The 144,179-nt window shown below is 34.1% G+C and overlaps 4 protein-coding genes, 2 long non-coding RNA genes and 1 pseudogene across 15 annotated transcripts; 4 read left to right on the forward strand and 3 right to left on the reverse strand.

Moving 5' to 3' along the window:
- The first annotated feature begins 991 nt into the window (after positions 1-991).
- Positions 992-34,579, forward strand: DL1B (DYNAMIN-like 1B). Of its 2 annotated transcripts, XM_039019979.2 has the most exons (16): positions 992-1,327; positions 2,732-2,795; positions 3,337-3,441; positions 3,545-3,646; positions 15,694-15,744; positions 15,897-15,958; positions 16,210-16,300; positions 23,170-23,234; positions 23,405-23,599; positions 23,845-23,964; positions 24,887-24,957; positions 25,053-25,278; positions 32,113-32,163; positions 32,343-32,571; positions 32,791-32,930; positions 34,090-34,579. In XM_039019979.2, the coding sequence occupies exons 1-16, from the start codon at positions 1,199-1,201 to the stop codon at positions 34,216-34,218; spliced, it is 1,830 nt and encodes a 609-aa protein (XP_038875907.2). In that variant the 5' UTR covers positions 992-1,198; the 3' UTR covers positions 34,219-34,579. The 2 variants fall into 2 exon arrangements, with proteins under 2 accessions (XP_038875907.2, XP_038875908.2); XM_039019980.2 differs by lacking the exons at positions 992-1,327; positions 2,732-2,795; positions 3,337-3,441; positions 3,545-3,646 and adding an exon at positions 12,976-13,278.
- Positions 22,649-23,094, forward strand: LOC150032217 (uncharacterized). The gene is made up of 2 exons (XR_016525607.1): positions 22,649-22,841; positions 22,936-23,094. It is a non-coding gene; the product is annotated as an uncharacterized LOC150032217 (long non-coding RNA).
- An 8,093-nt stretch (positions 34,580-42,672) lies between the features above and the next one.
- Positions 42,673-67,567, reverse strand: LOC120093017 (Tetratricopeptide repeat (TPR)-like superfamily protein). Of its 3 annotated transcripts, none has more exons than XM_090307916.1 (25): positions 67,301-67,567; positions 67,123-67,203; positions 66,926-66,987; positions 65,366-65,458; positions 60,023-60,095; positions 59,591-59,911; positions 59,369-59,436; positions 59,114-59,245; positions 57,968-58,009; positions 57,356-57,880; positions 57,031-57,188; positions 55,305-55,824; positions 55,167-55,229; positions 54,968-55,069; positions 50,558-50,872; positions 50,037-50,129; positions 49,828-49,929; positions 49,542-49,646; positions 49,269-49,402; positions 48,698-48,881; positions 47,676-47,807; positions 47,358-47,470; positions 46,846-46,933; positions 43,894-46,194; positions 42,673-42,984 (listed from the first exon to the last, which is right to left on the reverse strand). In XM_090307916.1, the coding sequence occupies exons 2-24, from the start codon at positions 67,184-67,186 to the stop codon at positions 44,071-44,073; spliced, it is 5,613 nt and encodes a 1,870-aa protein (XP_090164042.1). In that variant the 5' UTR covers positions 67,187-67,203; positions 67,301-67,567; the 3' UTR covers positions 42,673-42,984; positions 43,894-44,070. The 3 variants fall into 3 exon arrangements, with proteins under 3 accessions (XP_090164042.1, XP_090164043.1, XP_090164041.1); XM_090307917.1 differs by having other exon boundaries at positions 57,356-57,890; positions 67,301-67,514; XM_090307915.1 differs by having other exon boundaries at positions 59,591-60,095; positions 67,301-67,514.
- On the forward strand, positions 51,070-54,449 carry LOC120068316 (pre-mRNA-splicing factor ATP-dependent RNA helicase DEAH1 pseudogene; annotated as a pseudogene).
- A 9,784-nt stretch (positions 67,568-77,351) lies between the features above and the next one.
- Positions 77,352-78,353, forward strand: LOC150032218 (uncharacterized). The gene is made up of 3 exons (XM_090308446.1): positions 77,352-77,750; positions 77,918-77,986; positions 78,030-78,353. The coding sequence occupies exons 1-3, from the start codon at positions 77,352-77,354 to the stop codon at positions 78,351-78,353; spliced, it is 792 nt and encodes a 263-aa protein (XP_090164572.1).
- A 36,787-nt stretch (positions 78,354-115,140) lies between these two features.
- On the reverse strand, positions 115,141-115,933 carry LOC150032219 (uncharacterized). The gene is made up of 3 exons (XR_016525173.1): positions 115,803-115,933; positions 115,649-115,704; positions 115,141-115,374 (listed from the first exon to the last, which is right to left on the reverse strand). It is a non-coding gene; the product is annotated as an uncharacterized LOC150032219 (long non-coding RNA).
- Positions 115,934-116,164: 231 nt separating this feature from the next.
- LOC120093040 (pentatricopeptide (PPR) repeat-containing protein) lies at positions 116,165-126,163 on the reverse strand. 7 transcript variants are annotated; one of them, XR_016525172.1, is made up of 4 exons: positions 125,928-126,163; positions 124,505-124,611; positions 124,136-124,243; positions 123,022-123,486 (listed from the first exon to the last, which is right to left on the reverse strand). XR_016525172.1 is itself a non-coding variant. In XM_090307918.1 (3 exons), exon 3 carries the CDS (start codon positions 118,056-118,058, stop codon positions 116,574-116,576), a length of 1,485 nt encoding a protein of 494 aa, XP_090164044.1. In that variant the 5' UTR covers positions 118,059-118,072; positions 124,136-124,243; positions 125,928-126,069; the 3' UTR covers positions 116,165-116,573. The 7 variants fall into 7 exon arrangements, 4 of the variants coding, with proteins under 4 accessions (XP_090164044.1, XP_038907280.2, XP_038907276.2 ...); XM_090307918.1 differs by lacking the exons at positions 123,022-123,486; positions 124,505-124,611 and adding an exon at positions 116,165-118,072 and having other exon boundaries at positions 125,928-126,069; XR_005486256.2 differs by lacking the exon at positions 124,505-124,611 and having other exon boundaries at positions 125,928-126,069.
- Between the last annotated feature and the right edge of the window lie 18,016 nt (positions 126,164-144,179).

A 144,179-nucleotide genomic window follows, 5' to 3' on the forward strand; every position in this document is an offset into this window, starting at 1 on the left:
AATTTTGGGGTTTTTATTTTATTTATTTATTTATTTTAATAAAAAAAACTGTAAGAATAAAATGTAATTTAGGAGGGAAAAAAAGTCAACCAATTTATTATGCGTGATAAACGTAAACAGGGCATATATATACCGCAAACTAGAATTGAAAATTTTAAAATACTTGGACATTTATGATAAAATATGATTTTAAAACAATTTATTTCGCTAATCATTTCTTGCCAAATTTACTCCATGACCCATCCCTATTTCAATCATCATTCTTGCCAATGATAAACATAAATAGGGCATATATACATCAAATTAAAATTGAAAATTTTAAAGACTTAGACATTTAGATAAAGTATGATTTTAAAACAACTCATTTGATTAATTATTTCTTTTTAAATTTATCTGACGTCACATTCCTTATTTCTTTGTTTCAATCCTCATTCTCGTGAGTGATATACATAAATATGACATATATACCTCAAATTAAAATTAAAAATTTAAAAATATTTATACATTTATGATAAAGATATGATTTTAAAACAACTCATTTGGTCAATATCTAATTCACGGCCACCAATTTTCAGACACACATACTTACCAACTTGAGCAAGATAATTTTTAAAGTTAGAAAATAACATTATATATATTTTATCATTCAATTCAGTTTTTCTATTTTTTTTTTTCCTTTTACCTAACATGAATCTGACTAAAAAAATTTTGTTATATATTTTTTCAACTCGAAACCGTCAAATCAACTGGTTTCAACTAGAATCGACAAATAGTTTCAATTGAGTTAAACGAATTTTTCAGTTTTTCGATTTTTTCTTGAACTCTTAGCACCCATGGAGTCCAACCGGACAAATAAATGGACATTTCTATGAACAAACACAACATAATTATTTTTTTTAAAGAAATATAAATAAATGGAAAAATAGGATAAAAGAAAAAAGAAAAAGAAAAGCCAAATAACTAAACTGAATACTAGCCGTTACCAAAGATTGGAAACGTTCAAAGGGGGCTCGGATTCGTAGCCTTCTCCTTCGCCTTACCTCTTTTCTCCATTTCTAACTCCATCAATGGCCGCCCCACATTCTCCCTCTTTTTCCTCAGTCTCAAATTCCATCTTTAATCACTCTCAACTGAACCCCTCACAACTCAGCTGCAATTGGCACTGTTCATCGTCTCATCAATCCGATTTCCCTCGCTCATGGAAAATCTCATTTCGTTGGTCAACAAACTTCAGAGAGCTTGCACTGCTCTTGGCGACCATGGTGAAGAGAGCGCTTTACCCACTCTCTGGGACTCCCTTCCCGCCATTGCCGTCGTCGGAGGCCAGGTCATACGCCGCTTTCTCACTTTTTCATTTCTTCTACTTCAATAGGCGAATTTATGTTGAATTTTAGGTTTATTCGGTCATTTTGCTGCCATCTTATCAAATGTGGCCCGAGTTTTGAATTGATTTTCTCTTGGAATTCTCTTTCACGACGTCATTCTGTTTCTACAATTACTGCTCTCTCCTCTATTTCGTTTGATCATATAATTGAACACACGAGTTGCTTCTCTCTCTTTCTCTCTCTTTTCATTTCAGAATTTATTGTATAATTTGTGCAATTTCATAAATTTTCACTAGGATTTATGATCTGCTGTTCCTTTATATCCATTCTCTTCAATTACTGCAATACTTTCACCAGAATGCCACGAGTTGGTGCTTTTTATGTTACCTGGAAAATTCATGTTATCAAATAAATTGACCATGCCCTTACTTTTCTTGGCTGCAATCAAACCGTAGAAACAATTGTCTAGAATGATAAAGAAATTCTTTCAGTTTTACTTCAGTTCATTTGTTTTGTTTTCTATTTCTCTGTCTGACTGTTCCCTTCATTTGATGGTGTTTTAGTTCCTTTGAATTGACGCACTGGGGATATAAATGAATGTTTTGTTTGTAAATAATGAACGAAGTTAACCTGAGACTTGATGGTGAATTTTGAAAACCTTAGTATACCGAACGAATGGAAAATTTGTTGGACTCTGGCCTTGATGCCGAAATCACTTTTTAAGTCCTACCTGGGTGAGAGTGAATGAGTTTTTAAATCCTGTAGACATAAGATTCCAATAGCTTTAAACAGTCATGGTGATCCATTACTACCTTGTCCGTGCAGTATAAGATAAGAGTAATGTGGTGACAATTACTTAGCCTTCTCCCGTCTGACTCTTATTTGAATGAAGTGATAAAAATGTGATCTTGGTTGTCTAATAGAACCAAGACCAAATATGCAATATTTACTTCTTATCTCTGGCTCCATATGGAACAAGCGTCCATGGTCCATGGAACTCTCAAGGATTCATTCTTCCTCATGTGCCCATTAACAAATGCCATAGATTGCATTGCAACATGTACATAGTTAAAAGTAATTAGCTATCATCTTGATTTTTCTGTCAGACTTTGTTAGAAAACCATTTGATTGAAAAATTAAAATGATAGTTTTTTTCCTGCTATCAACATCAGACCACTTGTTATTAATATTACCACTATAATTTACAAATGTTGTACACACGACTTATTTTGAATTAAATTTGGTATTTTCATATATAGGCTCAGTTTGGTTAGATTGTGCACCTCAAAAACACCTGCCAAACCTTTGCGAATGACATTAGTTCTTAGATTGCAATTCGTTTCATCGCTTCCCATGATGTGTTCTAGATGAAAAGTCCACTCAAATTGTTATCTTATTGGTTGTAGAGCTCTGGCAAGTCTTCGGTGTTGGAGAGCATTGTTGGAAAAGATTTTTTACCCCGGGGAGCTGGTAAATTTCCGCTGTCATCTCCTTTTTGCTGATTGGCTTTTTCCATTCAAAGGGTGGAATCCCAAACAATTGAGAAAAGAGCCCTCGTGAACTTGCAAAGTACTTCAGTAGAATTTTCTTGCCTTGTTGTTCATCATTGACTGTGGGTATTGTCAACAGAACATTGATGTTTGTAAAAATCAGTAGCTGAAAAAGAAGTGACTTTTTCAAATTATAAGCTTTCGGAAGTTCCTCTTTAAAAGGGGATGCAACTTCTTAAAATAACATACCTTGCCACTCCCGGTAATTACAGGCTGAACAGTCAACTTCTAAAAGTTGTAATTTAGGTATCTCACTCCTGGTAACTTATATTGTATTTCTTGACAGCTCTACCCATGTTTATTAATTACAAGGTGAAAATGGGAAGCAGAATAATGAACCTTGTCAGGCAGTTGTTTTCCAGTAGTGACATAAAAAATGCAATTTTATTAGCAAATTTTATTTTCTCCCTAATGTCCACACTATTTGGAATTTGAGTTAGATACTAATGCGTTGTTTGCAGGGATTGTCACCCGACGACCTCTTGTTTTGCAGCTTCATAGGATCGACGAGGGAAAAGAATATGGAGAGTTCATGCATCTTCCTAGGAAAAAATTTACTGATTTTGGTACCTGTCTTCATACATTTTACGTGTTCAAAACTGTTGAATGCTTATCTTTCGGTTAATTAATAAATTTTTATATCAAAATCTATTCTTTTTATTCATGTAGCTGCTTTGAGGCAGGAGATCTCAGACGAGACTGATAGAGAGACAGGGCGCACTAAACAAATTTCAAGTGTTCCAATCCATCTCAGTATCTATTCTCCCAATGGTTAGATAAATATATTTATTCCAATTTTTTTTCTTTCTTTAAGTACCTTCTCTTTTGTTGTAGGGATACTCTTGTTGATGCAGAGTAGATAATCTAAGATTTTAATTTTGTATGTAATTTTGACCAAAACCTTTTCACTATTTTTGGTTTTATACAAGTACCTTGAGTCTAGAATTAGGTAGCAAAGTTGATTTGGTTCACTAACTAGTTAGCGATCCAGTTATGATAACACGAGTGATTCTAGAAAGAACTAAGCTTGCTTGCTTACCCATAGAATGAAAAAACATAGATTGATAATGGACAAAGAAAAAGGAAACAGTACAATTCTAGAGTGGAGTTTTGACTTAGATTTTTCTTGAATTTTTTTATAGGTTACAAACAATTGACCTAAAAGATATAGGTTCAATTTCACTTGGTTTTCTTAGGGTTTTGAATAGTGAACATTTTCAACTAATTTATAATATTTTTGCAAAGGTAAAATACCTTTTATTTCTTCTCCCTCTTCCCCTGATAAAAAGGCGGTAAATGAAATCACATTATTCCAAAAAGGACCAGCACAATCAGGAAATAATCCCATATAGCCTCTTCTTATCACACAAGGAAAGTAAAAGAATTTAAGGCCACACACTTGGCAGTCTATGACATGTGGTTGCAAATGAAGGGTTTCAAAATCTGACATTTCCTAATAACCTTTGGATATATACCACAGCCCTTCGGGTTCGAAAACATGTGGATGGACCACTGCTTTTTCTTTCCATTGATTAAGAAATGGTGGACTGGTAACCCTTTGCTTGATTGGCCCGGTTATGGCTTCACTACAAAAGCTTACTCAAAGGGGTTATAAAGGAGTGGAACAGAAACACATGTGGTTGCTTAAATTCATTAAAGAATTGGCTTCTGTTTGAACTTGCCGGTCTTGACAACTTGGAAGAATTTGGCAACCTCCAACCTTGATGGCATTGAGAAAAGAAGAGGTATAAAGGCGCAAATCTTAACCATCAACACTAAAGAAGAGATAATGTGGAGACAGAAATATAAAAATAGATGACATGAAGAGGGGGATATGTGAATTCTAGCATTTTCACCGCATCAAGACAGCCATGAGACATAAAAACTCCATTTTTGAGTTATTATCTGGAGACGGGCATAGCTTATTGACCGAAGATGAGATTGTTTCTAAATTTATTTATTTCTATGAGAAGCTTTACCCTAAGGATGATGCTACTAGATTCCTCCTCGCCATTGAACAGTGGGATCCTATCTCCCACCAGTAGGCTTGCTTCCTTGAAGCCCCATTCACCGAAAAGGAGAGACACAAGGCGATTATGGATCTTGGTACTAAATAGCCCCTTGTTCTGAATGGATTCACTGCTGAACTCTTCAAAAAATATTGGAACATTCTCAAGAACGACATTAAGAGGGTGTTCCAAATTTTTCTAGAGACTGGAATTATCCATGCTTGTTTGAATGAAACTGTTAGGATCCCTCCTAACAAGAACACTCAACAACACAAAGAACAAACAAAGAACACTAAAACATAGATATATATTACAATATCAATGAAGAAATTACAATATACCACCATAGCCTTTTGAGAGGGCTACTCTCTCCGAATATTTCCCAATTAGGAAATCACTACCAAATTCTCCACACCCTCCTCTCAACCCCACTCCTTCTATTTATAATAAAAAGACCTAACCAACTTAGTAACTAATTACTTATATGCCCCTTCTAATAACCATTCTAATATTTACTAATAATCCTACTCTTTCCATAACTAAGGGGTCTTACAGAAACATGTATCTGTCTCATCCCCAAAATGTTTGATGCTAGAATGGTGGGTGACTACAGACCAATCAGTCTCATCTTCTGTCTATACAAGATTATTGCTAGAGTCCTATCTGAACGACTAAAAAAGGCTCTATCGAGCACCATCACGAAGTATCAATCTGTGTTTGTTGAGGCTCGACAAATCTTGGATGCTTCCTTGATTGTCAATGAAATTATTGAAGATTGTGCTAAACAAAAGAAACAGGGACTGGTGATAAAACTAGACATTGAAAAGGAATTCAACAAGGTTGATTGGGTCTTCCTAGACATGGTCCTAAAAGCCAAAGGTTTTGGCAAAACATGAAGAAAATGGATCAAAGGTTGTATCTCTTCAACAAACTTCTTAATCATATTAATGATTGACGAAGGGGAAAGATCAAAGCCACCCGTGGCCTTAGACAAGGTAACCCTTTATCACCCTTCCTTTTTGTCATTATCATGGATTGTTTTAGTCGGATGAGGATGTAGGCACATGATCGTGATTACATAAAAGGCTTCCCTATTGGGAGGGGCTCTCTCTCTATCCACCATCTTCTCTTTGCAGACGACACCCCATCCCTTTTATAGCAAACGACCCTAGAGTTGTTGAGAACCTCTTTTGGTCTTGTGAAAATCTTTGAGGAGGCTTTGGGTTTAAATATCAATCATCACATATCTGAGATGATGGGCATTAATATGTCACAGGAAGACATTGGTTTGATTTCTCAAAATATGGCTGTAAAGTGGGCCATTGGCCTGGGTCTTACTTTGGCTTGCCTTTATTTGACAAGCCCCAAACTCTATCTTTTTGGAGCCCCATCATTGAGAAAGTGGAAAGAAGATTACAATTTTGGAATCATTCACACATATCCAAGGGTGGTAGCCTTACCTTTCTACAGGCCACTTTATCGAACCTCTTCGCATAGTACCTATCCCTTTACAATCCCTACCAAGGTTAGCACTATCATTGAAAAACCATACAACATTTTCTTGTGGAAAGGAGGTACCAACCAAACCGGGATGAACCTTGTCAAATGGGATAAAATTATTAAATGAACCAAATTAATCAAAGATATCAAGAAAAAGACTATCCTTATAAGAAGAGTTTTGCTGAATCCATTGCAATACATCAAAAAACGAATGAAAATAGAACCAGCAATCATTATGATTTGCTTGTTCCGGAAAATATCTTATCCCCTAGAGGTCGTAGAGAGTTTAGAATTCTAATTTGTTTCAATTCTGGGAATAGAAATGATATCAATAGAAATACAGCATTTTACAATGGAAATAAGGTGAAAACTGATGATCAAGTTAAAAAAAGCAAACATCTTGATAGATATCAAAATAAACTAAATAAATTTAAGTTCTTTCTTTGGCCCAATTATCGATTGGAACGCATTAGCTGTCCGCTCTCCGGTTGGGCAGTAAGGGTCGGAGAAGGGCAATCACTCATTCTTAAAACCAGCATTCTTAAGACCAAAGAGGCGGGCGGAAAAGGGGGGAAAGCTCTCCGTTCCTGGTTCTCCTGTAGCTGGATTCTCCGGAACCACAAGAATCCTTAGTTAGAATGGGATTCCAACTCAGTACCTTTTGAGATCTCAAACATCTCTCATGGAGATCTCAACATTCAAGGATTGGACACAAAAATAAGGCCCTTCTCGCGAAATGGATATGGCGATACTATCACAAAGAAGATGCCTTGTGAGATAAATTATTGATGCAAAATACATTACGAACAAGGATTCCTCATGGCCCAATACTTCTTTCCCCAAGCATATAAAAGGCCCATGGAGATCTATATTGACACATTTAAACCTTATCAAGGAGGGAGTTACTGTCAAAGTGGGGAATGGCAATAACACCTCTTTTCGGCATGATCACTGGACCCAACTCCTCTATCGTCTCTTTATCCTCGACTCTACACCTTGGCATCCCACAAGCTGTTCACCATGAACAATTGTTGGGAGGTACGACATGGTTAGACCCTTTCCTATAAAAGAAGTCTTAAAGATGATGAATTTGAGGATTGGATGGCTTTCATGAACCTTCTTGTAGGTCTTCGGCCTTCGCCTATTATAGATAAATGGATACGGAATCTTGACAAAAAATGGTCTTTTCTCCTCTAAATCTTTGACCATTGATCTAGGGACCGGGGGGGATGCAACAAACCCCTCCTCTTTTGATGTTATAGGACAAACTTCTATCCCAAAAAAGTCAAAATTTTCATGTGGGAGATTAGCCACAATGCCATCGATACAAATGACAAAATATAGAGACGTCTCCCGCACATAGCTCTTTTTCCCCAATGTTTCCATTTCTGCCACGTCGATTTTGAGACTCCAAGTCAACTCGACATCCACTGTCTGTTTGCTAAGCATTTTTGGAAGGAAATCACCATCTCCTTTGGATGGTCTACTCCTCTACTTAATGATATCCTGAGCTTTCTCTTATACACGCTCATTGGCAATCCTTTTAGCTTTCAAAAGAAGATTATATGGTCACACGTGATCTGTGCTTTCTTATGGACAACATAGAAGGAGAGGAACAACCACCTCTTCAATGAGAAGGGAGGCTCTTTTGGCTTTTTTTTAACACATTATCTACCTTGCTAATGACTTGGTGCAAATATACATCTTTTTTCAATTCATATGATCTTACATCTCTTTTGACCAATTGGAGAAGTCTTCTGTAACTCCATTAGATCAGGCTTCTTGCCCACCTTTTGTAAATTTCATACATCAATGAAATTTATTTCTTATAATAATAATAACAACAACAACAATAACAACCATAATAATAATAACAACAACCATTGGATATACATTTGAAACTATTTCTCTTTCATGCATTCAATAATATAGAACTACTAACCACATTGTTTTAGCCACCTTCAATATCTTCTTGGAGATTAGGCAGTTGCTGGTCATTAAAAGGAGGGGAAAATAACTAGGAAGGAGTTCTTTAGATAGAGGAAATCTGGAGAGCCAACCTATACATCAAATAATTTTGATGGTTCTTTTGGAATTTCGCTGAATAGGTCTGGTGGTGGAATTTCCATCTAGAGTCTTCAAAAGGACCATCCTATGGATTGTTTAGGAGGCCAAGGGTGTGTCCTTGAATTGTATGTACGCCTTCATACAAGTAGCACGCATATGGACACAGACATGGAATACAACACAACATGGACATACTGAAACACCAATTTCTTAAAAAGTAAAGCACAGACATGTTGGGGATAACTAGGCAGGAGTTCTTTAGATAGAGGAAATGTAGAGAGGCAACCTCAAATAATTTTGATGGTTCTTCTGGAATTTCGCTGAACAGGTTTGGTGGTGGAATTTCCATCTAGAGTTCTTCAAAAGGACCATCCTATGGATTGTTTAGGAGGTCAAGGGTGTGTCTTTAAATTGTATGTATGCCTTCATACAAGTAGCACGCATACGGACCATCCTGAACAGGTCTGGTGGTGGAATTTCCATCTAGAGTTCTTCAAAAGGACCATCCTATGGATTGTTTAGGAGGTCAAGGGTGTGTTCTTGAATTGTATGTATGCCTTCATACAAGTAGCACGCATACGGACACAGACATGGAATACAACACAACATGGACATACCGAAACACCAATTTCTTAAAAAGTAAAACACAGACACGTTGGGGACATTTTTTTTTCCATATTAAATGTTTATATTGATATATTATCACTTCTGTTATAATTAAATGTGTCTTCACCCATCAGTTTAAGTTTTTTGAGTCAATTGGTAATTTAAGATGGTATCAAAGCACGTGGTCTAAGGAGGTCCTGTGTTCAAGCCCTTGGATTGTTGTTTCCTCCCCAATTAATATTCATTTCCACTTCTTCTTCTTCATATTTCAAGCCCATAAGTGAGGAGGAGTGTTATAATATTAAATTTGCCTCCACCCATCAGCTTAAGCTTTTGGGTCAACTGGTGATTTAGGAACTTCTTATCAAAATTTACTTCATTAAAAACATATAAAGTTAAGTCAGTTAACGATATTTGAAATCTCAAAAGATTTAAAAAGATTTAGTTGGCTATGACTAGAGAAAATGCCATCATAATACTTTAGGAGTGATCATATCAAAAGGAGGGTGAAATAACTAGGCATTAGATGGAGGAAATGGAATGAGCTTGAAAGTTCTAGGACTAAAATAGGATTTAAACCAAGATAAAATTATGAATAATGAGTGTCTACTACTAGAATACTCATAAAGTACAACTTGGATGTGGTCTTTTTTTTATTCTTACAACTTTTTCTTGTTTTATATCGACAGGGTTATATTTATGTTAGATGTTATAATATTAAATTTGCCTTCACCCATTAGCTTAAGCTTTTGGGTTAATTGGTAATTTAACATGGTATGAGAATGGTAGTCCCAGGAGGTCCTATGTTCTAACTCCTACAATGTCGTTTCCTTCCCAATCAATATTGATTTCCACTTGTGGGTCTTCTACATATTTCAAACTCACAAGTGAGGAGGAGTATTAGATGATATAATATTAAATTTACTTTCACGCATTAGCTTAAGCTTTTGGGTCAATCGGTGATTTAACAATTTATATTATGAAAGTTTCTTATCAACTGACTTTCACGAAACTTTATGTTGATTATTTCCTTTGTTGTGAAATTCTTTATTGTATTTATTGTTTTAGATTTGTTGTATTTGATTTGCTATTTTTTATTCTTTCCTTATTTGTAATTGGACGTTTCTTCTATTTAAGAAGCCCTTTCCTCCTAAGAGAAATAAGAGTGAAAAATACTTTTTACACATGGTATCAGAGAATTAAATTATACTGAAACCCTAAAAAAAACCCTTACTTTTTTGTAAAACCTAAAAACCATAGTTGTGCGCCGTCGCCGCCGCTGCTGCCACCACCGTCGAGCTTTTCCTCATCCGTCGCCGTCGCCAATCCCTCAGAGCTTGTCGGACGTCACATCGCCATCGACCGTCGATGCCTCGAAGTCGATTTGTTGGACGTCAACATTTTTTTAGGAGCGATCAACCGTCAGGCACCTTTGCTTCGTCGTTCGCCTCCGTCTGTGCCGGCCGATCAAGTCTGTAGCCACTGCCGCCGCATTCCGCTACTCACCGTCGCGTTCAACCGTCGGTCGCTGCCTCCTACCACCGCCATAGTTTTTTTCTCTCCAATTTTTCTGGTTTTTTCTTTCCAGATCTACCGTTTTTTCTCTTTGGTTTTTTTTTTCCAGCAATATACCAGACACTAAGGCACCCATTGCAAAAGTTTGCGACAATCGTATCTCCATTCACTCGGTCCCACTGTCCAAATAACTGCCATTCGACTTAATGAGGACAATTTTCTTCGTTGGTCTCAAAGTGTTCGGATGTATATTCGTGGTCAAGGGAAGATTGGCTATATCACGGGAGAAAAAACCGCCCCTAGTCCAGATGACCCGTCATTCACCGGGTGGGGCGCTAAAAACTTCATGGTTATGACTTGGCTTGTCAATTCCATGGTTGAAGACATCGGCTGTAACTATATGTGTTACTTTACGGCCAAGGAATTATGGGATAATGTAACTCAAATGTATTCTGATTTGGGCAACTAGTCACAAGTGTTCAAGTTGAACCTGAAATTGGGTGATATACGACAAGGAACCAACTCAGTTACACAATACTTTCACTCCCTAAAATGGATTTGGCAAGATCTTGACCTCTTTGGCACGTATGAGTGGAAGTCCACAAAGGACCAAAAACACTTAGGAAAAATGTTGAAGATGGTCGTATTTACAAGTTCCTTGTCGGCCTCAACGTTGAGTTTGATGAAGTTAGGGATAGAATACTTGGAAAAACTACTCTTCCAACTATTAATGATGTTTTTTCTGAAGTTCGCAGGGAAGAAAGTCACAGGAATGTTATGATTTGCAAAAAAACTATTGATTCAGTTGAACGCTCTACGTTGGTGACTGAGAATACTGCAACGAAAGCTTCTGATCAACCCAACAAGCTGCATGAAAAGCCTCATGTTTGCAATAAACCTCGACATATGCGTGAAACTTGTTGGAAACTTCATGGAAAACCTGCGAATTGGAAAAGTTCTAAGCAAGGTGAGCGAAATTCTCATCCGCATACCTCTAATGATAATGTTGTTAACTCCAGCCCGTTTAGTAAAGAGCAAATTGATTAAATCCTGAAGCTATTAAAGACCACTTCATGATATGGTAATCCTAGTGTTTCCTTGGCACAATCAGGTATTTGTCCTCAAGCTCTCTCTTGCCTTAATTCATCTATATGGATTATAGATTTCGGAGCCTCTGATCATATGACTAGCTCCTCTTGTTTATTTGAATCATATTATCCTGTGTCTTGCTTTGAAAAAATTTGCATTGCTGATGGTAGCTTCACCTCCATTGCAAGAAAAGGAACTATCCCTTTGACTACAAAACTTACATTACATTCTGTCCTTCATGTTCCAAAATTAGATTGTAATTTGTTATCTATTAGTAAGATCTCTAGGGATGCTAACTGTCGTGTTATCTTTTGTGAAACTCACTGTATCTTTCAGGATCAGGACTCGGGGGGATGATTGGACGTACTAGGATGATTGATGGTCTCTATTACTTTGATGACGTTTCAGCTAGTCATAAAAAAGTTAAGGGCTTGAGTAGTGTCTGTTCTCCATCTGTTAAAGAAACTATATTGCTTTGGCATCGTAGATTAGGGCATCCAAATTTCTTCGACTTAAAGTATCTGTTTCTCGATTTATTTAAAGGATGTGATTGTTCCGTTTTTCAGTGTGAAAGTTGGATTTTTGCTAAACATCATCAACAAACTTATTTACCTAGAACCTTATAAGGCTTCATCATCTTTTTCCTTAATTTATACTGATGTTTGGGGTTCGTCTAAAGTCTTGACTCATAGTGGTAAGCGTTGGTTTGTTACCTTTATAGGTGATCACACTCGTTTAACTTGGTTTTATTTGTTAACAAAAAAGTCAGAGGTAAAAAAGGTTTTTGTTCGGTTTTACAATATGATTGAGACTCAATTTCAAACTAAAATTTGAATTCTTCACTCTGATAATGGTTCTGGATATTTCAATGACCAATTAATTAATTTTTTGCAAGAAAAGAGTATTTTTCATCAAGTTACGTGTCGTGACATGCCACAGCAGAATGGCATTGCTGAGTGAAAAAATAGGCACTTGCTTGAAGTTGCTCGTGCCCTTGTGTTTTCTATGAATGTTCCAAAATATTTGTGGGGAGATGCCATTCTTACAGCTGCATATCTGATCAATCGAATATCATCTAAGGTTTTGAATTTTAAAACCCCTCTGAATCACTTCAATGAGTTTTTTCCTGATAACCGACTATTCTCTGATTTACTAATTAAATTGTTTAGGTGTACTGCTTATGTCCATACTCCTACTCTTGATCCTCGAGCCACAAAATGCATTTTTGAGGTTATGTTTCTCATAAGAAGGCTTACAAATATTTTGATCCTATAACCAATAAGTATTTTGAGAGTATGGATGTGTCTTTTTTGGAAAATCAACTGTTTTTTAGCCCAAGTTCTCTTCAGGGGGAGACATCTAACCTTGAAGATGATCTTTGTGATACTTTATCTCTCCCAAACATTAGTGGTCCATAAATTATGAATTCTAGTCCTTTGATGCCAAGTATGGAGTGTTCTTCTTCAAGGGGAGAAACACTACAAACTGACTCAACAAGTCGGAATCCTGAACTTCAGGTTTATACTAGAAGAAACTTGACTCAAAGAGATCGAGATCAAACAGTTGGCATATCACAGGACCAATCAAATACTCCGATGAATGATTATGAAGATCCAGGTATTAGACACTCTACTCCTTCACCTTCTCCTAGTTCTTCATCTCCTTCTAATCCTTTACTTTCTGATCTTGACATTCCAATTGTCCATAGGAAAGGTACTCGTAAATGTACCAAATAATCCCATTGCAAACTATCTTTCTTATCATAGATTGTCTGACTGTCATGAACCCTTCACATCAAGAATAACCGACCTATTTTTGTTCCAAGGAATATACGGGAGGCTCTAAATGACTTGAATTGGAAATTAGCAGTGATGGAAGAGATTAATGCGCTGAAACAAAATTGCACATGAGACATAGTCGAACTACCAAAAGATAAGAAAACAGTGGGATGCAAATGGGTGTTCACTATAAAATATAAAGCTGATGGTAGTATTGAAAGGTATAAGGCCAGATTGGTTGTCAAGGGGTTCACTCAGACCTATGGAATTGATTATCAAGAAACATTTGCTCCAGTAGCTAAAATTAATTCTATTAGAATTCTATTGTCTGTTGCGGTTAATTTTGATTGACCTCTTTATCAACTTGATGTTAAGAACGTCTTTCTCAATGGGGATCTTGAAGAAGAGGTATTTATGGACTTGCCACCTAGTTTTAAGATGGACCTCGGGGTTAACAAAGTGTGCAAGTTAAAGAAATCATTATATGGGCTTAAACAATCTTCGAGAGCATGGTTTGGACGATTTGAAAAAGCAGTCAAGAGCTATGGATTCAGTCAAAGCCAAGCTGATCATACTATGTTCTATAAACATACGGGAAGTGGTAAGGTGGTTGTTTTGATAGTGTATGTTAATGATATGAACTTACAGGTAATGATGAGACATGACTGAATATCTTGAAGAAAAACCTTGCTAATGATTTTGTCGAAAAAGCAGCTTGTAACCCTAAGGGCATTTTAGTAATTGTGTGTACCCTATGACTTCCCATAGTCTATTTATTTGGCCTATTCTCTTGTACTTTGTGTATCAGAATTAATAATAAAAATCAGTGTCTATCGTGGTTTTTCTCCCTGTACTAGGGTTTCCACGTAACTGTGTTGTTATTCTCTTCCCTACTCTTTTATTTTTAACATGGTATCAAAGCCCATAAAGCCCAAACGGATGATGTCGGTCCAATAAGAAGAAATTGTGATCCGATCAAGATTGGTGAACCCAAAAGAGGCACCATCTTAAGGGGGTATGTTGAGAATCCCATATTGGAAAAACCAAGGGGACTCACACTCCTTATAACAGATGGATTACTCCTCACATGGCCAATTGGTTTTGAGATGGAACCCCATACTTTCTAACAGATTTTCAAATCAAGGACTTGGGAACCTTAAAATATTTCCTTGGCATGGAGTTTGCCAGGTCTAAAAGTGGCATTCTTGTCAACCAAAGGAAGTATATTCTTGATCTACTGAATGAGACAGGTTTACTTGGTTGCAAAATAGCAGAAACTCCTATTGAGCAGAATTTAAAATTGGTAGCTTCTACAGAAAAAGAGGTAAAAGAAAAAAAGAAGTACCAAAGACTTGTGGGGAGATTCATATACCTCTCTCGCACACGTCCTGACATCGCTTTTGTAGTTAGTGTGGTGAGTCAATTCATGCATGCTTCTGGGTCGGTTCACTTTGAAGCAGTTTATAGAATCTTGATATATTTGAAAGGTACTCCAGGAAAAGGTATACTATTTAAGAAGCATAATCACCTACATGTCGAAGTTTACACTGATGCTGATTGGGCAGGCAGTATGACTGATAGAAGATCCACTTCGGGTTATTGCTCTTTTGTTGGAGGAAATCTAGTTACTTGGAGAAGAGTAAAAAACAAAGTGTGGTTGCGAGAAGTAGTGCTGAAGCAGAATTTATGGCGTTAGCTCATGGTATATGTGAGGGTATATAGATAAAAAGACTATTGGAAGAATTGAGATTCTCTCAGACAATGCCCATACGCATTTATTGTGATAACAATTCAGCAATTTCCATCACCCACAATCCAATCCTTCATGATAGGATGAAACATATTGAGGTTGATAAACACTTCATAAAGAAGAAGATTGATAATGGAATAATATGCATTCCCTTTCTTCCGATAGTAGAGCAAGTTGCACATGTGTTAACTAAAGGTCTTCCAAAGTGCCAATTCAACAAGTTGATTGACAAGCTGGCCATGAATGATATCTTCAAACCAGCTTGAGGGGGAGTGTTGATTATTTCCTTTGTTGTGAAATTCTTTATTGTATTTATTTTTTTAATTTGCTGTATTTTATTTGCTATTTTTTATTCTTTCCTTATTAATTGGGCGTTTCTTTTATTTAAGAAGCCATTTCCTCCTGAGAGAAATAAGAATGAAAAATACTTTTTACACACTTTATTTTCCTGTTTTCTTATGGAGTTTTGATTACGGTGGTTATTTCCATTTGTTTTAATTGCAGTTGTCAACTTGACACTCATTGATCTTCCTGGGCTGACAAAAGTAGCTGTTGGTTAGTTAGACTTCCTCATTTATTGCTTATAATTAATCCAAGTTCTTAACTTCATTGGATCTTCTTATAAGCTATTTAAGATTGTTGAATAAGAAAAACTGCATGAATTACAAATCTGAGTGATAGAAGATAACATTGACTTTGATATGCAGAGGGCCAATCTGAAAGCATTGTTCAAGATATTGAGAACATGGTCCGATCCTTCATAGAAAAGGTAATTGTCTGAGTATGTATAATATGGAGCTCCCTTTTTAATATAACAATATTATGAAATGGTCCTGTTGCATTTTTTCTGAAAACGTTTGTTGTGTTGTCCTTTTTTATTTTTTAAATGTTAGTTTGAAAATTAATCTGGTTTTTAACGCAACATCTGATGCAATTAAAATCTCTTGTTACAGCCTAAATGTTACAGTTTGTCTGGCATATAACTGTTGACTTATGTGTGACATATAACTCTTGTTACAGCCTAATTGCATCATTCTGGCCATTTCTCCAGCAAACCAGGATCTTGCGACATCTGATGCAATTAAAATCTCTCGTGAAGTAGATCCAAAAGGTAAGAGAGAAACAAGGTTCTTCTAGATTATGTAAAATGAAATATGTGACTACCTTTCTATTAAGTAAGCATGACTTGAGCCAAATAACGATTGTTCTTTTATTTCACGTAGTATCAGAGTTTCCATTTATGGAAATGTTCCCTATCTTATTCTTACACTCCATGCATCTATCAGTAAGGTTGTACATGAGTTTTTATTTAGATGCTTGTTGGACTTTGTTTAGAGTTTTGTCCATGCTCTTTTATTTTCTTTTATATTCTTTTAAAATTTAAACAGAAAACTAGAAGAATACATAAAGGGGAGAGGAGAAAAAAAGAAAAGAAAAGGGAAGGCCCGAGGCAAGAGGAGCCATAAAAATAAAGAACGAAAGCTCTTTGCATCTTAGTTTGAGATAAAGATGATTTCCATATACATGAGGTTGGGTTGAATATGAAGGGAGATAACCAAAGTCACTTGGTCAATTTTGGGAATCGTCTAATATAAAAGGAGTTATTTACACTTTGGCCATTGTAGCCCTTGTTATCAGTAGTTTTTCCTAAACTTATCTTGGTCTCCTTCTTGGGCAAAATTCTTGATGTTTGTCATTTTGGTACCGGTCTCGTGGAGAAGATCGAAAAATGGCTTTCTTCATAGGAATGGTCATAGCCCTTGTTATCGGTAGTTTTTCCTAAACTTATCTTGGTCTCCTTCTTGGGCAAAATGCTTGGTGTTTATCATTTTGGTATTGGTCTCGTGGAGAAGTGTTAGGTATCCCTTTCACCTGCACAAGGAACACGAACACAAATACACCAAACGGACACCCAATGCTAGAAAATAGGGTATTAACTCACCCTGATATGATATATTGATGATAAAAGATAACAACAACAGAGTCTTAAGATAGAAATATGAAAGACAACAATGTCAGAGAAAATAAGAAAGGAAACAAAGCTTCACCCGGCTTTTCGAGAGGCCAACTCTCGCAACAAAACCTTCACAAAAACCTTCCCTTCCTTTCCTGACCCTTTACTGGTCCCCACCCCTGGCTTCCCATACCACGCCACCCTATGCGCCTCCAACGGTATTGCTGGTCCCTTCTTCCTTTCTATGGTTGGTCCCCTCTTCTCCTCCAACTTTCATTCTTCTCATTTTTCCCTTCCCTTTTTCCTTTCGTAAACCTTCATTATTGGAGGTCTTACATCACCCTCAATCTGAAAATTCACCTTGTCCCCAAGGTGAGTATCTAGAAACCGTTGCTCATCATGTCCACTGCTTCCCAAGTTGCCTCCTCTTCTGGTTGTCGTGCCCACTTGATCAACCATTCTTGGCACTTGTCTTCAGCATTCCATCGCACTCCAAGAATTCGTTCTGGCATGGCATTCCATTCACCTTGTCCCCAAGGTGAGTATCTAGAAATCGTTGCTCATCATGTCCACTGCTTCCTAAGTTGCCTCCTCTTCTGGTTGTCGTGCCCACTTGATCAACCATTCTTGGCACTTGTCTTCAGCATTCCATTCAAACTCTTCCGTTAGTATGGGTGGCTCTGGTTGTATTAGGGTCGCGTCTGTCACAACCCTCTTGAATTGAGAGACATGGAAGACATTATGGATAGCTGTTGTTGGCGAGAGCGCCAATCGTTAGGCCACCGACCCCACTTTCTCAATTATCTCATAAGGGCCAAAGATACAAGAGGACAACTTTTCACATCTCATTCTTGCTAGTGACCTCGGTCGATATGGTATAATCTTGAGGTAGACCCAATTTCCAACTTCATACTCTACTTCTCTTCATTTTTTATTAGCTCACACATTCTATTTTGGGCCAACACCAACTGATTCTTTAGCTTCAATAACGCTTCATCTCTTTCGATTAATTGTTGTTCAAGGGTGCAATGGGGTGTCTTCCTATTGTCATACGCAATAATTGAGGGAGGAGTTCGTCCAAACACAATGCTAAATGGTGTGGTATTGATCGAAATGTGAAAGTTTGTGTTGTACCATTGTGTTCTGCCCACGCCAGCCATTTCTCCCACTTCCTTGGTTGCTCGTTACAAAGACACCTTAGATAGGTTTCCAAACATTTGTTGACTATCTCCGTCTGCCCACCCATTTGAGGGTGAAAGGCTGTACTCTTCCTTAGCTTCATACCTTGGATTGCGAACAATTTAGTCCAAAATAAGCTCACAAAAATTTTATCACGATTTGAAATGATGGAGCGTGGAAATCCATGGTGTTTCACCACCTCCCTTATGAACGCTGATGCAACCTACTTAGCGGAGAAAGGGTGACTCAAAGCTACGAAATGGCTATACTTGCTCAGCTGATCCATCACTACCATAATTACATCTTTCCCTGTTGATTTGGGGAGGCGTTCAATGAAATCCATTGAAATATCATCCCAGACTCTCTCTGGAATAGGTAGGGGCTATAGCAATCCAGCTGGAGTCAATGCCTCCACCTTATTTTTCTGGCAAAATTGCACACTTCTCCACATATTCCTTGAAATCTCTTTTCATGCAGTGCCAGTATAATTCACCCATCATCCTCTTTTAGGTTCTTAAATAACCCAAATGCCCTCCCATTACTGAGTCATGGAATGTGTGTAATAAGGTAGGAATTAAGGCTGACGATTTCGACAACACTAACCTATTCTTGTACAATAGCCTCCCCTGCTCGAACGTGTATTTAGGATGATTGTTTGCATCTTGCTTCAGCTCCTCTATTATCTTTTGCAAAGATGGATCTTTATTTACTTCTTGTTGGATTAACTCTACATCTATGATATGATGGGTTGAAAACATGTTTATCTCTACTTCGTCTTTGACATCGTGCTCCAGTGTTTGTCTTCCTCGAGAGTGCATCAGTAGCTTTGTTATTGAGACCCAACTGGTATAAAATCTTGAAGTCATATCCCATCAACTTAGTCAACCAATGTTGAAAATCAGGTTGTACTTCTCTCTATTCCAAAAGGTATTTCAGGGCTCGTTGATCAGAGATGACTGTGAATCTTCGCCCCAGTAAGTAATATTTCCACTTTTGCACTGCCAGGACGACTGCCATGAGCTCTGTTTCATACACTGATTTGGCCCGCTTGAGCACGGACCGATAGCGTCTGACTGAAATAAGCTATGGGCCGCGAGTATTGACACTGCTCCTAATCCTATCCTCGAGGCATCTGTCTTGATCACGAATGGTTTCTCGAAATTTGGTAAAGCCAACACTTGTAATGTCGTCATAATCTTCAAAGCTTCAAAGGCCTTTTCTGCTTCATTGTCCCACCTGAAGGCATTCTTATGTAGTTGCTGATATAAAGGTTGGGCAATCTTCCCATAATTGGCCACAAACCTCCGATAATATCCGGTTAATCCCAGGTACCCTCGAAGTTCCCTTTGATTCTTTGGCAGACCACTCCAACATTGCTTGTATTTTCTCCTTTTCTGCTTCTACTGCCTTGCTCTGAGATCCAATGCCCCAAATATTATATTTTTCTTTGTCCGAATATACACTTCTTTTCATTTACAAACAATTGATTTTCCTTTAACACTCCAAAGACCATACCTAAATGTTTCACATGTGTGTCCCAATCTAGACTATATGTTAGAATGTTGTTAAAGAAAACCAACACACACCTCCGAAGGAAAGGTTTGAAGATCTAGTTCATCAAAGATTGGAATGTCGTAGGGGCATTTGTTAAGCCAAAGGGCATAAATAGGAAGTCGTAGTGCCCTTTATGTGTTCTGAATGTGGTTTTAGTAATGTCTTCCTCCCTCGTTCAGATCTGATGATAACCGGATCTCATCTAGCAGTTCTTCAATGACTAGCATGGGAAATTTGTCTGGTATGGTTGCCTTATTCAGTCTCCTAGTCCACGCAAAACTTCCATCCTCCACCCTTCTTTCTTAGTAATAATACTGGACTTGAAAATGGTGTATTGCTGGTTCGTACGATGATCCCCGTGGTCAACAAGTCATCCACCAACCGTTCGATTTCTTCCTTCTGAATGTGGGCGTATTTATATGGACGGACGTTAATCGGGTCTTGCGCTTCTTTCAGAGTAATTCGGTGATCAACTCTTTTCTTGGGAGGTAGCCTCATTGGTGTCTGAAACAACATCTTGAATTCTTCCATTAGCTCTGTCACATATCTGTCCAGAGTCTTGGGTTCCCCTATTTCTTCTCTGGCGTCTGCCTCATTGCTTTTGATTTCCAAGTTCTAAAATTCTATTAAGAATCCCTGATCCTCGTCTTCCCAGGTTTGTGTCAACATTTTCAAACTTACCTCCGCTTGAGTCAATGACGGATTTCCTTTAATAATTACTTTGATTTCGCCCTTCGTGAAAGTCATTGTCATGTTAGGCCAGTCCACCCCATGTGTCCCATCGAATGCAGCCATAATAACCCTAGAATAACATTGACATTACCTATGTCCAATGGTAGGAAGTCTGCAGTCACTGCGACTGGAGGCAGAATGATACTAACCGCTTTACAAACTCCCTTCCCCCTTATTGCTATACTGTTTCCGATTACTACCCCATAATTTGAAGTCTTTGTCAAGGGTAATTCCAGCTGGGTGACTATACTCTGATGAAGTTCTGGGTGGCACTGAATCGATCATTACCACCACTTCAACTCCCTTTAAAATTCCTTTCACCTTCATCATTTCGGGTGATGAGAAACCTAGGACGGTGTGTAGAGCTAGTTCCACGTTCTCCACTTCTCCGTTTTCCTCGTCTTTAACCTCTTCTTGTTCGTACGCCACCTCTACTTCCCCAGCATCCTCCCCTGCAATCAACAACATCAGCTCACGCTTCTCTTTCACCTTACACCGGTGACCGACAAAGTATTTTTTATCACAACAATAGCATAACGTTTTGTCCCTTTGTGATTGATACTCCGTGTCGGACAATCACTTCATCTCGGTGGGTTTCATTTCACCCACCCCCCCCTTTAAGGAATCATCACGCTTTTCACCGTTCTTGCCTCTAGATATCGAGTCCCACTCTTTTGACTGCTCCCCTCTGTAGGCTTATAGAACCCCATCTGGGCCTGACTCGTTCTTGGGCCTCCTTTCTTCATTTCCTCCATAGACCATTGGATCATCAGATTGCGATCCTCTACCAGTTGGGCTTCCCGAATGTATTCTTCCAAGCCCACGGGCCTCCTACTAATCACCTCCGCTTTGATCGCTGGATGGAGCCCGTTAAGGAAAGCGGTCTCTAATATGTTTTCAGCCGCTTCTAGTATCGGAGCTGTCGTTATCTCGAATCTCTTCCGGTAATCAACTACCGTTTCCATCCTCAAGTTCCACAGTCGTGGTAGAAGGGTTCCTTCCACATATACGCGAAAACGATCTTGTAATCGTTCTTTGAATCCCTCCCAGCTTTCGAACTTTTGTCGATTGTTAGCCCAGCGATACCAGTCAACCTCATCTTGTCCAAAGCTAATTACCGATTCTCGAATCTTCTCTTCATCGGTTAGCTCGTGCATCTTGAAGTATCTCTCAGCTTGAAATATCCACGCATCTAGATTTTCCCCGTTGAACACCGGCATCTCAATCTTCTTGTATCTTCCTTTTTCGAAACTTGCCACTAGCTCCTTCGTCTGAGATGAATCCACTGTCATCGGATTTCCTTCCCCTTGAACTCTCATGAGGCCCCGAGTTAGTCCCTTTTCCTTTGCCCATCGACAACTCCTTCATGTCCCCCAAGAGCTTCTCCAGGGTCTTGTTCATGGCTAACAACATTTCCTTAATACTCTGCATCTCTTTCTCAGTCCCTTCCATTTGATCCTCTAGTTGTTTCTGAGCCATCGCGCATGTTCTTCCCAGATTTGAACGTGCTCTGATACCAAATGTTAGGTATCCGATTCATCTGCACAAGGAACACGAACACAAATACACCAAACGAACACCCAATGCTAGAAAATAGGGTATTAACTCACCCTGATATGATATATTGATGATAAAAGATAACAGCAATAGTCTTAAAATAGAAATATAAAAGACAACAATCTCAGAGAAAATAAGAAAGAAAATAAAGCTTCACTCGGCTTTTCGAGAGGCCAACTCTCCCACCAAAACCTTCACAAAAACCTTCCCTTCCCTTCCCTTCCCTCTCGTGGTCATTCCTTCAAATAAACCCTTCACTGGTCCCCATCCCTGTCTTCCCGTACCACGCCACCCTACGCGCCTCCAACGGTATTGCTGGTCCCTTCTTCCTTTCCGTGGCTGGTCCCCTCTTCTCCTTCAATTTCCCTTCTTCCCATTTTGCCCTTCCCTTTCTTCCTTTCGTAAACCTTCATTATTGGAGGTCTTACAAGAAGATCGAGAGATGGCTTTCTTCTTAGGAAAATGGTGTTTTTCTTCTTACAGTGGCAGGTTGACTCTATCCAGTGGCAGATCGACTTCCATGGTCCCAGTGCCCATAAGCTAGCAAAGTTGTAGGAGACGATCACAAAGATTCTTCTTTATTCACCTTTTCGTGTAAAAGGATGTTTTTGTGGCATGTTGGGGCTTGATCCATTTTATGGGACCTTGGTGGGAGAGAAATAATAAAATCTTTCAGGTGAGGAAGAGATCTTATAGCGATATTTGGTTCTTTGATAGATTCTATGTTTCTCTTTGGACCTTGATGACGATCTTTTTGTTTACTTTGCTAGGTCTTGTTTTGTTGGATTGAAGCCCCTTTTGTAGTTTGTTGCCATACTCTCCATTTTTTGGGGCTTCTCTTTTTTGTATGCTTTTATTTTCTTCCCAATGAAATTTTGTTGTCTCATAATAAAGGAGAATAAATAAATTATTGAAGCTATTTGGATTTCGCTTGAGGGCTATTTTCTTTTGTGGCCATCTATATTTCCCCCCTTTTTGTGCTAGTTCATGAAATCAACTTTCAGGTGAGAGGACATTTGGAGTTTTGACGAAAATTGATCTTATGGACCAAGGGACCAATGCAGTTGATGTAAGTGTGGTGGCCTAAAATTTTAAATTTTTAATAGCAACTTGTCTCTTACTGTGTATCTTGTTTAACATGCATGAAGTATTCCTCCTCCTCCTCCTCCTCCTCCTCCTCCTTTTTAATAATTTTTTAAAAATAATTTTTAATAATAAAAAATCCCTTTGGTTTTGCAGATCTTAGAAGGAAGAGCATATAAACTGCAGTTTCCTTGGATTGGTGTTGTCAATCGTTCACAAGCTGATATAAATAAAAGCGTTGATATGATTGCGGCTCGTCGTAGAGAGCGCGAATATTTTGCTACTAGTCCAGAGTATCAGCACATGGCCAGTAGGATGGGTTCTGAACATTTAGGGAAGATCCTTTCAAAGGTACAGAATTGCCCATGCAGGTTTAAATTTTCATTTTAATAATCACTCGATTTTTTTCCTTCTTTGTTTGTTATGTTTACAACAACATTTTCTATTAATTATTTCACTTTAATTTTCAAGGACAAAAAAGAATTAGAACATGTTTTTTTGTCTGCTGAACTGACAGTGAATCTTACCTATTCTGACATTTGCTAGTCTTGTTTGGATGACTAATTTGAAAAGCGTGGGTGGAAAAAAAATTTCAGCATCTGGAAACTGTCATCAAGTCTAGAATTCCAGGCCTTCAGTCTCTTATTAACAAAACTATTGCTGAATTGGAGGCAGAGTTGAGTCGTCTTGGAAAATCTATTGCTACTGATACCGGAGTAAGCATTAAAATCGTCTACTTCTTACAGTTTTGATTTCTTTGAAGCCAGTTTTTGCTGCAACGTATTAACACATCAACAAGTGTCTGGTAGATGTGTTTTGGGGGGGGGGGGGGGGCGGGGGTGTTGGTGTGGTGTTATTTGTTAAAGAAAGTTACATGTCACTGAATATTCGAAGATGAAAAGAAGAATGAGAAGAATAAAAAGAAAAAGGATAAATGAAAGAAGACTTTTTAAAAGAAAAACCTATTAGTTTTACGAGGCATTAAGGAACATAAACATACCTGAAGGCTTATGCTTAGCTGCCTTCTTAAGAGACCAGAGGGTTTTCATCTGCCATACCAAGTTTGCATGCCTTTTTTTTTACTTTTAAAGAATAAAAAAGATATAATTTTCTTCAATTTTATAAAAGTATTATTTATGCGACATTTTCCACTCCATAGTTTCTCAACTGGAAGAATAAATTCATTCCACTAAACATACCTAAAGTTGCATTTTCCCGTCTCTTTCTCTTCTCTTCTCTCTCTCTCTCTCTCTCTTATTTTTTCCTCTTTTCATGAACTTAAAGAAAAAATATCACAAAAAACAAAAAAGGAATGGTGTTGCCATTTTTCTTGCACTATTTCAACTGGGAAGGTTTCCTCGGACCATTTGATGGACGCCTGTAAGTGTAAACAGAAGTGATTTCCAATAGTTTTAAAGGGAGATTTACTATAAAATTTAATTCTCTTTCATAAAACTCAAACATAATGGAAAGGCTAGAGGAATTTATGAGAACATGTACGAAAGAATAATCACGAATATACTAATTCCAAAATCAAAAAATAAACATTAGCGGGAAAGAATTATATTGCATTTACAAACTATTGTGTAGTATTAAGCACTTGTAACGTTGCACTCTCTCCAATCTCTCCCAATGCAGGGAAAATTATATATGGTCATGGAAATTTCTCGCACATTCGATCAGATATTTAAAGAACATCTAGATGGCGTGTATGTATATGTGATGCTTCATTGCTTATCCTATTTTTATCAGTAGTTAATCATATCCAGAATGATTGCCTTTCCAATTGTGTTTGATTCTCTAGACGCCCAGGTGGAGACAAGATTTATTCTGTGTTTGACAATCAGTTCCCGGCTTCATTAAAGAGATTGCATTTTGACAAGCATCTTTCCATGGAAAATGTTCGAAAGATAATAACTGAAGCAGATGGATATCAGCCTCATTTAATTGCACCTGAACAAGGGTATCGCCGGCTTGTTGAATCTTCCTTGGTAACCATTAGAGGTCCTGCAGAGGCAGCTGTAGATGCGGTAACATTTTTTATTGCTCATCATAACTAAAATGAGGAACCAACCAACCATATATCTTTTTCTAACATTTTTTCCCACCTGAAAAATGCATCACATGGTTCAAAGTACTATGCAAACCAACTCCAGAGGATCTTGTGATGAATTGAGGGTCATGGCTTAGAATGATATTGTTGATCCATACAAAAATAGATAAGGGGGAGTATCTATTTTTTTAAGTACTTTCAAAATTTCAGTAGTTATGCAATTAGTTAGTATTTTTATTGACTAAATGTTATAACCTTTTTAGTTCAATGGAGATGTTCACTAATCAAGAATAGGCAACAGTAATTTTCAGTTGCAATGCTGCATGGGAAAAAAATTAAAATTACTGAACAAATTCCTACATCAAGTAGTAATATAATAAGCTATATTATTCACGTCTACGAACTATTTTATTTTACATGGATACATAGATAGCCATTTTCATTTTATCGAGGCATGATATTCCTTTTCCTTATTGGCCAGTTTATATATGATATGTTTAGGTATCAGGAGTCAACTAAACTGACTCATTCTCCAAATTGAGTTGCATTTTCATTTTTTTACTTAATTTAAATAATACATGATGAAAAAGGGAAAGAGAAACAACACACAATTTACGTGGAAAACCCTAGAATAGGGAGAAAAAACCACGATATAGTATTTTTCTTATTATTTTCCGATACACAAAATACAGAGGAACAAAACATATAAATAGACAATAGAAAACCCTAGGGGCCTACAAAATTACATAAATGCCCCTAGGTCAATAACCTTATTTCTCCCTCTCAAGTTGGGGCATAGATATCAACAAGACCCAATTTGCTTATACAATAATCAAAGTTCTGTCCGAGTAACCCTTTTGTGAGCACATCTACAACTTGTTGATTTGAGGGAATATGTGGAATGCATATGTTTCCACTGTCTAGCCTGCCTCTCTTTGATGAAATATCTATCAATCTCAACATGTTTGGTTCTGTCATGCTGAACTGGGTTGTTTGCGATATTGATTGCTGCTTTATTGTCACAAAACAATTTCATTGGAAGCTCGCTTTCTTGGTGGAGATCAGATAACACTTTCTTCAACCATATTTCTTCACATATTCCGAAGCTCATGGCCCTATACTCAACCTCAGCGCTACTTCTGGCAACAACTCCCTGTTTCTTACTTCTCCAGGTGACAAGATTATCCCAGACAAAAGTACAATACCTAGATGTCGACTTTCTATCAACAACAGAACTTGCCCAGTCAGAGTCGGTATAGCCTTCAATAGAACGTTTATTGGACTTTCTAAACATCAATTCCTTACCAAGAGTTCCTTTAAAGTACCGAAGGATACGTTCGAGAGCTGTCATATGATCCTCATAGGGAGGCTGCATAAACTGACTAACCACACTTACTACATAAGAAATATCAGGCCGTGTATGGGATAAGTAGATCAACTTCCCAACTAACCGCTGATACCTTCCTTTATTAACAGGAACTCGGTTATTAGTCTCACCAAGCTTAGCATTATACTCCACGGGTGTGTCAAGAGTTCCTTTAAAGTACCGAAGGATACGTTCGAGAGCTGTCATATGATCCTCATAGGGAGGCTGCATAAACTGACTAACCACACTTACTACATAAGAAATATCAGGCCGTGTATGGGATAAGTAGATCAACTTCCCAACTAACCGTTGATACCTTCCTTTATTAACAGGAACTCGGTTATTAGTCTCACCAAGCTTAGCATTATACTCCACGGGTGTGTCAATAGGTTTACACCCAGTCATGCCTGTTTCTTTTAGTAAGTCCAGTGTATACTTCCTTTGAGAAATTGAGATACCTTCCTTTGATCGAGCCACTTCCATTCCAAGAAAGTATCTTAACTTACCAAGATCTTTGATTTCAAACTCTTCGGCCATCTTTATTTTAAGCTTCGCAATCTCAGCATCATCGTCTCCGGATAGAACAATATCATCAATATAGATAATTATAACTGCAACTTTCCCTGAACTTGACCTTAAATAGAGTATGATCAGAATGACCTTGAATATATATCCCTGTGCTTTCACAAAGGTGGTGAACCGGTCAAACCAAGCCCTCGGAGACTATTTCATCCCATATAACAACTTCCTCAGTCTGCACACCCTGTTTTTGAACTGACTCTCGAATCTAGGAGGAAGGCTCATATAGCCTCTTCAAGCTCCCCATTTAGGAAAACATTTTTAACATCAAGTTGGTGCAGGGGCCAATCTTTATTAACAGCAACAGATAAAAGCACCCGGATAGTGTTGAGTTTAGCCACGGGAGAGAAGGTCTCTGAATAATCTACTCCAAAAGTCTGAGTAAAGCCTTTGGCTATAAGCCTGGCCTTGTATCGGTCAATTGTCCCATCCGACTTGTACTTTATAGTAAACACACATTTGCACCCAACAATTTTATGCCCTTCAGGCAGAACAACCTGGTCCCAAGTTTTATTTTTCCTGAGAGCTTTCATTTCTTCCAAAACAGCAGATCTCCATTCTGGATTTTCCATAGCAACACGTATGCAATTTGGGACTATCACAGTGTGTCCAGACTAGTAGTAAGAGCTTTGAACTCGGGTGACAGATTACTATACGTCATGTAGCTGTGCATAGGATACTTAGTGCAGGAACGAGTGCCTTTCCTCAGGGCTATAGGAAGATCAAGGGAAGTATCACGACTTTCCACCTTTTCAGGTCTCTCACAGTGGTCAGCTATCTGCTTATCAGTAGACTCAGAACCATCCTCTACATTATCATCTCTTTTATTATAATTCTCTGTTGTTTCCTCATTAGTCTGGTTAGGTTCAGTATCACATGTTTCCTCTCCTTTTTCTTTCCTGCAATTGTCAATCTCCACACAAGTATCAATATCATTAGTTTTAGGAGCACACGTACCTGGATCTGATGCAAGGCCTGACTCATGGACCGGATCCGGCGGTTCAACAGGCGGCACTACTTTCTTCCTAAGATTCTTCCTATAGTAAGTTATCCACGGGACCTGGTTAGTAGAAAGGATTGGACCAACATGTTCGGAAATAGGAATAGGGTTTGACTCTAAGGGAACAACACAGGAGGAGGACCAGTTAGTCTCTTCACTAAGGTTCTCCCCCTGAAGATGACTAATAGGAAAGAAAGGCTGGTCCTTGAGAAAGGTAATGTCCATGGACACGAAATATTTACGAGAAGATGGTTGGTAGCACTTATACCCACGTTGATGGAGAGGATACCCAACAAAGACACATTTCTGAGCACGAAGAGCAAATTTCGTACGATTTGGACCGTGGGAATGAACAAAGGCAACACACTCGAAAACCCGGAGAGGAACATTGGAGATTAACCGAGTGGTAGGATAAGACTCTTTAAACAAATCCAAGGGATTATGAAAGTTAAGAACTCGAGAAGGCAAGCGATTTATGAGATGGGCAGCAGTAAGGATAGCATCCCTCCATAGGTAGGACGAAAGGGTGGCAGACAACATTAAGGACCGGGCAACCTCCACCAAATGACGATTTTTGCGCTCAGCAACTCCATTCTGTTGAGGAGTCCACACGAGCTCTGGTGGATAATCCCTTTTAAATCAAGAAAGTCCCGAAAATCAGTATTAAAGAACTCTCACCCGTTATCACTCCGCAAAATCCCAATATTTGCATTGAATTGAGTTTCCACAGTGGTATAAAATTGTTGGAAGACAGATGACACTGCAGACTTGTCAGTGAGAAGGAAGACTCAAGTAAGACGGGTATGGTCATCTATAAAGGTGACAAACCAACGTTTACCAGTGGAGGTAGTAGTCGGGGAAGGTCCCCTATGAACCAAAGTAAAAGGACTGGAAGGTGTGTAGGGTTGAGAATGAAAAGAGACACAACTTTGTTTGGCACGAATGCACACATCACAATTTAAAGAAGAAATATTAACATTATGGAATAAATGCGGAAACAAATACTTCATATATTGAAAATTTGGATATCCTAAACGAAAATGCCATAACATAAAGTCATTCTCAGAAGTAGAAAAATTTAAAGACATAAACCCAGTCCTAGAATCATCCCTAGAGGAAGCATCATCAGTGAGGTAGTAGAGCCTCTATCGTGCCGAGCAATGCCAATTGTCATCCCCAATCTCAGATCCTGAAACAAAACAACATCTGGTGAAAAAATAGCTTTACAGTTCAGATCCCTCATAATTCTACTGACAGATAACAGATTATAAGAAATTTTAGGCACATGTAAAGCATCACGCAGAACTAATCCCTCAAATAGGGAAATATGGCCCTTTCCTGATAGGGGCAAAGGACCCATTTGCAATTCTAAAGCGTTCATTCCCCGCACTAGGATAATCAGAGACAAATAATTCTAAAGAACCAGTAAGGTGATCTGAGTCTACTATCCAGGGGTTCTTACCATTAATGCTAAGAAGGCTAAAGGACTGAAACGTACCTGACTGAGCAATAGCACTAACCCCAACTGCACTCAAATTCTTTTTACTGTCAGCTAATGATTGTTGCTGGATCGTTTCATTTGCGAAGTCACTAACAAGTGCACGACCAGAATTTGATTTTTCATTAGACTGACATCACCTATTGTTTGGGGGTTTCCATGTAACTTCCAGCACTGGTCCTTAGTATGCCACGGTTTCTTACAATGCTCACAGACCGGAGGGTTTTTTTTATCACCATCAGCATTGGATGACTTTGTAACAAACGCAGCCGCATCAATCAAGGCACTGATCGGATTGTTCATGGCACAGGATCTATCCTCTAACCGTATCTCTGAACACACTTCTCTGAGAGAAGGAGTATGGCATTGGCCCAAAATTCGACTTCGAACACCATCAAACTTAGAGTTTAATCCAGCCAGGAACACATAGACACGATCTGCTTCTTCAAGTTTTAGGTGCTGAGCCCCATCTTGAGCATAATTCCAAACAATTTCTCGACACAAGTCCATTTCTTGCCAGAGTAGAGACAGTTTATTGTAGTAGGAAGTAACATCCATGGTCCCTTGTTTGCACTCGTGGACCTGCTTGTGAAGAGTGTACAAACGAGAAGCATTATGTCTTTTTTAGTAGAGATCTCGAGCAGCTTCCCAAATATCCTTGGCAGTTGTAGCATATAATAACGGTCTACCGATCTAGGGTTCCATACTGTTAGAACGGAACGAAGTAAGGAATCTTTCCTTTTCCAGATGCGTTCTTGAGGATCGCCTGGGTCTGGCTTTGGTATCTCTCCTGTCAAGTACCCAAATTTGTGGCGTCCCTCCAAGGCCATTCTGATTCATTGGGACCAAGAGAAGTAATTCTGGCCATTTAATTTTTCCCAATAAGGATCCCTATAGAATTTCCCATCGAGCCAGTCAAACAAGTTATGTTAGGAACAACAAAGAGAGAATTTACCGGATTTCCTGAGTAAATTGGCGGATTAGCAGAAAAGTCAGATTGAACAATCTGTGGGTTCGTGCCAAGAACTGTTCCGAAGTCTGCAATCTGCTGTTGAACACCTGCAATTTGCTGTTGGAGATGGGCGAGACGACGTTGAACCTCATTAGGACCATGGGCCCCACCACTACTGTTTGGTATAGGGAAAGAATAGGTTGGGCTAGAAGTCAGCCGTGCTTTGATCCTCGGCTGGAGCAACCACGATCCGGGACTGTGGATGGCCGGAGTTTGGGATGGTCACCATCGGCAGCTGCGGCTGGAAGAAGGCAGCTCCGGTTCGTGGGTTTTGTTCGACGACCATCGTCGGCGCGGGAGGGAGTTGCGATCGCCGGCTGTTATCGGGCTCGAGCTAGTATCGATTGGTGGCTGCTCCAATCTGGGACGAACCGGCAGAGGTTCCTTCGCGCGGCTACTGGACAGAAACGACCGTACCTAGGCTTACGGCTGAAATCAATTTAGGCAGCCCGGCTTGGAGATAACGTTCGACGGCTGCTTGAATGGCCGTTGTAATTTCGACACTTGTGGATCCGTCAATTCCCACGAAGACCAGTGAAGATGACTGTGATTGATTCTCATCTATGGCGGCTAGGATTTCGTCGTCTTGTTCTAATACCATGATGAAAAAGAGAAAGAGAAACAACACACACTTTACGTGGAAACCCTAGAACAGGGAGAAAAAAACACGATATAGTCTTTTTCTTATTATTTTTCGATACACAAAATACAAAGGAACAGAACATATAAATAAGACAGTAGGAAACCATAGGGGCCTACAAAATTACATAAATGCCCCTAGGTCAATAACCCTATTTTTCAACAATACATGCAAACAATTTTAGGAAAAAATGTACTTTTGGTTTCTGAGGTTTGAGATTAATGTCTATCTGGTGTCCTTGAAGTTTTAAAAGAGACAATGTAGTCTCTCAGATATGGAAAACCCTAATCATCAACATATATCATGATGTGGATTAGCTCAATTTTATTTGATTATGTGGCAAATAAACTTAAAATATTAATTTTTCTTTTAAGAAACAGTTAACATAATTTAAATAATTTTAAATATTCCAAAATTCTCTTCATCTTCTAAGTGCCCTAGGCGTCACTGTTTATTTCTAGTAGTCCGCCAGCTGCCTGCCATGCTCATGAAACGATCTTCTTTGCTGATGGCTGATGAAGTTTTAATGCTAAAATGAATCCAAATGGATAAATAACATAGTTTTCCTTGAAACTGTCCCTGGTTTAAAAAATAGTTTTAAACCAATACCATGGACAGACATTTTCTCTTAAATAAATTAGTTATTATTTAATTTAACTAATATACATAAATACCTGTTCGTGGTTGCTTTTTCTCATCTATGTTTATTACTGCAGGTTTTTTCTATTCTTAAGGAGTTAGTTCAGAAGTCAGTCAGTGAGACTATGGTAAGTGAATATAAGTGTGGTACTTTCATGGTCATTATAAGTTTTCACTACTGATGGTCTCAGTTGGCCATCATTATTTTTCGTGATGAGTTCTCTCTCTCCGCTCTAAACTCCGAGTCTCCAACCTTGCCAGTTATTAATATAAATGACCGACGGTTTTCTTCTCTTTCTTTGTTCAGGAGTTAAAGCAATATCCTACCTTGAGAGCAGAGGTTTTGAAGGCAGCTATTGACTCATTAGAGAGGATGAAGGAAGAAAGCAAGAGAGCCACCTTACAGCTAGTGGATATGGAATGTGGTTACTTAACTGTCGAATTTTTTCGCAAGCTTCCTCAAGATGTTGAAAAGGGTGGAAATCCAACACATTCTATTTTTGATAGATATAATGATTCATATCTCCGGCGAGTTGGTAAGCAGAACTACCAACTTTTTTTTTTCCTGTTTAGCAACATACTAGACATTCCCCCTCAATCATAAACGGAAGATGAATATAAAGTATTTTGGGCACCACGTGTTTATAACATACGGTCTTTTTAAAATGTGACATCAAATCATTGTGGACTGAAGGCTTTAATGAACTTAGAGTAGTTCTGTTTTGTGGCAATTAAGGTTTGCCCCTTCTTTACAGGATCCACAGTATTGTCCTATGTCAATATGGTTTGTGGGACTCTGAGGAATTCTATTCCAAAATCAATAGTATATTGTCAAGTCCGGGAGGCCAAACGCAGTTTGCTTGATCATTTCTTCGCAGAATTGGGTACAAAGGAGGTAAGAAACTCTCCATCATCTCTCTTCACGTGAAATAGAAAATAAATAAAGGGTTTACAATTACAATTTTAGTCCATCTACTTTTAACTACTTAACTCTTTCTTCTTTTCTAGTTGCTCCCCACGTAGTTATTATCTTATCAGATGTGAGATGTCTAGGTATTAAGAAAAGTAGTAGAAATCCATCACGGCAAGTTATATTGATAGATGTGGCCAATGGACTCAACGATGTGACATTTTGTTTTAATGGAAGTTTAGGAAGTGTCACATTGGTCGAGAACATAAATTTGAGCTAGATTGGCAGGAATTGTTTTAGTTGGAAAATAAAAAAAGTAGGAAAAAAAACGAAGAACTAGTCTTATTTTGGAGTGCCACAAATATATTTTAAAAAGTTCATGGTGGCAAGTTATAGAAGGCTCCTTAGATGTGGCAATTTCGTTTAGAGTGTAGCCATAGATAACTGTTGCATAGGATTTTTGTCGATGAAAGCATGGTAAATACAAGCCTAGTTTATTTCTTTGAGGTTAGATCTAAGCCTTATTCTTTCTTTAACGTAGTTTAAAATTAAAGGTTCAATTTTGTCTTTCTAGGGGTTTTTTTTTTTTAAATTATTATTTTTTATTTAAAATGTTTTTATTAGTGGTTATTGATTCAACTTCATTCTTCTACCTATATAAGGCTAAACTTTCATGTCAAGTTTGTATAACCATTTTGTTTTGCTTCAATTAGAAGTTAGAAGTGTTCATTAATCTATTGAATTTCCACTCTTTCATTGATCATTTTGTTTTAAATCTCAAAATAAGGAGGTTGGGTTTTTAATCTTTTAAGTTTATTTCTTTGAGGTTCGACTTAAAGTACCAACTCTTTTTCTCAACTGTATTTGAGTTTCCATTTTTAACGTTTGCCTCGAATTAAACTGTAAGTGAGTAATCATTAATTAGAGCTCACCATTGTACCAATATATAAGAGTAGACTTCCATGTAAAGTTTGTATCCACCACTTCTCATTTAAGGATTTCACTCTCATTTTCCCATTTCTTCTCTCTGTTCAATAAACATTGGATTTTTTATTATTGCTTCCGCGATATTTTTACCTTTTATTTTTTCCCAACTTAGTTTTATTTATTTATTTATTTATTTTGGTTGCTTTTATCTGAACAGTCGAAACAATTAGGAAAATTGTTGGATGAGGATCCTGCCATCATGCAACGACGAACATCAATAGCAAAGAGGTTGGAATTGTATAGAAGTGCTCAAGCCGAGATTGATGCAGTTGCTTGGGCTAAGTAGAGAAATTATCACCGGAACACGAAGTATGGTTACTACAAACACTCATTATTTTGATTGTTTATTCTTTATATCTATTCATAAAGGCAAATATCTTCCTAATTTTCTTGCTTTCTAAAAATTTGGAACTTGATAAATTTGGTATTAGGTGAGATAAGCTTTACCTTCAATTTTGTTAGCAAAAGATTATAGAATCAATGTGTGGGTATCTGTTACTAGGTCAAGATTACAATTCATAAATTTGTTCTGTTTCCAAGAGTCATTATTACACTTAGGCCACATTTACCAATTTGTAATGGAACTTCATTGATAGGTTAATCGTAATGGACTATAATCGTAAATATAATTGCATTGCTTTTGATGATGTTTACTTAGAATTATGAATTTGGCATATTTACTATTGTCGTCACTGACACCACTTGACCCTGAACGGTAATGGTAGTAGGTAATAATAAATGTGACAAATGCATAATTCTCATACGATAACGTAATTTCGAAATGCAAGCAGATTGATCATCCTCCGTTCATCAATCATTTTGCATTTTTTATTACAAATTAGACAATGGGTCCCACGTGTCAGTATGTATGGAACACAGGTGGTGTGAAACCAAAAATCTAATATTTTGAATCAATGAATCTCTCCTCAAAATGAGGGAAAGGGCTTTATTTATAGAGAAAGATTACAAATTTGTTCAAAATTAACAAACTAACTATAGTTAAAGTCAAAACTAACAAACTAACTGTAGCTAATTAAAGAATTAAGCCTTCTAGTTACATCAAATCCACCCCCTCAAGATTGGACTCGTCCGCGAGGCAATTAGGATGCTAAATGGAAGTTGTCTGGAGCAAAATAAGGCTTCAAGTCAGCCACGTTGAATATTGGATTAATGTGCAAATTTGTTGGTAATTCAATGCAATATGTATTGGTGCCATATTTCTCTAATACTTGAAATGGTCCAAGTTGTCTATCTTTCAATTTGTTATACATACCAGTAGGAAATCGAGCTTTGCGTAGGTGGATCATTACTAGGTCTCCTACTTCAAAATTAACTTCTCTTCTAAACTTGTCTCTAGCTTCTTTGTAAGACAAGGTAGTTTTCTCCAAATGATCATGGACTTCTTGATGAAGTTTTTAAATTCTTTCAGCCATACTTTCAGCCTTAATGCTAACATCCACTACAGAAGGCAAGTTAGCAAGGTCAAAAGTTAATCTTGGAGTTCTGGTGTATACAACTTCAAAGGGGCATCTTCCTGTTGATCTATTCTTCATATTATTAAAGGCAAACTCTGCTTGGGCAAGAGACAAATCCCATTGTTTCGGTTTTGAGTTACTTAGACAACGTATAAGATTTCCCAATGTTCTGTTGGTAACTTCTATCTACCCATCAATTTAAGGGTGTAAGGTAGTGTTAAATTTCAATGTTGTATCAAACTTCTTCCATAGTGTACGCCAAAAATGGCTAAGAAATTTGGCATCCCTATCAGATACAATGGACTTGGGCACTCCATGAAGTCGACAATCTCTTCTGGCTATATAAACTGCATCATTTGTCTTTTTGCAAGCAAGAAAGTGAGTCATTTTACTGAAACGGTCCACTATCACCATTACTGCATCATACCCCCACTGGGTTTTTGGAAGACCAAGTACAAAGTCAGCTGATAAGTCTTCCCAAATGGTTGTGGGAATAGGTAATGATGAATATAGACCCGCATTAGTGCTTGTGCCTTTTGATTTTTGACAAATAGAACATCTCTTAATAAAGTTATTTGTGTCCTTCCGAATTTGTGGCCAATAAAACCGAGCAGTCACTAGTTCAAAAGTTTTATTTTGACCAAAATGTTCAGCCAATCCTCCCGAGTGTGCTTCTTTTAGAAGAGCTTCTCGAAGGGAAGTGTGTGGAATACACAATTGCTCTCCCTTGAATAAGAAACCATCCACTCTATGAAAATCATTAGTCTTTATAAAGTGGGTGCAATTATGTCATATCTCAACAAAATCAACATCTTCTTTATATAAGCATGAGAGATGAGAGAAAGTAGTTACTTCATGGCTAAGATAGTAAGGAGAGAATTCTTTCGACTTAGAGCATCCGCTACTTTATTCTCCTTGCCTAATTGGTGTTTGATCACAAAGTCAAACCTTTAAATGAAGGAAATCCACCGTGCATGCATACGACTTATATTCTTTTGAGATTGTAGGTACTTCAACGAAAAGTGATCCGTCATCAAGAGAAATTCTTTAGAAAGAAGATAGTGCTTCCATAGTTTCAAAGCTCTTACAAGAGCATACAATTCTTGTTCATAAGTACTCTAATTCTGCCTTGAATTACTGAGTTTTTCGCTAAAGAACTCAATAGGGTGCCCTTGCTGTGATAATACAGCTCTAATGCCCACTCCACAGGCATCCACGGCTACTGTAAATGGTAAAGAGAAGTCTGGTAGCTTAAGAACAAGGCTGGAACTCAACTTTCCTTTGATACATTCAAAGCTACTGTGTTGTTTCTCTCCTAAATGGAAACTGCCTTTCTTTAGACAATTAGTAATAGGTGCTACGATAGAGCTGAAATCCTTGATAAGTTTTTTGTAAAATGAAGCCAAACCAAAGAAGGTTTGAATTTCTTTTACCGAGCATGGAGTTGGCCATTGGGTAATAGCTTCAATCTTCTTTGGATCAACTTTAATTTGATTGTGACCAATTAAGAAGCCAAGAAATATAATTTCCTTTACTAGAACAAGACATTTCTTATGATTGATATAAAGCTTGTCGGTTGTTAATGCTTGAAAAAGGCTTCGAATGTGCTGTAAATGCTCCTTGATGTTCCTGCTATACACCAAAATATCGTCAAAGTATACTAGATAAATTTGTTAAGGAAAGGATGAAGTACTTGATTCATGAGTCTCATGAAAGTGCTTGGAGCATTTGATAGCCCAAAGGGCATGACTAGCCATTCGAACAATCCTTCATTGGTCTTGAAAGTCGTCTTTCATTCATCACCCGATCGTATTCTTATTTGGTGGTATCCACTCTTCAAATCCACCTTAGAAAAGATCAATGCTCCTCCAAGTTGGTCAAGTAGATCACTTATACGAGGGATTGGAAAACGGTATTTCACGATGATTCAATTGATGACTCTACTGTCTACACACATTCTCCAGCTTCCATCTTTCTTTGGAGTTAGTAGGGTCAGGACTGCACACGGGTTTAAACTTGGTTGAATGTGCCCCTTGTTGAGTAACTCCTCGATGTGTTGGTGAAGGATTTCATATTCCTTAGGACTCATTCTATATTGAGGCAAGTTTGGTAGTGTAGCTCTCGGGATTAGGTCAACGTGGTGTTGAATATTTCTCAATGGGGGCAACCCCTCAGGTTCTCCTTTAAAGAGGGGGAATTCATCAAACAATTCTTGTATCAATGGACGGTTCCCATTCTCTTGTATTTCCTCGGACTTATCAACAACAAGAAGTCCTAATATATCTTCTTCTCTTTCTTTCATCAAAGATTTTCCACTAATTGTTATAAACAAGTGGTTGTTGTCTTCCTTTTTCACCTTTACGCCTTTATCATTCTTCTTGTTTAGTGGAAGTAAGACCACTTTCTTTCCCATCCAATTAGCTATAGTTAGTTTGTTAGTTTTGACTTTAACTATAGTTAGTTTTGAACAAATAATCTTTCTCTATAAATAAAGCCTCTTCCCTCATTCTTGATCAACTGGTTGAATATTCTCTCGATTTTGAGGTGCGGTTGCAAGCATTTCAACTCTTCTAGCAAGGGTTTCCATGCTTTTTTGAAGGTTTGTTAAGGTGCCATGAATTCCCTCCAATGAGTTCTCAACGGGTAGCAAGCGTCGGGTTGAGGTTCTTGGAGAGTGGGTGGGAGTATCTTCCACCTCTTGTTCTTGCCCGTGTACATCTCCTTCGATTGGTTGATGGGCTCTCCTTCCCGCCATCGGTTCCCAAATCTTGGAGTGCTCTGATACCAATTTTGGTGTGAAACCAAAAATCTAATATTTTGAATCAGTGAATCTCTCCTCAAAATAAGCGAAGAGGCTTTATTTATAGAGAAAGTTTACAAGATTGTTCAAAACTAACAAACTAACTATAGTTAAAGTCAAACTAACAAACTAACTATAGTTAAAGTCAAAACTAACAAACTAACTATAGCTAATTAAAAAAGTAAGCCTTCTAGTTACATTAATCGGTTTAACAGCAAATGTAATTCACTCTCGTCATTTACCCAGGCCCAAGCCTAAAGACATTGTTTGAGCTTGGATCGGGCCGACCCAACCTTCAATACCAAACCCATGGGCCAACCTTTAGGTTTGACTCTTTGGATCAAAGTTTGGGCCGAGCTTGGGTTGAGTACGGGTCGACCCATTGGATTAGTCCATTGAATATTAATTATTTAATTATTAAAAATATATATTTATATCATATATATTTTATATTTTCTTAAGCAAATGTTTTTAAAGTTTATTAAATTTATTTTATATTTTTATTTTTTTAGATAAAATTATTGATATTATAAAGTTTTATATAGTGTTTAATTGTTTTATTAGTTTTTAACCCTTTAAAAAAATTAATGTTAAACTAAAAGCTACGATATATATCTAAGTATATTTGAAAAAGAATTTTAAAAAATTTACTTTTTTTAATACGTAAAATATAATATACGAAGAATTATACATATGCATACATTTTGGACCAGCTCGACGAATCGATCTAAATATGGCTCAGGTCGACCCATGGATCAATCCAATTATTAAAGTGGTGATTTATATCCAATCCAATAAATTAATGGGTTGGGTTGGACTCGTGGTCAAACATTGACTTTGGGTTGAGTTTAGATCGAGTTTGGGTCGGTCTTTGAGCTTCGGACCTATTAATGTGATTGAAACGTAATTCATTGAGTCCACTTTTTCAGATTATCATTCATTTATTATTTTCTCTCGGTTAAACGTGGCTTTATTTTTTGATAGTTATAGGATATTAACATTGCCTTTTTCCTTTTGTTTTCTTTTTTTTAATGCATTACTGATTTATTCTAGGAGCATAAGGCCCTGGTTGTATTTTTCTGTCAATGGATGGATTATTTATTTGCATTAATTTTATTGAAATAATAAGGTTTTTTGTTTTGATTTTTGTTTGCAAGAGAGACTTTTAGGTTTGACTTAGATTGAGTGAACTCGTCTTTTCTAGAAACTTAGTTCACTTATGGTTCATAAAATTTGATCTATAAGGTTGTCATGAGCAAGGATGAAAGTATTCGTAGATATTTTGCCATATATGTCATATCCTTAAATTAGAGGGTTTTAAATCGATACTAAATATTCATGGATATCTCCAAACATCTTTTAATAAATGCTTGTAAAACAAAAAAAAAAAAAAAAAAAAAAAAAAAAAACATCTATTTAGTTCACTATGAATATGACTACTAATAACGAATATCCATAGTAGTTCACTATGAGATGTATACCTGCTTGGCATGTCTCAATTTTCTCGAAATGTCGATGACAATATTGATAAAATCTAGATGTAGATATTTGGACTAAATCTTGTGTTAATGTCTATTAATTAATTAATTTTAAAAAAAAAAAACTAAAAGAAGTATATGTAATTAAGCTTCTCTATTTTGCATCATTAATAAAATTCCATGGATGTGTTTTTACAATGAAATGAAAATGTCGATGTCGAATCTATGAAAATGTGAAAATGTTAACGAAAATATCGATAGAAATTTAATACCTTACGTATAATCTACCTTTCCCAATTCCAGGCTCGATCAGAGGCATCATTTATGTTCTCAAGAACTAAAAATGTTTTCCAAATCAATTTGATTTTTTTTTCATTTTTAGAATTTTTACTTGTTTTTAATCTTTACTATGGTTTTCGTCTTTTCTAAGAATACATTTGTATTAAAATAAGTTTTAAAAAAAAATCTTGTTTTCAAATCATTCTTAAAAATTAGATAACAAATCAAAGAAATTAATTATCAGCTTAATTTAAAACCTAAAGAAAAAAAAATGAATTTGAATATCAAACACATCTATATTTTAACAACTAATAACAAAAACATAAAACTATTGGTTATCGAACAAAGTCTAAATTGTCATATTTGTGTTTTAGTCTCTAATATTTTATAATTAGTTTTTCTATTTTGTATTTAATAGGTCTCCAAACTTTAAAAAATTAGGTCTAACAAAGCTTTATAAAATTCATAATTAGTTTCTGATCTTTCAATTGTCTAATAAATTCACAAACTAATTATACACAAAATTAAAAGTTTTTATATCTAATAAAGGGTTGTCTGGGACGCTAAGATGTGGGAAGTTTTGATGTCTTAATAGTTCTGATGTCTGGAGAGTTCTGATAGAGTATGATACATGCACTGAGATACAAAATGATGGTGAGATACAAAACATGTTTCGAAAATGGGTCCACAGACAATTAAAATTGGTGAGATAGGATGTGGGGATATATCATCTCATATTCAAGCAATGAGATAATAGATCATTTTGAATATATCAAGAATCTATTAGATACAAAATTGAAAGTTTAGCGATCAATTAAACACTTTTTCATACTTTTTTTAAGCAAAACAATCGTAACAGCCTACATGATTACATCAATGGAAGTTAACAATGCAAACCACTCCGGACACGAAGAAAATAAAAAAAAACGAGGAAGCACACTCTTCCAACAGTATACTCGCAAGGGAATGAGCCAAGAAGTTGTAACAATGTTTCATATAGGAGAAGGAAATTGACCCACATCAAACGCGGGAGACTTCTCCTCAATGAAAAATGACTCCTCAGTGAGATCCGTAGACTTATCATTAGTTGTTATTTGTTTTGATGTAACTACAAAAGTGTATTGTTTTGGTATTTTTTATAATATTGATGTATTGTTTTAACAGTTTTTCGTGTATCATATATCAATTAAATAATAATAAATATTTGTATCAAATAGTAATCAATTAGAAATCAGTATTATAAACAATTAGATAACGACCAAAATCAAATAGCAATCAGACAATAATCGGTATCATTAATAATATTCATCATCATCAAATAGTAGTCAAATAGCAATTGGATAGCAATCCAATAGTATCATATGTCAATTAGATAACAATCAAATAATATAATAGAAGTTTATACATAAATCAATTGACAATCAAAAGATAATCAGATGACAAGATTAGAAACTACGATTAGAAAATACTACTTATGTGACAAAAAATAGTGATAACCGAATGTCAATCAAATGGCAATATCAGAAACTATGAAGGCATCAATCACAATCATTCTCTTTCGATGTTGTATATCCGTCGTAAAAATGGAAAAAATGGAAAATGAAAAGTAGGGTTGAACTAAAAAAATGTGTAAATGATAGGAGGAACTAAAGTTCAAGTAATCGAAAGTGAAATGTGATAGTAACAAACAACAATCAGATAGCAATATGTATCATTAGCAATTGTATAGCAATCAATGTCAAATAAAAATCAAATAGCAATCACATTTCACGCAGTAAGTGAATCAGTGAGAGCTTTTTTTACCTTTCAGTTTCAATGCGTCACTTAAATTTAGCTGGACTGATCGGTTTTGCTGTTTTTGCAAATTTTATATTGTGTGAATATGAACCTAATTTTTATAACTTATTTTAGCATGCTTGCAAGTGACCCAAATAATAATAGTTTATCCAAAATGATAATAATAATTAAAGTTGTACTTTAACCTAGATCTGTAACACGAAAATCCATACCATGAATAATACTAGCTTTCCAATCCCCAACAAGACGTGGATCTAACAAGTGTGAACTATTAGATGTCTATGCTATCGTGTGCTATAACTTTCACAATCTCTGTTCGAAATGATGGAACACTAGGTATATATGTGCTATCAAGGGTGGAATGGATATAGGAACGTGAAGCGTTAAAAACGATGGAAAAAAAGATAGGGTTGAAAACTGTCACAATGAAATGAGTTTAATATTACAAATCGAACACAACACGCTCAATTCAAATACGAGTTTTGGATTACATTACAATACAAACTTATTTTATTACAGACTCTCAAACAGTCCCTAAGAATTGTGGATTCGACCAAATAAATGAATAATAAATTAATATATCATTTAATGATGTGTCAAATAATGAATAAGAAACTCCTATATTACTAGAAAATTTTCTCCATATTCCCATATCTTCGATTGTTGATAATAATAATTAAAGCTTATATAATTACATAACCGCAGGCTCACTTCAACTAAACTTTCTTAATCTCAAGGAAAGAATCCAAAACCAAATGTCCCACCTATTTTATAAAATTTTCAAATACTAAGTTTTGGACCACAAATATCAGAAATCCTAAATCACCAGAAAGAAGTACCAGCCCACAAATCTCTTGACAATACCAGAAGAAACCTCACAAATAAAAATAACAACTCAAAATCAGACAACATTAGAAAGCTCAAGATATTAATGGGAGCAATTCCTTATTCTTTTGGCTCATTGTTATGTCATTAGAACATAAAAAAGGTTCTAATCAACTTGATCATGGAAAAAAAAAAGGAATGAAAAGTTTATGGGTCAAACATAAATGAAATAATTAGTGGTATACAGTTTTAAACTACCCTACCAAAATCAATGCTTCACTATTATCCCAAAGCCAGAAACCAACTTATCTTTGAATGATGTGATCCAATTTCCAACTATATAATGAAGAATCACCTTTAAGATCTGCTTAATTCTTCACCAGATGTGTTTATCATGCCTGCACATCAAGAAAGACCATATAATAAGGCTGCAACCAGACAAACTAAGCACAAAATTGAAACAGCTGCAACTGAAAGTTCGAACAATCTACTATTAAAAGAGCTTTAAACTCTAAGATTTCCCAACAAAAATTTTTATTATCATTATAAAAGATTATAACCCTCTACTTATAGAGGATTTAAGCCCGCCAATCCAATTACCAACAAACTACTTAAACCCAACTAATGGAAACCGAGATTTTTCATTAAGGAAATGAAAAGAGAATAATGATAATATACAAGAAATTTGAAGCAAAAAGTTAGATAAAACCTTAGAGACATAAAAGCTCCAAAACATAGCCAAAACAACATAAAATAACAGAGAAAAACATACACCAGGAAGTAAAAACAGAACAGCAAACCTAATAAGTCTCAATACTAACTACTAACCAATTTTTTCTTTTTGTTTTATTTTCATTTATTTATTGATTGATTTATTTTGGATAAAAACTATTAACCAATTAACAACTAAGTACTAACAAACTCAAAATCTAAGATATGGTAGCACCAAAACTAAAGCCTGTGAACACCAACTATTTATTTTATTTTTGAACAGCAAACTATGAACCCAAAACTTTGACCCCAATAATAATTAGATTTATAACATGGGGATAGCATTTAATTAGAAACAGAAAATGGCTAACTACTTCCATCAATGGAGACATGAATCGACCCCCCTAAGATATCAACTTCCTATATAGAGGACATGATTCAGAAACTTATAAAATCAAGCAAAAAGAACCTAAATGCTAGTATGTTTACCTATAAATATATCAAATGAAATATTTTGTTTATGCTCCAAAAAAAAGAAATGTTTGCATATAAAGATGAAGATAAAATTCTCTTATAGGTTGCTTTAGAAAACAAACCTCAATTGTTCTCAGAGTTCGTTTGAATCATGAAAGTGACAAGGCAGGGATGATACGTAAACATGAAGCCAGAAGACATCCAGTTCCAGTTACTCCATTTGCTTACAGAACCATAATATCAGCAATATCCTTGTCTATCTTTGAACGATCTGTCTGCAAGAATGACACAACCTACAGCTATGTTGCACTAGCTGTACATTCTTTGCTTGCTGAATAGTTGGTATACTTAGGAAGATCACTTCCTCTAACCACTCTGTTATAATTTACTTTGAATGACTGTGAGCCGTAAGGTCGATTCAGCAAACTGATTGGCACTCTGAGAGTCTGTTTCCGGTTTCTTCTTCCCCTTATCAAAATGCTGAAGGTTTTCTCACCATCAACATTTTCTCTACTGCTTTCCACATTTCCATTTAAAATGGATTTTTGTATGCGTTCAATGGTTGAACTTTCAACCATACATGGATTTGAATGACACTTTTGTTCCACGTTCTCTAAACCAATCCCAGCACCTCCATTTTCACTAACCATACGCTCAGATGCCAGAGAATTATTTTCCGTTTTAGCTTCTCCTAGGCTGTCAATATCTGCTGGCAGAACTTTCAAAGAATCATCACAGTTGACATTCAAATCTTTCATGAAATCATTAACAGGATCGACAGGTGATGGGACAGAAAACTCTGGTGGATGGCTACCAGGCCAAACTGTGCCTGGAACACATTCCGATGGGTTAGTGTTTACACTGCACTGCCAAGTAAAAGGATTGGGATGAAAAGCACTGGTGGTTACAGGAAATGTACTGGTTGGTACTGGTTGGGAATAACCAGGTACAGATAAAGGCTGAGTGTAAGTTGGTATTGCCTGTGGTTGGGAATAAGGAGGGTATATGAAGGGCATGGACTGCATCATACCAGGGGTTGGTGGAGGGGATGGGTATGGTTGGTGAGGAGATGAGCATAATGGATTAATTGTTGGCAATACTGAAGCAGGCCCTGGGTGAATATTCATGTTTACTGGCCAAGGTGCAATAGGTGGAATAGCACGAGGACCAGCAGGAATTGTTATATTCATGGCTACAGGTGCAGCACGTATGATAACTGGCGATGGGTTAAATGGAGCTGCAGAAGCAGATAATTTCTTATTATTGAGTCCTCGAGTCTCACCAGAACTTAGAACTGACGACTTGTCCTTTGAATCCTCAACTTGTTCATGGGAGTCAAAATTGTCGGATTCAGGGCCGTGTGATAGATCCTCCACAGCGGGTCCACTTTCAGAAGAGCCAACAGGATAGGACATGCTCTCATTACGTACATTGTCCTCCACAACTTCAGTCACATCATTAACACAAGATTGTAGTCCTTCCACGGGCTCAGATACCATTTGAGAAGGGTTATTTTCCACAGTATGTCCCGCCTGAGTTTCATCATTCTTCTCCTCAACTTGTTCTTCCTCTTTCAAGAAACCTGAAGATTCCACAATAGAACCATCAGAGATTTCCTTAATTTCATTTGATTTTTCTTCATGTATCTCAACTCTAAGTTCCTCAGCACCAGTTGTATCACTCTGAGGAACCTTGACCTGCAACATGGCAATAGTACCTGGTGGGGCCACAGCCACTTCCTTGTATGAAGGTGATTTTCCAAGGCTGACTATTGTATTCTTCAATGAACTAGCATCAATTGGAGTCGAGGTTCTACCAGGTTCTACTGAAGAACCGACCTTGTCAGCAGTTTCAGTGGCAGGCACCACTGCTGCAGCAGTTTCTGTAGATGAGGGAATTGACTTAACCCTGTAAGTCAAAGTTTTGACTAATCTCTTCCCAAATTTGGAACCTTGATAGGAATTCATAGAATGATGATCTGTATAACTACCATGGGATATTGTTCTTTTCTTTAACACATATAATCGACTGTTCGGATTATTATTCTTCAATTTGTGAGATTCACTGTCAACATCTATATTCATCTTCTGATAACTAAAGACCTTGCCAAAAGTGGCTCGACGTTGCTTCAGCCGCCGCCCATATGACCCAGCTGATCTTGGTCTTTGAACTGGTTGCCATCCCTCTTCTCCTTCAGGGTGGAGTTCAGATATGACATCAACTACTATTTTTGGCCTTTCCTCAGCAGCTTCCTCAGTAACAGGTTGTTGGGCTTCAACTGGTGTGGTAGTCTCCTCATCTGTACTCGGACCATCTCCTGGTCCAAGTACAAGTGTCTCTTCATCAGAAACCTCTTTTGAGTTCTCTTGAGGAGATTCATCACCGTGTGCCAAGCTTGCACTATGGTCAGATCTTCCCTTTAACTGCAAGGAACAATGAGATGAATAGCCAAACTACGTATAGAAGAAATTGACAGTAAGGTTTTTGTTTGCTGTTTAGTCGAAGTAATAAATGACCTATTTTTGTTCATTAATTAACTATTTTCTTTTCTTTTCTTATAACTGTGGTCAAAGCTTTGCTTCCCTATACACAAGGGCGCCCACGCCCGCCCCAAGGCTTGGACTCAGGAGACATCAAGGGTTTTTAGTATTAAGTTCACTCAAAAGTTCAAACTTGAGACCTCAAAGTCGATATGACCGAGAGACCTCACGCCCTAGCCAACGAGGCCATAACTTGGGAGCATCTATTCAGTATTAATTATAACATGAAATACAACTATTACAATTATTTAATTTTTGTTCAAAGGAAAAATATGGTGTTCAAAATAAAACGAAAAAATCAGGCTTCATCTAAAGAAACATTTTATAATAGCTATCCTACTTATCTTTTGGCATTGAGGTAAGCATCGTCAAAGACAATAAATTGTTATTGCCCTGATCTTATCATAAAATTCCATGTCCAACAAAACCAGGGGCAGACAAGCTAACTAAAATTTTAAGCCGATAAAGTTTCCGACCAAGGATCATCCATTAACTAATCGAACAACTATGACTAACATTGCATAAGTAAACTACCTTCACAAAATAGTTTTTCCTCTTTGTTGCTGCATCCCTCCCTTTGGCATCATGACTGGGATTTATGTAGTCAAGCAAATCGGATACACTGCCAAGTTCCAAAGAAGAAACTATAACTTTTGAGTACAACATCTTGGGTTAGGAAGAAGATGAAAACACTGCTAAATAAGTTAACGATATGACAACTTAACTTTTTCCACATCTATTTTGTACGTGTGTTGCGACTCTTGCCATAAAATAGGCAAAAGATCTTAGAAAAATTACTGTTTAAATAAAATACATCCCATAATTGACAAGCACAAGCACACAAAAAATAACTTGTTCCAATCTCAGTTATCCAAAATACATCTGTATGCATCATCCACATAGGTATGCGGAAAGGGAAAAAAAAAAAAGAAAGAAAAAAAGCATAGTAGTAAACCTGTAAAATAAACCAATATTGATCAGAGTTGCATTACATTCACTATTTGTCAAAATGACCTGCAGGTCAAAAATCAGAAAATGGCGTTTACCTTAAGTGGCCTTTACTAGCTATTGATGCATCAGGCTTCCGAGTACCATTCCTTGCAGCTTCCTGTTGTTCAAAAGCTTTGGACTCAAAGTATTCTAGCCAAGCAGCAGCATCCTGCAGGATTAAATCTGACATGAGCTGGTAGGAAATTGTTGAAGAATAAAATTTTTTAAGAGAGCGAAAAGGAATTATTTGACACCCAATAGGGGCCAGCTTCCTTCTTTGATAATTTTACACGATTATGAATACAAACTGTTATCAATAAAAAGAAAGCAACGAGGTTAAAGTCTTCTAGATGAGTCTAGATGTCTTGAATTACTTGAGTGCGTAGATCGTCCGGGCCCAGCTTTGCTCGCAGAATTTGCAAGGTTGTCTGCTCATGTTGAACACTTAAAGGGTATGCTTCCATTAGTGAGAGTGCAATGGCTATAGCATGGTAGCTTGCTGCTGTCTGAAGAAATTAGGAAAACTAAATCAGATCTCGATATACCTCATGTAATATTTTTTTATTTACTATTGTTTATCATTATTTTTGTTAACAAGAGACAAGACCTATTATTAATAAAATGAAAAGAGACTAATGCTCAAAGAATACAAAATTCTAGGAGTGAACAAGAAAGGGATAAATGAAAGTAGTAAATAATGGAACAAGATTATAACAAAAAGATTTCGAAATTTACTTTCTTTAACAAGCCAATAATTCATCTCCCAATTTTTTTTATTGTTCATGCAAATATTTCAAGGTAACAACTAAATCTAAAATCAGACAGCAAAGTGAAAAGAAAGTGAAACTCTAGAATAAAAATGCATAAGTTCATTCTGCTGAATTCAATAAAGTCTAAACTAGCACATTGCAATTTTTCATTTTTCTTTTTTTCCCCCCTCTTTTCTTCTTTTTCTTTTGGACATCCATGAAAATCAGATCATTACACATATCTTGATTAATATTATAGAAAAACTGACTGTACACGATTTAGTTGTCATGCAGGATTTGAATATCCTTGTATGTGGTTGTCAACCTGCCTACCACTATAGGTCAATCTATGGTAGTTGAACTGATTTATTGTAGAATGAAATGATAGAGGTTTGAAAATTTAAGAAATGTACAAGATGGGTTAGGGGAAAAAGAATGGGAAATGATGATCAAAGAATAGAGCTACGGAGCCACAACATTAAAGCTCATACCACTGTGCCAAAAAATTCCCACGGACTTGAGTTATGTCCTTTAGTCATGGCCCATTACAGTTAGGGCAGAAAATCCTACTAAATTATTGTTTAGATATTAAAGAAATTTATTTCTTTCTATAAAAGAGGGAAAATTAAGATAAGGTCAAAGCCAACCTGAATATGATCCGGACCAAGTAATCTTTGGTTACACTTGAGAGCTTTGTGGAGATATCTGAGGGCAACATGCACATTTCCAAGCCCTTCCTCCATCATAGCCACATTGATGTATGTTGCAGCAGTGTTTGGATGAGAGGGGCCACAAGTGAGATGTAAAAGATAGAGAGCACGTTTTACATACCTAAATTTTTTAAACAACAAACACATTTTTATTGATACGTCAAAAACCTATAGAACAATCAATGAGGTAAAGCAAAATAAATAAAATTCAATGGTGACTACCAAATTAATATATTTAATATTTGGTAGGAAATTTGACTGGATACATAATGTAAATCACAAATATGGAAATTCATCAAGAACAGTTCTCCAAATTATTAACTCAGTCAGTCACTCTTTAGCATGCGGTTGTATGAATATATTGGATCATAAAATTAATTTTTTTAAAAAAAAAATTAATTAAAAATAAATAAATAAATAAAAATATCATATTTACAGTTTCTATTACCCTAGACCCATTTTATACAATGTGTAAGTTAGCGACTCTATAGTAGTGAGGACAACATACTTAAGAGCTAATTCTGTATGCTGAAGTCTGTAATAAAAAACAGCTAAATCCCCATAACTCTTCATTGTATCTGGATGATCAAGTCCCAATTCTCTCTCATTTATATCCAGGGCTTTTTGCTGGTAAATAGTAGCCTATAATGAAAAACCAAAGAATTAGCTTTCACCTCAATACCTTCCCAAATATATATACAAATAGATAAATCTAACAAAGAGAAGATGCCGTACATGGTCCAATAAAATGCACAACAATACTTCAGAATGAATTGACTACCTGATTAAAATCACCAGTGTGATATAAAACTACAGCAAGGAGGCTGTAAGCTCCAGCTGTCATGCGATGATAGGGACCACAAACTGCAACGAGTTTTGCAAGAGCCTGAGGAAGGAAAGGAAGAACCAAGCAAGAAATTCAATTAATTCATGCATTTAAACACATTCACAACTCATGATGTAAAGACCTCTTGAAAGTACTTGATTTCGAGAACTGCCCATGTTATAAACCCTCCTAAACAAAAAAACACCAAGGAAAAATAAAGCCACGATTGAGAATAGCATACCTTTGTACCGTAGGTTACAGCATCCTCAAGTTTTCCTTTATCTAAAGCTGTTTTTGAAGACTCTAAAAGTTGCCTTCCATCTGCAGATGAACATGCTGCTTGCTGAAAGAAATTCGCATGGCATTCAAATTCAAATTCAACTCAATCATTCTTATTTTCAAGACGCTATTAAAAAAATGTATCCTACAGCTAGGTATCCATTCAATCACCTTATGCACTGGGACCAGGCTTACAACATCCGATTTTTGGAACGGATATGGAGAATCCATATCAAAATCTCGTGGAACCAGCTCAATACCCACCTAAAATTTATATTAGAAAAAGAATGTCAGAAAATGGAGGTAAATTATCATATTATAACCTGCACATGCTTTTTTGAAACTCACAGGCCCCCCAAGAACATTCAAAGTCAAGGCCTCCGCCTTCCATAAGAAGGTGAGGCCTCACCTTACCCTACAGGTGTTGTGAACAAAGAGTTCTATAACTATGCACGGTCTCTTATCCTCAAAAGTTGGAACACTTTCTTGTAAACTTATCTTTCTGTATTTCTTGCATTTTTCTTTTTCTTTTTTTTCTATTTTTGGGATTCCTTTGTACGTGGGCTGATTTTTCTGCACTGCCCGCATATGTTCTTTCATTAGCAGAAATGATCTTAATACATGAGAGAGCTAGGACTGCAGAATGGATCCCCATGAATAAGATTTTGAAACTGAAATGCAGTCCTTAATACCTTGTGACACATGCCACGCAAAATTGCAAATTTTCTTAATTCTCTGTAGTTGAAACTGCTTATGTCCCATTCATATCGCTTCATTAAGAACAGCTCCAGCCATCTCCAGACAAGGGGGTGGACATTGCAAGGCTTCAGTGGTTCTCCACTTTCAGGAACCCCAAGGAGCAAGTTTAATGTGGCGGCGACAGAAACATCCATTTTATCGATGTCAACAGCAGCAATGACAGCCCGAAGAATATGCTTAAAAGCCCGTACTATCATCTCATGTATGCAAAGTGATTGCACATGCGAGAGCTTCTCTGAAAGCTTGACCTAACAAGGTAACAAAAACCAAATATAATATCAACCAATGAAGGAAATTCACTTTTTTTCAAACAGAAGTATTCTCTTGGCCATCAAAAAAATAAATTAATTAATTAATGAAAATGAAAAAGAAGTATTCTCTTTAATATATATATATATATATATATATATATATATATATATATATATAATGATTATATCATCTCATGTATGCAAAGTGATTGCACATGCGAGAGCTTCTCTGAAAGCTTGACCTAATAAGGTAACAAAACCCAAATATAATATCAACCAATGAAGGAAATTCACATTTTTTCAAACAGAAGTATTCTCTTGGCCATCAAAAAAATAAATTAATTAATTAATGAAAATGAAAAAGAAGTATTCTCTTTAATATATATATATATAATGATTAGGTGCAGTACTCATGCTCCCCTCCCTTTACACATGGAAGAAAAAAAATCTACTTTTTAAAAAATAAAAAGCTGACAAATGGCAGTTTTTTATTTGACAGCTGCCTGAGCTGCACTAGCTGCAGCCAGGCAGCACCTAATTATTTCCATATATAAAAGGTCATATTCTATACTCCAACATATAAAGTGAAGGGTTTTTTTACTTGAAAAAAAATAAAGTCAAGTGTTTTTTGCCTGATTAGTCAGGTCAAATCAGAATATAAAGAGCCGTTTGAGTTGAAAGAGTGAGATGATTCTGCAGAAACCCACGACTGCTTGTCCTTCTCACTCACACTCGTCCACGCGTTAGCCACGTCTGCTGCTGTCATATCTCCAGCCAGCTCTCACCGCCACTCCAGTCTGCCGCTTTTCAAAACTTGGCTTATTGTGCAGTATATATCTGGACTATCCAAACAGGCAACATCTGATGTAGTGAACAAGTTGAGGAGAGCAGAGCAGAGCAGAAATTGAGCAGGAAGGAGGAAGAAGAAGCAATACGGAGATCAGAAGCTTTGGAGAATAATGGAATTGATACTTTGAGGAAAGTTTCGAGATAGAAGTATATAAAGAAAAGGGAACAGAAGAAACTGGAAGAAATCAGAGATGATATAGAAGATGAGCAATATCTTTTTGAAGGTGTGAAGCTTACTGAAGCAGAATATCAGGAGCTAAGGTATAAGAAGGAAATATATGAGCTTGTGAAGAAGCAGATAGATGAGGCTAATGACATCAATGAGCATAGGATGCCTGAAGCTTATGATCAGTACGGGGGGTTTAATAAGGATAAGAGGTTTGCAGTGTCATTGCAACGTTATAGGGATTCTGGTGCTGCCGTTACAATGAACCTATTTGCAGAACAAGAGGCATGGGAGGAACACCAAATAGGGAAAGCAACAATGAAATTCGGTTCGAAAAACAAAAAACAAGCATCGGATGACTGTCAGTTTGTATTTGAGGATCAGATTGAGTTTACTGAGGAATCAATTATGGAAGATGATGACTGATGAGTTTGTTGATGAACGTCAGACTGAATCACCTGAGAAGTCCAAGGCTAAGCAGCTCTGGAGAAGCTGCACGAGGAGAGAAAAGCATTGCCAATCTATCCATATCGTGATCAATTACTTCAAGCTGTCAACAATTATCAGGTCAGTTCTTGTAATTCTTGGTGAAACTGGTTCTGGAAAGACCATGCAAAAACCTCAATATCTTCATGAAGCTGGGTATACAAAGAGAGGAAAAGTTGGATGCACACAACCACGTCGAGTTCCTGCGATGAGCATTGCTGCTCGAGTATCTCAAGAACTGGGTGTCAAGCTTGGGTACGAGGTTGTTTATTCAATACGTTTTGAGGATTGTACATCAGATAAGACTGTTTCAAAGTACATGACGGATGGGATGTTGTTACAGGAATTCCTTGGTGAACCTAATCATGCAAGCTACAGTGCTTAATGGTGGATGAGGCTCATGAAAGAACATTATCAACTGATGTTCTGTTTGGGTTAGTGAAGGAAATTGCTAGGATTTGACCTGATTTGAAGTTGCTAATTTCAAATGCAACACTTGATGCCAAGAAGTTCAGCGATTATTTTGATTCAGCTCCAATATTTAAAATTCCTGGTAGACGTCATCCTGTTGAAATTAACTTCACAAAAGTTCCAGAAGCAGACTAGTTAGATGCATCAATTGTGACTGCACTTTAGATCACAAAGCCTCCACAGGGGATATATTGGTGTTTCTCACTGGCCAAGAAGATATTCAAGCAGCTGAAGAAATGATGAATCATAGAACTCGAGATCTAGGCACCAAAATTGCAGAACTCGTTATCTGCCCCATATATGCTAACTTACCAACAGAGCTACAGAGTAAGATATTTGAACCCACACCCATAGGAGCAAGGAAACTTGTCCTAGCAACTAATATAGCAGAGACATCCTTGACGATTGAAGGGATAAAATATGTCTTTGATCCTGGTTTTTCAAAAATAAAATTCTATAACCCAAGGACTGGGATGGAGGCGTTGCAAGTGAGTCACATCTCTAAAGCATCAACAAATCAGAGAGCAGGTAGTTTTGGATGAACAGGCCCCGGAATGTGCTTTCGTCTGTATACTGCGTATAGTTATAATAATGAGATGGAAAACAATATTGTACCAAAAATACAAACAAACCTTGTTAATGTCGTGCTTACACTTAAGAGTCTTGGTTCTCATGACTTGGTAAATTTTGATTTTATGGACCAACCTCCATCCAAAGCATTGCTAAAAGCTTTGGAAGTGCTTTATACACTTGGTGCTCTAAATAAACTTGGTGCTCTAAATAAACTTGGTGATTTGACTAAGTTGGGCAGGTGAATGGCAGAGTTTCCTCTTGATCACATGCTTTCTAAGATGATGGTTGCTTCTGAAAAATTCAAGTGTTCAGATGAAATTATTTCTATTGAAAATTCGATCTTGTATCGTCTGAAGGATAAACAGTTCATGCCGATAATGCCTGGATGAATTTTCACACTTGGAATGTGGGGGGTCACATTGCACTATTGTAGATCTACAACTCTTGGAGGGAAACAAATTACGCTATGCATTGGTGCTATGAAAATTACATCCAGGTTAGAAGTACGAAATGTGCTAGAGATATCAGAGATCAACTTGAAGGGCTTTCAGAAATGGTTGAAATCAAATTAACTTCAAATTTGAATGACTTGGATGCAATAAAGAAGACCATAATATCTTTATTTTTCCCTCACTCTGCAAAGTTACAAAAGAATGGCTCTTATCGGACAATTAAGCGTCCACAGACGATTCATATTCACCCAAGCTCAGGGTTGGCTCAGGTTCTTCCAAGATGGGTTGTATACCATGAATTGGTATGTACCTCAAAAGAATATATGAGACAGGTAATGGGGTTGAAGCCTGAATGGTTGGTTGAAATTGCTCCACATTCCTATCAACTCGAGGATCTTGAAGATTTGAGTTCAAAGAAGATGCTTCATGGACAAGGTCGTGCAAGTGCTACTGGAGAAGAGTTATAAAGGACTTGTCTTTTTCTGTAACTTAACATGGAATTCAGCTGGTGAACTAAAATTGGCCCGTTGTTGATTGGCATCAACTCGTTTGTTAGAAACTCATTAACTGAGCTTGAGCCTAACTAAGACCAAATTGGGAATGTGGACTTGGTCTTTCTATCTAGTTCAAAAATGTATTAGGTAGTAGTTATATACTAATTCTATGCAAAACTGTAGAAAACAAAGAGAGAGGTCAAGATACTCATGGTTATGTGAAATAATGTTAATGTTAAATATTTATTTGAATTGGAAAAAAAACAAGTTGAAAGAATGACATAAGAGTCTGGCAAGCGATGCAAATAGAAAGAATAATAATGGAGATGCTGCACCATTACTTTGCAGCTAGAAAAAGTTGTTTTTAAAACCCTATACATTCATGCCCAGCTTCAACAGGAGGGACCATAATAAATTGCTCTAAATCATGAAAGAAAGATTCTGAAAGGGGGAGCTTGTTTGAAGATTGGCAAGACAAGATGTAAGAGCAAAACAACCCACAGCATGTTCAATTTGTACCTTTCAGCTCGTTGATATAAATACAACAAAACAAGCAACAAGAAATTACGAAGGCATGGCACGGACATATCAATGAACTTACAATGTGACCAAGTGAACGCATCTGAAGACCTCTTGTGTGCATGAAATCTGTTAGAGTACGGCCATCAACTGGTGAAAGCTCCAAAGAACCAAAATCCGATACCTGTAAAACATGATGAATGCTAGAAAAGGGAATCACCATGACAAGATTAACATGCAAGAAAAATAAACAAGTATATGACTATTAAATGTAAAATTACCAGTTTTGGAAGAGCAACTTCCACGTAATAATTCTGGGACAAGTCAACTAATTCTTGCATGGACTGAAATAAAAAATGGTAAGTTAGTTGAGGTATGGTTGATGGTGAGAGATGCAACAGCGTTCAAAGAAGTATTACCTTGCAATGCAAACCAGTGTCTAAATTTTTCAGCCGATCAAAGGCCTCTTCGGACAACTTCCTCCTCAATGCTATTTCATTTTCTTTTGATTTTTTTTCGTTTTCAGCTTCACACGAGGTAGCATCGTTGACTTCACCAGTCATGCCATCTGAACTGGAATCATTTCCAGACTGCATCTTTAATGTTTTCATATCTTGCTTTTTCTTATTCTTAAGAGATTTGAGAGGTGTCCCAAGTCCCTCCACCTTCATTTCATTCTTGGCCTTTTCACTGGATGGTTTCTTATCTTTTTCTGTGGTCTTTTGATCTTGCAAATGTTGAATCCAGCAGGCTCCAAGTTCCCATCTAACAAAATGATAAGACCGTATCTCCTCATTTTCGAGCTTGGCAAGACTTTCTTTTAATAGTTTCTCTATAAAAGCTTGGGCAGCACCAAGCTCTTCTTGATCCATACTTTGCAAATGAGTGAGAGATTTGTTATGCTCTGAAGGTGTAGTTTGGTGAAGTAATAACCTCAAGCTGTAAGAAAAAATACAGATGTCAGACTCGGTGATATGAAAAATGGCTTAACTAGGAACAAGCAAAGCTTTGACGTCTTCCTTGTCGATAGTTAACACTGATCACTTAACAACATGACGTAATCTCATGTCTTCAAAGCCTAGAGCTGAAATGTTTGATTGTGTATGAATAAAACCACAAAATGTTAGTTTAAGCATCAACAGAAGGAATACGTAGTTTAAGGTGAGGTTTAGATGCTTCTCAAAATTGCTTTAAACGAACATTTTATCCACCAAGTATTTGGCCGGTTGAAAAGTATTTTTGAAAGCTTAAAAATTATATTAAGACTCCCATGGCTTCCGTGAAAGTGAGTGTCAACAGAAGGAATATAAAGTTTAAGGTAAGCTGTCGATACTTCTCAAACTTGCTTTAGACAAAACATTTTATCCACCAAGAATTTTAAGAGCAAGCAACAACTTTCACGGAAGCAATAGGAGTATTGACATTATTTTTAAGCTTTCAAAAATACCTTTCAACGTGGCCAGATACTACCAAAAGATAGAAGTGTTTCAACCAATTAAAAATACTTTTAGAAATTCCAAAGGTTCGATCAAACATTTGGTGGTAAATTTGTTAACCAAAGGCAATGAGCAGAATCTACAAAAAAAATTAGGTTAGATTACATGTTCAGTCCCAAACTTTCTTATTTAGTCCTACTTTAAAAGGTGCCTAATAAGTCTATGAACTTCTAATTTTAGGTCTAATAGGTCTCTCAACTTTTAATTTTGTATCCAATAGGTCACACACATTCAAAATGTATAGAAATTAATTGATCAATTAGATGTAAAATTGAATTTTGTCTTATGGGACCCTAATCTTTCGATTTTGTGACTAGTACGTCTGTGAATTTTAAAAAATGTTGAATAGGTCAAGGACCTCTTAAACACAAAGTTGAAAATTTAATTAACCGACTTGACATAAAATTGAAAGTTTAAGGACCTATAATGTACTTTTTAAATTTCAAGGACCAACTAGACACAAAGCTAAAAGTTCAGGGGCTAGCCTAAAAATTATTATTAAGATGGTTGAACTATATTTTACAACCCAAAAACCAAAGCTAGAGATCATGTTCAAGTGCTGCAAAAGCGACAAGACGTATACATAATCTTCATGTAGAAAGTTAGGAGAAAATTGCTACAGCACTTAATATGATTGATATATTCATACCTGTTAATGTTGAGGGCATTGGCACCACCTTCAGGCTGCTCAAGAAGTTCAATGCTTTGATATTGAGAACTAACTTTCTCGTTCTCTTTCTCCTCAATTTTCACTATGGAGATATAACCACAATATCTCACATTTATGACACCTAGGGCTGCAGTATCCTATACCCATTAAAAAACTTAATTAATGAGTGATGACTATAAAGGAAGCCAGAAAAATTAACTACTAAATTAGAAACAGAAACAATTAGAAAGTTGAAATAACAATAATAACACTGGTCCAACCACAGACATTGTTGAATGATAAATTTAATCGGAAAACATCTTACATGGGCAGCAGTATTTTCATCAGCAGTGATTCCCTTCAATAAATTCTTTTCCACTAAGTTCCTTTGGTCCATTCCAATGGCTTGTATTCCATCGATTTTGGTATCTACCTTGCAACTTGCATCAGGAAGATCCTTTGTGACCGTAACTTTTAAATCCCCTACCCTCTCGGTAAAGAGGACTTCACCTTCTGAAACTAAATGGTCCACCTTTGACATTCCTATAACAAGTTTAATTGCTTTAATGGCTCTGAAAATGGCAACATCAACAAAAAGGCTGTGCAGAAGGAACGCCCTTCTATCCCGAATCTGTCTTTCTTCTGCCGTCTTGCAAGGCATAGATGCAAGAAATAGAAACTCACTGGCCCATGGTATCAAGTCACTTTTACCATCCCTTCCTAAACCACCTCCATTTCCTCCCCAAGTTTCATCTTCCACAGGGAGAGGAGGGAAAACTGAAAGCGATTGTGCTGACACGGGAGGAACAAGCCATGTGTTGGCTCTAAAGCCGTAAGGAAGATTTCCAAACTGCAAGGAACTTCAAGAAAAGCTATAAGAAAGAAATTAAAAATGAGAAATAGTACATAGTACCACCCAAAAAAAATCATGGTCAACCTTGTTGCGTTCTGTGAATGCTTTGATGAGATCACTATATGCCTGAAACATCAGAAATTTGAAATGTGCATTCAATCAATATTTCAAAATTTTAAATAAAAAAGACTAATAAACTTCATGGCAATAGATATTCTTCAGCACAGTAAAAGCTTTCCATTCTCTTTGGCATAGCCTTAGAGCAAATGTATAGCAAGAGGATAAAATTGCTTAGCAGAAGTCCAAATTTCAATATACAAAGAGCACATAAACCCGATCCAACTTCCAAAGTAATTGAATTGTCTGTCACTGTCAGTCAAGTTGGTTGATGTCAGGACTATTGTACTGAGATTATTGAGGCATGTAAAGCTTGGTAAAAATTAAAATTATAAGAGCTCCAAAAGAATGTTCTTTTATATAATAACAAATAATGTCAACTGACTCATATCTCATAAACACGATTTTCCTCCCTAGATGGTTTTATAAAAACATTGGTTAGCTTTTAAACTCAACTCACTCAAAGTTTCCTAAGCTCTTAGCACAATGAACAATTCGTGCTTCTTCCCGCACGGGTGAAGTGAAGAAGGTGCCCCTCGCTTGAAGAAATAATTCAAGAAAGCCACCATATCGTGGTTGGCAATGTTGCATCATTAGATATAGAAGAGAGACTAGAAAATACTATGAATTTGTATCATATCTAGTAGCAGTGGATAATAGAAACATGCACATTTCTAAATTCAGATCCTAACAGGTATCAAAAACCAACCACAATGTGCATCTCGTTGGATAATTTATTCCTCCTCGATTTGTTTTATATTAAAAAAGGTATATAAAAATGTTAAGTTATGCACATTTTCTCACTAATTTCCTCCCTAAAAATGGGAATTGAAATTATATATATACACACACATATATTCAAAATATTAAAAAGTGGATTTTTTCCCCTACATATGAAAATTTCTGATCCTGTTACCATATATCCAAGAAAGCTACAAGCACTGATAGAGTATAGTTCAGCTGGCATAAAGCTAAGCTTGCATAATCGTTCTTGTGGTTAGAGATTTGATTTCTCCGCCCCAAATATCCTTATATAAATAATAATGATAATAATAATTGTAATAATAAAGGTGAATGAAAATTGATCGGGAAGAGAGAATAAAAGAAGCTAACGTTATCGAAGGCTCTACTGAGCTGGCGTAACAAATCAACCAGGTTGTGACTCAAAATCCGGTGTTTTCCAACACAAAAGAACCCCTTCCTGCAAGATTCCACTCGCACAACCTTCCCATTGCAAAGCTTTGCCTTACAAATTCAAAGAAATAAAAAATAAATAACAGCCATATTCATCAATACGGTATAAATATAAAAAATAGTCGCGTACAGACTGACGCTATTCTTGAACTCTAGACGAAAATAGCAACTTACTTCGAGCGAGAAGAGATGATCATCTGGCAAAATCCCATCGACCTGCTGCTTGGTTACTCTCCGTATAACTGCAGCACCATCAGCATATAAAACATTACGAAATGCCAAAAATGACACTACCAGAAAAGAAAGAGGGAATAGACAAAAGTTCTCTCAGAAGAAAATTGATTTATCTGGAAACACTTCAAGCGCACAAAGAGAGACCACAAAGAAGAGAGTTACATTGGAGTGGAGGCGTGAGGTGGGAGAGAGAGAAAAAATCATAGAACGTTCCAAGTTTAGGGCATGAATGGCTGATCTCCGCCTCCGACTCATCTTGCTTGGCTGCAGACCCGTCGAACTTACCGGAGCCGGCCGAACCGGCGGAGTTCGGAGACTTTTTGGCGTTCTTATCCAGCGAACCGGACGAGTTCCTGCCATTGCCATCGAACTTGCCGCCATTCTGATCCTTCCCCGACTGTAACGTTCCAAAACACGTGGTGCAAGCGACGACGTCAAGGAGTCGCCGGACGTGCGCCGCCGCAAGCTCCTCGTCGTAGTCCTCTGTCCGGCGACGACAAGAATGAGGGATCAAATAAATTAAAGAAATAAAAGATAATACAGTGAGAAGTACAGAAGAGCGGTAGATATCTCCCAAACGGCGACGTTTCGTACCTTCCACCAACGTTAAGGTGCACGGTTTCAGTGCGGACACGTCCACCGAATCCTTTAAGCGGGGCCCTCTTACCTAGACAGAAAAAAATATGAAAGTAAAAAATGTCCGAAATACCCATGATCTATCTATTTAATTTTTTGGGAAAAAAAAATTAACATTTACCCCCACGTATAAATCTTTATCCAAAACTTTCCATTTCATTAACCTTAAATTACACTCCAAAATTTGGATAAGTATCGCAATTTTAACTTCAAATTAAAGAAAAACGTTACAATTTTTACTCTAAAACATATTTTCGTACGAAAATCATTAAATAAAAAGTATTTTCATTTACTTTCAATGAATTAGAGTACATGCAAATCAAACAAAATTAATAGAATTTCAATCAAAAATGACAGAGAATCTTTTTTTTTTTTTTGACAAAAATGTGAGTTATGACAATGTTATTCAATGGTTACAACTTGTGAATTAATCAAACTTATTTTTTTCATAACTTTTTCTAGTTTAATTTGAAAATATTATTGAATTTTGTAAGTTTATGAAATTGTTTGGAGTTTTTTTTTTTTTTTTTTTTTTGGAGGAGGAGGAGGGTTAAAATTATGAAGTTGATAGGCGAAAATTGGGCATTTGGTAGAATTGTAACACTTTCTAAGTTTAGAATATATTTTGATTAGATAAAAAGTTTATGGTGAAAAATGATTCTTCTCCATAAATTTATAGGTAAAAATCAATATTTTATTAATAATTTTGAAAATTATACCTATGTCTCATTTGATAACAATTTAATTTTAGTTTTATATTTTTAAAATTTATATTTGTTTCCTCTCAATTTATTACAACTATCAATCTTGATATTTTAAATAAACACTTGAATTCTTAAACAAATTATAAAAATTATAACAAAATTTCAAGTATAATTTATTTAGTTTAGAGACTTATGAGAAATTTAATGTCTTGGCTTTAAATTTAAAATCCAAATATCAAAATGAACATAGCTCAGATAAAATAAATATTCAAACATACAAAGACCAAGAAGTCTTTAAATTTATTCAAAATCATAGAGATTTGATCCTCTCACTCTACAAATTATCAATTATCAAATAAAACTAATAAGGTGTCGGGGCTCAAATTAAGTTTTGTGGAGAGTTCTCTATTATTGTAATTGAATATTTTAAGCCACATATAGCTAGAATGAAGCTTATTCTTTAGCTATAATGAACACGTAATTTTTTATTTGGTTTTCTATGTTTGAATAAATGGAATTATGTTCACATAATACTGAATAGTTTTTTCTATTTTTACTTAAGCATACGATTATATAGAACCTCTTAACTACAAAAATAAAATTTTCTTAAATTAAAATATAAAAATGTAATTACAACAAAATTGGAAAAGTTTAAACTTCAACAATTGTTTATAGCTTTAGGATAATTATAAAAATGAAGTTGAGAAAATGTGTTCAAATTTCTTTCAAATCAATGTATAAATAAACATAATTATAGAGGAAATTTAAAAAGTTATTTGACTTTTTTTTTTTAAAGTATAGTTATAAAAAATGGGGAACAAAAAAAAAAGTCGTAAATTTCATTTATTGAATTAAACTATAAAAAAAAAACGTAATCCAAAAATGTGTTAAGATTTCAACTTGGATTTTTTTTTTTTTTTTTTTTTTTTTTTTAGTTTTTAGTTGTAAAAGAATGAACCATAAAAAATGTAATCAAAATCATTATTCAGATTCATTTCTTAAATTAAAGTATAAGAATGTAATTTAAAAAGGTGAATTTTTTAAAAAATTTGACTTTTTTTTTCTTCCTTTTTAGTTTTAGTATAGTTATAAAAGAATGAAACATAAAAAAATGTAATCAAATTAATTAATTTAAACATAAAAAATGTAATTAGAGAAAAGGTTTCAACTTTCACTTTTCTTTCTTTTCGCTTTAGTATAGTTATAAAAAATGTAATCAACTTTTTTCTTAATTTAAAGTATAAAAAAATGCAATAACAGAAAAAAAAAAATCAACATTGACATTTTTTTTAATTTTCTAGTTATGGGAAATGAAACATAAAGAAAATACCTAATCAAATTTATTTCTATAAAAATATAATAACAAAAAAGAAAATAGTAAGAAAAAATTAAAATATGAACTAATAATATGCACCTCAAATATAGATTATTTATAATCCATGATAAAATAGTCATGTCAAAGACACAAACTATTATAACTCGTATTATTTTAGTTTGTATTCCAGACATAGACTATTACAGCAATACTAGAATTGACTCACTCACTTATATTTAATTTTAATTTAGTCACTTATGTTTTTGCATTCTCCAACCATACCAAAAATGGATAAGACTAAGCTTTTGTGTCATGTCTTTTTAATAGAAATTTAGATTTTTTTTTTTTTGAGCAAGTAGAAATTTAGAAGGGAAACTAAAATGAGTGTAGGTCAATGGCCAACATAAAGTTTATATGTTTGATATTGAAGTTAGAGGTTTGATTCTTCATTCCAATGTTGTAAAAAGAGAGAGATGAGAGAAAAATTAGGTCACCGAATATTGGGGGTGTTCAAAAAACCCGATGACCCGAAAAAATCGATCAACCCAACCCAACTCGTGCTATTTGGGTTGGGTTGGGTTGGGTTCAAATAAATGAAAATTTTATGGATTTGGTTGGTTAATGGATTCACCTGATATAACACAAACCAATCTGAATTTATCATTAACTTTAAAATATATTTTTTATAACTTATAACAAATTTAGTTTTACATATATAGATTTTAATTTTAATTTTATTTAATTCCAATGTTTTTTTAATAATTTATTATTTAACAACTCTTAAAAGTAATTTATTTGCACTATACAAAGAAAAGTTTACTATATAAATTGAAATTTAGTCGTTAATCTTACTTTTAATATATGAAAATAATTAAATTATATTTTTACATATTTATGTTTTTCTTTTTTTATAACAAAATTTTAAACAAATAACCTGATTAACCCGAATCAACCCATGTTGGGTTGGGTTCATTTTTTAAAGGGTTATTTAAGTTAAAGAAATTTATCACTTAAACAATTGGTTTGGGTTTAAAAAGTTTTTTAACATAACTCAACCCAACCTATGAACGCCCTTACCTAATATAAATATCTTATGGGATTGTTGACAACCATTTGGCTTTTACTTTTGAAGATTAAATATATAAACATATTTTTTTCGATCCGAAATTTATTATTTTGGTATCTACTTTCTATATATTTAAAAAAAAATGTGAAGCTAACTTTTTAAAATTTTTTGCTTAGTTTATGAAATTTAGCTGATAATTTGACTTTTTTTACTTGAGAAATATGAAAATCAAGGTAAGCAATTGAGAAAAAATAATATTAATTTTTAAAGAAAGAAATTAGAAAATTACCATACGAGACCTCAAAATAATCTCTTGTAAAATGCACAACTATAATGACATATATTTTATTTTTATATATATAACAATGATATATAAACTTATTTCAATGTCCATTCACAAACGAATGTACAATTAAAGAATGTTATGATGTTGAAATTGATATTTTTAAAACGATAGAGCAAATATTAAAAAAATAATAATAACTATTCAAATATAAATTTAGTCTATTCGATATTATCATTAATATAATTTTAAAACGAATGTTTATTTGCATTTTAGAACAATCATATGCCATGATATTTTATTTTTAAATAGACCGAAACTAAAAAAAAAAAAAAAAAATCACTAAAATATAACCAATTATTCCTCGATATCAAATTTGATAGGAATAGTGTCAAGAACTTCAAAAAGGAAAAGGAAAACCTTCTAAAAAAAATTCAAAAGTTATCAAATTAAAATACTGATTAACTCAATAAAAGATTATGAAATAATTAGAATAATAATTAAAACTTAGATTTAGTTAGTGTTGTGGCAGCTTTCAAAATAATCCATGGCAATCGTATTTTTAAAAAGTATTATTGGTAAATTTCAGCTTTAAACCTGAAAAGGTAAATTATAGTGTTTTGTAAATATTAGATTGTCGTGGTTAACAATTATAACAAAATAACCCCACTATCAAAATTTGTATTTTTTTTTATAATTGATATTTTAAATATTTGTTAAAATGTCATATTTATATATATGCTATAAACTTTATTTTGTTTGCATTTATTTTATTTCTTAGTATTTGTTAAATAGACGAGAAATAGGTGCTTTTTTTTAATTAGAAAAAAAGTATGATATTATTGGTGATATTGAACTAATTGATTTGAAAATTTAAGATATATAGAAATTAGGTGTGAGAAAGCTAGTAAATATGTGAAATGGAGATTTGTTATAGAGTAATTGCTGACAATAATTTATTTCAGAAATATAGTAAGAAATAAATTTAAAAACAACGTAAATTGACTAGAAAAAAAACATTTTCCTAAAAATTCATTTTTATTTAAATTATTTTGATAAAAACAGTTTAAAATTCACTTTAAAAATATTTTAAAAAATAATTTGAGTAGCTATCAAACACTTCGATTTTTCTAAAATGATTTATTGTCAAAATCAAACCAAGTACATCCTAAAAAATATTATAAAAAGTATATTAATAATCAATCTTACCGAACACTTAAATCTATTAAGATTTTTACCTAATCATTTTCACCGCACTTAAAAGCTCCCAAACATAACCTCAATCAAATTGATATTATTAAATAAATATAAGGTTCTATTTCAAAACTAATAATTGTTAATATTAGATAAACATAGGATGGAAGTGTATGTTTATCTAATATAGTATCAAAACTTATAAATTAAAAAAATATATATTTAATTAAAAAAAGTCGGTAAATCTAAATTCGTATAATATCGAATGGCCATTTTAAGAATTCAATATTGCAGCGATGGAGAAATCCACAAATCCTATAAAATACATGAATTACTCGTCTAATAACTAATTAATTATAAAGATTCACACTAGAAGGATATATAAAAGAAACATCAGTTACTCTCCCGTTGTTATTATTTTCGATTGATTTTGAGATGTAATTTAAATTATTCTTCCTTTTAAATTTCAATAAAATATGAATTAAGAAGCCATTTTCATCTCAAAAGTTCAAAATTATTTTTTTAAAAAAATACGTATAATTTGCCTAAAAGCTATCATGTTAAGACAACTGAGCGAGACAAGGATAATTGTGGTCTAAAATGCACTATTTTTTTTTTAAAAAAAATAAGTGGTCCCTCTCTGTGTTTTTTTTTTTTTCTTTTGTAATTATTAGTTAATATTTTTTAATGTTCCTGAAAAAAAAATCTGCGGAAAATAAAAAGAAAAAAGGGAAATTACCTCGTGAGCAAGGGAGAAATTTGTAATATTGCATGTCTCGGTCTTGACAGATAGTAGGCGACGAACGTCTATTATTTTGTCCGTAGATATTCCCTGCTTTGAAAAACACTCCTACCGTCATTCTATTTTTCACATTCATTTATTTAATTTTAAATAACAAATTTAATTCCTATATTGTGCAGAAATTTATAATTTTAAAATTAATATTTCAGTTCGATAAAATATTATAAATACTAAAATCTATATAATTAGATAAAACATTCATAAATAAGAACTAAATTTGAAGATTGTATCAAAATGTGGGGATGAATTATAACTTTTTCCCTACGTCGATTTTATAATTTAACCTTTTTTTCAATAAAAAAAAATGTTCAAATTTGAGTTTATTGAACAATTGACAAAATGACAGTACTCATATGGATATTTGAAATACCTATACTCCGCTATAGTACAACTCTAGAATTTGAAACAAATGAAATACCTTTTATGCTGTGAAAAAAAAAAAAAAAAAAAGAAGTGAAATGCCTTTTTGTTGCTATAAACTTTATTTTTTAAAAAAATATCGACAGTCATTTAAAACTAATGTTGTTATATCAAAGTGGACGTAAATTCAATAATAATCGACACAACTTCTCTTCCTAGAGATTAAATATTCAATCCCTCATCTCATAATTATTAATATTTTATAACGAATCTAGAATTTTTATTTATAATCAATTCACGAAGAATTAATATATACATTTAAATTTTGTAGTTTTTCTTATAATCTATCCCGTCTCAGTTACAAAATTTTTGAATATAATATATAAAACGAATGAATTTTAACTATTTTTATTTTTTAAAATCATGCTTACTCATTTTTTAAAAAATTCCAAGCCAACATTTAAAAACAAAATAAAGTTTTTATTTTTTCTTTTTCCAATTTTAATAAATTACGTTGGTTTTTAAAAATGTTTTGTAAAATTAGGTAATAAAACAAGAAAGAAAAGTTGGGGCTATAAACTTAATTTCTAAAAATAAAAAACAAAATGTTATTCGATACATATTTGTATTGTATGAAACATAAAATTATATATATATATAGATAGTTTACATGTTATCTCAAACCTTGAATTCCATATGACAATAATAATATTTATTATACTAAATTTTAATACGATGTATACATAATCATAATCATTAAGAATAAAATAAAACATTTACGACATACAATTAAAAATTTAAATTTCTTTCAAAATACTAAAGAATAGAGGATATAATTAAATATATCCTAAATTTTAATACGATGTATACATAATCATAATCATTAAGAATAAAATAAAACATTTACGACATACAATTAAAAATTTAAATTTCTTTCAAAATACTAAAAAATAGAGGATATAATTAAATATATCACTTCAAATTAACATAAAGTTTGTAATAATAAATTCAAGGTTAAAAATTTGATTCCTCGGCTCGGAGTGGAATAAAAAAAAAGTACACATAATTGAATAATTTTGTGAGAGAGCACAAAAATTCAAACAAATTAAAGGAAAAAGGAGGAAAAAGGTTTGGGACCTTTAAGACAACATGGGTCTCATCAGGAAGAAGGACAGAGATGTCCATAACAACTGGAAGAACTGCAAAAACCAAAAAAAAGAAAAAAAGAAAAAAGAAAACATCAAAATTTATTTTTATTAAAAGAAACCCAATAATTTTTCTCTAGAGAGATGAAGAGATAGATTAAAAGTATATTAGTGAAAATACAAAATTACCCTTCTCTTCTTTCTTCTTCTTCTTATCACCTTTAGGCTTGCCATGGTTGTTTCTTGGTGCCATTTTTGGGGTCAAATTAACTGCAAAATTAAACCCAAAGGAAGGAAGAAGAAGATTATATTGAATGAAGAAGAAATGGATAAAAAGGAAGACATTAATGAGAAGAAAAACAATGACCTTGAGAAAGAAGAAGAGAAATTTAGAGGGGAAATTTGGGAAGAATATAATGGATAATGAAGAGAGAGAGAGAGAGTTAATATAAGAATTTGAAAAGGAAAATAAGAGAGGATTTTGAAATGAAGGGTGTAATCCAATACAAATAGAGAGAAAGGAAGAAAGAAGAAGGAAGAAGGTAGAAGAAAGAAAGGAAGAAGAGAAAGGGTGTGTGTGTGTGTGATAAGGAAGGAAGGGTTGAGATTTAAGAGTCAGAATGAGAAATTTGGCATTTTATGACACCATTCCTGGGGTCATATATGGACTAGTAATCTCTATTTTATCTCTCTTTTCTTAATTATTATTTTTTTAAGGGTCGGAAGATTTTCAAATGGAAAACTATTTACACAAAATGATAATATTTTATTTTATTTTTTATAGAAACTGATAAAAGTCTATCAGTATCTATCATTGATATCATGTGATAGATGCTAATAGAAATATATAAGTGTTTTATTTACTATTTTTGTAAATAGTTTGTCATTTTTTCTATGTATGAAAATTTCTCTTGTTTTTTTAAATGACAAAACTACTTGAAATATTTTTAAATATAGCAAAATGTCACTGTTTGATACTAATAGACAATGACATTTTGCTATATTTATAAATAAGTCGGCTCATTTTTCTATATTTGAAAATTATTCGTTTTTTTCTTTAATTTTATAAATATGGGGATAGGTTTTAAAAAAAACAAAATATAAAGTTTATTTATTTATTATTGTTGTTATTATTATTATTCAGTGGAAAAGAGAGGCATGGATGCAGCCATTTGAAAGGTAGAGATTAAGATATGGGATTGAGAGTGTGGACCACTAATGAGGATGTTTTGGTGGGAGCTACAGCGTTTTTATCGTTATTATTATTATTTTAAATGTGTTCTAGAAAAATAATAAATAAAATCTAAACGAGTTTAATTTTCTTTGCAAATTTTGCAAATAATTAATAATTAATGTTTAGCATTAAAAAAAAAAAAAATACTGTTCAAAGAAGACCATATTTCATCCCACACTTTAATTCGGAAATGCGATCTATTTTGTCAATTATGTGCGATTTGATTTTTTTACTTACAATCATTATCATAGTTACATTCTTATTTCTCACTTAACACCTTTCTTTTAGTTTAACCAAATGTTCAAATTTCACACCTTGTGGTCGATATTGATGGTAAAATATAGTTAAGATTAACCTTTTACGTGCCACTTAAGATAAAGTCATGTTTTGGATAAGAAGTCGCCTCTAAAATAATTAGAATTACACATAAGTATGATATTGACTACAAAAACTTTGATGCTTAAATTAGTTTTCAGCTCAAGATTTAGACTTCAAAGTAAGCTTCTAGAGAAAAAGATGAACTTACCTAATGTAGAATTATTAGACATGAGGTTTTTTTAAATTTTTTTACAAATTGGACTAGAAAGTTGAATCGAGCTTGCACATGGAGAACAAGTTGGGGCAGTCGACCTCAACTTTTTAGGACGAGGCAACCCTTTTGGATTGGATGATCCAATCACCCTCAGTTCTAAGCTTGCCAAGAATAATGCCCCAAAAATGACATACTAATCGGTAGAGGCCGGGTTTTTGGGCTGATTGGCCTAATCGCCTTGCTCACTCTCCAGTAGTGCCTCGACCATTTAAGTTTATTTCGTGTCTATCTGAAGTCCGTTTGAAACAAGACAATTTTTCTGATTTTACTCTCAAACTTTGACGTTCTCTTGGACTTTTTCGTAGGTAAACAATAATCTATAACAAAGCACATTCTATAATCATTTGAGTTATGTATGTTTAAGTTGACTTTTGTAAGTACTTTAGAATCTCAAAAGTGCTCACAAGAGTTAGAATTTTACTTTTAACTAATAATTGATGTTATAAGCTTAATTAGTCCACAAATTGCTCCAAATATAACTAATTTGACAAATTGGCAATGATATTCTTGAAGGATCTCATATCTAAGAGTTCCATGAGCGTGTTCGGATCACTCCGATCTCACCGCGACTGAAATACACATTATACATTCAAAACATACAGTTATGCAAACAAATCTTAATTATCGGCATGCTTTCAACAAGAAAATAACAAGGGAAAGAGTACCATACCAATTGAAGACAATCTTCACACTTTGGAACTCAACGCAGCGGAACCCTCCACACGATCTACCAATACCCAGCAGCGGCGTCAATAATAGCAGTACGAACAACGCACGAACACGAACACCGCGGGGATGACACTACCACTAAAGAGCCCCAGGTATTCTCGGAGTGAAAACCCAAAGGGTGGTCTTTGGTGAATTTGGTAGAGGAATGAGGAAACACGAATCGTGTAGGCGATAAGTAAGTGTGTGTGTGTGTGGGGGGGGGGGGGGGGGGGTGCTTATCATTTAGGAGGAGTTACACGATCGTGTAGATTTTATTGAACGATTGTTTAAAAAAAGGTATACGATCATTTAGAGAAGCTATATGATTGTATAGGCGACAGTGTGCGATCGTTTAGGTGCGAAGTAGACAATCGTTTAGGCGGAGAGGACTATCATATAGGCTCTCGTTTTACGTAAGTGATCATTTAGCTGTTCACCAACACACTCTCTCTTTTTCTCTTAGGGCGATTGAACCATTCAAAACTGAAAACAATTTTCATTTTAACTCATCGGTTTCAATAACCGACATTGCCCCACTAACCCACGTCCAAATGTGAATTTGGATTAATTATCATATAATTAATCAATAGATATAATCCTATTATATTTTTATCCTTTAGTTTGATATCACATATCTACTGTAGTATTTTCTCCTTTACTTGATATAAATCATATTTATATCTAATTTACTCCAAAATAATGTATCTCATACATTTAGCCAGTTATATCATATATAATTAACAAGTACAATTATATCGTATATAATCAAACTTCCTCTTGCCAATTTGAACATTTCAAATTAACCCAAATACTGGTTCTCGACTTTATCCAAGCTACCCAGGGGACCTAATGAACCTGTGGCTCGAAGCTCCAACGATCCGTGAATAGTTGACTAAACTCTTTAGCCACGAGATCCACCATCCGTTAACTGTCAGACATTCCACTAAAGACCAACAACTGAACTCTTTTTACCACAAATATATTTCCGTATCCATCGAATGTAACCAATCATGAGTACGATGACCCTTCACAGATGCTTGTAAGTATAGCTAGGCTGAATTACCGTTTTGCCCTTGTAGTTACATCTCACTCCTTAAGTACCACCTATTCCTTTAACGAACAATACAACATAGTCCAACTATGTGTGAACACCTCTCGAGCCAAGAGAAGGTGTATGGCGCCACATCGTTCAGGCCCCGAAATCAGCCCTTAAGGGAGTTATCTATCTACTTACCCTTACTTTGAGAAATGAGTGAATTCCATCTTATGTAGCTGAGTTCCCAGCTCCCAAATCAGACGAATCCCCAAAATGGTAGGTTTGAATCAGCGATCTGGCCACTCGCACCCATACAAATCAAAGGACCGCCCTCAATGGCAGAAGTTTCCAACTCACTCATGATTGAGGTTATGTTACCTATGGTCATCATAGTGAAGTGAAGTCTCTGTCATGAACGGTATTATATAACGAGACGTCAACACTTCGTGGTCAGGTCTTATACAAACTATTTGTATAGGACGCCCACACTCGCATGTCCCCAACACGAATGATCAGGATTAGACCATCTGTGACAAGTCACGACACTTGTGACCATTCCACAAAGCTTGTCGCATTCGTAACATTATTAGGATTAGGTTTCCCTCCTTTATCCATATACTACAGACCATTTTGGTTATCACTCAAGACATGATCCACTTGTATGTCACCACATACATGCTTGAGTCACATACATATAACCAATGATTTTATGTTTATTGGTTTATGGTAAAGTAAATAAAACAAGTAACTGAGCAAAAATACAAGATGTGAAGTAAATATCATATATTAACAACACAAGCATTCGTACATATTGTTTACAAACTACAGAACACGAAACTTTAGGACATCAACCCTAACAATTCCACATGAGTTTAGACAAAGTGAAATAAAGTAGGGATGAGCATGATAAAAAGTTCATTGGCAAAATGTCGGTTTTATTCATTTATTTTTTGTTTTAAAATCTTATTTCATCTAGTTCACCCATATCAGTATAACGACATTGGCCAAATAGTGAAATTGTTCAATCTAAAGATTTGTTTGTTTCAAAAGTTTTGACATGAAATTTTTGACAAACATTTAGAATTCGTATTTAAATCACATAATTTCACTTTTTAAAACTTAGATATTATTATCTAAGAAACTTTAAAATTTTCTAATACCTTTCATATTGTTAAGATCATATCGAAGAGATGAACAATAAAACTATAGCCTTATTAATTAATATCAATTAATCATTAATATTAAATTTAATTAATTACTACATATAAATATATTATTTAGAATGGTTAAATTTCAATTAATGTATTATTATTGATTATTAATATTATAATTAAGGTATATTTATTTAATTAAATAATTAAATTATGTTCAATATACAAATATTTGTTTAAGTTTATTTTAAGTGATCAAATAATTAATTAATATAACAATATATTATGTTGGGCTTAAAGAGCCCAAATTAGGCCCAAGGTTGAGCTCGGTTAACTGGGATTTCTTGTAATGGCTAACATAGGAGCCACGTAGCTGATGTAAAATCCTCGGAGGAAGTTTCGTCCTCTTTTACTCAACACTCATTTAATGGAGACATGCACTCATTTGAAGCTAGAACGAAAAACTTTATGCCTCTCTTTCGATTTCCTCACCGATTCTCTCTAACCTATTGTTCTTTGATGGTTGTGAAAATGATTGAGAAAATGAAGCATGGATAATCGAAGAAGTAAAAGAAGAAGGAGACGAGAGAAAGATGCAAGCAGATGTACGTGGTTCGACTGATTGCCTACATCCACAGGAGAAGAAAAATCTGGACTTCTTGGAGAAATTTTACAGATAAGATTCTTGCTCACATACTCTCTTAATTTATCACATTTTATCGTCCTTTATATAGAGTAGGATGTTACATGGTTAGTGAGAATAATAGTATAAATAAATGTTGTTTTCATAAGAGTCGTTACAGACTTGACAAATCTCCACCTTGAAAACAACATTTAAGATGTTTAAAAGATAGTTTTCTTCTAACAATTCTTTTTTCATTCGTTTTCAGGTAGCTCAAAGCTGATAATGTCAAGGCATTTCTGAAGCTTGAGTTGTGGAACTGATTTAGACAACACGTCTGAGGCATTATTTGAGGTATGGATTTTTAAGACTTTTATATTTTTGTTCTCAATCGGTTCTTGAACGAAATGGAATTTAACATTAATATGTTTAGTACGGTTATGAAATTATGGATTTTTGGTTAGATGTATGGTACTCTATCTTTATTGTCTTTTGTTTGTTGAAGTCTTGAAAAATTCCTCTTACCCATAAGGTTTCTTTAACGGCCTCAGCGGGGATAACACCATCAGAAAAGAGCCCCAAGTATTCTCGGAGTGAGAACCCAAAGCATGGTCTTTGGTGAGTTTGGTAGAGGTAGGAGGAAGAACTAATCGTGTAGGCAATAAGCAAGTGGGAGAGAATATGAAGCTATCGTATAGCAAAATGCTTATCGCTTAGAAGAAACTACAAAATCGTGTAGATTTTACTGACGATTGTTTAGAAAATAGAAGGCGATCGTTTAGCAAACACGACACATTATACAATTTTTTAGGAAAGCTAACTGATCATTTAGGACTTAGTGTGCGATCGTTTAGGCGCTAGGTAGACGATCATTTAAACGTTGAGCGACTATCGTATAGGCTCTCGATTTTAAGCGATCGATTACGTTTTCACACCAACGCGCTCCTTCGATCTTTTTTCGAATGAACTTAACAAAATGAAACAAATTTCATTTTTATTCATCGGTTACAGTAACCGACGTTGTTCCCACTAACGTACGTCCGGGCACTATTTTGGATTAATTATCATATAATTAACCAGCTAAATTATTAATAAATATAATCATATTATATTTTTACCCTATAGTTTCACATATCTATTATAGTAATTTCTCCTTTACTTGATATAGATCATATTTATATCTAATTTCCTCCAAAACAATGTATCTCATACATTTAGCTAATTATATTATGTATAATTGAACTTCCTCTTGTCAATTTGAACATTTCAAATTAACCCAACACTGATTCTTGACTTTATGCAAGCTACCCAGTGGACCTAATGGACCTGTGGCTCGAAGCTCCAACGATCCGTGAATAGCTGACTAAACTCTTTAGCCATGAGATCCACCATTCGATAACTGTCAGGCATTCCACTAAAGACCAACAGCTGAACTCTTCTTACCCCAAATATATTTATGTGTCCATCGGATATAACCAATCATGAGTACGATGAGCCTTCACAGATGCCCATAAGTACAGCTTATCGCTTTGCCCCTGTAGTTACATCTCACTCCTTAAGTACCACTGATTCCTTTAATGAATAATACAACATAGTCTAACTATGTGTAAACACCTCTTGGGCCAAGAGAAGGTGTGTGGTGCCACATCGTTCAAGCATCAGAATCAGCCCTTAAGAGAGCTATTTTATCTACTTACCCCTGCCTCGGGGAAGGAGTAAATTCCATTTTGTGTAGCTGAGTTTCCAGCTCCCAAATCAGACGTATCCCCGAAATGGTAGGTTTGAATCGGCGAACTGGCCACTCGCACCCATATAAATCAAAGGACCGCCCTCAATGGCAGGAATTCTCAACTCACTTAGGATTGAGGTCATGTTACCTATGGTCATCCTAGTGAAGTGAAGTCTCTGTCATGAACGGTGTTATATAACGAGAAGTTAACACTTCGTGGTCAGGTTTTATACAAACTCTTTGTATAGGACGTCCCCACTCGCATGTCCCTAATACGAATGATCAGGATCAGACCATCTATGACAAGTCACAACACTTGTGACCATTCCACAAAGCGTGCCGCATCCGTAGCGTTACCAAGATAAGATTTCCCTCATTTATCCATATACTACAGACCATTTTGGTTATCACTCAAGACATGATCCACTTGTATGTTACCACATACATGCTTAAGTCACATACAAATAATCAGGGGTTTTATGTTTATTGGTTTGTGGTAAAGCAAATAAAACAAGCAACCGAGCAAAATACAAGATGTGACGTAAATATCATATATTATACAACACAAGCGTTTGTACAAACTATTTACAAACTGCAGGACACGAGACTTTAGGGCATCAACCTCAACAATGTGGGCATCTATTCAGAGTATAAACAGTGTAGAAGGCTGCTTCAGCCCAAAATTTCTCAGGTAAGATAGCATCAAACAGTATGTTTCTTACTATTTCAAAAAAATTTCTCTTCAGCATTTCTACAACCCCATTTTGTTGAGGTGTATACCTCACTGTTTTGTGTCTGACAATCTTATTCTCCCTACAAAATTGGTTAAATCTATCTCCAAAAAACTCAAGATCATTGTCAATCCTTAAACATTTAATTTGTCTGCTAGTTTTTTTTTTTTTCAATCATCATTTCCATTCTTTGAAATTCTTAAAAATAGAATCTTTAGTTTTAAGCAAGAAGATCCAACTCTTCCTAGAGTAATCATCAATAAATTTAGGAAGTATCTGGATACACTGAGTGATAGTGATAGGGAAAGACCCCATAGGTCTAAGTGTATATAGTCTAAAATGTCTTTGGTTTTGTGTCGAGCTTTGGCGAAACTCTATCTTGTAGCCTTTTCAATAATACAATGTTCACAAAAAACTACATCTTTATCAACTCCCTTTGGAAGAATTCCTTGCCTAGTAAGTACTTGTAGACCCTTAACACTTATATGAGCTAGTCTTTTATATCGTAGGTCTCTTGTGAAAGTGATTTATGAGAAACTATCAAGGCATTCATCAATTTTTGTACATTTTGGACAACATGAACTCCATTCACCTCCTCCCCTTTTAAGACTAATTTGGAATCTTTCCAAACCTCACGGTGACCTTCTCCGCCTCTATATTCATACACAATTGAGTCAAGCATTCCTAAAGAGATTAAATTCCTTTTTAGTTTAGGTACATGTCTGACATTTCTTAGAAACTTTACCGATTCATCTTTAAGTTTTAGGGAGACAGATACAATGTCAATGACACAACAAGCATTTTTATTGCCCACGTAAACCGATCCTCCATTTACTGCCTTATAAGTATTAAACCATTCCATGTTGGGTGTCATATGAAAGTAGCAGCCTGAATCCAATACCTCATCACAATCTTTTGCTGGATTCTCAAGGGCAATAGATTTACTAGAGGTTGATAATGCATCAGAGTAAAATAAAGAGTCTTCTCCAACTAATGCTTCAGGGACAAGAGTTTCTTATACCTGATTTTTCTGATTTTGATTCTTCTGTTCAATTTTCCACTTGAGAATTCGACAATTTTTTATTAAATGTCCTTCCTTTTTATAGTATTTGCATCTGATCTTAAATTTATTTTTATTTTATTTCGATGACTGTTGTTTTCCTTTGTTCTTCCACTGTTTCTTGTTTTTGCCCTTCACAGAGAGATCTTCTACATTATGTGATTCTTTCTTGCAATTTTCTATTTCAATTTCTCTGATTTTTAGTGCAAAAATGATGACATCTACTGATATAGATTCCATGCCATAATTTAATGTGTTTTCACTTCTTTGAATGCCTATAGAAGAGAATTTAATAGAACAAATGCTTCATTATCACCAATAGATTCACCATGATTTTTAAATTCAATGGTAATTTTTCTGAAATCATGAAGATTTTCATTTAAAGTTTTTTGAAGGACTCATCTTGAATGTGAAAAATCTTTCCCTCAATAATATCTTGTTGGAAAGATCCACTAATGTATATAGTTCATTCAACTTATTCCACAGTTTAAATGCAGTACTTGATCCACTACTTGTCTAAGAACATTGTCACTTAGATTTAGGACAATGGTACCATAAGCTGTTAGCTCAATGGTTTCTAGTTCATCTTCTGTAAGTTCTTTAGGTAGCTTTGAAGGATCTTGAATTGCTTTACGTGCTATTTTCTATCCAGGAATTGCTTTCACCTTCGTTTTCCACAAGTTGAAATCTTCTTTGCCATCAAACTTTTCTATTTCATACCTTGCAAATGCATAGAATGTTGTTAGTTCTTCAAGATTTACTTTCTTTGAAGTTTCTTGAAGTTCTTGCCTTCTTCTTGCAGGCTATGATACCAATCTGTTGGGCTTGATGAGCCCAAATTAGGGCCAAGGTTGAGCTCGGTTCTGAAGTGGGATTTCTTGTAGGTGGAAATATGGCTGACAAATGAGCCACGTAGCTTATGTAAAATCACTAGAGGAAGCTTCGTCCTCTTTTCCTCAACACTCAGTTAATGGAGACATGCATTCATCTGAAGGTATAACGAAAAACTCTTTCTTTTTCTCTCTCTCTCTCGATTTCCTCACTGATTCTCTCTAACCTATCGTTCTTCGATGGCTGTGAAAACGATTGAGAAAATGAAGCATGGATAATCGAAGAAGTAGAAGAAGAAGGATATGAGAGAAAGATGCAAGTAGATGTACGCGGTTCGGCTGATTGCCTACATCTATGAGAGAAGAAAACTCTTGACTTCTTGGAGGAATTTTACAGATAAGACTTTTTCCCATATACTCTCTTACTTTCTCACATTTTTATCATCCTTTATATAGAGTAGGATGTTACATGATTAGTGAGAATAATGATGTAAATAAATGTTGTTTTCACAAGAGTTGCTAGGGGGACTCTCCAAACGGTGCATGATAGGGTGGCGGGGGTACTGATAGAGTTCTTTCGAAGTAGTTTGGGGTCTCAGCCTGTGGGGTACAAGGATCTTACTACCCGGATTGGGGACATTGTGCAGTTCAGCTGGTCCGAGAAGGGGATGGAGGCGCTTAGTCGCCTAGTGAGTTGAGATGAGATTCAAAAGACTTTATTCTCGATGAAGTCTGGGAAGGCTCCTGGGCCTGATGGGTTTTCGGTGGATTTTTACAGAGATGCTTGGAGTGTGGCTGAGGATGATTTCTGTGATGCTGTGCTGAACTTTTTCGAGTCCTATTACCTGCTTGGTGGAGTTAATTCTACTGCTATTACTCTTATCCCAAAGAGGCGGGGAGCTGAACGTATGGAGAAGTTTCATCCTATTTCTTGTTGCAATGTTATGTATAAGTGTATCTCGAGGATCTTAGCTGAGAAATTGAGGACGTGGTTGCCTTCTTTCATCAGTGGTAACCAGTTTGCGTTTTTTCTTGGTATGTCGATTTTCGATAACATTTTATTGTGTCAGGAGCTTGTGAGGGGCTATAAGAAGGGCAGAGAGAACTCGCGCTATGTGTTGAAGGTAGACCTTTAGAAGGCGTACGATTCGATCAATTGGGATTTTCTATTTAGTGTATTGCTGGCTATAGGTACACCCTTTAAATTTATTCGTTGGGTGAGAGCTTGTGTTACTTCTTCTACATTCTCTATGATGATTAATGGTTCCCTTTAGGGGTTCTTTCCTGGTAGGAAGGGGTTGAGATAGGGGGATCCGTTGTCTCCTTTTTTGTTTGTGATGGTGATGGAAGTTTTGTCCAGGTTGTTGAATAAACCTCCTATGTGGTTTAGGTTCCATGATCAGTGTGAACGTGTCAGCCTGACTCATTTGGTTTTTGCAAACAATTTGATGATTTTCTGTGCAGCTGAGAGAGATTTTTTGGAGTTTGTGAGGCAGGTCCTGGCAGATTTTGCAGGGCTGTCTGGGTTAGTTGCAAATGTTGGGAAAAGTTTCATATTTGTTGCGGGTGTGGAGTCTGGTGAGGCAGAGGAACTAGCTGCATTTATGGGTTTATCTCTTGGTAAGCTACCTGTTAGGTATCTGGGATTACCGTTATTGGCTTGTCGGTTGAGGGTTGTGGATTGTGCGCCATTGATTCAGAGGATTACAGCTCGTATTAGAAGCTAGGCGACGCAGTCCCTCTCTTTTGCTGGGAGGTTGCAGCTTGTTAGGTATGTTTTACAGTCCTTTCAGGTATTTTGGTATAGTATTTTCATGTTGCCTGTATGTGTAACTCATGAGGTTGATCGTCTGTTACATAGTTATTTATGAAAGGGCAGTGCGATGAGTCGGGGTGGTGCACGGGTGACGTGGAGTAAGGTGTGCTTGTCATTGGGAGAGGGAGGGTTGGGTGTGAAACATGTTTCATGGAATCAGGCTGCTACTATGAAGCTGCTTTGGCTTCTCTTATTTAAATCGGGATCATTATGGGTGGTGTGGGTAGAGGCGTATGTTTTGCGTGGGCTGTTCGGAGTGAGGTTGGGAGGTCTTGGTGCTTGAGGGCTATCTTGCGTTGTAGAGTTAGATTCAAGCATCTAGTTCGTTTGATGGTCAGCGATAGAGGTTTTGTTTGTTTGGTGGGACCCTTGGCTATCGGGGGGTGCAATTTTGGATTCATATGGGTCTACGATGGTTTATGATGCAGGGAGTAGTTTGGAGGCGAGGTTGTCAGAGTTCTTGGATGGTGAGGGAGGTTGGAGGTAGCCTACATTGTTTTAGGAGTTGCTTGAGATCTGGGGTCTTATTCAGGCAGTGGGGCCTAAGGTGAGGGGGGAGATTTTTTGGGTTTGGGATTCGGGTGCTAGTGGGCAGTTTTCAATTGATAGTGCATGGAAGAGTTTGCGTCCGCATCGTCCTAGGGTGCCTTGGACTAGTATTTTATGGGAGGGGGTGGTATTCCACGTCACTCCTTCTGTGCGTGGTTAGCTGTGAGGGACAGGTTAGGTATGCGGGATTGGTTGAAGAGCTGGGGTGTGGTGTCAGAGGGGGGTGTCTGTTGTGTGGGGGAGGTGTGGAGTCGCGGGATCACTTATTCTTTGAGTGTAGGTTTGGGAGAGAGGTGTGGTCTGGTGTGTTGCGTCAGTTCAGTTCGTCGCATCGGGTGGCAGGTTGGGATGTCAAGTTGAATTGGTTGTGCCAAGTGGGGTCGGGTAAGGGGTGCGTAGTAATTTGTTCCATGTATTCTGGTGTGTTTCCATCTACTACATCTGGTAGGAGCATAATCGACGGCTGCATGGAGGTCATTTGCATATTGTTGTCTTGTCTTTGCTTGTGCTTTGTTGCTTTGATGTCTTGATCCTGGGTCGTGGGGTCCCCTTGTTGTTGTATAATAATATCATATATTCTAAAAAAATTGAATATTTATTTTAAACATTTAAAAATTGGATATTTAAATCACATATATATTTGATATTCATATATATAAAACAATATTTTTTATCCAAACAGGCTGTAGAAAGTTTATTTATAATTTATATTTGAAGTCCAGAATCATGGAGTCTGTATTGCAGTAACATGGACTTGAAAAGTCTTGATTTTTGCTTACCATTAGAGCTAGATTTCAATGGTTTATTTTCCCAACATTTAATTAGTATATATTTGTTCCATCAACTCAAGATTTTGAAAATTTTAGGCGTTGTTTAGCAATTTTTTTTTGTTTTTAAAAATTAAATCTATATACATTTTTTCTACATCCAAATCTTTTACTTTGATGTCTACTTTTTACCAATATTTTTAAAAACCAAGTGAAAATTTGAAAACCAAAACAAATAGTTTTGAAAAACTTGTTTTTGTTTTTAGAATTTGGCTAAAATTGCAATTCTTCTATTTAAAATTGATATAGACTATAGTAAGAAAATGAAAGGATATAAGCTTAATTTTCGAAAACTAAAAACAAAAATGAAATGGTTATCAATCAGGATTTAAGTTTTACAATTCTATTTATCTTGTTGTAGGCCTTGTTTAATAATCATTTCGTTTTTTGTTTTTTAAAATTAAGCTTATTTCTTCTCCATTTTTTTTTAAGAATGAGTTGCATCTTCTTTAAGTACAATGGTTGAATTCTAAACCAAATTAAAAAACAAAAACAAGTTTTTAAAAGTTATTTTTTTCTTTAATTTTCAAATTTTGGCTTGGTTTTTTAAACAATCGGTAAAAAATAGATAACAAGGGAAAAAATTTGGAGGTAGAAATAGTATGTATAGGCTTAATTTTGAAAAGCAAAAACAAAAAACCAAAGCCCCGTTTGGTAACCATTTTGTTTTTTATTTTTGCTTTTGAAAATTATGCCGGTCAATACTACTTTCATCTCCAAATTTCTTCTTTTATTATTTACTTTTCACCGATTGTTTTAAAAACCAAGCCAAATTTTGAGAACTAAAAAAAGTAGTTTTTAAAAAGTTGCATTTATTTTTGGAATTTGGCTAAGAATTTAACCATTATAAAAAAGATATACATCATTGTAAGAAATGTGGATGAAATATGCTTATTTTTTTAAAAAACAAAAACATAAAAACAAAATAATTATCAAATGGGGTTCAAATGATTATATCTTTTGCGATTAAGATAAACACAACACATATATATATATATATATATATGCACATTGATTTTATTCTACTAAGTTCTGAAGAAATGACCATTTCTCACTTTGACTATAATTACTTTCATAACTTTTTTTCTTAATTTTAATACGTTAATCATTTTAAATTTTAATTTCTTAAATTAATAATATGAATTGAGTCAAATATAGGTTTTTCTTATTTAAAAATAATAAAATTATTTATATATTTGGAGCTATCATTAGTTAAATATAAATACAAGCTAAAAAAATAAGATAAGATCGATGTTTTTATAAATAATTTTCGTTTTAAGCTAAAAAAAAGTTGTAGGTAACAAGTGGACGAAGTGAGATAGCGAGGTTTTTATCAATAGCAAAAATTTTTGTGTGTGGTATTATCATTTACATAATAATTTAAATAATTGTAACATATCTAATTATGATAAGAATAAAATTATTTTTGTTAATAATTCTTTTATATTTTATTTATTGTGTTGGAATGTCTTAAATTTGTTATCTGACACTTCAAACAACCAAGTAGTATTCAACATATTTAATTATTTATAGGTATTTACAATTATGATTGTAGGGTTTGGAGAAGTGCACTGTATAAACTCTCTAATTTTACTAGTGTTATCGTGTATTTTGAAAAGTATTCTCCCTAATAATATTGTTCTCCCTCTATCTCTAGATGTAACTAACATATTGTTAGTGAACCACGTATATCTGTGTGTACGCTTTTATATTTTTCACTTGTCGAATTCGTAATAATAGTGAGAAACTCATTTTAAAAAGTGAATGACATAGTTTGTACATTAACAAATTTAAAAGTTGTGCCAAAAGATTGAGAGAGAGGAAATGAATAGAGATACAAAGGGTGAGGTGAAGAATAGAGGAGAGAGGAAGGTTTATATTAATTATGGGTGTTCAAAAAATCCGATAATCTAAAAAAACCGAGGAACTCAATCCAACTCGTGCGGTTTGGGTTGGTTTATCAACTCATTTGGGTTGGGTTGGGTTCAAATAAATGAAAATTTTATGGGTTAGGTTGGTTCATGGGTTCACCTAATATAACCCAAACTAACCCGAACAAACCCGAATTTAATATTAACTTTAAAATATATTTTTTTTATTACTCATAACACAATTATTTATGCATATACTGATTTTAATTTTGTTTAATTTCAATATTTTTTTAATAATTTATTATTCAACAACTCTTAAAAGCAGTTTATTTGCACTTTAAAAAGAAAAATTTTACTATATAAATTGAAATTGAGTTGTTAATCTTAATTCAATATATGAAAATAATTAAATAAGACTTTTACCTATTTACGCCGTGTTTCTTTTTAGAACAAAATTTTAAACAAATGATTCGATTAACCCAAACTAACCCAACCCAAATATTTCATGGTTGGGTTGGGTTGGATTCAATTTTTAATATGGATTATTTGGGTTGAAGAAATTTACGACCCGAACAATTGGGTTGAGTTTAAAAAAAATCTTTCAACCCAACCCAATCCAACCTATTAACACCCCTAATATTAATAAGTGACGAAGTTATTAAGTCTATGAATTTGGTGTTGAATATAAGTGTGAGACCTATAGGATATAAGTAGCAAGATTGTGAGTTTAAGAACTTCTCAAGCTAAATAAGGAGTGAAGTTCCACCCTTATCAACTCTCATCTCTCGGTGCATCTTTAATTGTCATTTTGGGTTAAATCATTATTTAATAATTAAGATCTGTATGTTAATTTTTTTTTTTTGAATTTTCACAATTAAACTCATAAATCATTTAATCCACTTGTGATTTTATTAGTTTTGTTATTTACCCCATACAAATATTATCATTTTTTTTCATTTGGCTAAGATCTATATTATTTATATTTTTTTCCCTTAGTTTCCTCGGACCAACTGCATGGGTAACTCTGTTATTTCGATTTTCATCCATGTGGTTTGAAGACCATCCTTCATATGGGTTGGTACTTCTACAAAAACTGTATTACTCGATGTTTGAAACTTTTGAGTTTAACATATAAATTTGATGAAAAATGTCAAGAATAATGAAAAAAAAGAGTAGAGATTGGCGGAAATTTTTTGATTTTTTTCATTCCATTTTTACTTGACAATTTATAAATGTCAAGTAATTTGTGGTTTAATTTTTTTAGGGTTTCATATATTAAAGAGATGAAAAATTGGGGGAGGCATCCCCAAATCCCTGAAATCACACCAAAAACTTGCCTCTGACGGTTTCTTCTCATTGTCTCCACGCTCTATTCACGATCGTCGTCGTTCTCATCTGACTTCCTCGTCAAAATCTACAGATCAATGAACTTTGAGCATTCGATGAGTAGCTGTAGCAACCTACACCGAATCACGTTCGCCTTCTACTTCTCTCTAGATGACGTGCGCGAATCGCGTGTTTCCTTCCCCTCTAGACCTATTTTCCAATGAACGAACAACCATTTCTCTTCTCCTTGATTTGTTTCATCTCCAATCCTGTACTCCTTTTATATTTTTAGTAATTGAGAGAGCAAAATTATTTAGACCGACAAACCTAACGATAAAATTAGCTACGAATGATGCAGTTTTTGGCTTTTTGGAGACTGTTAAGGGATTGATTTTTGGGTTATTTACAATTCTCACTCATGTAGGAATCAATGGTTCGATGAATTTGAGGGATGGAGTGGATGCATCGAGAAGCAAGGGTAAGGTTACTATTTAGATTTATGAATCTCTTTTTTCCATCGATGAAACTGCTGTTTTAATAATCTTATTAGATACTCTGCAACATAAAAAATGATATACTCAATTTAGTTTCTTAGAAGTAGACAGAAGAAAAAGTTGTTGGTACAAATGGGCTTCTTATAAGGCACATACAGGAGCAGTTTAAGGTGAAGTTTGGAAAATCTGAGTAAGCTATGAAATGAAATCTTAGTTGATATATTTTTTTATATATATATAGTCTTAGTTGATATTTCAATCTGCTTGTGAGAAATTTATTTTACTTGTGCTAATAGCTTTCCATTATAATTTGAAAGTGCAAGTTCTTATGATTCATAATTGTTAATGGAAGATTTTTTTTTTTGTTAGAGTGCCTAAAAGATCAGGAACTTACTCTTTTAAATGGCTGCTCTCGGTTTAGCTGGAAAGCTTGGAAGTCAACTCCTTGGTTTGAGTTTGAAGCTGGGATTTTTGTCTAATGTTGTTGTGTTAGAAATTCTGCAACTCTCTCCTTGAAACCCTTTGTTACATACTTCCCATAAGAATCTATTTAATCTTGTTATTTTGATAATATCCCAAGTGTGTTTCTTCATTTTTTGTAATGCTCAGAACAACATTCATTTTGACTTTTAGGGAAAGAATTGATGGCAAATTGCATATTAATTAACATCTCATTCGTTTATGATTCTTGAAAATTCTCATTTTCTAATTGAAACGTGATTCAAGTCTTCAAATTAAGTGCTAAGATTGTTTTGAGGTAAAACTTATCTAAACGTTCTTTCAATTTTGATTTAAGATTCTGAGTTGATATATTTATATTACGTGTGAAAGCTTTAAGGAGTTATATAATGTGTATCTTTTGTTATAGGACCCAACTCTATTACCATATCTTTTTGAAAAAAGGCATCAAAGAATTATGACATCTCATTAGAGGTACTTAATTCATTCCATTTTACTGTTGTTTATATATATATATATATTGTAGCTTGATTAACTGCACCTTTGGCTTGAAACTTTCAAATCAAATCATATTCAATGTCTTCGATAGTTTTAGTTTGAGTTGAGCTTCACATTTACGAATGTACAGGTCTTCAATGTTTTGATTTTAAAAGAATGATTTAGTTTCAAGCTCAAATCTGATTTTTTATTTGTATTTTGTGTTAGGTCTGTGAATCATGTTATCATTTACTTTTTCCTTAAGCTTTTAGGATTTTGTAGGTTGTGGTGCTTAATTTTAGTAAATTTTAAATTATTTTAATCTATATGTTGTGGTTTTTAGTAAGTTATTTTAATATATGTAGATGCTAAAAGTAACAAAATTAAGCAATTATAGGTAATTTCTAATAATAGATTTTTTTTTTTAAAAAAACACTTCCAAACTTGACAAGCAAAATGTATCAAGTATTCATTAAGTTGTCAGTTTTTGAGTGTCAAGAAGAAATTACATTTGACAAGTAAAAACTGTCAAGTTATAAAAACCTTGATCCATAATAAATGTCAAGAACTTAGACACTTGACACTTAAAATAAGTGAACATATGTCATATACTTGACAGTTATAAAATATCAAATAAATTACAATTTGACGCTTTTAGCCAGTAAAAAAAAATTCTTTTATTCTTGATACGGGCTTACTTGACGTTTTTAAAAATGTCAAGTAACATTGATAATTGACTGTAAAAAAAGGTCAAATAATACACTTTTTTGTAGTAGTGTGGATTCAACTCTTTTGTTTGATTTGTTGTCTCCTTAGTTTTTGTTTCAGTCTGTTGTACTAAAACTAAAACTAATAAAGTTTAGATACAAAATATATGAACAATTTTTATGTACAAATAGTTCATATTAATTTAGAAAATACTAGTCAAACATAAGCTTATTTTGATTAACATATGAATATCTAAATGTCCAAGATGTCCGTGGTTCAAATCTCCTACCTCCAATTATATTAAAAGAACATAAACTACCGAAGAAAGATGATTAGATGTTGTTTTTAAGTCAAATTATAGAAAATATCCCTAAACTTTGTCCTTTATGCAAAAAATCCTCCTAAACTTTCAAAATTTTGAAAAATGCACTTAAACTTTTAGAAAGAGAAAAATACTCTTATCGTTAATGGATGAAAATTATTAGTGTTTTATGTAAAAAATACCACCGAACTTTCAAAAGTTTCAAAAAATATACGAGTAAACGTCAAAAAAATATATTAAAAGAATACTCTTACCGTTAATATACGAGCAAAAATCATTAAATACTCTATTCTATTTTTCCTCTCTTGTTCAATACCCTTTAACTACGGTAAATTATTTGACATTTGTTTATCTAAACAAAAATAAAATAAAATGCTCACTTCAGTTAATGTATATAACCTTTAACAAAAGAGAATCGATGAAAATATTAAGAGACTCAAGGACTTAAATGTTTCAACAAGTTTAGACATCAGTATCTAAATGTATGGTAGTAGCTAAATACTTTTTTTTTTTTTTTTATTTGGCTATTTATCATTTCGTTATACTTTAAGAGGAGATTTTGATTTTGTAATTTTGTGAGATTTATGAGATTTTATGTTTTAACTTAAGGTTTTGGTTATTTTATTATGGTTGTTGAGAAAGTTGATGTAAGAATTGGATAAATAAAAGAAAAATGAGAGCATCTACGTGGAAAGAAAAAAGATATTTATACAATTTGTTTTAAATTTGGTTACTTTTTTATTAAAAAAAGCTTCAAACAAATTTATTACTACATTGACCATAAGAGCATTTAAAAAAATATTCTTTTGAAATTTCAGGGTTATTTTTGTAACGAAATATCAATGCTTACTGTTCATATACTAATATTAATGGTACTTTTTAACTTTTTTTAGTTTAAAAATATGTTCAAAATGTTTTAAAGTTCATGTGTATTTTTTTAAACAACACTGATGGTTTCTATTGAAAACTAAGGTAATAGTATTTTTGAATTATTTTTTAAAATATAAGAATATTTTTTAAACTTTTGAAAGTTTAAAGATATTTTTTTTATAGAGTTCAAAGATTTTTTTTTTATAATTTAATCGTGTTTTTATTTTCAACTTTTTCTTTATTATATATATAACAAATCTAATGAGTTCTTTACACCATATATTATTTATTTATACGTATGATTTTATACTAGGCCATTTGAGAATTCTATCTTAAAACACCGTGGAAGATTGAACCTCTCATTTGATAACTAAATTAGTAGCTTATTCAATTTTTTTAATTTATCAAAATAATGTTTAGTTACCTTTGATCAATATATGTTTGACATATAATTTATTTAATTTTAACTAACTTTATTAGTTACTGTGTGGATTACTTCCCTATAGTTGAAAGTTTGATCACCATCTTATATTAAAAAAAAAATAAAAACAAATAAAGAGATAAAGAAAAATATTTCTATTGAATGGGGAAGTGAATCCAAACTTGCCCAAAAAGTTATTTGTGAAAATAAATGGGGGAGAAAAAAAATGATGAAAGATTATTAATTTTTAAAAAACTATATTATTTAATTTTCATACTTTTTTCTTAGATATTATGGTGTTGGAAATGAAACTTTAATTCTTTTGGTGTGGAAGTGATTATATTTGTGATTGTACAAAGACATATCAACAAAGAAAAATTTCAAAGGTTGTTCAAGTGTGTTCATAAATGAAATACATATAGTATTGACTTGTAATGGGGTAAAAAGGACTTTTGGATAAATTTAACCTCTAAAGAATCTTATATTTTCATCTATCAGAAAGAATGAACAAAAATTAAACATAGAGAATAAAAAAGTGTGTGCTAAAGTAAGTAATCACTTGAAAATATGTTTACTAATTCTTTTTAATTGATGAAAATGAAGCTATATATTAAAATATGTATAATAATTCTTTTTATTCCTTTTGTTTTATGACTTTTTCCCTAATTATATCCCCAAATTATACTTTTTGTATTTGTTTAGATTTATTCACGCAAATTTAACATTAGCAAACATAAACGGTTTCATTATTGAATTTAGGGTGCATTGGAATGCATTTTCAAAGATTTAATTTAAAAATTAAATCATTTGGTAATAAATGAAGTGTTTGATAACCACTTAAAATAGTTTTTCAAATGTATTTTAATAATTTTTTTTTTACTAAAAATGTTTAAATAAAAATGAGTTTTTTTTTAAACATTTTTTTCTTAAGTCAATCCAAACAACTTGTTAATAACAACAAGCCTGGAAGATTTTTTAAAAATCATTTTTTAGGAATCGAAACTAACGACAGATTAGAGATATTTTTTATGCTTTAACCTCAAGAAAAATTATCCAGCCAAACAAGTTTTTAACACTATATTGAAAAAAGTTTTTAATATTAGAAATAATTTCTTTATTATTATATTTTTTTAAGTATATTCGAAAATTTGAACTACGTCAATACCAATATATTTGATAATGTTTTATTACTATTATTATTATTATTATTTAAAAGTACAAAACTTCTTTAAGAAATGATTTCCAAACAAACTTGGAGATGGAGTTATGGTTTGACTAATAAAAGTTTAGTTAATATTTTCTTCATATGAAAATTTAATTTTGTTTTACTTATGCAAATAAAAATTTAGATGCATATTGACTCTTGTCTAACAAATAACAAACAAAAGAGTTGTTGATATCCCTAACCACTATTGACATTAAATTCCTCCCTTTCCAAATTAATTTAAGAGATAAAATATTACATTGAATAATATTTTCAATATACTAACATAATACATATGAGCTTTCAAAATAATAATATGATAACACTAAGTTTGTTCTTTCAAATAATCAAATTTAGTTTGTAAACTTTATAAAATAAAAAATGGGTTTAATTGCTAATGTTAAGTTTCCCCCTATAAATTACTTACCAAAACTTAATCTATTTTTTTTAGAGGTCTTTTAAACTTATTCCTCAAATTTGATTGATTAATGACCCATTTGAAATATTAGGAAGCAAACAAAGTTATTGTTGAAAAACAGGTGGATTAAACAAATAAATTTCAAAAGATTAATTTTAAGATTGACAAATGGTAGAAAAATCCTATTCGAACATTTGAGAGAAAGTATATATATATTTCTTGTATTTTTTAAGAAATGGAACAATACATTTTTAGTTCCTAGGTTTTGGCTATGATTTCTATTTGGTTCTTAAATTTTAAAATGTTGCACATTTAATCATTAAACTTTGAGTTTTGTTTCAGTTTAGTATCTAAGTTTTAAAATATTACAATTTTTTATTTTTGAGATTTGAGTTTTGTTTCAATTTAGTCCCTACGTTTCAAGATTTTACATTTTTAATCTCAATTTTTCATTAAATAACCACTTTCAATCATTGATGTTAATTTTTTTTATTAATTAAAAATAATCATGAAGTAAAACTTTAAATTTAATTTTAAAAGTGATGAAAATGTTGAAGTTTAATTAATTATAATTCTTTTAACGTTTTTTAATTTATTAACATAAATTAACTCTAAAGATTGAAAATGATTATTTAGTGAAAAATCGAGGTTAAAAGTGTAAATCTTGAAACATAGGGACCAAATTTAAGCAAAACTCAAATGTCAAGGGTAAAATTATAGCGTTTTGATAACTAAATGGAAATCAAACTCAAAACTTAAGAGCTTGTAACATTTTGAAATCTAAGGACCAAATAGAAACTATACCTAAAACCTAATGACCAAAAAAGTAATTTTTTTCTTTAATAAATCTTAAATTTAATAATCCAAAGTTAATTTTTTTTATCGAAATCGGTCAAATAATAATGATAATTTTCATATAAAGAAATATGATCCATAAATATGTTTCCAAAATATAGAGTGAAAATACTAGTAAATAACAAATACTAAAAATAAATAAAGTAGTTGGGACTAAATTTAAGATTTTTTAAAATTAGACATTTAAAAGTATAGAAGTTAAAATGAACCAACTTAACCTAAAATAATATTTTAACCTTTTTTAAAAAATTAAAATACTGAAATAGCATTTTAACATATCATTAATAACTTTAAAAAAAAAACATGAAAACAAGAAAATGATTTCTTAAAACTAAAATAAAATATCTATTATTTTAATTAGAAGACAACTTTAGAATTGGAAGTTCAAAATTTACGAGAGAAAGTAAAGTCTCGTGATTTGAAACGACACATCGTAGGTTTGGATTCTATTCCATTTGCATTGCATATGTTAAACGACGACATTACAACTCATGTATTTTTGTGTGTACTTTTTAAAAATTATTCTAAACCCCAATTTCTATTTGTCGAATCCCTGACATATATGAGAGAATCAAATTCGATCTTACAAGTTGACTTATGCTCAATTAAGTTTTAGTTCGTAAATTTATTTGTGGGGTATCAAATCTAGTTCCTAAAATTTTAAAAAATTACACATTTTAGTACAACTAGAACTAGCTACCTTTTTTTGAACAATATTTTATTGGAATAAGAGACTGATACTTTGACTTTTAAAAGAGATAAGTACTTACGTACACATAAAATACCATTGAGTTAAACTTAGTTTAACACGATTGCATTTATAAGTAATTAAAAGTTTGTTTTTATCTCACGTAACTCACTTTGTTATTATTTGTGAGGGTATTGAGCTTGTTTTTTCAATCCTATTTTTCTAAGAGGGTGACATATGATGTGTCATGTCGTCTTCATGCCGTGAATTTAAGGAGTTATATGGATATGTTACTTGAACATCACACAATTTTCTTTTTCAGGTTATTCTTTGTGACAATAACTACTTGATTGAAAAAAAAAAATGAATGCACAAAAATGCAATTAAAATATTTTGAAAAAAATTGAGGTAATTGCAAATATAACAATCGTGTCCAAAGTATTAGCTAATATAGTACAATACAAAAGAATTTGTAAATATAGTAAAATTTAGATCGAACTCTCAAAGTCCATTAGTGATAGACCATATCGCTAATGAGAGTCTATCAACACTAGAGTCTATCACAGATAGATTTTGCTATATTTGCAGTTATTTAAAAATATTGTTAGTTATTTAAAAATATTGTTATACACTTAATTATTAACTTTAAAAGTATTATTCATTGCAACTACCTATTAATATAGTAGTTATGGTCCAACCCAAATGGATTGAGTCCTAGTTTGCGGGCCTATCTTGTACACATTATTTTTAAAGTACCACTTCAATTAAATGTACAATTTGTTGAGTTTCATTTTTTGGGGTAAAATTGAAGAAAGCGATGAACTCCTACTATGTAAAAGGAATTTATGCCTCTAGTTTCAAGTTGTCTCAGTTAGAAACAAGTGTACTAACTCTAATCAAATTCTTTTGTTGAATTTTATGCTCTAAAACTCGTAGATAGTAAATGTTATTAATTGATTGTCATCAATAAAGAGTTGTAGATGTTAATTCAATAAATGTTATTATTTGTGTTGTTTGTCTATTTTTGTCTTAATAACCCTAAATCCAATAAACTAACAACCAAGACTGCCTTATGAGTCTTGAACTGTATGTGGAGATACATAGGGATCAATGTTTAAGATACAACCTAAAAGGTCTATAGTATAGGGATAAGGTTGGGTACCTTATCCTAGTAATACTGTGGATACGATCCACTTTGTATTTGATACAAACGCAATGATCCAATGTATTCGTGTAGTTGACATGTGAATGAGGTTATCCTATGCAATGAGTTTGCATAAGACAGAATTGTGAAATAGTAACCATTAGATGTAACACCGTTAACTAGTTAGGTTTCCATTTCAATAGGATGACCTAGGCAATTTTAGTCTTAATCCTGAGTATATTATGAACTCATGTTCATGAGGGATTGTCCTTAATTTTTATGAGTAAGGGGGTCAGTTCGTCGACCCAATATGCCTACCATTTTAGAAACAAGACCGAGTGGGGAGTTGGAAACATAGTAATACAAGATGGAATTCACTCATTCCCATCTTAAAGGTAAGTAGATGAGTATTCCCTTAAGTGGTGTCTCTAGGGCTTGAACAAAGAGCCCTACCCTTTCATTGGCCCGAGAGGAGTTTCTGTTTATTAGTTGAACCATAAACAAGTTGTTCATTAGAGGAGCACTGGTACTTAAGGAATTAGAAGTAACCCATAGGCAAAATGGTAATTTGATCCAGTTGGAGTTACAAACACTCGTGAATGACTAACTTGCTGTTATTAGCCTATATCCATGGACGCAAAAATATATCTGTAGTGAGAAGAGTACAGTTGTGGGTCTTTATGGAGTGTACCCATAGTTAACGAATATTGATTAACTTGGTTAATGAGTTTAGCCAATTAATCTTATATCGTTGGAGCTTTTGATCTACGAGTCTACCTGGTCCTCTTGTTAGCTCACTAGAGGACATTTAAGAGGGATGATTTGAATTGTTCAAATTAATTCTAGAAAATCATATATTAATGTGATTAGTATATAATTGATAATGGATATGATCTATAATTTAAATTATATTGGAAAGTAATATTTAAATAAGATTCAATTAATTTATTCAAGTGAATTAGATTCACAAAGAATTAATTAATAGAGAGTTATTGCACGTATACATAATGTTTATGGTAATTAGATATACATACATTAAATTAGATTTAATGTATAAATAGTTATTTAATTAATGTACAAATTAAATTAAACAAGTGTTATTTAATTGTGCTAATTAATCAAATAAGTGTCATTTAATTGATTAATTGTGGAAAAGGGAGATAGGAAAAGGATTAGGAAAAAGACTTGACCCTTCTTTATATAAAGACCTCCCATTTTTCCTAGGCCACAAAGAGAATCCTCTCTACTCTCCAAAACCCTTTTCTCCTCTCACTCTTCCAATAGTTGGATACCACCTATCCCTCTATTGGAATCCTAGAGAACAACGAGGTTACTCTCGTGGTAGTATTTGAGATTGTTCAAGAAATCATTTGTGATCAAGATTGAGGAGTCATTCGTTGAAACTTCGAGAGAATTGTTCGTGAAGCTTGGGAATCTATAAAGGTAAGAATGGTTGTAATCTTTTTTCAAAGCATGTTAATTAACATAGCATTCACAAAACGCTTCCGTGGGATTTGATTCCTTCACCTTTTGTATTATCTAGTTTGAAAGTGAGAAAAAAGATGTAAGTAGTCAAAATCTTTGAGAGAGTGCAACTGTAATTAGGGTCGAGAAATCAGAGAATTATTCTATGTGATTGTAACAATTTTTCACATAGTGAATTTTTTTCTCATCCGTAGTTTTTCTTCGAGTTGGAAATTTTCCACATAAATTCTCATATTCTCAGTTTTCTATTGTTTCCTTTTAGTTGTTCTACTTTTGTCTCTCAATAGAAATGAGGATTTTTCCAACACAATTCAATACGTCTAGTATGTGAAAACTTTTAGAAAGTAATTAAATTGTAAAATATTTTTAAAACTATTAGACTCTAAAACAGCCCTCGAAGTGAACAAAACACGATTTTTATTTTTGTTAATTAGCAAAGTTAATTTACTCAAATTGACAATAGCATTATTCATTGTGCTTCTTCCTCCAAGCATTCACTTTTAATTGTCATATTATATTTTCGTTAGTCGACTAATAGTCAAGTGAGTTTATTGGTTATTTAAAATTATTTTTAATCTTCGTAAACTAATGTATTCCTTTCGAAACATCGATGCCCAAAAAAAAAAATTTATTTAAATGTGTCTTGAATAATAAATAGTTACAAGATGACATTGTCTACATAATTTTATTAGACATTTACATGTAAAAATGTTAGATTGTCAAAAGAAAAGGGGAAAAAAAATGAAGAAATCGGAAAGAAAAATGTTAGAAATAACATCTTGATTAGAGTTGGCAAAAATCTCCGTGGGCCCTTATCTCGATTGGGGCAGGATATCCCTGGTTTGACCGGGATGGGGTCAAACCGGGGAGAAAAAAGGGTCCCCAATCGAGGACGGGGATGGTATCCCCACCCCATCTCCAACCTCGTCCCGAATATTTTTTTAATAGTTTTAATATCTATATATATAACAGTAGCTTGACTATTGTTTTATTCTTTTAACTTTTCTTTTTTAAAAAAAAAAAAAAAAATTTCATAATATAATTATCTTAAACTTTTTATTAAATCGAAAATGTTAAATTGTCTATATAATTTTAGTCCATGTAATTTCAATAAATCTTAAATTTAATCCTTCAAAATTAACGTTGTATCAAAATTGGTTGGGCAAATATCAATTTATACCTCTGAACTTTGAAGGTCGTATCAATTTAAATCTTAAACTAATAGTTGTATCAATTTAAACTTTAAACTTTGGGATAATATCAATTTAAACCCCAAACTAATAATTGTATCAATTCAAACAATGAACTTTCATAAGTATATCAAATTAAACTCAAAACTTTTATACGTGTATCCAAATAAAACATACTAAAAGGTTTAAATTAATACATTTATGAAACTTAAAGGTCTAAATTGATACATTTATGTAAGATCGAAGTTTAAATTGATATAATTATTAGTTTGAAGTTTAAATTGATAGCTAACGTGTTTTTCAAATTGAAGAGTGAGATCATTTCCTTTAAGTGTTCTTCATCTAAGAGAAGAGTTCTCTAAGAAAAATTTCATCCTCTTCTCTCCTTCCCTCTACTAAGGATTCAAGCAAAGTCCACAACTTCTGCTTGAATCATTTAATCCCAAAAGAGAATACAGAGGGTTCTCGATTGGTAGTGTCCGTGTGTGAAGAAGGAGATCCATGAAGAAGGAGTTTTGTTCGTGGCTAGTACAACGGATTGCTTGAAGAAATGTTTTTCAAAGGTGAGGTTTTTTTAACCCTATTTACTTTCTAAAAGCATGCTGTAAGTTAATGTTAAATGCATATCTCTTGTATGTTTACGGTAAATTTTATATTTGATCATTAATGAAATTTGGACGATCTGCTTCCGCTCTAGGATCTCCTCATGTTGAGAATCCTTCAAAAAGATTAGGAATTTACTCTTTTAAATGGTTGCTCTCAGTTTAACTGGAAAGCTTAGAAGTCAACTCCATGGTTTGAGTTTGAAGCTGAGGTTTTTGTCTAATGTTGTTGTGCTAGAAATTCTGCATCTCTCTCTTTGAAACCCTTTGTTGCATACTTCCAATAGGAATTTGTTTAATCTTGTTATTTTGGTAATATCCCAATTGTGCTTCTTTCATTTTTGTAGTGCTTAGGAACAACATTTGTTTTGACTTTTAGAGAAAGAATTGATGACATATTGCATATCAATTAACATTTCATGCATTTATGATTCTTAAAAATTCTCATTTTCTAATTGAAACGTGATTCATAGTCTTCAAATTAAGTGTTAAGGTTGTTTTGAGGTAAAACTTATCTAAACGTTCTTTCAATTTTGATTTAAGATTCGGAGTTGATATATTTATATTATGTGTGAAAGCTTTAAGGAGTTATATGATGTGTATCTCTTATTATAGGACCCAACTCCATTGTCATATCTTTTTGAAAAAAGCCATCCAAGAACTATGACATCTTATTAGAGGTACTTAATTTTAGTCTATGTAATTTCAATAAATCTTAAATTTAATCCTTCAAAATTATTGTTGTATCAAAATTGGTTAAATGATAACAATAAGGGCAAATATCAATTTATACCTCCGAACTTTGGAGGTTGAATCAATTTAAAACTTAAACTTTGGGATAATATCAATTTAAACTCCAATCTAATAATTGTATCAATTTAAACCATGAACTTTCATAAGTATATCAAATTAAACTCTAAACTTTTATACATGTATCCAAATAAAACATAACGGAAAGTTTAAATTGATACATTTATATAAAATCGAAGTTTAAATTAATATAATTATTAGTTTGAGGTTTAAATTGATACACTTGTGAAAGTTTAGAGTTTAAATTGATATAGTTATTAGTTTAGAATTTAAATTTATACAATCCAAAATTCATGGGTGTAAATTGATATTTTCTCCAACAATAATTTTCATACGAGAGAGGACGTCATGTGAATATATTTTTCACAATCCATAAAATTGAATGATTAAGAATAAATTATTTCTGAAAAATAAAAAAGAATAATTGTAGATACTAAATCAAAGGATGTATTTGGTTTAATGGTTAGGTTCTGAAAACAGTTTATTTTTAAAAAAATGACTTATTTGGCAACCACTAAAAAAAATCTTTTGAAACACTTCAAAATTTATTTTAAATAGTTTTAGGGTCCGTTTGGATTGACTTACGAAAAAAATATATTAAAAAAACTCATTTTTATTTAAACACTTTTGATAAAAACGAATTAAAATACACTTCAAAAGCTATGTCGAGCAGTTGTCAAACGTTCTAATTTCTTCCAAAATGACTTATTTTTTAAATTAAACACTTGAAAATGTGTTTCAAATACATCCGTATTAAAATAGTTTAAATAAAAATGATTTTTTTAAAGTTAAACAAACCCTAAATCTATTCCGAATACAAAAATAAAAAATTTGACATTTAAAAATGATAAATTATTTTAAATGACCAAACTACTAAAAATATTTATAAATAATAGCAAAATATCACGGTCTATTTGTGATACATCCTGATAGATTACTATCTCTGTGTATCATGATACAGATAAACACATATAGTAATCTATTGCAAGATATTGCATATAGACAGTGAAATTTGGCTATTATTATAAATATTTTGGTTCATTTTCTTACATTTGAAAACAGTCGATTAAAAGTACACGAATTATTATTTTTATTTTTTTTAAAACATGGAAATGACGGGAAAATTGTGGAAGTAGAGAAAAATACAAAGAGTTTTTTGTAGGATAATCCTAAATGAAAAATGACCACCGGTAGAAAAAATAATGGAAAGTGGCCTTCTGCTTACGTCATCCACGTGTGATTTTATCACTTCGTCCCTGAGATGCACCTCGTGCGCTTAGCCCTACCAAGGAACTCGATCCTCGATTACCCATCACTTGATCCTTGTTGGCTCATCACACGATCCTCGATGCATGGTCACTCAATATGTGTGCAATCGACACGGTATACTCGATCATAGCCACATCATACTCGATACTTGATTAATGTATACTCGATCATTTTGAACTTTTTGAATTCTTAACTAGTTTAAAGTCCATTATTTTACCACTTCAACTCGTTTCTCATACTATTCTCTCTCGTTTTCCGATTTTATATCCCTCGACGACTGCACCTCTACACTTGAAACCCTCTTGATTCTCTCTGCATCAGGTAACATTCTTCTCTTTGTTTATATTTTGGCATCATGTTCCTCGACATGCATTTGTATGTTCTTTTATACTCGACCAATACAATTTTTATTTGAATTTCATATCTTGCATGTTTGACTGAAGCTTGAATTTTTTTTCGTTTCGGTTTTCATATTTTTGGTATTTCAGACCGTCTAGAGTTTAGAGTTTGAGTAAGATAAGTCATGAAGGTGGAAAATCAAATTGAGCCATCATGTATTGTGTATCGTGTATCATGTATCATGTAAGGGACACTATATAGCATGTATCAAGTAAGGGACACTATGTAACATGTATCGTGTATCTGCTATCAAACAATTGTGTGTCGTGTGTCGTGTATCGATATCGAGTATCCTGTATCATGCATCGAGTATCGTACATCATGTATCGAGTATTGAACAAAATGCTTAATTTCTGGTGATCTTTGTTATTTTGTGCAGTATGGCTAGACAATTCAAGATTCCTCTCTAGGATCGTTTCCCAGGTCAAGCGACCAGCCTATATTCTCACATTGGGGTGGCTAAAAAGATTGTGAAAGATAAGCTTACTCCCACTCAGCTTGCCATCTTCAAGAATATGGTATTTGGGCAATTCGTGGACATAGACAATATTTTCAACAGTCAATTAGTCCACTACATTCTATTGAGGGGGTTGTAAACGATAGGAAAGATGCAATGATATTTAGTTTGAATGGTATGATTGTTACATTCTCCAAATAAGACTTCTTGTTAGTGACAGGATTGTGGCGGTCACCTAATCCAACAGTTGTGAGGTGGGGTGAAGCATTTGGATCATTGCGTAGTAGTTACTTCAAGAATGATTTTGCAGGGGACATTCACATTGGTACCTTAGAGATGATGTACAAGGAGATGGAGTTTGATAACAATATGGATGCTGTGAAGATGATATTGGTACATTATACTGAATTGGGAATGATGGGGAGGGAGAAAACGAGGATCAATATTGACAAGACGTTATTAACTGATTTGGAAGATTTGGATAACTTTAATTCCATGGATTGGGGAAACATGCTATGGGAGAGGATGTTACTTGGACTACAAAGAGGATTGAGTGGCAAGATAGATAACTATAAAAAAAAGGTTTAAGAACAATAGGAACTACATTGTCAAGTACAACCTATCGGGGTTCCTTCATGCATTCAAGGTAATATCCATTCATTGGCTATACGAGATCTACTTATTTTAGTTACAATATGAGTTACTATTTATTCTTGTTTTATAATCGTTTATGAATTATGGTAGATGTGGTCATATGAGATTATATCAATGATTACTGGAAAACTTGCAAACTGCCTGAGTAGACATGGCATACCTCGATTTTTGAGGTAGGAGTGTACATACTCACTGCCGCCCAAAACAATATAGTGAGACGTGTTTGAGTCCATCGAGGTTAGTGTATTACATCAATATTTACTTAAATCCAAGGTGAATGTCACATATAACTAACAAATTCTTCATTGTTTATATAGATAAGGATCACACCTACACCACTGATCATCTCGGATAGAGAGAGGCGGTATAAAGACACTAGGGTTGATGAATGACTCGTATACGAGCGTATTGATGATAAATTCTCGGAGACACATAGATCACACCATGACGAGGATGCTCATAATCACTCTAATGGCTACGAGAGTCACAAGCATTGATCCCACGAGCCAAAACTCAATGAGCATCAATCTCACGAGCTCTCTACCGATGAGCGTGAGACTCACCCTCCTCATAATAAGTTTCATGAGCTCCCTACTAACGAGTATGTGCCTCCAATTGAGGAACAAGTATTGCCTCAGCCGAATACATCCCATTCGAAGCCTATGAGAGGTATGGACATTTGTACATCACTCCGTGACATAGACCTGATAGTGTCTATGATGGAGCATAAATTGGACGATGTGCAGTCAGAATTGAAAGATGTGAAGTTTGACTCAAGTGTTCTTCAGACCGGTGTACAAAAAATCACCAGCTTATTACGGTCTTTGTGTCGGGCATGTAATATTATATTGAACTTATTCTAATGTAAATATATAACATGTAGTGTTTGACATAATGTACTTCATAAACGATGTAGGGTTTAGGTGTGGATTCCACCGAGACCAGTGATCTCATTCCTCCACCACCCACCACCCATTGAGTCCCGTGACCCCATTCCTCCACCATCCACTGAGTCCTGTGACCAATTCCTTCACCTTCCACTGAGACTAGTGTCCCCATCCCTCCACCGCCCACTGAGTCCCATGACCCAATCCATCCACCATCCACAGAGTCCATTGACCCCATCCAACCACTATCCACCGATCCCATTGATCCTATCCCTCTACCATCCACAGAGTTCATTGACCTCATCCATTCACCATCCATCGAGGTCATTGATCCCATCCCTATACCTTCCACCAAGACCAATTACCTTATCCCTACACCCTCCATAGAGTCCATTCTCCTCATCCCTTCACCCTCCACGGAGTCTAGTGACCCTATGCATCCACCTTCCACCGTATCTAGTAACTTCATCCCTCTACCATCCACCAAGCCCATCCTCCCCATCGTTACAGTATCCACCGCTCTCCCCGAGATACCACATCTTTCTATGTTGCTTCTCGAGATACCAGTCTTTCCTCTATTGATACTACCACATCCTGAATTGCTTCCACCACAGACGTTGAAGAAGTTTAGAATTAAGGTCAAGTCCCAGGTGAAGAGCGAGCAGAAAGTGAAGGGCAAGCCCAAAGTGAAGGTCGAGCATGATGTGAAGAGAGAGCTTGTGGACTTTGAGGGGGAATAGAGACAGACAAGTAGAAAGAGGAAGCGGACACAACCGTATACCTCTCAAGTTAACACGACTAGGGTGGCAGGGAAAAGGCAGAAATATATTTAGCTAAGTTAACATCCGACTGATATCGTCCCCTATGACCCAACACATGCTATTCCAAAGGATGTAATGAATGCGTTTATGGTCTGGTTGACCAGCGCAGATATTGGTCCTCACTGGCCAGGTAATGAAGTCCTCTTCAGGATGAACTGCACCATCAAGAAGTTGTTCAGTAAGCTAACACGTGACAATTATTGGGTTGAGAACGACGTAAGTTAACATTTTCATTACGTTTGTATGCTTGTTATTTATTATTTCCATTCATTAACCGGACTTATATATTATAGATTCTCGATGTTTTATTCATGTTCCTCCAACGAAAGTTTATTAGCCGGCCAGAGATATATGCTCATTGGTTCACGATGTTGTCACATGGCATATTGGTATGTATTATAGATTATTTAAATTTTGCATGATTGATATACACATAACCTATTGTTATTTATTTTGCAGAGTCACTTGACACTATAGAGTCCAATTAGCTTGTTCCACGCCATATATAAGAAAATACATGAAGAAGATGTTAAATTATGGGAGAAAGAGCATGTGTATGACGATTACATGCTTGGATTGGTAGTTGAACATTAGTGTGGATGAGAAGATGTCGATTATATCTATAGCCCAATCAATTACAAACAATACTGGATTATGTTAGTGATAGACATGAATCTTGAGCACATCCTTTTATATGACTCACTCCCCCAAGTATATCATACAGAAGGATCTGATATCATTCCTAGAGCCCCTATGCTTCACTCTCCCTTCACTAGTACATTTCAGCAACTTACATGCTGCAAAGCCCGATCTTGCATATAGTTATTGGAGGTTGAGTCATGTCAATACATGTTGGGGTTGATGCCCTAAAGTCTCATGTCTTGTAGTTTGTAAACAGTTTGTATGAATGCTTGTGTTGTATAATATATGATATTTTACTTCACATCTTGTATTTTACTCAGTTGCATGTTTTATTTGCTTTACCATAAACCAAAAAACTTAAAATCCATGGTTATCTGTATGTAACTCAAGCATGTATGTGGTGACATACAAGTGGATCATGTCTTGAGTGATAACCAAAATAGTCCGTAGTATATGAATATAGAAGGGAAACCTTATCCTAGTAATGTTGTGGATACGACTCGCTTTGTGCAATGGTCACAAGTGTTGTGACTTGTCATAGATGGTCTGATTCTGATCATTCGTGTTAGGGACATGCGAGCAGAGGCGTCCTAGACAAAGAGTTTGTATAAGACCTGACCACGAAGTGTTATCGTCTCGTTATATAACAACATTTATGACAGAGACTTCACTTCACTGGGATGACCATAGGTAACATGACCTCAATCTTGAGTGAGTTGGGAACTCCTGCCATTGAGAGTGGTCCTTTGATTTGTATGGGTGTGAGTGGCCAGATCGTCGATTCAAACCTACCATTTTGGGGATTCGTTTGATTTGGGAGCTGAGAACTCAGCTACACAAGATGGAATTCACTCATTCCCCGAGGCAGGGGTAAGTAGATAGATAGCTCCCTTAAAGGCTGATTCTGGGGCTTGAACGATGTGGCACCACACACCTTCTCTTGGTCTGAGAAGTGTTCACACATAGTTGGACTATGTTGTATTGTTCATTAGAGGAATCAGTGGTACTTAAGGAGTGAGATGTAACTACAGGGAAAAAATGGTAATTAGGTCCAATTGTACTTACGAGCATCTATGAAGGGTCATCGTACTCATGATTGGTTATATCCGATGGACACAGAAATATATCTGTGGTAAGAAGAGTTCAACTATTGGTCTTTAGTGGAATGCCTGACAATTAACGGATAATGCATCTCGTGGCTAAAGAGTTTAGTCAGCTATTCACGAACCATTGGAGCTTCGAGCCATAGGTCCATTAGGTCCTCTGGGTAGCTTGGATAAAGTCGAGAATCAATGTTTTGGTTAATTTGAAATGTTCAAATTGACAAGAGGAAGTTCGATTATATATGATATAATTGGACTAGTTTATTATATATGATATAATTGGCTAAATGTATGAGATACATTATTTTGGAGGAAATTAGATATAAATATGATTTATACCAAGTAGAGGAGAAATTACTATAGTAGATATGTGATATCAAACTATAGGGTAAAAATATAATATGATTATATTTATTAATAATTTAATTGGTTAATTATATGATAATTAACCTAAAAACTCTTTCGAACGTGTGTTAGTGGGAAAACAGTGTCGGTTATTGTAACCGAAGAATAAAAATGAAATTTTGTTTTATTTTGAATGTTTGAAAAGTTCGGATTGTTTTTGCATTGGTGTGGAAATGTAAACGATCGCTTAAGTGAGAGCCTATGCAATAGTCGCTTAGCACCTAAATGATCCCATACCTTGCGCCTAAACGATCACCTACCTCGCGCCTAAATGATCGCACACTAGTTCCTAAATGATCGTATAGTGTGCCGTGTTTGCTAAGCAATTGCCTACCTTTTCTTAAACGATCGTTCAGTAAAACCTACACGATCGTGTAGTTTCTTCTAAGCGATAAGCATCTAGCTATGTGATAGCTTCATATTCTCTCCCACTTGCATATCGTTTACACGATCAGCTCTTCCTTATACCTCTACCAAACTCACCGAAGACCACGTTTTGGGTTCTCACACTGAGAATACCTAAGACTCCTTTCTAGTGGTGTCGTCTCCGCTGCATTCGTTTGTTTGCGATTGTTCGTGCTGCTGTAGTCAATGCATCTGCTGGGCGTTGGTTGATCGGGTAGAGGTCTTCCGCTGCGTTGAGTTCCATAGCTTGAATAACGTCTTCAGTTAGTATGAGAATTCTCTCCCTTGTTATTTTTTGTTCAAATCATGCCGTTAATTACTGTTTGTTTGTATAACCGTGCGTTTGAATGTATATGGTGTATTTCGGTCACAGTGAAATTGGAGTGATCCGAACGCGCTAATAGAACTCTTCGTTAAGAGATTCTTCAATTGGTATCAGAGCCAGGTTCTGATACTCCAATTTCATTATTGCAACGAATTACATATACGTTCAAGGTGGGTGCATGTCTGCTCTGTTTAAATTTGTTAAATTGCTGTGGATGTGCAGATTAATGGATGTTTTCATGGATGGTAGCCTCGATTTGATTTAATTCTTTTACATTTGTGGTTGTTTGTAAAGGCCCCTACATTTTTGGGCATTACTAATCGTTATCCAGTCTGTATTCAAAGTCTGTTTGAGTTTTGAGTCTTTTGTGATGAAGATCGGAGCAAGCATTGCGGTTCTTAAAGGAAGGAGGCGATCAAGGGTTGATCGCATCGTACAGACGATGAGGTATGTGATCGCTATTGATCGCATCGGTTAGATGATGGGGTATGTGATCAAGGGTTGATCGCATCGAGTCGACGATCGAGTACGCGATCGCTGAGTATCGAGTCGTGTAGACGACGGGATGCACGCATTTCGTTTAACATGCTCGCACACTAGACGATCGTTTAGATTAACAAGCTCTATCGCTTAGTAACTAACTAAACGATAGCTTAGTAACGCAAGGTAAATTGTTTACCAGTCGCCGCGTTAAGCGATCGCATAGACGATCAGGCTTCGCATCCTCGTTGTCATCTACGTGATCGTTTAATTTTGCTTCTATTGTCTATTTCGCGTTGGACAATCATCTATCTACGGCGTTTACTACACGATGGAGTCCTCCTGGTGGTTCAAGACCCAGTTCACCTATTAACCGGTTTTCTCGATGAAAATTGTAATAGATAGGGTTATTTCATTCCGATTTTTGTAAAGGCTCATCTCGGACCATCAATCCATTATTTCTTACATGCGATGTATATTTTTAATATGTCATATGGTACGCACATATGGTAAATACTACCTTAGGTTAGGCAATAGTCATGCATCATCCCTTTATTATAATTGTTATAGTTTAGAGAAGCATGATTTAATTATGTAAGAGCATGCTCATGCATCATATAATATAAGAGTTATATTTATGCATGCATAAAAAGCATTGACATGCATCATCTTTATATGATAATTGTTATAATATAAGGGTGAATGATAACATGTTTGCTTGGTTATTACGCGTTATATAAAAGTTATGTATAGTAATGACCGGACGTTACATGAAACATGACACATAGGTTACTTTATAATTGTTATAAACACCTCGTTGTGGCAATGTTTTTTTTTAGTTGTTTCTTTTTAAAAGTTAAAGAGAAATTAGAACTAAAAGAAATAAAAAAGACATGTATGCTCACTTAGGTATAATTCATGGTTTTAAATTCTTTAAAACTTAGATCACATAGACCTAAGATCACGGTTCTAATATGATTAGCAACCTTAAGACTTTAATCTTTTAATCAGTTTAATAGGATTAAATTGGCTAATAAAAGGTTAAAGTGTAGCAAATCTATTTATGAGGGACATTTTGTCTAAGGCGGGTTCTGTCTAGGCTGGGATATTTAAGTTGACAGAAACGTAACACCCTACCTGGGAACTTATCTGGAAAGGTGAATTAGATAGATTTGATGCATGCATACAAGTTAAGAACAGTCCATTAAAATGTTTAAATGTGACTACTTGAACTTGTTCATATTTCATAGACAAACGTTGTTTATGAGCAGAGATTAAAAAACGACTTAGACTAAAATTAGTAGCCGAATTATCTTGGTTAATGAACCCTAGGTAAAACATTCAGTGGGAGGTACTTGGGGTATAAGATGTTTCACTTAAACCTTTAACGTTTATCCTAAATAGTCCACACCATGAGATCTACTCTCGACCTCGCGGCACCTTTGGCGTGTCCCCCTGATGGATGGTGTTTGTGTAGGTCATTATCAAGGTGGATGGAGAGAGTGTTCATAGTAAGTGGGAGCGGGAAGTGCGACAGCATATCCCTTGGTCTCCCTCGTTATGTTGAATAAAGTTACTGCGCATCGTCTCGAGGCACCCTGAGAGTGTTCCCTTAAAGGATGATAGTTTTGCGTGTTTCTTTATTTGATCTCTTGTAAGAGGATAAGGTTACTAGTCTCTTGCTCTAATTTGCTTCTTCCTTACGGTGGGCTCATTAGGGCGGGACTCTGGCACCGAAAGCGAAGGGTCACACTGGAGAGTTTATGGTGGTGTCGTCAAAGACCACATTTTGGGTTTTCTCACCGAAAATACCTAAGGCTTTTTTCTGGTGGCATCCCCACCGCGTTTGTTTGTTTGTGGTTATTCGTGCTGCTGTATTCGACGCATCTGTTGGGCGTTGATTGATCGGGTAGAGGTCTTTCGCTGCGTTGAGTTCAATAGTTTGAAGAGCGTCTTCAACTGGTATGAGAACTCTCTCCCTTGTTATTTTTTGTTCAAAGCATGTCGTTAATTACTGTTTTTTTGCATAACTGTGCGTTTGAATGTATATGGTGTATTTCGGTCACAGTGAAATTGGAGCGATCCGAACGCGCTCATAGAATTCTTCGTTAAAAGATCCTTCAATACAGGTTTCCTACAGGGGTTAGATACACTAGACTGTGGGATCTTTTGTCTTAATTTCTTCGAATACTTGGTGACGGGTCCAATCTGGAGAGTTTACGATAAGATAAAATGCATAAGTTTAGGTAGTAGTATGGTGTCGACTTGTGGCTGATTGGTTTTTTTATTAGATCTTTCTATGTAAATTTTGACAGTTTTTGTAAATATATGAACCTGTTAATTTTATATGAGCAATTCGTATATTTCCATATTTAAATGAGCAATTTTTTTATAGTTAGCAACTGTACGTGTATCGAGTGTACATGATTTTAGATGTCATGTATCGAGTATCATGCATCAAGCATCGAGTATTGAGTAACTTGCATCGAGTATGGTATAACAGGTATTGTATGTCGAGTGAAGTTATTGGATCGAGAATTGTTTATCGAGTATTGTCAAGTAATCATGTATCGAGTATTGAGTACTTGAATCTTGTATAAGTAACTTACATTGAATATGGTATAACGAGTATCGTATATCGAGTGAAGGCATTGGATCGAGTATTGTCAAGTAATCATGTATCAAGTAACATGCATCGGGTAGCGAGTAACGAGTAAAATCATCGTGAATTGAGAAATTATCAGAAAGTCTTTACTTTACATAATGAGTAATATAATGCAAAGTAGTCATTGCATGTGTCCCTTGAGTCTTGGTCCTTGACCATTTGTTACGTTTGGACGTATCAAGTAGTTCGTTGCACTTTTGTCTATTATGTCTCGGTTGACCACACCGTTCACATTTCTTTAATGTGACATGTTCTCCAACAGATGGTATCATGTTTACCCTTCGTCTACCAACTTGTACCATTCTTTTCGGTGGGAGTATTTTTACCTCGGTATACCCTGGTGACTTTTTCCATTCAGATACATGAACAAGTGGGTTTATTGACTCCGTGTATGCTAACACTAGAGAATCAACACTATAGAATCTATTGCATAGAATAAACTGATTGATATTGCACTATCTAGTTGTAGCAATAGTGTGCGAACACGAAATCTCCAAACACTGAAATTTTATGCAACCATATTTTCGAGTGTTAAGACTGACAATACCATCTAATCCACTGTCCTTGACATGAAATCTATAACAATCGATTGGATTTACTCGGCATCATCTAGCTTTGTCACACTTTAAACCCATTATTTCCTCTGCATACTTTGAATGTATCGATGTACTATTAGACCACACTGTTCGCCTTTCATGAAACCAACATTGAAGTAGATCTCTGATGTATTCTAGCAACGAAGTTATTGGCAACACTCGGGCTTCTTTGATAATAGCATTGAAGCATTCGACACTATTGTTGGTCATGTTATTATATCGGTTCCCGGACTGGTAACAACATGCCCATCGCTGAATATAAGCATCCTCCAAATATCTTGCAAACAAACCATCATTGTAGTTCACTATTTGGACCCAATGACACTTGACTCTGATTCTCGATATGCTCTGCAAGCATCGTGAAACAAATTTTTTAATGGACTCGTCCTTGAAGTATTTCTCCACATTCCTTTTCAAATAGTAGGTACAAATTTTGTGGTAATAATTGGGGAATACGACATTGACATTAGCTATATTTTGTCCACGGTCTGAGACGAATAAGAGGTTAAGACATTCTTCAATTGCTGTTTTAAGGTTCATCATGAACCACTTCAAGGCTCGGTCATTCTCACTATCAACAATTGCATATGCCAGTGGGTACAGTTGGTTGTTATTGTCTATTGCAACACCAACTAGCATTGTTCCCTTGTACTTACCCTTTAGATGAGTACCATCTACAATGATCATGGGTTGACAACTTTTAAAATCTCTTAAACTCGCACCTAGTGCTATGAACATGTATTTTAAATATTTTGATTCTTCAAAGTTAATCTCAAATACAGTTCCAGGATTTTTTATCTTCAAAGCCTCATCATATGCATGCAATTTGGCATATGATTCCTTTAACATCCCCCTTGCAAGAACAAAAGCAGTTTCTTTTGCATGTCATGCTTTGTCATAACTAATATTGACACCATACTGATGCCACAATCCTCAATAATATGGTGTGGTTTGTCCCCCCCGACCAACACCAAACTTATCCTTCATCAAGTGACCAATAAGAATGCATTGGCTTGCCTATGGTCATGATTCAATACTTCAATCGAGCATGTGTGATTGGGCGTGCGTTTTGTGATCTTGAAAATATCACATCTGTCCATTTTAATTGCTCGAACGACCCACTCAAGTCAGGTGTAAACACTGAACAATATACAATTTTTTGTTTGATTTTTAGCCTGCAGTTCAAAGTTGTTCTTAATGGCCAATATTGCTAACTTCATTTTTACATCACTCTTGTTGAAGAAAATTTGACATACTTCAATTGTAACCCCCAACCCTACGGACGACTGTGGTTGCATGATCAAGTCCCCCATTTTGGCATTACTACTGGATGGTAAATTGCACGAATTTTGGCGAGGCACACTCCCAACAAAATAGCCAAAATCATTTGACAGAATCAAAGTTAGTTGTTCTTCATTCACAATAGAAGGACCACTCCCTAAAACAACTAGGGTTGGTTGTTCTTCATTCTCAACTCCTTCCTCTTCTATCATCAAATTCTCATTTACATATGTCCAACCTCTTCTATTGTCACATTCGGATGTAATATTTTTATTATATTAACATCGATGTTGTCGTTTTCCAGTGATACACCAAATGGAAAAACATCATGCTCATTGACATATGCTCCACACATGGGTTGGTCTTCCCTCTCTGGGTAATCAAATGTTGCCTTGCGATGAATTTCTTCAATTTCCTCAATACTTACAAATACCTGCGGTCTAATACGGTACTCTAAGAAAAAAATGAGAAAAAAAAAACTAGCATATTTACTTACTTAAGGTGTGAGACAATATAGTGAAATGATCTAAATGTCTTTATAACTTGATCTCTGTCAAGAAAAAACAGGTTTTGTAAAGGTTTTTTTGGAGGGAAAGTGAGCTCGATTTTCTCTTTTGTGTTTCAGTTCTCTTTGTTCTTAGTTTAAAAAAAAAAAAAAACTTCACATTTCAAGAAATTGATTTAAAAGAATAGTGAGAATTGTCAGAAAACTTCCTAATTTGTGTATACGTACATGAGCATTAACTACAGAGTAGGGCCTTCGATGAGCACGGACAATTCAAAATGATCGAATACATTAATCAAGTATCGAGTATGACGTGGCTATGATTGAGTATACACGTGTTGATTGCGCACGTATCGAGTGACCATGCATTTGGGTATCAAGTGACTGTGCATCGAGGATCATGTGACGAGCCAACAAGGATCGTGTGACGAGTAATTGAGGATCAAGTTCCTTGGTAGGCCCAGGCGCGCTGGGTGCATTTCAGGGGCGAAGCGGTAAAATCACACGTGGATGACATCAGTAGAAGACCACTTTCCATTACTTTTTCCATAGGTGATCGTGGCCATCCGTACAAAAAAGCCTTTGTATTTTTCTCTACTTCCACAATTTTCCCATCATTTCTATTTTTAAAAAGAGAAAAATAATAATTTATGTATTATTAATTAGTTGTTTTCAAATATAAGAAAATTTGAGTTGGGAGTTTTTCACATAAATTATCGTGTTCTTAGTTTTTTTTTTTAAAAAAAAAATCTACTTCTGTCTCTCAATAGAAGTGAGAGATTTTTTTCCAATACAATTTAATACGTTTAGTATGTGAAAACTTTTAGAAAGTAATTAAATTGCAAATTATTTTTAAAATTAGAAGTCACTAAAACAACCCTTGAAGTGAACAAAACATGATTTTTATTTTTGTTAATTATCAACGTTAATTTACTCAAACTCACGATAGCATCATTCATTGTGCTTCCTCCTCCAAGCATTCACTTTTAACTGTCATATTATATTTTCGTTAGTTGACTAACAGTCAAGTGAGTTTATTGGATATTTAAAATTATTTTTTAATCCTCATAAACTAATGTATCCCTTTCGAAACATCCGTGGCCAAAAAAATATTTTAATTAAACGTGTCTTGAATAATAAATAGCTACAAAATGACATTGTCTATATAATTTTATTAGGCATTTAGAGGTAAAAATGTATCAAAAGAAAAGAAAAATAAGAAAATTAAGAAATCGAAAAAAAAAAAATAGAAATACCATTTTGATTCATATACTTTGAGTTTCATTCCATTTTGATTTTTATATTTTAAATTATGTTATTTTAGTCCAAGTACTTTTAATAAATTTTAAATTTAATCTTTCAAAATTAACGTTGTATCAAGATGGGTTAAATAATAATCATAAGGGCAAATATCAATTTATACCCTGAACTTTAGAGGTTGTATCAATTTAAACCTAAACTAATAATTGTATCCATTTAAAGCCTAAACTTTAGGATAATATCAATATAAACCATGAACTTTTGTAAGTATATCAATTTAAATTCTAAACTTTTATAAATATATCCAAATAAAACATAATGAATGGTTTAAATTGATACATTTATGAAACTTAAAGGTTTAAATTGATTTACTTATAAAAGTTGAAGGTTTAAATTAATATAGTTATTAGTTTAGTATTTAAATCAATACAACTCAAAATTCATGAGTATAAATTGATATTTTTCCTAACAATAATTTTCATACAAGAGAGAACGCTATGTGAATATATTTTTCACAATTCATAAAATTGAATGTTGATTAAGAGTAAATTATTTTTGAAAAAAAAAAAAAGAAAACTAATTGTAGATACTACATCAAAGGATGTATTTGGTTTAACGGTTTAATTTTGAAAATAATTTATTTTAAAAAATGACTTATTTTGTAACCACTAAAAAGATACCTTTTGAAATACTTCAAAATTTTATTTTAAACAGTTCAGGGTTTGCTTGGATTGACTTGAGAAAAAAAATATTATTAAAAAAACTCATTTTTATTTAAACACTTTTGATAAAAATGGATTAAAATACCCTTCAAAAGCTATGTTGAGTAGTTGTCAAACACTCTCTACTTCTTCTTAAATAACTTATTTTTTATATTAAACACTTGAAAATATATTTCAAACACACTCTTATTAAAAGAGTTTAAATAAAAATGATTTTAATTTTTTTTTTAAGTTAAACAAACCTTAAATCTATTCCAAATGTAAAAACTAAAATTTGATATTTAGAAAGAGAAATTATTTTAAATGATCAATAAAAAAAAATATCACAGTCTATTTGCGATACACCTCAATAGATTATTATCTCTATCTATCATGATATAAATAGACACAGATAATAGTCTATCGCAATATATCACATATAGACAGTAAAATTTACTATATTTTGTAAATATTTTGATTCATTTTTTAATATTCGAAACCAATCGATTAAAAATACACGAATTATTATTTTTCCTTTTTTAAAAAAATGGGAATGACGGAAAAATTGTGAAAGTAAAGAAAAATACAAAGGGTGATTGGTACATGTTTGGCATTGAATGTTTGAATTCCGCGACCAAGAAAGATGGATTTCGCTATTTCCTAACACGGCACTCACCTTTTTTTTTTTTTTACTTTATTTTATTTATTATTTAAATTGAACAATTTTTATAAAAATTATTTTAATTTTTTTTCATGTGGTTCATAATTTTCTAATGGCACTTTGCAAGAAAATTCAGTCATGTAATGTAATTGCTTCAATTTGTCGTCCCACTATTTTGTATGTATCTATCTTCCTTTATTATTTTTTCAAACATTTTTTATAATTATAATTTTAATGATGAAACTTTTAATATTTTAGTATTTTAATTAATAGTTATGTCCAACTTTCGAATCTTTTTTCGAGTCTTAATTTTAGGTTTGATGTAGGATCTAAAAAAAGGTTCAATTTTTACTTTTGAGTTTGATGAAATGAATCCATTTTTATCTTAAATTCTTCGTTTACGTTAAATGATAGAGAATATCCCGAAGTTCGTCTCTTATTTTGTATATAAAATATGTGACAATAGACCATTTCTCTTATATCGTTTTTTCTTATAACACTTCCTTCACTGTATTAAGAGCATGTTTGGGAATTGAGAACAATATTGAATCATTAAAATCACATTTTTTTAAATCATTTTTCAAAATAAATCAATCCAAGGCATTTTATAATCATTCCAACTCAATTTAGATGATATGAAAATTGCATTTAAACAATAAAATTGAACATTAAATTGATTTTTCATGACTAAAAATATGTTTTAGAGTGATTTTGAATATGACACAATTGATTTTAAGAATTTCAAAATCACTTTCAAACATGCAGTAAGGGTGTCTTTGGTTTAACTTTTCAAGTGTTAAAGTTTTTGTTTAATTTTGAAAATAAGTCATTTTGGAAAAACTTGAAGTGTTTGACAATCCATCAAAATAGTTTTTGAAACACTTTCAAAGTGTATTTTAAACTGTTTTAATTAATGAAAATATTAACTATGTAGTCACTCAACTTAAATTTGTAAGTGCTCTATATCTACATGATTAATTATGTAAAAAAGTGTAAGTAAATTAAGTGATCAAGCATTTAGCATTATGAATGTTTTTATTGATTAACATATTGTGTCATATTGTAATGGATGCATATTTTGTGAATTTTAGCTTCATGAAAACACTTTGTAAGATGGGAGTGCTATTTGATTAACATTTTTGAAATGCACTCAAGTTGGTTTCCTTATAATTTCTATATTCATCAATATTTCTTTGATTTGATTATCATATCTATTTTATGAAATGCATTAAACTCCTTTGTCAATTGGCTTCCTTGATGCTTTGTGACAACACTTTGAATGCCACCCATTTTCTTTTTCTAAAATTTATAGTACACAATCTTTTTCATTGCATTTTCTTTTATAGACAAATCAATTATAGGGGCAAAGATGTCTCAATTAAACACAAAATAAACATAATTCAATTGATATAAATTTTGTACAAGTTAACTTCGAGGTCAAAAGCCTCATTTCCTCCACCCTATGTATTTAAAAAAAAAAAAAATGGTTCGTCCTATCCATAAAACTAACATTCTCGATATTATTTGCAATATTTATCGACATGTTGACATTTCCATCGATATTTTCATATTTCAATAACATTCCCATTATTTTGAAAAATCTCTACGAAACATAACAAATAAACAACAGATTGTCACCAATGTGAATATAGATAAATAATAAACATTTTAACTTGGGTAAAAAGCATAAAATGCTTATTTGTTAATTTTAACATTTTCTTCGAATTTTTTGTTTGTTTTATTTTTTTTTTCAGAAATATCCATCGATATTGACATTTTCCTAAAATTGAGATCACAACATTTCTGTTGATATCGTTGATTATAATGCAAAAATCTCCTAAAATTCACTTATGTCAATATCGATCAAATCTAATTAATCAACAATTGAATAAATCTAAAAAAAAAAAAAAAAAGAACTTCAACCTTAGCAAATCTCTCTAAGGCTCAATCAATTTTGCAATATGTCGAAGAATGAAAAATTTTCAAACGATTCTTCAAAAAGATGTTTTGAACATTGCAACATTTATTCAAATATAAAGTATTTGGTGAGTTTTAAATGTTTGAGTAAAAATCAACTTATTTCTCCAAAATTGCGAGAAAAAATCAAAACAAATTAAGTATTTCATCCCTAAAAAATTAATTAAAAAAAATGATTATGTGAAAATATATTAACAAAAAAATTAGTCTATTGAATGGGGCGGCCATTGATTCTAATTGTTTTATTTAACGAAGAATTCGAACACACATTTATTTAATTATTATTTTCTTTTCTTTTCTTTTCTTTTGGAATATTATGAGAATTTTTTGTTGTGCACACAATCGCCGACCAATTCTTTTAAATCCTTTCTTCAATAATAAAAACAATAAATAAATAAATAAATAAATGCTAGTGCTAAATGAGTGTCGGAAAGTGTAAGATATTTTAAATTACAAAAATAAAAAATGTGAAAAAGTTTATCAAATGCAAGATTTCCAATTGGTCAAAATGAAAAAAAGGTTAGAGTACGTAAAAAAATCAATCCAAACCATTAATGTTTAAAAATGCATTTAATTAGTTCATCTACATACCTAAGAAACTCTCATTCCATCTTAATAAGGTTCTTTTTTGGGTAATGGGGACTAAATTATGTTAGAATTTAAGTATATATTAAAGCTTAGGAATTAATTTATGATAAGGATAACATATCCTACACTTACATCGAATCACCACTTATATGTGTACTCCCGACCGCCAACGAGAGCTTGCTTTTATCAAAGTCTAGAATGAAGTCATATAGATCACATGAACTGCAGATCTATCTTTTTGTAAAATACACTTGATGTCGACCTCCTATCGCGTCCTTATTCTCTTCACTACTTTTGGTTCGAAATTGTTCAGGATCTCAATCACATACTTAGGTTTAGACCATGACTTTGGTACCAATTGATAAAGATAATAAAACTTTTACTTGAATCTGCAATGGTATAATATTATCCATTTTGAGTATAAACCCTCGTGAATTTGCTTTTGAAATCACTCAAAAGTCCTCATACCAATGAATTGTTCTCACTTATATACCATAGATTTTTCCCTTTCCTAATCAATACCTAACAATTTATTTCTTCAACGTTTGGGATTAACATTAAATAAAGCTTTAGCTTTTGGATGGTTTCAATTTTAATACTAAAAAGGAAAGAGAATATTGACTTTTCCTCTTCAATCTATGGTTAAGAAATGGATGATCATCACCCAAAATAACAATGAACTTTTGTGTTATTGTTTTTTAGCAAAACAGATCCCATATGTTATTTATATAGCACCAATAGGAGTGTGTATGGATTGAGTTGGGAAATTTTTTAAACCAATTTAAAAATTTGGGTTGACTACTCGAATGACCTGAAAAAGGTCTCCAACCCAATCCAATCCTTAAAATCCGAATTGGTTTGCGTTGGATTGTCAGGTTACTTATTTTTTTTTCTTTTTTATTACATTTTTTTTATCAACTTCAAATACTTAAATTTGTGTACAACACATACCAATAATTAAAACTTCATAAAACCCGAATGTTAAATATCAAAATCTAAGATATCTATTATAAACTTTATACAAACATTATATATATATATATATATTAGAAATTTGGATTGGACCGACCTGAATTATTAATTAATAATATTAGAAATTTGGATCAACCTGACTTTTTTAAAGTGTAACCCGAAATCAACCCAACCCGGAAAAAAAAACATAAAAAATTCAACCCAATCCCACCCAAAATTAAGACTAATTCAATCTAACTCTTACAATTTGAATTGGATAGTCCGAATTGTTCGAGTTGTCGAGTCATTTGAACACTCTACCAAAAAATATATATATAGCTTGAATTTCCCACTAATCATGATTCCTGGAAAAAAGAGTTACATCCAAAGAGGGTCGTTTGTTTTGGGAGTGCTAGCTGAGATGGTTCAAACAATTAATCAACTTCTTTTGTTTGTTTGCCTTTTATTTATTTTTTCTTTTCCTCTTTGTTACTTTTCTTTGAGTTGACATTTATACTAAAAGTCAAACCATCTTAATCATTAACATAAATTTGATCTTGCATTAACGTGCAAGTATTCCAAGCTCTAATGTATCATGCTGATGTTTTCTCTCATACCTAAACTTTGATTCAAGAGCTACAGAGCTTGTTCTTGAATCAAGGAAGATTGAATCTTAAATTTCTAGCTTGTGAAAAGTAACTAATTTCTTGAAATTGGTACTTATTGAATTCTTCAACTCTTGAAAAATTCTTTAAAGCTCCAAAGAATCTTTAATATTAAATTCTAGATATTATGAACCTTCTCCAGATCTAAAATGAATAGTCCCCTATCTATAAAGTTCTAATAAGCCTTGTGTAGGTCTTGAGCTTAGTTGATGTTGTACTCAATTCTTGAGCTTAGTTATTGAATTCTTCAAAATCGTTTTATTGTGGATGCTAACGAAAGCAACATAAATCGTATAATCCATATGTACTTGTACTATGGATGATTGTGTATATCGCATGGTTATGTATACTAAGATGTGGTTGTTATACTATTATATACACTTTGGTTCACACTAGTGTTGGATTAGTATTTTGCAAAACCCCTCCTTGTACTTCTTCAGGTTCTTGCAGATTTTTTGCAGCAAAAGTTTAGTCTTGTTGGTCCTCTTGGATGTCGGCATGCAGTAGTCGTCGTCCTATAAATTAGACAGATTTTATACTTGTCAACCACGACATAGCATACATAACTACTAGGAGAATCAAACATAAAGAGGTAAATGCTCGCACGAGGATCATATACCAGTATGCATATAATAGTATAGCATAACCACATCTCAGCATACACAACCGTATACATACACATAAAAGTGCTTGTACTTGTGTTATTTACCTGCTCATCGGCTGACAAAAACTCAAGACAAGTAATTGCAATGTGCGAGATGGTACAAACAAAGACTGAAACCAACTGACCTTATAAACTGCTCACAAAGCCACTACTCCGGATCAGCAACAATGACTCGAGGGATCTGGTGTGCATAATATAAATTTGCTGTCAATCACTGAAACCCTTTGCATCACTTTGATATACTTTGCAGTACTAAGTAAAATCTTACATAAAACTCACTTGTTTTCATACCATTGTCAAGCACGGTCAAAACTTAACCTCTTTTGTATGTATACGAATTACAACATTATTGATGTGTTGATTTGTTTCTTAAATCATAATACAAATGAGTCGTTTCCACTGGTATATTCTCTTAGAGGAATCAGTGGCAAATACTCACCATTGTTCACGTAACAAGGCTTTAATGAGGACATGAAATTCCCCTTTTCAAACAGCATCAATGATCAATGTGAGAATATCCATACACCAAAATCAGTAAACTCTGCTTTCATGAATCTGCAGGTAGTTATCCTTTGTGTTCTTTCAGCCCCTAACAAATCCCCATCATAAATTCTGCCATCAAACATTTCAGCCCCTAACCATCCACTGAAACATTTTTTTTTTTTGTTTTTATTGAAATGGAAACAATCTTTTCATTGATATAATAAAAAGAGAAAAGTGCTCAGACTACAAGGAAACATAGAATCATACAACTCAAGAGAACTATGGATTAGAAGATAGACCGGATTATCTCAACTAGGTTGACACAATCTTTGCGCTTGGGACAATGACGCAGCTGGTGAGGCATTGAAACATTATATACCCAAGTTTAGCATAATGGCGACATCAAGCTCAAGTCAAGCACATATCAACACAAATCGTACAGACTTGAATGGTTCTATAATTACCGCGCCACCTTTGAAATAATCCATGATTGGCAAATCACTAGTGTAATTGCAATCATACATAGTGCAGGAGAAGCAATAGTCTCACTTCATGCTTGTTTCAGCATTATGTTACAAACTTTGAACTTGAATGGATGTGATGGTATGAACTTCTCTCATACGCATTCGACAACCGATCCATTAACCTGTTATATGTTGCAATATCAGGTATAAAATCCTTATCCAACATCTCCTCCACAAGCCTTTGCCCTTCCACCTTGTTGCCTTCCATGGTGTAACCAGAAACTAAAGTGTAGTATGTTTTGTTGTCTGGTTCGAACCCCTTGCTTGAAGCCAACAATCTCAACTTATTAGCTTCCACGGTTTTCCTCACATTGCATAGATCTTGGAGAAGAAAGTTCAAAGTTACACTGTCAGGAACCATACCTACTTTCAGCATCCTCTCTGTTACATTCATTGCATCATTCACTCTCCCTTCTTTCCTCAGTCCATCTATCAAAGTAGTGGAAGTAATGAAGCTGGGAACATTTCCTTCCATCCACAGCTCGTACACAACTTCCATAGCTTTGGCTGCATTCCCTTTCCCACAAAGCATTTCAATAACTCCAAAGTAATCATAATCCTTGGGCAATACTTGCTTCCTCGAAAAATCAATCAAAATTTCACATGCCTCACCAATTTTGCCTTCTCTACTGAGCCCATCCATTACAATTTCACAGGTGACACTAGAGAATTTGCATCCCAGCTCAATCATCTCATAAGCCAGGGCAACGCCATCCTCAAACTTTCCCTCCCTGAAGAATCCTTTAATCAGTGTATTGAAACTTATCACATTTGGGCTACAGCCCTTTTCCCTCATCTCCTTAAACAACTCTAATGCCAGTGCAAACTGTGAATTGCGACAATACCCGCTAATCAAAATGTTAAAAGTGTACACATCAGGCTTAACCCGATCGCGAAGCATCCTATCATAAAACCCCAAAGCCTTGTTAAATCTACCAGACTTCACAAACCCATTAATCAAAACATTATAGACCACCACACTAGGCTTCCCATCAATCAATTTTCTCATGGAGTCAAAAGCAAAAATAGCCTCATCCAATTTCCTAGCTCTACAATAGGCACTAATGGAAATTTGAAAAATGGATTCTGTTTGAGGGCAAGAAAAAATACCATCGGAGCAGGGGCAAGGAGAGGAGGCCAAGAAATTAAGAAGGGACTTGAGCTCAATGAAACGATCTGTGGTCACGAGGGTCCTGGCCATCCACACAAACGTAGAGTGATTGTGGCGGAAGGAATCAATGGTGGAAGCCCAATTGAAGATATGGAAGTCATAGTGAGTGAATTTGGGGTGAAAATGAAGCTTCGATTTGAGGAAATGGAGGAGATTATTAGGCGTGATGGGAAGCGTGAGGTGGGTTTTGAGGAAATGGAGGAGTTGAGTGTAATGGTGCGGAGAAGAAAGGGCGATATTCAGAAGCGGGGCCACAGGGGTTTGAGGAGAAGGGGGCAAAATTGCATCGGGCAATGGAGATGGGGATGTTGATTGAGGGGTTTGAAGCTTTCTCAGGATAGGTGGGAGCTTTTTCATTACAGATTAGAACTCTGCAGAAATGGGGAAACTGAGATCAATTAGCTCATATAGTTTTTAACAAATAGATGTAAAAATTAACTGCTTAAAATCTATAAGATGGTAGCAATTCCCTAGGTTTGAAATTCATTGTTTTTTCAAAACAATCGCAAACAAAAATACAAATCTTTGCAAAAAATTTTAAAACAACCATCAAACTTTTAGAAAATCATGAACTTTCCATTAAAACTTTGTTACAAACAATGCTTTCAAAACTAGAATCCATTAATCAAATGAGCTTTCAAAACCAAACAATTCAATTGAACAAAGCTTCCATTTAACCAAAACTTCCAAACTCAAACAATAAATTGTTTAATATTTGTATTTTTTTAATTGAAACGAACTTTCATTGAGGAAAAAATGGAAAACCAAGACCACAAAAAATGGTACTCACTCCACGGACTCCAGCTATCATCCAATATTTGTAAAAGAACACAACTTTTGAAGACTTTCAACGAACAAAAACTTTCTAGTTTTTCAATAAAAAAAAATATCTAAAGAATTCCAATAAAACAAAACTTTTGATTGATCAATACTTTCAATTTGAACAATACTTTTAATCAATTAATAATCAAATATCAGAATGGGTAGTACATAATTGGAGTAGCCTAGACATATGTGGTTACCTACTGGTAACACCAATCAATTATTCATGATGTCAATTAGAAATCGATTAGAACATTTAGTACAGTTGCATAAGTGTGAGGTGAGGCCACGTCTTCCCACAAATAAGTTTCAAACAGATAAGATTACTGTCAATTTCAAATTTGGCTACTACATAATAAGCATACAATTCCAAAAACAAAAAGTGGCACAATGAAAAACCCTACCAAATCGACCAAAATTCTTTCAGAAACTTTCGGAACAAAACATTTAGATTCAAATAGCGATTTCAATAAATACTTAATCAAATCAATACATACGAACTTAACAATAATTCTCAAGATTAACAAACCCAAAAAAAAAATACTTTCAATTCTAAATCAATCGCAACACTTCAAAAGAAAAAAAAAATCATTAAATACAGTCACATACTTTCATTTACCAAAGACCATTAAAACATACAAAATAATTTTAATCAATTCTCAAACCATATATCAAACATGCTTTTAGAAATTTGTCAAATACCAATAATCAAAACATAACTTTATCAAAATACCTTGATCGAAAACCTACCGTGAATAAAAGTTCCAACAACATCCTAGAAGCGTAAACAATAAAGACTATGTTTATATGTCAAAACTACTTAGAGATGGTTCATAAAGGATATTCTTAATCGAAATCAACTACAGACCTTAATCGAATACTATGAAACTGACCCAAACATACCAATAGAATAGTTTCAATTGTTAGAATCTAATCTGAACTCTTCAATCCAATCCGAAAGAAAATTAGAGCAATAATGCTCACTAAAACTTGCAAAAACGGGATATGCACCTTCCTGGTTAGTGACCAAAAGCATCCAAACTTGCAGATATGATCTTATGAGTTGTAGAAAATATGATTTGAGGCCAATCGAAGCGTGGGTCACAAACCGAAACGATTTTGAGATCGTTTAAAAATTCCTTCGTTGCTAGAGCAACGAAATCGCGGGTCTAGGCACTGCTGCAAGGGGAGTTTGGACCACCGTGGAGAATCGCGTCGCATAAGCACATATGGGTTGACGCAAAAAACCCTGCCACGAGCTCTAGCTATTGTGGGTCGTCAGAGGTGGTCGTTGTCGCTCGCAGGTCACCCACAGCAAATGGATGCCATGGGTCTCGCATGGGTATTGACAAAAATATCGAGCAAAAGGCGGCGGCGTGATGGGGGTGTTCGCTAGAGAAGTTAATGCAGTCGTGGTCACCGTGTTAACATTGCTGGTAGAGGATAAACTCGCCCCTCGTCTTCGTCGAAGGCTCGCCAGCGGTGGCTAGAGAAGGAACTCCAATAGAGAGTGCGGGGATGACGATTATGAGGAAGAGTGGGAAAAATTTTAAAAGAAAAATATTTAATGTATCTCGAAAATTATGGGTGTTCAAATTCGAAAAAACCGATCATGCGGTTTGATTTGTATTTTCATCTAATATAACCCAAACGAACCTAAACCAACCCGAATTTATTATTAACTTTAAAATATATTTTTTATTACATATAACATGATTATTTATACCTATATTGATTATAATTTTATTTAATTCAAATATTTTTTTAATAATTTATTATTCAACCATTCTTAAAAGTAGTTTTTTTCACTTTAGGAAAAAAAATTTTACTATATAAATTGAAATTGAGTTGTTAATCTTAATTTAATATATGAAAATAACTAAATAAGATTATAACTTGTTTCACATCGAAATTTAAATAAAGAAAAGATGGGATGTAGAGTTTAGGGTTTAGAGTCCGAACAAAACTAGATTTGTTGCAATAAAAAATTACAACCATAACTCGACTTTCAAGATCACTACTGCAATTAAGCACTTTAGAGTTTTCCTCCTAAAATCAAACACTTATGAGTTCAAACCCCTTCAAGGTCTCTTTACTAAATTAAGATTACCAAAAAAAAAAAAAAAAACTCTATGAATTCTTTTTTTGACTTTTCATATTTATCAAAGAACTTCATCTTCCCTTTTATCTCTATTTTTCACATTTACCAAGTAATTTCACCTTCTCTTCCTTTTATTCATATTTATCGACGAACTCCATCTTACAACCTTAAACCTCAAACATAAACTTACTAACTCCAACATATTAACTCCATACTTATCAACCCCACTCGATAGGCCGAACAACCTCTATAAGTATGCGATTTTCCAAACTTAAAGAGAATTATCTAGAGGTTAAGGATAATAAATGCAACTTCTAAAAGTTTACTAGCATTTTTTTAATGAAATACTACCAATTTTCGTCCATACACCAACAATAAGGATATTTCTTAACATTTTTTTAAGTTAAAAGGTATAAATAAAACTTTTGATAGTTCATTGATGTTTTTTAAATGAAAGTACAAATGATTTCCATCTAAAATTAGCGGTAAAGGTATTTTGAACTTTTCTTTCTCAAGAAAATTTTAAAACTTAGAAAGTTCAACGTCATTTTTGAAACACATAAGATAAGGAATTTTCAAAACATAACTGCCAACTTAATCCAACCCTAAATAATTTCAAGCTCATCCAAAAACTTACTCAACTAGGACTATGTCTTCATCATGAAGATCTCGACAACAATATGACATCAAAACCAATTCCAACTCGTTGACTCATGGTTAGCTAAGGTAAATTTAATCCTTTTCTTTTTTTTTTGACAAGTTAGCTTAAGCACAGTTGACTAAATCTCACAAAACATGGAAATTTACGCCGATGACCTAATATTTCGACCCATAACGCCAAATGATCCAATTTTATAAAAAACTGTCAATTCACCTTCTGATGACATTATCACGATGTGAGATTACAAAAATGCCCCTCCAATCTATACGATATTTGTGCGCTCAAACGCAACGATCATCCGAATTGCTCAAAATTCTCGTGTAGTGTTGTTCAATCTCGCTATGCAAAACCATCATCTATCTACTGACGTAATTTGAAGTTATTGGATAAATGAATGTAATTTATCTTGTTGTAGTGTTACGTCTATTTAGGTTGGTTTTGTTTGCAAAGTTCTTGATTTCGTCTGTTCTGTTAGTTTCGTTTGCGAAGTTCTTGATATCGTCTGTTTAGGTTGGTTTCGTTTGCAAAGTTCTTGGTTTCGTCTATTTAGGTTAGTTTCGTTTGTTTAGGTAGGTTTCAGGGTTTAATCGATCCCCATCTGTTTTTTATTTTGGGCTTCAATGTGTTTTTGATGTGTTCTACATTGGTTGAGAACGACAAAGATATAGTTAGAGCCAGACAAAGTAAAGAGCGAGTTTTGTGAGAGCAAGATGGACGAGAGCGACATAAGCGAGATTGGCGAGAGCGAGACTTTAGCAGTATGTATTGTTAGTGATTCTTTTAAGTATGAACCTGTTAACTGATAAATTGAATGTTCATACAATGCAGAAGTAATTCAAGATGTCAAAAACTTTGAAAATACGTGAAGCTGTTAGGTTTCCCGAGCAAGTAATGAGCCTAGCCCATGTTGCGAATGCCAACAAGATTGTGAAAGAGAAACTTACCAGAAGGCAGTTAGAGATGTTCAAGAGCAATTTTTGGGCAATTTATAGACATTGAACTTGTATTCAACAACCCACTTATCCACCATATGTTATTGATGGAAATAAAGAAGCAGAGAGCGAACTCGATTAGTTTCCTTGTCAAAGGAAAGGTCGTCACATTTTCGAAGGACGATTTTTTATTGGTAACTGGTTTGTGGCGATCCCTTACGCGAGTTGTACGGAGTGAGGAGTTCTCACAAGAACTTGCGACGAGGTACTTTGGTAATCAGTCGACCTCAGACGCATTCCACCTGAATTTACTAGAAAAAGAATACAAGAATTTGGTATTTGAAAACGATGATGATGCTATTAAAATCACCCTAGTATATTACACAGAGGTTGCAATGATGAGTAAAAGAACAAGCAAAAGAGTGTTGTCGATCATACTGAAGATGTTGAAGACATGGACTATTACAACAGTACACTCGACGCCCTCAAGACTGCACTGAATGATAAGGTTGATTTATACAAGGGGAAGGCGAGAGGAAACAAAAATTATGTTGTGAAGTACTCACTTCGTGGATTTCCCCAAACATTCTAGGTAGATGTTACTTAACTTTATCTTTGGTTTAATATTAATATAGTTATAAATACGAGTTGTTTCATATTTAGGTGTGGATGTACGAGATCCTATCGTCGATAGCAGGGAATATGGTAACACATAGACGATCAGTTGATCTATATTACGGTGGTCATGCTCCCACTCGATGTCATTCAAAGTACTTAAGAGAGACATCTTTAAGTCTCAAAATGTAAGTGTAATCTAGCCACAATATGTTTATTCGGTTGTTAAATGTACACTAACCATCTTATTAGGTTGGATTCTTAATGCAGACAAAAGTCAAGGAGAATCTTGTCATGTCCGAAACTAAAAGGAGTTTTGGGACACCCCAATTGATAAATGGGTTATGGGACAAGTACATTCCGACACCGAGAGTTCAGGGAGCTCTAGTAGTTCAGACAATAGTTATGAAGGTAGGAAAGGTGATGAGCAGAATAATTTAGAAGGTGGAGTGAGGGACGACGAATCTGATGTGGACATGAACATCCACCGGTCTACTTACACCCTTAGCGAGAATTATGTTTCATGATGTGTTGGTGGGTGACGTACATCCTGAGCCTGAAGAGGAGCATTCTGTCCCCGAGGAAGATCGTTTTGAGCCTGAAGTTTCGAATGGCAGAGAGGGAGCCAATGTTGATCTTCTTGTATATTTGTACCTGCAAAATATTGACAGCTCAATATCGAACTTGGATGGCGATGTACCAAAGTTAGAGACGAACACGAAAGACATCAAAGCACAATTGTCAACCATTTTGTCTTTATTACAGTTTATGAAAGGTTCAATAGTGTTCGAGGTGACGAGGTCCTCCACTCCACATACAGGTCTCACAATGACACCATGTCACCTATCCTGCCTCTACTTAGGTCACCTACCCTACCTACACCTAGATTGCCTATCCCACCTCTACCTAGGTCGCCTACCCCATCTCGACCTAGGTCACCTGTATAACCTGACACCGTACATCCAGATTCATCTATACAACCTGAGGAGTTTGAGTTTCTACTTTCTAAGAAACACTTTGACACCATACAACTCGATTCACAGGTATGATCATTATTTGATTCAAAAATCTCTTTCTTCATATTTGTTATTTAACATTTCCATAATGTTTCGATTTTAGCGTTACATATGACTGAACTCTATAAAGATCTTCCCGCAAAAGAAGGAAGCAAACACCACCGTCATTCCGTATGTACTGTGGAGGGGCTTCATAGTAAAGCTTATATTTAACTCTCATAACAATATCAAACTCTAAACAATTTATATTTGCAATCCTATAAATGTGAGCTTTAAGTTCTTCATACTTCAATGTAGTAGGCACAATAATTCCTTTTAGCTTGCCTCCAACATACAAATATTGGTTCTCATCCCAATCACCTCCATATCAAATTAGTAGACCCTTTTCCGTCATTCTACAAAGCAAAAGAACATTTTTTTAGTAAGCAAATGAATATCATCAAATACACATAGATCTCTCTTGCTGTCGCTCTCAATTGCTCTCACTCTCATAACTCTCATTGTTGCCTCTCACTGTCACTCCCTCTCTCTCTCTCGCTCTCTTTCCACCTAGGTCGTTGTCGCTCTCTTTCTCCACCTTTCTCATTGTCGCTCTCTCCCACACTCCTTTCATTGTCGCTCTCTCCCACACCCCTTTCATTGTGCTATTTACATACCTTTTTTGAGACAATGTTCCTACAAACACCAATGAAATCACGTTCAAGAAAAGTTTGTTCCGTTCTGAAAAACCTGTTCCGAAAACTCCGATTGGTTCCGAAAAACTCTGTTCAAATGAAGTTTAGATTTTAAAGAATTCACCATTACAAGTTTACTGTGTGTTAACAATTTTAAATTGTAAACAAATGAATTCATGAAAATTGTCAAATCAATTGTACAGTGACAAACAATCACATCACAATAGAAGATAGACAGACAGCGAGAGTGAGACAATTATCAGGGACAATTCTTGTAATCTCATAATGTCTTGATAGTTTTTAAAAAATCGGGTCATTTAGCATTATAAGCCAAAATATTAGGTCATCGACCCAAATTTCCCACAAAACAACCTACCTTACCTCAAAACATTTGAGTGTCAAGAAAACTCATAAGATACTAAATCTTAGGTAGGTGACCATTATGGATTGAACGAACCCATTCTCTCTAAGTTTGATATTAAACTCATGACCCTTTTTTGACCATTAGGCCAACCCATGGTGGTTTAAGTAAACTCTTTACATGTATACACAAATATCAATTCAAAGGCCAACACATAACAAGCATAGAAGTGTTTTGTTCCTAAAAGTAGTAATTATTATTGACTTGTAAAAGCTATTAACGTTCTTGTAGACATTAAAGCCATCCAGCAACCCCTTCATTCTAAAGAATAAAAAACTGTTTTACAGCAATTTCCAAACAACCTTTCAACTTAAACTCAAGACCTATTGTGATTATCCCACACCTACCTTCTTATTGGCTTATCATATCAACACAACATCCAAAAACCTAAAAGATTGTATTATCTTTTCAATCCCTTCTCAACCAAATTCAATCGAGATGAACTAAACAGCTACCCAACATTCAAAGGTCACAGTAAATCCAAAGCACAGAAAAATGCAGAACAAATGAAGAAGGATCAGTGTGAAGGTATGATCAATGAAGGAAGAATGAAAGCAGAAAGCAAATGTTTGAGGCAGAGGGAAATGCCACAAAAAAGAAAAAACAAGTGTCGGGCGAAGTCTAGATTAGCATCCAATGTTAGAATGCAACCCACGCCTTTTATTCAAACCCGTTTGTTGTTACCAAAAAATTTCTGTAGAAGAGGTTGCGAAAGTCACAATGCGATGACTCTCAGCAAGGACAGGGGCCCTCTTCCATTATTCCCTTTCCCTCAAACCTCAAACATCGTCTCTACCAACATAATCTTACTTCTCAAACCTTTTACTTAATCAACATCATATCCTTGATGAGTTTAGAACCAAGAAAAGATTGTGCACAGAAGGAAATCACGGAATAGCGAAAAAAAATGCATACTTTGTAATGGAAATTAGAAGCTAAAATGATACGCAATTGCAAAATGTTGAAAGGATCAGAGAGTGGTACCTCGATGACGACTCTGAAATGGAGAGGCTGATTTGAGCTTGCGAACTTTTCTAGGGTTTTGGGTTCATATCCCTAGAAATCTTCGTGCAACGACGGCGTTTCCTCGTGGCTAACTTCAAAATCGGTAAATTCGAAATTCCCTATGGTTCGGGTTAGGGTTTTGGCAAACGTCGCCCCATAACTAAAAGAGAAATTGATATTTTTGACCCCTACATTTTTTTTTTTATTTTTATTTTTTTTTTTTGTAATTTTGAATCATTTTGAAAATTTTATTTTTTCGGACCCATGATGAAAGTGATGCAAGCATTATAAACTTTTTCACGTGTAATTACTATCTTGCCCTCACATCACTTAATTAAATTAGGGGACGTATGGATTAGGATTGGCAACGGGACGAGGCGAGGCTGGAAATGCACTTCCCGTCCCCGTGGAAATTTATAATCCACTTCCCTACCCCATTTTCCGTTTTGGAGAGTCGAGGTCAGAAAATCCCCGTTTGAGGATCGGTTCTTGTGGGAAAATTTTCTCGTTTATATTTATATTTTTAATTATTTATTTATTTAAAATCAATTAAATTTTAGTATTTATATTCAAATTTTAAATATTTAATATAACAAAATAGTATTATTATTATTTTATTTATTTAAATTAATAATTAAAAACATTTTAGATTTCATAAAAAGTTTAATATAATTATATTACGAAATAAATTTAAAAAAATTTAAAAAAAAAAATTAAAAGAATAAAACGAGCTACTGTTTTATATATATCCTAAAAGTAATTTTATAAGTTCATGAATTATGTTGTTTTCCAATTAGTTTATATTCATGAATTTGTCACTTTATACTCACTTGCTTACATATTTTATTTCTTTCTATTTGTCAGATTTTATGTCAATGGCCTTGAGTACAAATTGCCCCATGTTTAAATGGAAATTCAAAGAACTTAGGTTGGGTTTTTTCAAAGCATAAACTTGTGGAGTATAGTTGTTTTTGTTGAGTATTAATCGTCAGATCTATCGTTTTCTTTGCATTGGACTCACTTCTTTGTATACTGTGTTGAATGCTGCCTTTTTCTTGTTGCTTTTGCAAATTTTGTAGATTTTTACTTTCAAAATAGTCTCTAATTCCACTGTTCAAGTACATATTGAAAAGTTTTCTAATAAATAAGTTTTGCAATCTCTGTAGTTATGTAATGTGTATATTTCTTTGTATCTTTCTTTTGAAAAATTAAATAGAATTGCATTTCACATTTTCTAAAACATATTAGCATGAGGTTTGGTTTTCTTGTAAGATGACATTTCACGTTTGTGCGTTATTTACGATAGAAATGCATTTCACGTTTGTGCGTTATTTACAATTTGCATTTCATGTTTGTGCATTATTTTGCGATTTGCCTATTTTTGTTCTTAGAAGAGAGGGATCTATTACTCAACCTTTTCTTTTCCTCTATCATTTTGTTACACTTACACCATTTTCTCCTTCCTCCTTCAAGAATTCTTTGTTAAAAATCCACTCAACAAAGTTCTCTTTGTTTAGTTTCTCTAATGGTTATGTTGTATTTTACTATCAAATGTAAAATGACTCGTTGATTCTTAATTTGTTCAAAAGATTATTACAATTTGAAGTATTTTTGATTTCAAGTAAACTCTTAGCTGTATATATGTGATTAACTTGAGACCAATATTACCTTGTAGAGCCGATTGAAGATTTTTTCTCTACTTCTATAGAAAAGTTTTCTCCATGGTGATTATGCTTCCTTCTTTGAGGAAATTGACTACGCTTACGCTTCCTTCTTTAATATTGATCTTTAAAGTAATAATTTGGTTTTGTTTACCCATTAAGCATAATGATTTGTGGCATTCAAAAATATTGGTGCCAATCTATCGACAAGATTTTCAATGTAAGTTTTTGTTTTTTCTTATCTAATTATAAACTGTTTAATCTTTATTCTTCTTGCATTTTACTCGTCTTTATATCTCTACAATAACTTAATGGTGTATATGACCTTTTACCCTTGAAAAAAAATACTTGGTTATTACATGTGTAGCATACTAAAAAACTAATTTCTTTTAATTTAGTTTCATGAGCCATTGTAATGATATCCATCAAATTTCTAGTTTGTTCTTTTCTATAAAAAAAAATTCTAGTTTGTTCTAAAGTATTAGATTAGATTAAATGTTGAAAAATATGTGCATAATTTTAAATAGTGTTTTTCTTCTTTTGGGACTAAGAACAAAATATGCTAAAGAATCAGAGGCTCAGGTTGCTTTCTTGAGTTCAAGTTGGAGTGGTGATGCCGACGACTTCATTAGAAAAAAGCTAGATATGGTGAAATTGACAATTGGACTTCATGAAGTATTTAAGCTCAAAAAGACAATTATTAAAGGTCAAAAAGTAATTTTAAGGTTTTAAAGTCTTGTACTTATTATAGTGTTTATCCTTGTAAATTGAATATAGCTTGTGAAGGAACAAATAATTATATTCATTTTGTTGAAGTGAATTAGTTATTGTGATGTTTGTTGAAAGTCGTGTATACAAATATTTATTACTTTTATTATATCCATATAAATATCTGTTAGTCAACCTTCTTCCATCGGTTAGTACCCTTATAATGTCGGTTTTTGGCTCACATTATAGCCTAGTTTTGTACTAGTGATAATAGGTTTATATTTAAATTGAATATTATTTTTAATTGATGAAATATTTTTACCAACGCTTACATATGTTGCAAAAAATACTTGCAATGACCATTGATCCACATTTAGCAACAATCTTATATGTTGCTAAAACTTAACTTTTAGAGACAAATTTTCAATATTACTGTATAACACAAATAGCAACAAAACATATGTTGCTAAAAGTACATTTTTAGTAACGCGTTAGCATCAATAAAAGTCACGTTTTAGCGGTGCATAGTGAGTACGTCACTAAAAATTTTGACGACACACTTCTACTTATTGCTAATATTTTTAGCAACGTTCTTTTTCTTTTAGCAATGCGCTTTACTCATTACTAAAAGTTATTTTTCTTGTAGTGGGTTGGGTTGTCGAGTTATAACTTATTTTTTCTTATTAATTTTAAATACGTAAATTTTCTACAACACTGGGCTAATAACTAATCATAAAATTCAAATGTTAAAAACCAAATATCTATGATATTTATTAGGGGTGTACATGAGTTGGGTTGGGTTGAATCGAGGGTGTTTTTTGGACCAACCCAAAAATTCGGGTTGGTTTGATTGACAACCTAAATGACTCAAATAAAGTTTCCAACCCAACCAACCCGACCCTTACATTTTAGGTTGAGTAGTCCAGGTTGTTTGGGTTGTCGGGTTATTTGAACACCCCTAATATTTATTACAAACTTTAAACAAATACTGTTGTAATACATAACTTTTTCTATATTTCTTGTGATGATTTTACAAGAGGAAGCATCTCTTATACATACAACTATGATAGCTAATTAAGAAAAAATTTATAACAGTAAAAAAAATGTAAATATGGAAAGAATAAAAGTAAACCCAAATTACAGGGAATAAAATCATATGTACAAGGTAAGAGGTGATTTTCCATGTTCAACACTCCCCCTCAAGCTGTACAATATATGTTGATTAAGTTCAGCTTGATTTTTATGTCTTCAAACATATTCTTGGAAAGGGCCTTTGTTAGTATGTCAGCAATTTGCCTCTTGGTAGGTATGTAGTTGAGTGAGATGCTTTTGTTTTCAATTTTTTCTTTAATAAAGTGCCGAGCAATGTCCACATGTTTTATGCGATCATGATGGACTGGGTCTTTGGCGATACTGATAGTAGCTTGATTATCACAGTGTACCTTCATTAGTTCTTCTGATTTGATTTTAAGTTCAGATAGAATGCTTTTGAGCCACATTCCTTCATATATTCCTTGAGCTAGAGCTCTTAGTTCTGTTTCGGCACTGCTTCTGGATACTACAGATTGTTTCTTGCTTCGCCAAGTGACTAAATTTCCCCAAACAAAGGTGCAATATCCGAAAGTTGACCTTCTGTCTATTTTTGAGCTTCGACATCTGTGAAGATTTCGATGTTTCTTCTCTTAGATTGCTTGAAGTATAATCCCTCTCCTAGAGTTCCTTTCAAGTACCTGAGTATTCTGTATACAGCTTGCATATTGTCTTCTGTTGGACTATTCATAAATTGACTTACAAAGCTAACTGCAAAATAAATATCAGGTCTTTGTGAGTTAGGTAAATCAATTTTCCAACTAGCCTTTAATACTGATCTTTGTTAACCAGTTTGTGATTGTTTTCTTTGATTATGTGATTGTTTGTGTCAATTGGAGTATTAGCAGGATTGCATCTAAACATTCCAGTTTCCTTTAAGAGGTCAAGGACATATTTTCTTTGAGAAATGCTCAAGCCTGTTTTTGAGCAGGCCACTTCCATTCCTAGGAAGTATTTAAGGTTGCCCAAGTCCTTTACTTCGAATTCCTTGGCTAAGAGGAGTTTTAGATTTCTTATTTCTTCTTCATGGTCTCCAGTAAGGATAATGTCATCTACATAGACAATGATAATTGCTATTTTACTTGTGCAAGAATGTTTGATGAAGAGAGTATGGCCAGATTGACATTGTAAGTACCCATTTTCCTTTACCACTCTTGAGAATTTATCAAAACACGCCCTAGGGGATTCTTTTAGGCCATATAGGGATTTTTTTAGTTTGCATATCTTATTTATGGTTTGAGTAGATTCTAAACCGTCGGTATATCTATATACAATTCTTCTTTTAAGTCTCCGTTAAGGAATGCATTCTTTATATCTAATTGGTGAAGAATCCAATCATTATTCACAGCTAGGGAAAACAGGACATGAATAGTATTTAATTTTGCTAACGGGGTAAAAGTTTCTTGATAGTCAATGCCATAAGTCTGGGTGAATCCTTTGACGACAAGTCTAGCTTTGAAATTATCTATTTCTCCATTAGCCTTGTACTTGATAGTGAAGATCCATTTGCATCCTACTGTTTTCTTTCCTAGAGGTAGGTCTATTTCCCATGTGTGGTTCTTTTCCAAAGCCTTTATTTCGTCTAATACAACTTGCTTCCAATTAATGTCATTGAGGGCTTCATAGACATTGTTCGGAATGTAAACTTGGGATAGTGTAGTTGTGAATGCTTTAAACTTGGGAGAAAGGTTTTTGTAGGACAGGTAGTTTTGGATGGGATGCATCGTACAGGTTCTTACCCCTTTCCGTTTTTCAATAGGAAGATCAATGTCTTCAGTAAGTGTTTCAACTGTAGAGTTGGAGACATGATTTTCCTGTATTTCGATTGGGTTTTGATTGAGTACTGGTGCATGTTCAAGGGTGTTCTTCCTTCTAGTATAGACTATAGGATCTTTCCTACTTTCTGGTGGACATGATTTTCCTGTATTTCGATTGGGTTTTGATTGAGTACTGGTGCATGTTCAAGGGTGTTCTTCCTTCTAGTATAGACTATAGGATCTTTCCTACTTTCTGGTGGGCCTTGATTGGGAATATCTATTTCATGTATAAAAGGAACATAGGGAGCACTATCTTCAAAGAGATCTATTTTTTGGGTTCCTTCGCTTTCCAGAAGTTTTCCGTTTTCTATGAGGGTGGAAGGTTCATTGGTGTCTTGCTTTTTGAAGTAAGGTTGGGTTTCAAAGAAGGTTATATCCATGGATGTATAGAACCTTTTTGTGTTTGGTGACTAACATTTGTATCCCTTTTGGCTTAGAGCATAATCGAGAAAGATGCAGTTTATTGCCTTAGGATCTAACTTACTCTTATTGGGTCTATGATCTTGGACAAAAACTGTGCAACCAAATATTTTTAAATGGACTTGAGAAAATAATTTATCATGTGGAAATACTTTCTTAAGTTTTTGTAAAGGAGTTTTGAAGCCTAATATTCGAGAGGGTATTCTATTAATAAGGTAGGTGGTTGTTAGAACTGCTTCTCCCAAAAAAAAAGTGAGGGTGTTAGCGTGACACATTAAAGCTCTAGAAACTTCTAGGAGATGTCTGTTTTTTCTCTCCGCAATTCCATTTTGCTGGGGAGTGTTAGGACATGTACTCAGGTGGGCAATATCTTTTTTGTTTATAAAATTTTTCAATGAAGTGTTAAAATAATCCTTAGCATTATCAGTGTGAAGAATTTGGATTTTGGTGTTAAAGAGATTGAGAATCATGGCAAACAGATTCTGGAATATGGAAGTAACTTCAGATTTTTCTTCATTAAAAACACCCACGTAAGTCTAGTGTGATCATCGATAAATGAAACAAACCATTTAGCTTATGTTACATTCTGAAATCTACTAGGTCCCCAAACATCACTATGCATCATAGAAAAGGGATAAGAGGGTTTATATGCGCTTACCGAATATGAGGATCGAGACAACTTTGCCATTTCACAAGACTCACATTGAAACACCTGAGAACTTTTATTGAAAATATCTGGAAACATTCGTTTCAAATATAGAAAATTGGGATGTCATAAACGATTATGCCATAACATTATTGTACTATCATAATTGTCTTTAGAAGCAACAAAAGTAGATGTACTAACATAATTATCTTTAGAGACAACAAAATTAGACGTACTAGATGTACTATCATAATAGTCTTTAGAAATAAAATGAGATTTGCTAAGACCTAACTCCTTGATTTGTGGCTTAAGAGCATTTAGTATGTAGAGACCTGAAGTTTCCTTAACATTGCCAATCGTCTTCCCCAAATTCAAAGCTTGAAATATGCAATTATGTGAGTAAAAAGTTGCATTGCAGTTTTTCATAAACGTTAGTTTGCTTATGGAAAGAAGATTGCATTTAAGATTTGGGACATGCAACACATTCTGTAATACTAGATCTTTAGATACATTGTCGATTCTCATTACTTTAGAATAGGTACCATCAACAATCTTTATAGTAATTTGATTGTTACAGTGTTTGTAGTTAGTTAAAAGTGAGATGTCACCTGTCATGTGATCTGATGCACTAGAGTCAATAATCCAAGTACTACAATTTTCTTTGGTTGCATTAAGGGCCCAAAGAAAGTTACTTGATTGTACCATTGTTGCTACACTGGTTTCTGATTTTTTTAGTAGGTTTCGGTTGGCTGAATAGTTTTTGGAGAAGGTCCAACTGCTCCTTAGTGAATACATTATATTCAGGGTTGACGTTACCTTCTGATAATGTACTTGCTTGATAGGCCTTTCCACGTATGTCTCTGTACCTTTGTTAGGCTTTCAATCTAAAGGTTTTCCATGAATATCCCAACACACTTCTTTAGTGTGTCCTGGTTTTTTACAGTGTTCACACCACGGTCTTGGTTTTCGTTGCCGATTCTTAGTTCCTGTGTAGTTCTGGTTTCGATTGTAACGGTTATCATGAGTATTTGTATATACCTCATTACCAAGGTTTTAAGCAAGTAAGATTGATCCTTCAGATTTTAAACTAGCAGTCACTCCTAACATTAGTTTCTTCCTGCTTTCTTCTCTTCTCACTTCTGCAAAAACTTCTCTAATGTTAGGTAATGGTTTAATAACTAAGATTCTACCACGTACCTCATCGAGTTCTTTATTAAGGCCAAGCAGAAATTTGAACACTCGTTTCTTTTCAACTATCTTTTTGAATGTAGCTTCATCTGCAGCGCATCCCCACTTATGGCTTTCAAATACGTCCAGTTGCTACCAAAGTCGAGATAATTGAGTAAAATAGTGAGTGATTTGCATATCCCCTTGCCGTAGCTCATGAATTTTTCCTTCAATTTTAAATGACTCTACAGTATTTTCTTGGTCAGAATAAGTTTCACGAGCTGCTTCCAAATTTCGCTTGCAATTGAGAAGAGTAAAAAACCTTCACCAATCTCTGTCGTCATGGAGTTGATTAGCCATGACATAACCATATTATTTTCGCTTTCCATGTCTTATATCTTTGATCAGTTTGGTCTGGGATAAGATTTTTGCTTGACAGGTAATATTCCTTTCCTTTTCCACATATGAACATCATAACTGATTGTAACCAATGTAGGTAATTTCTTCCATTTAATTTTTTATTAGTAATTGGAAGTACGGTCCCTTCAGTATTGTTAGAATTTATGGATGCCATAAAAAATTGTTTATTGGCAAAGTAATTAATTAAGTAGGAAATAGGAAAAAGGAAAAAAAATAATAAAAAAACTGATCAAAATTCGTCCAGACCCGACTTACGCTCTAGACCCGTGATTTCACCCAATTCGATCCAGAAGACTCAGACCCGGTTTGACCCAACTTCTTTCACGCAACTCGTGCAATTTTAACCCGTTCACTCGAGGTTCCGTCAACCCGATCCGACCTAGAAGACGCTGACCCGGTTTCAACCTGACTTCGTTCGCGCGACCCGACGCAACTTAACCCGTTCACTTGAGGCTTTGTCGATGATTATGGCTGCCACGATTTTTTTTTCCTCCCACGGTCTGTGAATCTTCATGACTGGAGATGAGATTTTGGGAATTGGCACCCACGTATTCTTGGTCGTCGGTCGAAGACTGTGTTTCGTCGGTCGAAGACTTTGTTCTTCAGATTTTTAGATTGTTGGTTGGGTTTGATGCGTTTTTCTTCGGACGTGAAGCTTCATGCAAGGAATCGGTGGAGGTTTCTTTTGGTGCACTGATTCCAACACTACTAGGTATGTTCGAGGTTTTTTTGTTTTCTTTTCTAGGGTTTCGGACATGAAATCTATAGAAAAGATTCATAGAGTGGCTCTGATACCATGTTGTAATACATAACTTTTTCTATATTTATTATGATGATTTTACAAGAGGGAGTATCCCTTATATATACAACTATGATAGTTAATTAAGGAAAAACTTATAACAGTAAAAAAATGTAAATATGGAAAAAATAAAAGTAAACCCAAATTACAGGGAATAAAATCATACGTACAAGGTAAGAGGTGATTTTCCATATTCAATAAATACAAACATTATAACAATTTTAAAACAAAAATATTAAAAATTCATAAATGCATTAAATCAAAGTAGCCAAACTTTAAACAAAGAGAAATATATATATAATTAATTAATATATATGAAACTCGGGTTGGGTTGGGTTAACCCACATTTTTATTTAGCCAACCCAAGACCTAACCCAACCCAACAAAAATAGTTCAGCCCAACCAAACCCAAGAACAAAACTAACCTAACCTAACCCCACCCTTATAGTTTGTGTTGGGTAGTCCGAGTTGTTCGGGTTATTGAGTTTTTTTAATATCCCTAGATTTGGTCGATGGCGCATAGCGAGAAGATCTAATCAACACGGGTTCTGGACGAGATGAAGATGAAAATGGGGAGGATTCTTGGACACATAAACCAAGGAATAAATGTATATATATAATAATTTATTTTATATAAACGATGATGGATTTTGTATTTAGATTTATTTTTGTTTTATAATATATACGCTTACATATATGTTATATGTTGAACATCAAGTTTATCTAGTATTTATATACTGTGGTAGATATTTTTGTTTATTTCAGACTACCTTAGATATGTACTATGATATATACTATGATTTATATTGTACTGTTAGGCTATATCGAAACTTTTGAATGGTACAACAATCTATTTGAGTATATTTATATTTCATATATTTCTTAGAATATTTGCAAACATCTAATACAATGTTCTGAGATATATTTAAAAATAACCATGAATTCGCCAGAAAAATCAACAAGTTGCCATGAAGCCAATTGTGTCTGAGTACATATCAAATATATTTACCATTATATTTTATATATTTGTTACAACATTTTCAAATAAACAATGGAATATATTATATAATATTAAAAGTTAACATGAAAAACGAAATAGAAAATAAAATCATAATAAATGTCATTTTCCCTCTCCAAATGAAAATGGATTTTTTTTTTTTTTTATATTAAATGCTTTTTCTCTCTCCAAATGAAAATAAGAAAAAAAGCATACTAAATGCATTTTCTTTCTCCATAAAAAATGTATTTCTATCTACATCATTAAGGAAACTTCAAAAATAGAGAAATATATATAAAAAAAAATGAATATAAATAAATGGAAAAAGTGTAAATCTGTAAAAGATTACTACTAAAGGACTTCTTTGAAAAAGTTCAAATTTAAATACATTTATGGAATATATGACCCAAAGATGATTTTTTATGTAAAAATTCCTTTTTTATTCGCACAAAATAACCCTAAATCTAAAATTTTGATTTGTTTTCCAAGGGTAACATTTTCTCGGGTGCCTTTATATTTTTTGACCCACCCCAATCTAATCTTATGCTTATGTCAGAGTGCATTATCAACATTTCGAGTGATATCGAGCTATGGAAGAACTTCCCAACCTGAAGGTAGCTTATCCCTGACCTAATGTTATGCTCAGCGCGATGTCGCTTATGTTGGGATTTATGCCCTAAAGCCTCATAGTTAATTAATTATTTGACATAACAGTTGAATGTTTTAAATATGCAATGATGAATTATCCATTACAGTAAAAATCTAAGGTTATTTCATGAGACTTGAACAGTATTGACATACAAATGGATAATGTTTAATTAATAACCCAAATGGTCTATAGTATATGGATAGAATTTGGTGCCTTGTCCTAGTCTATGGTTATGGCCTACTTTATATAAGCTACAAACAATATGATCAAAATCCTTCACGTGGAGGCATGATACAATGCTTTTATATAAGACCGAACAACGTAATCATTAATCTCTCTTTGTAACGCCGTTGTTTGAAGATATTAATATTTCATAGGATATCCATATGCAACTTGATCTCAATCCTGAGTGAGTTATGAATTCCTGCCTGTGAGGGCTTGTCCTTTGATTTGTATGGGTGAGAATGACTCGAGTTGCCAACTCAATAAACCTACCATTTTGAGGACGATATCGAATGGGGAGTTGGGAACACAACTACACAAGATGGAATTCACTCATTCCTACCTTTAAGGCAAGTAGATGAGTAGTTCCCTTAAGTACTGATTTTGAGTCTTGAACAAAAGGTAATGTCGCACCCCTTCCCGAAATTCCCTTATAATCTGAGAAGAAGTATGAAGATAGGAATTGTCAATCCTCTTATGACAACTACTGCCAACATACTTCCACGAACCTGTACTCCTAGTACCTGATAAGCAGTTTAATAACTCACAACGCATTATTATCAAAAGGTCTATAAAACTTAGCATACAAATTTCCACATAGTAGGATACTTTATTTAAACAACCACTCAAATTCTATCCTGCCTCCCACAACATGAAAATAAGATCCAAATTTAACAAGACATGATGGGCCACCTAAGCTTCAAATTCTCTGAGGTTTTTAAGAAATGACTGATTGACAAAACTGCTAGGCCTGGGGATGTCGACCGCTACCTAGGGAGGAAAACATTAAAAATGGGAGCTTAAAATGCTTAGTCAGTGACTTTTCTTTTAAGATAAACATACTTTCATAAATTCAGGCTATGAACATGTTTATAATAAAACATTTACTTTCACATACTAGGGTTCGGAATTAAAAATTTAAAAATATAAAATTATAGCATGTAAAACCTTGGATTTACGCTCATCAACATTTCCTGTAAAATTCTTCTACTCCATTGCCTGAACATATGAGATAGGCCCTTTTGCTCAATCCCTAGTAACTTTAGTTGAGAAAGAGCCATTTTACTCGATCTCATCAATGTTAATAACATAGATCTTACGTGCACGTTGAACTGAGTAGGATTCTGCTTACCTTATCATACCTTCGATAACAAGGATCGTCTTACCGTTGGGTACCTTACATATCAAACATACATGTTAACATCATAAAACATCATACTTATCATGCTTTAGGGAATCAGTAAATAGCTCATTTTAATGCTAAGCCATGGCATAAAACTCAAGTGGAACACATGAAAATTACATGCAAAATCTCTCTAAAACATCAACATGCGTCCAAAAATGATTTCCAATACTTTATACATGCATTGGAAAATCAAGATATCTGACTATGTGTTGGAAATTCATACGTAAAACACTTGACAAATATTTTGAAAACTAGTCATTCATTGTCTTCGGGTTACTTCTTTAAACGATTTTAAGCCTCTCTTGTATGCGTCTGCCCTGTAAGAATAACAAGAGTCTTTGATTAATACCTTAGCTCCCTCTCAAGCTTAATTTATTATTCAAGCTAACATATGCTAAGCCTCAAATCTAGTTCGACGCATCACCTTAAACCTATTCTACCCGACATATCCTTAGTGCATTAGTACTTAACGCATTACCACACTTAACCAAATTTTTACCTTACGACTAGCTAATGTGTGGTAGTTTGCACAAGATACTCCTAGGCGTCATAACGTGTTGGCTTCGCCTATGCAATGGGTGCTCACCCAAACTTAGCATCTGCTAGTCAGTTGCTTGCTTATGCTTGGGTTGCAGCTGCCTTATTCTTCATACAACCAAAATTCCAAATTTCATTTTCAACTTGAATAACTTAAATTCCAAACTTAATCTTATAGAATTTCCTTCTAAGAATTTATTCCTAAACATCTCAACTAGCTTACCTTAAAATCCTAGCCTCTGATTCTTCTTCCCAAGCTTGGAATGATCAAGTTTTATAACTCAACCACGTGGCCTTAAATTTTTGAACACTTAAAGAAATTCTTCAACCTTCAACTCAATTTCATGAGAATTTTCTTTCGGCATCCTTGGATTGACATCTTCATTGTTCAAGCTTCAAGTTGGTAGCCATTCTTTTTCTTTGTCACCAATGAAATGACTAAATTGAGCTTCCCATTCTTAGCTTTCTTTTTATACTAAGCTGCATGCTCATAATACTTTCTTGAAATGACAGCTGGCGCACTAACCTTTATTTATGGTCTCTAAGCACGCCACTTAGCCCACTAATTGGATGATTAATCTGAATGCTTAAGTCCTTTATTAACGTCCAAGTTCGCGTCCCATCTTGTCTTTCTTCTCGGCAAACACATACCCTGGCTAATATTGCGTTCCCTTGTTCACGCATCACTAACCAACGCATATGCTGGCTTTACCCTTACACACTCGTGCTTGGGCCTGCTGCTCATAAACGCCTCCTTTAACTTCTAATATGCTTTAGCACTCATTGTCTACCATGCGTTCACTTAGGCAACCTCAATTTCCCGCATACTATCCACCTTAGGCCTTTACTAACCTCCATATGGCTATTGACGCATACCTTCTGTTACACTTATGCAATTCCCGCTCTTAGGCTCTTAAGCCTACAATCGCTCATGCATTCCTTACTTCTACATTCCTGATTTCCTTCTAAGCGTTAACTCTCTTATCTTACCTGAGAGCACAACTTCTAACACTTAGGCCAATTCCTATTTCCCTTCGCCTACCTTCATCTGTCTTAACTTCCCCAAATTTTGTCTAAGCGCAGGCTGCTCTTTACGACCCGAGAGCACACCATTTCAAGACTTAGGAATTTTTTCTCATCTCTACCTCACACATATACTCATTATAATCTCCATATAATTTTCACTACAACACATAATTAGGATAATTAACACGTAATTACGTAATCAACTAGTAAAATATGTTTAGGGTTTTATAGGTAACCCCCATCTCATTGGCTCGAGAGGGAATTGGTTTATGGTAGGACCATAAACATATTGTTCATTAGAAGAATTAGTGATACTTAAGAAGCAAGAGGTAATTATAGGGGAAAAATATGTAATTTGATCCAATTGTAACTACGAACAATTCCTGAAGAATCGACTTACTTGTAATGATTAAATCCATGGACGCAACATGTTCTACACTACTAACAGTGCAACTATGTGTCTTTAGTGGAGTGATCCATAGTTAATGAATGTTGATTAATTTAATTAAAGAGTTTAACTAATTACCCTCGAATCATTGAAGCTTATATTCTGTAAGTTCACTGGGTTCTCGTGCTAACTCAGAACAAGTAAACAAGAACCAATAGTTTTGAAAGAATTTGAATTGATCAAATTAACTAAGGGAATAATGTTAATTGTATATGATATAATTAATACAATGTAAATATATACGTTATAATATAAAGTTAATTTTGAATAAGATTCAAAATTAAATTATATAATAAAAGAAGATTTATTGTTTTTTTTAATAAGATTTAAATAATAAGTAATATAAATGTGATTCATATTAATCTTTTTTTTCTCCTGGGGAGTGGGTTGGTTACTTCATGTAGATAATACCAAGGAAGACCCTATAGAGGGTCTATATTCTAGGAGGTCACCCAACATAAGATTGCTCCAAGCTAAACACGCTTTAACTTTGGAGTTCCTATGATTGAGCCGCCGAAAAGGAAAGTGCATCTTGTTTGTATAGGTAGTAACTCTCAATTATTTTAAGCCTTTATTAACCATACTTTCATGTCCTTAGGATCCCTCTCATTTAGATGTGATACCGATTCATTTATGTACCCCTCATGAACTCGGGTCTTACATGCCCCCCAACTTCTACTTGGTTCGTCCCCCGACCACATCTTATTGGGAGAGGTTTCGCTCTGATACCATTTGTAACGCCCCAGGCCTAAGAATCGGACCAGGATTCGAAATTCGGATTCAGCTCCTGATAGCCCCAACATTCCCCTATGACCTGGCTATGTCATTCTCCTTTGCCTTTAGTGTTTTTTAGAAGTGAAAGTTGTCTCTACAAACCAACATGGATCCTTTCAGCATGTTTTGTCTTCATTCACATGCATTTTAGGAAAATTCCTAGGAGGTCACCCAACATAGGATTGCTCCAAGCTAAGCACTAATTTTGGAGTTCCTATGATTGAGCCACCAAAAAGGAAGGTGCACCTTGTTTGTATAGATAGTAACTTTCAATTATTTTAAGCTTTTCTTAACCATACTTTCATGTCCTCAGGATCCCTCTCATTCGAATCTGATACAAGTTCATTCATGTACCCCTCCTGACTCGGATCATTTTAGGTTCGTTGAGAAAGAAGAAAATAATGCTGGAATTCTTTAAGACGGTATTCAAAGGTGAGTTCTTTCTTCTTTTCCTGTAATTTTGCTTAACCTATGAATGATGTAAATCTTGTTTGGTGAATTTTCTTCTTTTCTGTGTTATTATTTCCAAAACAAAATTGAAAGTAAAGTTATCACTCGCTTTTGTCGTAGGATTCGATCCTTTCAACTTTTTTATGCTTTTTTCCATTAAGTATCGACTGCATGAGGGAGGCCCATCCTAACCTAATGCTTTTTCCATAGCCCTATCGAGATTTTAAAATAAAAGCATGATGAATAAATTAAAAGAGTTCAAAAGCCCATTCAACGTTTTCGTTATTTTCGAACTCTTTTAATTTATTCATTGCACTTTTATTTTAAAATTGAGATACGTCTATGGAAAAAGATAAGGCTGGGATGGGCCTCCCTCACGCGAGGCAATGCTTAATAAAAAAAAAGAGTGAAAAAGTGACACTACGCCCATGACATCGAGTCAGGGATAAGGCATTCGAGAATGGGTCATTCGTACAAAAAAAAAAAACTCTTAAAATTGCTATCAAGCTAACCTCTTTTTATAAAATTTGTTTTTTTTATCCTTATGAGATGTGAAATACTCGATATTCCCTCTTTTTTAAATGAAACACTTCTCCATTTCTCCTCTTTGTGTTTCTTCTTATATTACTAAAATAGCAAATACTAAAAATGATATACGTTTAAACTTTGTGAGGTCATTTAAAAGTAAAGACACTTTACCATTTTGCTCAATTTATAAGCATGGTTGGAAAGAACATGAAAAAAACGTATGAATAAGAGTGATTATTTAGCTAAAAATAAAGTTGTATCGATGGAGATATGACAAAAAAAATCAACGTTCACATATGCGCGATTGCAAAGCTTGAGTGTGATAACCCTAACTTTGAGATGTGTGATTGCATACCCAAGCTTAGTGATCGCACATCGTTTCTTGTACAAGCGTTGATTTTGTTTTGGTCATGTCTTTGTCAATACACTGCCATTTTAGCTAGATAATCACTCATTTTCATAGATGTTTTCATTTTCTTTCTAACCATGAAAATAAAAAAATCAAGATTTAAAAGAACGTTGGATTTAAATGGCACTAAAACGTTTAAACTTAGATAAATTTAGTTTTCACAATATCAAAGTCAACAACTTTTCAAGTTTTTTGTTCAATTACAAGCATGGTTGGAAAGAAAACTAAAAAATAATTCTAAAACTTCACTATGACGCATATATATGACAAACATTAGGTGTGTTACATACATTTTAACAACAAGCAATATGACAAATATTAGGTGTATTTCATACATCTCCAACAATAACGAAAATAACTAAAGTGTTCAACAACATTTTTCTATTAATCTTATAAAATTGACTACTCAGTGTATGCAATAGGATTACATCGGCCAAATTTATGTTGTTGGCTTTTTTGCCCTTAATCCAACATTGATTAATTTTAATTAATTAATTAATATCTTTATGATAACAAATTTTCTTTTTCTTTTTTTTTATTAACAATTTGAGTGTTTTGAAGTGTCTATTGCGTAGAGTTCCAAACAATGGTTTTAATACAATTTGAATCACTCAAATCAAAGTTTAAACGAAGAAGATATGACCAAAACAAGCGTAACGAAAAAATTTCGAGCGAATGACGTGGCAAAATTTTTCTAATCAAAGTGGACCAATTGAAAGGTGCCACTTGGAGCAATGGAGGAGTGATACATGGTGTACTTTTGATTTTTGGATTAGTTTTAAAAAGAAAAGGAATTTAATATTATTTTATATTAGTGTCTATCGACTAGTTTTGTAAATTTGCTTTTTGTTAGATTTTAAAAGATATATATTATTATATTATTTTTTATTGTATCTAACGAAATTTAGTTTAAATCTCCACCATTCAATTTTCTTTTACCAACATCCAATGGTCCAAATCAAATTTGGTTTTCACTTTTCTCCTTTTCTCCAAAATTAAAACAACAATTACATAGTTTTACAATCCTCAAAAGTCATCATTGTTATTCTCTCAAAGCTCTCATTTTTTTTTCATCCTATTCTTGAGAGATTTATTGTATTGTGAGAATTTGTTTGTTGAGTGCTTAAACTTGTAAATCCACTATATTTAGAGAGTTTGTCAAGTGTGCTCTTTATTTTTCCAAACTTTTGTAAGGGTTGGCTCTTGATCCTGGAGAAAGAGTTATTGTAACGGTTTGATTCTCAACCGTGGAAAAGATTGGGCGAGTTTGTTCTTGCTCCCAAAAAAAGAATGTTGTGGTGGTTCAACTCTAAGCCATGAAAAGAGTCGAATTTGAGTGACATACCCAAGAGGAGCTTGGGAAGTGGATCTAGGCCGGGTTGTGTCAAACCACTACAAAAATTTTGGTGTCATTTTCTCTATCTTTCTTCTATTTAATTTTGTAATTAATTTATTATTATATTTATTTGCATGAAATTAACTACTATAATTTATTTTTTAGATTAATTGCTCACATTTGTTTATTTTGGGTTGAATTTATTTGCATGAATTTATTGTTTAAATTACTTATTAGCAAAAAGTTTGTCAATTTGTTTATTTGGGTCCACATTATAAAAAGTTTTCATTAATTTTTAACAAACCCTACTCACTCCCCATCTAGATTGCCATATCGATCCTACATATGCAACTCGAGCTTCACCAGCTGATATGATTTTTTTTTGGGTTGACTTATTGGGATGTATGCCCTAAAGCCTCGTAGTTAATATGGTATTTGAAAAAATATTGATTATTTTATATATGCAATTATCCATTAAAGAAGGATCTAAAGTTATTTTATGAAATTTGAACAGTATGTGTAGACATACAGGTGATCGTGTTTAAGTAATAACCTTAATCGTCTGTATGTTGGGATTGGTGTCATAAATCTCTTTGTTCTCGTAGTTTGTAAACTTGTATTAACAAATTTTCATTAATAATTTAAACTTTTTTTTTCTTTGTACATTAACTCAATCCAATAAACAAAGATACAAATTTATTTTATATAACTTAAACATGTATGTGGTTGACATACATGTGGATCATATTTAAGAAATAACCTAAATGGTCTATAGTAAATGGATAAGTTTGGGTGCCTTATCCTGGTGACACTATAGATGCATCATATTTTGTAATTGTTATGACTGTTATAAAATGTTACAAACAATTTGATCCTAATCATTCATGTGGAGACATGTGAGTGGGAGTTTCCTATATAAAGAGTTTGTATAAGACCGAACCA

The sequence above is a fragment of the Benincasa hispida genome, chromosome 12 (genome assembly GCF_027475165.1).
Source record: "Benincasa hispida cultivar pf3 chromosome 12, pf3_genome.v1.1, whole genome shotgun sequence".
Classification (NCBI taxonomy): Eukaryota; Viridiplantae; Streptophyta; class Magnoliopsida; order Cucurbitales; family Cucurbitaceae; genus Benincasa; species Benincasa hispida.

Coding starts and splice junctions, on each gene's coding strand:
- DL1B (XM_039019979.2), top strand. CDS start 1,199: ATGGAAAATCTCATTTCGTTGGTCAACAAACTTCAGAGAGCTTGCACT. Junction 23,965..24,886: donor CTATTGCTACTGATACCGGA/GTAAGCATTAAA, acceptor CTCCCAATGCAG/GGAAAATTATATATGGTCAT. Junction 24,958..25,052: donor AAAGAACATCTAGATGGCGT/GTATGTATATGT, acceptor TTGATTCTCTAG/ACGCCCAGGTGGAGACAAGA.
- LOC120093017 (XM_090307915.1), bottom strand. CDS start 67,186: ATGGCACCAAGAAACAACCATGGCAAGCCTAAAGGTGATAAGAAGAAG. Junction 57,881..57,967: donor CATTCACAGAACGCAACAAG/GTTGACCATGAT, acceptor AGTTCCTTGCAG/TTTGGAAATCTTCCTTACGG. Junction 47,471..47,675: donor CGGACGATCTACGCACTCAA/GTAATTCAAGAC, acceptor TTAATCCTGCAG/GATGCTGCTGCTTGGCTAGA.
- LOC150032218 (XM_090308446.1), top strand. CDS start 77,352: ATGAAGTCTGGGAAGGCTCCTGGGCCTGATGGGTTTTCGGTGGATTTT. Junction 77,751..77,917: donor ACTCGCGCTATGTGTTGAAG/GTAGACCTTTAG, acceptor CTTTCCTGGTAG/GAAGGGGTTGAGATAGGGGG. Junction 77,987..78,029: donor GTGATGGAAGTTTTGTCCAG/GTTGTTGAATAA, acceptor TTCCATGATCAG/TGTGAACGTGTCAGCCTGAC.
- LOC120093040 (XM_039051352.2), bottom strand. CDS start 118,058: ATGAAAAAGCTCCCACCTATCCTGAGAAAGCTTCAAACCCCTCAATCA.